The sequence below is a fragment of the Zea mays genome, chromosome 6 (assembly GCF_902167145.1).
Source record: "Zea mays cultivar B73 chromosome 6, Zm-B73-REFERENCE-NAM-5.0, whole genome shotgun sequence".
NCBI lineage: Eukaryota > Viridiplantae > Streptophyta > Magnoliopsida > Poales > Poaceae > Zea > Zea mays.
The window spans coordinates 174,954,536-175,098,113 of NC_050101.1; the positions used below are offsets into that span (position 1 = coordinate 174,954,536).

A 143,578-nucleotide genomic window follows, 5' to 3' on the forward strand; every position below is an offset into this window, starting at 1 on the left:
CAACACGGTTCAAATGTGGTACGGCTGCCCAACCTACAGCAGAGTCGACAAGCTAAAGGAACCCTTAAATCCTTTGCAACAAACAACACTCACTAGGAAGAGGACAGTTGAGATGTGATAATGCGACGGTAACAATGTACCCTTCAAGAGTTTGCATCTTACCATGGGGAGAAAATATGCTTAAATGGATAGGGACAGTTGATATTTGCTTTGAACGGCCTGTTTCTCGGTCAGTTTCATCAGCTATCTCCTTTCTCACAGCAGCTGCAAGAATACAACTACCATTATGTACCAAGTATCATTTGATAAACTGAGTTTATACAATTTAAAATTCAGACAATTCTGGTTTAGCATTGAAGACCATTTCCCATAAAGCAAGTGTGTGTGTTAGTTCATGTTTAAGGAAAAAACAGCAAACCAGAAGCTAGTATGATAGCATAATTAAAATAATAATATAGAAAGGATGTTTCCATTAGCAACACGAAATTCAACTATAGAACAGTCCTCAACCATAAGTGACAATATAGTTTTATATAATACTATCTCATCAGTCATGAATCATGCAGCTCCAAAAGTAGAAAGGAGCAGATGAATTACCAAAATCTGTAAATCTCTTTCTCGGAAGATGCATGAACTCTGCATATTCCCTGTCACCATCAATTCTGTGGAGCTGCAGCACCAGCGGCCGCCGGGTTACAATGCCTGCAGATACCATTCCAGCCACAATCAGAACACCTAAACAAGAAGTAGCACTGGGATTCACCGCAAATACTCCTTGCTACAAAAGTACCTGAACCCCTCGGTAGGAAATCCTTCCCAACCACGCTCTCCAACACAGATGATTTACCAGAGCTCTGTCAGCAAAATTCAAACGTCAAACTGCGACATTATTTGAATGCATGTAGAAATCGAAACGAGCTTATAGATGTTCACGAGAGCACGAATCCATTTTGAAAAATAGCATCGAACTACGATTTTCATCACGCAAACATCCAATGAACATACTCGCATCCGTACTTGATCACACTAAGTCACTAGTGGACTAGCTTCCCAACCAGACGGGAGTGCGGAACTCAGCAATTAATCAATCAAGCGGGTGGCTGGGCCTGGGCGCATCAAAACCGCTCCAGATGCAAACATGTAAGCGACCCAAATCCAACTTCCTGCACTACGAGTCCGAGTATTGCAGATCCAAGCACCGCCAAGCCGCATCAACAACTAACCCTCGCGGTTCCACCAGCAACCCGCGAGATCCACACCCACGAAGCTGGGGCGACAGCACCAGATCCAATCAGAACCAACGCGAAAAAACGTGCCCGGGAAGGGAAGAAGGGCACCTGTCCTCCAACGACGGCGATAGCCGGCAGCGAGTCCCAGAGCGTCGGGAGGGCGCTCTCCTCTCCGTGGTCTCCGAGAGCCGTGCAAGCCCTCTGCAGCTTGTTGACGAGGGTGATCAAGTTATCCATGGCCGCGGCGCAGGGTGGGCGAGATCTGGCCGGGTCGCGCGACGCGGCGGGGGAGTCGAGATCGAGACGCGGAGCAGGAAGAAGGGAGGCGGGGGAACGAGGTGAGGCCGACCGCCCAGCCGCGTCTAGGCGTCGGTCGTTGGTCTCGAGCTGTGGCCTGGATGGAGAGGTTGTGCAGGCGAGCGAGCGACGGTGGTCTGGTGTCTGGGAGCGTCGGAGTTGATTTGGGTTTTGAATTGAACGTGGTCTGTGTCGTACCAGCAGCGTGGTGGGCTGCCAGCTGATCTAGCTCTATGTTGCCATGTTGGGATGCTCTCTTCAGGTAGAGTTTCAGTAGATTTGATTTCCAGACTTGAGTTTCAGCTGATCTAGCTCTATGTTTGAATGCACTAAAGGAGTCGTCTCCTTCATCTGAAGAAATTAAATTTTACTTAGTTTGATTTGGAATTTAATATTTTACCATTTTCTAAAGCTTAGATATAAGCCTATCCTATATTCATAGGACATATATGGAAATTGTTTTCATAGGACATATATGGAAATTGTTTTTATGCATCACTGATCTTTGTTTTATTTTGCAACATATGACACGCTCTTCTGCTCGCTCCTTTTTAATAGAAATACTAGTAACTTAAGCGCGCGTCCCGCGCGCGTAGAAAACATTCAGTAATCCTGTAGAGTAATCTTGTGTAGCAAACATTTAGAAAGCTTGTGTATAGAACATTTAGAAAAAATAGCAATTATGTCTATTTTAAAGAAATAAGCGGTTGAAGTAAGTCTGGTTGAAAAACAAAAGAAACTTAGAAGCATGTAGACCTGTAAGGACAAAATAAAAGTAAGTTAGGTTTAGTGTTACCTTAACAAAACTTATGGAGCTGGGATTTCATCTTCAAATCAGCTTTTTCATAATCCACTGAGCTATAAAAAATTAGCACTGACAACTGATTTAAGCACCAAGTTGAGCCCCCTTAATTGCTGGAAAAATTTTCATTTTGGAAAGACATGGAACACTAGGTACACCCTATTGAACAAGACAACCATTCTTTCCGGCATGTTCCTTGCTAGACCCTTCTAAATGGACATGGATCACAGGATACATGGCTTTTTTCAAAACACAGATTATTTCAGAACTGGAGACACATCTGGTCCAACCGTCCAATAAGCCTTTGGCACCTTTTTTCACTTTGTGATTCGGACTGTGTTACTCCGATTGAAAACAAATTGCTGTACCATACCTGATACCAGTTTTGCGACCAATAACAGGTCAATGTGAATATGTTCTGCGACAATCAATGCCAATAATAGATGATCACCGTGAGTTATTATGCCTGTATGAGATTTTCTCTCTGTTTTTTTGTCTGTGTATTTTGTTTTATGTGCCAAAAATGGGCTGCTGTCGGAATTCCAGTGAACATGTCTCTGAAACATTGTTGAATAGCCTGCCCCCGATTTGACTTCAGTGTAAAGGAATCCAGTGTAATCACATCATAAGTTATGTCCAGAAGACAGTACCTAATGAGATAGAGAAGCCACACCAACAGTAGAACAGGCATAACTGATAGCTTCTTGTGTGGTTTGGTTTCCCCCATATACATGGAACCACTTCTGTCCTGGATTAAAATTCTACATGATACAATGCTGGCTACCATATTGAAGGGGAAAAAAACTAGGCATCTCTTTTACTTCATGGCTTAGTCTCCTCTTAACTCAAATATCTATAGAAACTAAACTCTGCAGACCTGGAAACAAATAGAGTACCACAGGGGCTAATAACACATACAGATCCCAAGTGTTATTTTATCTTTTACCACAGAAGATTGGATCAAAATATCATACAGGCATTGAGAAGCTACAGCTAGCCTAGTAGATCTGTTCTCTTCTACCACCCCATCATCGCCACCTACAGCAAAAAAAAGCACATATAAAGCAGCGTTAAAAACCATAGAAAACAAACAGGCATAAAAGCACATAGATTCATGTTTTGTTTTGGTCATGGGATTGTTTACTGCCCAATAAGGTTATCTTCAGCGGTCCTACTAATCACATCTCCTATTTTAAATTTTACTCTACAAACAATAAGAGGCGATAAATGGGAAAGCAGAGAGAGTAAACAACAGAACTCTCTATCTTAGAGTACCAGTAGTCCCAGCGTGGGTTTATCTTGGACGTTTGGTTTACCCCGTATGGGTACTGGGACCGGGAGTGGCGAGCGTTCCTGAAGGCACAACACCCGCATGAGCAGATGCAGACGAGAGCGGCGAGCACGGCGACGTCGAGCACAAAGATCTTGTGCCAGTCTTGGCGCACCTGCTCCATCACGCCGGCCCTGCACGAGTCGCACCGGTAGCAGAGGATGTCCGGGGCGTTCCACCGGTAGGAGTCCTCGTCCTGCGCCCCGACTGGCATGCCTCCGCTGTACTGGCACGCCGTCGGCGGCTTGCAGGAGCCGGACTGCTCGTACGACCGCCGGTCCTTCTGCTTCTCCTCCTTCTCCTGCTCGCGCTCGCGCTCGTCGGAGGCTGCGCCGGTCGAACACGTACGACCGCCGGTCCTTCTGCTTCTCCTCCTTCTCCTGCTCGCGCTCGCGCTCATCCTCCGACGAGCCCTCGCCGCTGCGGTCGTCGGCCTCGTGCCTGCTCCGCTCTTGCCGCTTCTCCCGCTCCTCCTCCCTGCACTGCTCCAGGCACCGGGGGCGCTGGTGCCAGGGCCGGTCCTCGCACCGCCGCACGTCGTGTGAGGGGGAGCAGGGGAAGGGGATGAGGTGCAGGGAGGAGCGGAGCGTGCGGCGGCGGCTCCTCAAGGCGTCGCTGCCCAGAAGGGGGAGATGAAGCGTCGTATCAGGGGGGAAAGGGGATGAGGCGCTGGTTCTGGAAGCGTCGCGGAGGTCAGTTTCCGTCCGTGGAGCTTTGAGCGGAGAGCTTTACGAGCGAGAGGAGACATCAACCGGTGATTGACGATCGGATGGTTCAAAAAAATTTTGACGACGTGGATGGACTGTGTTACTCCGATTGAAAACAAATTGCTGTACCATACCTGATACCAGTTTTGCGACCAATAACAGGTCAATGTGAATATGTTCTGCGACAATCAATGCCAATAATAGATGATCACCGTGAGTTATTATGCCTGTATGAGATTTTCTCTCTGTTTTTTTGTCTGTGTATTTTGTTTTATGTGCCAAAAATGGGCTGCTGTCGGAATTCCAGTGAACATGTCTCTGAAACATTGCTGAATAGCCTGCCCCCGATTTGACTTCAGTGTAAAGGAATCCAGTGTAATCACATCATAAGTTATGTCCAGAAGACAGTACCTAATGAGATAGAGAAGCCACACCAACAGTAGAACAGGCATAACTGATAGCTTCTTGTGTGGTTTGGTTTCCCCCATATACATGGAACCACTTCTGTCCTGGATTAAAATTCTACATGATACAATGCTGGCTACCATATTGAAGGGGAAAAAAACTAGGCATCTCTTTTACTTCATGGCTTAGGGGGTGTTTGGTTTCTAGGGACTAATGTTTAGTCCCTAGATTTTATTCCATTTTAGTTTCAAAATTGCCAAATATAGAAACTAAAACTTTATTTTAGTTTCTATATTTAGCAATTTATACACTAAAATGGAATAAAATCTAGGGACTAAACATTAGTCCCTAGAAACCAAACACCCCCTTAGTCTCCTCTTAACTCAAATATCTATAGAAACTAAACTCTGCAGACCTGGAAACAAATAGAGTACCACAGGGGCTAATAACACATACAGATCCCAAGTGTTATTTTATCTTTTACCACAGAAGATTGGATCAAAATATCATACAGGCATTGAGAAGCTACAACTAGCCTAGTAGATCTGTTCTCTTCTACCACCCCATCATCGCCACCTACAGCAAAAAAAAGCACATATAAAGCAGCGTTAAAAACCATAGAAAACAAACAGGCATAAAAGCACATAGATTCATGTTTTGTTTTGGTCATGGGATTGTTTACTGCCCAATAAGGTTATCTTCAGCGGTCCTACTAATCACATCTCCTATTTTAAATTTTACTCTACAAACAATAAGAGGCGATAAATGGGAAAGCAGAGAGAGTAAACAACAGAACTCTCTATCTTAGAGTACCAGTAGTCCCAGCGTGGGTTTATCTTGGACGTTTGGTTTACCCCGTATGGGTACTGGGACCGGGAGTGGCGAGCGTTCCTGAAGGCACAACACCCGCATGAGCAGATGCAGACGAGAGCGGCGAGCACGGCGACGTCGAGCACAAAGATCTTGTGCCAGTCTTGGCGCACCTGCTCCATCACGCCGGCCCTGCACGAGTCGCACCGGTAGCAGAGGATGTCCGGGGCGTTCCACCGGTAGGAGTCCTCGTCCTGCGCCCCGACTGGCATGCCTCCGCTGTACTGGCACGCCGTCGGCGGCTTGCAGGAGCCGGACTGCTCGTACGACCGCCGGTCCTTCTGCTTCTCCTCCTTCTCCTGCTCGCGCTCGCGCTCGTCGGAGGCTGCGCCGGTCGAACACGTACGACCGCCGGTCCTTCTGCTTCTCCTCCTTCTCCTTGCTCGCGCTCGCGCTCATCCTCCGACGAGCCCTCGCCGCTGCGGTCGTCGGCCTCGTGCCTGCTCCGCTCTTGCCGCTTCTCCCGCTCCTCCTCCCTGCACTGCTCCAGGCACCGGGGGCGCTGGTGCCAGGGCGTGCGGCGGCGGCTCCCCAAGGCGTCGCTGCCCAGAAGGGGGAGAGGAAGCGTCGTATCAGGGGGGAAAGGAGATGAGGCGCTGGTTCTGGAAGCGTCGCGGAGGTCAGTTTCCGTCCGTGGAGCTTTGAGCGGAGAGCTTTACGAGCGAGAGGAGACATCAACCGGTGATTGACGATCGGACGGTTCAAAAAAAATTTGACGACGTGGATGGTCTCATCGTTGCCGTTTCTGTTCGGCTTTAATATATAGAAATATCACATAAATATCTATTTCATATGACCAATAGTAATAGTAATATACACATATATTATCTATAAAACCATATTAGCTTAATTGATATATATCTAATTTGAGATTATTATAATGGAGTTTATTTCTAAGGATTCAAACGGGACCTAAAGGTAATAATTAGTTAGCTAAAAATTACTAGTGAAATTAGCTAACTAACGATTAAATGATGTATGGTTGAGGGTGTAGCCAATAGGAGGTGTTTAGATGTCTCCAGCTAGAAGTTAATAGCTGAACTATTATTTGAATTGTTTAAATGTCTCTAACTAATTTTAATCACTAACCGGCTCTAGTGCATTAAAATAGGTTCTTAGTATCAAGAAGTTCAATTTGACGACCTAAAAATCGTTATTATCCATGTGTTTGGTTGGGTGTATGGGTAGGAAAGTTACAGCCGCGGATACACAAAGCAATGTTTGTTTGGTTTAGACATGAACGCATGTAGATTGGCGGCGTGCAAATAAGAGACCTCAGCCAGGCTAAGCGCATACACCTAATAGCTGGGTAGGAGCGCGTGCACGAAAAAACGAGCACATTTTTATTTATTTTTTTATTATATTTTCTGATTAAAAGATTTAATCATCGAATACTTTTTATATTTATGTTCGCAAGATTTTTATGAACAAAACTAGGCTACTCATGCTATATAAAATTTAAATATTTATTTATGTACTCTTCTCTAGTACAAGCAACCAAACACTAACTATATGTGGCCTAAACGTACTAATACAAACAACCAAACAAAAATCTATGCACGGATCTATTTTGTTCATCAAGAGCTTGACTCCTCACGTACGAACCAGAGTACTACCATACATCAACCAATCACACGGTATATGGAGCACCGAATTTTGTGCATTAAAAATATGTATAATTGGAGTAAAGAATAAAAACGTGCTGCCAAAATTTAATCATCAAGCGCGAAGGTGCATTACTCTGACAGCTTTGAATGCCTTCTGTCAAATGGCCAAGAGATGTGCGTATCGTTATCATTGTATTAAAGAAAGGGGTACAAATCTCTACTACTCTATAAGGTTGTATTGTAGGCGTCCACAACTGAGTGGCGCACGGTTCTGCCCCCGCTCTGCTCCGCGATTCTCGCAGCCAATACGCGCAGATCTCGTCTCCTCCGCGGCTCCGCCATCAACGGAAGGTGTCCGAGGATCTCCTCCCCTCTCCTCCGCGATCCCCGTCATCGGCGCCGCCATCAACGCCCCCCTCGCGCCCTCCATTACCTCTGCTCCGCGATTTGCCACCTCATTCGGTTCCGCTGATCTTGTTCCCTCCGAACGCGTACCCGTCGCGACAGTTTTCGCCCCCACCGCGCCCAAGCTCACCGTCGTCGTGCACCGCGCCTCCTCCCTCACCCAACGTCGGGGCCGCCGGCCACAAGCACGCGCTCGCCCTGCCTCCTGCGCCTCCACCAGCTGACCTGGCTCCAGATCTGGACCCCGAGTTCGAGTCCTCGCTCGAGGCCATGGTGCTACTGCAGCGCTCCATCGCGGCAGTGGGAGCTACCCTTCAAGGTGGATGAGATGCTTAGCGAGGCCATGGTGGTGGTGGCGTGGTCGACCGTATCGGCACGGCAGCATCGGATGAGCGGCCGTCGGCGGGATGCTAAGCGGAAGAGCGTCACCATCAGCCCGGAGCTGTCGCAGAGCCAGAACCGCATCTACCTCTACGGCACCGTCAGTAAGGACATCTTCTCTAGGAAGATCCGGGGCCAGAGTCGATGATGGAGTCCGAGAGGGCGCCATCTCTCCTCCCTCGCTCGCCGGCCAATGGAACCGCCCACCCCCGCCATCCGCCCGGAGCTGTCGCAGAGCCAGAACCGCATCTCTCCTTCCTCTTCTCTAGGAGGAGGAACATCGGGCCTTGGCGACACGAGCACCTCGTGGCCCGGGTGCGCGACGACGAGGGACCCGCTCTGCTCTAACCAGGTACTCGCGTCATCCCAGGCGCATCCCTTAGGCTGTGGTGTGCGGATCCAATCCTATCTTCCCCAGCCCGCGCAGCCCCGGCGTACCCCCGCCCGCGGTTGCTGTTCGACAATCTCGCCCGCGAGATGCGTTGCGGCCCCCCTAACCCAAGCGAGGCATGGCGACACGGAGCTAGAAGGGCGCTGCTGCAGGGTCGCCCTTGGTGAGAGGGCGGGGTGATAGTCGCCTAGAGGGGGGGGTGAATAGGGCGAAACTGAAATTTACAAAAATAATCACAACTACAAGCCGGGGTTAGCGTTAGTAATAATAAATGAGTCCGCAAGAGAGGGCACAAAACAAATCGCAAGCAAATAAGGAGAGTGACACGTGGATTTGTTTTACCGAGGTTCGGTTCTTGCAAACCTACTCCCCGTTGAGGAGGCCACAAAGGCCGGGTCTCTTTCAACCCTTCCCTCTCTCAAACGGTCCCTCGGACCGAGTGAGCTTTTCTTCTTCTCAATCAACCGGGAACAAAACTTCCCCGCAAGGGCCACCACACAATCGGTGCCTCTTGCCTCGGTTATAATTGAGTGTTGATCACAAGAGCAAAAGAGAAAGAAAGAATGTGATCCAAGCGCAAGAGCTCAAAAGAACACGGCAAATCACTCTCTCTAGTCACTAGGGTTTTGTGTGGAATTGGAGAGGATTTGATCTCTTTGAATGTGTCTAGAATTGAATGCCTAGCTCTTGTAAGTGGTTGAGAAGTGGAAAACTTGGATGGCAATGAATGTGGGGTGGTTGGGGTATTTATAGCCCCAACCACCAAATGTGGCCGTTGGGGAGCCAGTCTGCTCGATGGCGCACCGGACAGTCCGGTGCACACCGGACATGTCCGGTGCCCCTGCCACGTCATCAGTGCCGTTGGAATCTGACCGTTGGAGTTCTGACTTGTGGGCCACCCTTGATGTCCGGTGGCGCACCGGACAGCTCCTGTTCATTGTCCGGTGCGCCAGTATGGGCAAACCTGACGTCAGCGCGCGCTGCGGCGCATTTAATGCCTCTGCAGGTAGCCGTTGGCGCGGGATAGCCGTTGTGCTGGAGTCACACCGGACAGTCCGGTGCACACCGGACATGTCCGGTGAATTATAGCGGACGAGCCGTTGGCTTTTCCCGAAGCTGAAGGGTTCCTGAGGCCGCTTCTCCATGGCGCACCGGACACTGTCCGGTGTACACCGGACAGTCCGGTGAATTATAGCGCGAGAGCCCCTGGAAATTCCCGAAGGTGGCGAGTTCGAGCTGGAGTCCCCTGGTGCACCGGACACTGTCCGGTGGCACACCGGACAGTCCGGTGCGCCCAGACCAGAGGGCCTACGGTTGGCTCTTTGCCCTTTTGTTGAACCCAACACTTGGTCATTGTATTGGCTATGTTGTGAACCTTTGACACCTGTATAACTTACACACTAGAACAAACTAGTTAGTCCAAAGATTTGTGTTGGGCAATTCAACCACCAAAATTATATAGGAACAAGGTGTAAGCCTAATTCCCTTTCAATCTCCCCCTTTTTGGTGATTGATGCCAACACAAACCAAAGCAAATATAGAAGTGCATAATTGAACTAGTTTGCATAAAATAAGTGCAAAGGTTGCTTGGAATTTAGCCAATATAACTACTTACAAGATATGCAAGGAATGTTTCTTTCTTATATAACATTTTGGACCACGTTTGCACCACTTGTTTTGTTTTTGCAAAACCTTTTTGTAAATCCATTTCATAGATCTTTTGCAAATAGTCAAGGTAAATAAATAAGAGTTTGCAAAAGCATTTTCAAGATTTGAAATTTCCTCCCCTTGTTTCAAATGCTTTTCCTTTGACTAAACAAAACTCCCCCTAAAAGAGATCCACCTCTTAGTGTTCAAGAGGGTTTTGATATACCATTTTTGAAATACTACTTTCTCCCCCTTTTGAACATAATAGGATACCAAATGATAAAGACTTTTGGAAAGCACTAAGTTTTTGAATTTGGTGGTGGTGGTGCGGTCCTTTTGCTTTGGGCTCACTTCTCCCCCTTTTTGGCATGAATCGCCAAAAACGGAATCATTAGAGCCCTCGAAGTGCAATCTTCCTCTTTGGTCATAAATGATTGAGTTAAGATTATACCAAAAAAAAACGAAGCTTTTGAGCTTTTACTTTCTTCCCCAGGGATGAAGTTCTTTTCTTTGATGCTCATTTCTTCCCCAAAGAAGAGAGAGTTGCTCGAAGTGATGGCGAAGCATGGGTTACGGAGTGGAAGCCTTTGTCTTCGCCGAAAACTCCAATTCCCTTTCAATATACCTATGACTTCTTTTGAAATAGACTTGATAACACATTAGTCATAGCATATAAAAGAGATATGATCAAAGGTATTTAAATGAGCTATGTGTGCAGGCTTAGCAAAAGAAATTTCTAGAATCAAGAATATTGAGCTCATGCCTAAGTCTGGTAAAAGATTGTTCATCAAGTGGCTTGGTAAAGATATCGGCTAATTGATTTTTAGTATTAATGTAAGAAATCTCGATATCCCCCTTTTGTTGGTGATCCCTAAGAAAATGATACCGAATGGCTATGTGCTTAGTGCGGCTATGCTCGACGGGATTGTCGGCCATTTTGATTGCACTCTCATTATCACATAGCAAAGGGACTTTGGTTAATTTGTAACCGTAGTCCCGCAGGGTTTGCCTCATCCAAAGCAATTGCGCGCAACAATGTCCTGCGGCAATGTACTCGGCTTCGGCGGTGGAAAGAGCGACCGAATTTTGCTTCTTTGAAGCCCAAGACACCAAGGATCTTCCCAAGAACTGGCAAGTCCCTGATGTGCTCTTCCTATTAATTTTGCACCCCGCCCAATCGGCATCCGAATAACCAATTAAATCAAATGTGGATCCCCGAGGGTACCAAAGCCCAAACTTAGGTGTATAAGCCAAATATCTCAAGATTCGTTTTACGGCCGTGAGGTGGGATTCCTTAGGGTCGGATTGGAATCTTGCACACATGCAAACGGAAAGCATAATGTCCGGTCGAGATGCACATAAATAAAGCAATGAACCAATCATCGACCGGTATACCTTTTGATCCACGGACTTACCTCCCGTGTCGAGGTCGAGATGCCCATTAGTTCCCATGGGTGTCTTGATGGGTTTGGCATCCTTCATCCCAAACTTAGCAAGAATGTCTTGAGTGTACTTCGTTTGGCTAATGAAGGTGCCCTCTTGGAGTTGCTTGACTTGGAATCCTAGAAAATACTTCAACTCCCCCATCATTGACATCTCGAATTTCTGTGTCATGATCCTACTGAACTCTTCACATGTAGACTTGTTAGTAGACCCAAATATAATATCATCAACATAAATTTGGCATACAAACAAGTCATTTTCAAGAGTTTTAGTAAAGAGTGTAGGATCGGCCTTGCCGACTTTGAAGCCATTAGCAATAAGGAAATCTCTAAGGCATTCATACCATGCTCTTGGGGCTTGCTTGAGCCCATAAAGCGCCTTAGAGAGCCTATAGACATGATTAGGATACTCACTGTCTTCAAAGCCGGGAGGTTGCTCAACATAGACCTCTTCCTTGATTGGTCCGTTGAGGAAGGCACTTTTCACGTCCATTTGATAGAGCTTAAAGCCATGGTAAGTAGCATAGGCCAATAATATGCGAATTGACTCAAGCCTAGCTACGGGTGCATAGGTTTCACCAAAATCCAAACCTTCGACTTGTGAATACCCTTTGGCCACGAGTCGAGCTTTGTTCCTTGTCACCACACCATGCTCATCTTGCTTGTTGCGGAAGACCCATTTGGTTCCTACAACATTTTGGTTAGGACGTGGAACTAAATGCCAGACCTCATTCCTCGTGAAATTGTTGAGCTCCTCTTGCATCGCCACCACCCAATCCGAATCTTGGAGAGCTTCCTCTACCCTGTGTGGCTCAATAGAGGAAACAAAAGAGTAATGTTCACAAAAATGAGCAACCCGAGATCGTGTAGTTACCCCCTTATGAATGTCGCCGAGGATGGTGTCGACGGGGTGATCTCGTTGGATTGCTTGGTGGACTCTTGGGTGTGGCGGTCTTTGTTCTTCATCCTCCCTGTCTTGATCATTTGCATCTCCCCCTTGATCTATGCCGTCATCTTGAGGTGGCTCATTGGATTGATCTTCTTCTTCATCAACTTGAGCCTCTTCCTCATTTTGAGTTGGTGGAGATGCTTGCGTGGAGGAGGATGGTTGATCTTGTGCATTTGGAGGCTCTTCGGATTCCCTAGGACACACATCCCCAATGGACATGTTCCTAAGCGCTATGCATGGAGCCTGTTCTTCACCTACTTCATCAAGATCAGCTTGCTCTACTTGAGAGCCGTTAGTTTCATCAAACACAACGTCACATGAGACTTCAACTAGTCCAGTGGACTTGTTAAAGACCCTATATGCCCTTGTGTTTGAGTCATAACCAAGTAAAAAGCCTTCTACAGTTTTAGGAGCAAATTTAGATTTTCTACCTCTTTTAATAAGAATGAAGCATTTGCTACCAAAAACTCTAAAATATGAAATGTTGGGCTTTTTACCGGTTAGGAGTTCATATGATGTCTTCTTGAGGATTCGGTGAAGATATAACCGGTTGATGGCGTAGCAGGCGGTGTTGACCGCTTCGGCCCAAAACCGGTCCGGTGTCTTGTACTCATTAAGCATGGTTCTTGCCATGTCCAATAGAGTTCGATTCTTCCTCTCCACTACACCATTTTGTTGTGGAGTGTAGGGAGAGGAGAACTCATGCTTGATGCCCTCCTCCTCAAGGAAGCCTTCAATTTGAGAGTTCTTGAACTCCGTCCCGTTGTCGCTTCTTATTTTCTTGATCCTTAAGCCGAACTCATTTTGAGCTCGTCTCAAGAATCCCTTTAAGGTCTCTTGGGTTTGAGATTTTTCCTGTAAAAAGAATACCCAAGTGAAGCGAGAATAATCATCCACAATAACTAGGCAGTACTTACTTCCGCCGATGCTTATGTAAGCGATCGGGCCGAATAGATCCATGTGTAGGAGCTCCAGTGGCCTGTTAGTCGTCATTATGTTCTTGTGTGGATGATGAGTGCCAACTTGCTTCCCTGCTTGGCATGCGCTACAAATCCTGTCTTTCTCAAAATGAATATTGGTTAGTCCCAAAATGTGTTCTCCCTTTAGAAGCTTGTGAAGATTCTTCATTCCAACATGGGCTAGTCGGCGGTGCCAAAGCCAGCCCAAGTTGGTCTTAGCAACTAAGCAAGTGTCGAGTTCAGCTCTTTCAAAATCTACCAAGTATAGCTGACCCTCTAACACTCCCTTAAAGGCTATTGAATCGTCACTTTTTCTAAAGACAGTAACACCAATATCAGTAAAAAGACAGTTGTAGCCCATTTGACATAATTGGGAAACAGAAAGCAAGTTGTAATCTAATGAATCAACAAGAAAAACATTGGAAATGGAATGGTCAGGTGAAATAGCAATTTTACCCAACCCTTTGACCAACCCTTGATTTCCATCCCCGAATGTGATAGCTCGTTGAGGATCTTTGTTTTTCTCATATGAGGAGAACATCCTTTTCTCCCCGGTCATGTGGTTTGTGCACCCGCTGTCGAGTATCCAACTTGAGCCCCCGGATGCATAAACCTACAAAACAAATTTAGTTCTTGACTTTAGGTACCCAAACTGTTTTGGGTCCTTTGGCATTAGATACAAGAACTTTGGGTACCCAAACACAAGTCTTGGAACCCTTGTGCTTGCCCCCAACAAATTTGGCAACTACCTTGCCGGATTTGCTAGTAAGCACATAAGATGCATCAAAAGTTTTAAATGAAATGGCATGATCATTTGATGCATTAGGAGTTTTCTTTCTAGGCAACTTGGCACGGGTTGGTTGCCTAGAACTAGATGTCTCACCCTTATACATAAAAGCATGGTTAGGGCCAGAGTGAGACTTCCTAGAGTGAATTCTCCTAATTTTGCTCTCGGGATAACCGGCAGGGTACAAAATGTAACCCTCGTTATCCTGAGGCATGGGAGCCTTGCCCTTAACAAAGTTAGACAAATTTTTAGGTGGGGCATTAAGTTTGACATTGTCTCCCCTTTGGAAACCAATGCCATCCTTGATGCCAGGGTGTCTCCCATTATAGAGCATGCTTCTAGCCAATTTAAATTTTTCATCTTCTAAGTCATGCTCTCTAATCTTAGCATTTAGTTGAGCTATGTGATCATTTTGTTTTTTAATTAAGGCTAGGTGATCATGGATAGCATCAACATTAATATCTCTACATCTAGTACAAATGGAAATATGCTCAACATTAGATGTAGAGGGTTTGCAAGATTTTAGTTCAACAACCTTAGCATGCAACATATCATTTTTAGTTCTAAGGTCGGAAATAGTAGCATTGCAAACATCAAAATCCTTAGCCTTAGCAATCAGTTTCTCATTCTCATTTTTAAGGCTAGCAATGGTAACATTTAACTCATCAATCCTAGCAAGTAAATCAACATTATCATTTCTAGGATCAATGCAAACATGAGAATCTACCTTAGCAATTAATTTAGCATTTTCATTTCTAAGGTTGTCAATCATCTCACGGCAGGTGCTTAGCTCACTAGACAATTTTTCACATTTTTCAACTTGTAGAGCGTAAGCATTTTTAACCTTAACATGTTTCTTATTCTCCTTGATTAGGAAGTCCTCTTGGGAGTCCAAGAGATCATCCTTTTCATGGATGGCACTAATTAGTTCATTTAATTTTTCCTTTTGTTCCTTGTTAAGGTTAGCAAAAAGAATGCGCAAGTTATCCTCCTCATTTTTATCATCATCCTCATCACTAGATGTTTCATATTTAGTGGAGGACCTTGATTTTACCTTCTTTTTGCCGTCCTTGGCCATGAGACACTTGTGGCCGACGTTGGGGAAGAGAAGGCCCTTGGTGACGGCGATGTTGGCGGCGTCCTCGTCGTCGGAGGAGTCGCTTGAGCTTTCGTCGGAGTCCCACTCCCGACAAACATGGGCATCGCCGCCCTTCTTCTTGTAGTATTTCTTCTTCTCCTTTCTTCTTCCCTTCTTGTCGTCGCCCCTGTCACTGTCACTAGACATAGGACATTTTGCAATAAAGTGACCGGGCTTACCACACTTGTAGCAAACCTTCTTGGAACGGGATTTGTAGTCCTTCCCCTTCCGTTGCTTGAGAATTTGCCGAAAGCTTTTGATGATTAGGGCCATCTCCTCGTTGTCGAGCTTGGAGGCGTCAATTGGTTGTCTACTTGGTGTAGACTCCTCCTTCTTCTCCTCCGTTGCCTTGAAGGCCACCGGTTGCGCCTCGGAGGTGGAAGGCTCGTCAAGCTCGTTGATCTTCTTGGAGCCCTTAATCATGCATTCAAAACTCACAAAATTCCCGATAACTTCCTCGGGGGTCATTAGTGGATATCTAGGATTCCCACGAATTAATTGTACTTGAGTGGGGTTAAGGAAAATAAGAGCTCTTAGAATAACCTTAACCACTTCGTGGTCATCCCATTTTGTGCTCCCGAGGTTGCGCACTTGGTTCACCAAGGTCTTGAGCCGGTTGTACATGTCTTGTGGCTCCTCCCCTTGGCGAAGACGGAAGCGACCGAGCTCCCCCTCGATCGTTTCCCGCTTGGTGATCTTGGTGAGTTCATCACCCTCGTGCGCCGTCTTGAGTAGGTCCCAAATCTCCTTGGCGTTCTTCAATCCTTGTACTTTGTTGTATTCCTCCTTGCTTAGGGAGGCAAGGAGGATGGTTGCGGCTTGGGAGTTGAAGTGCTCGATTTGGGCCACTTCGTCCGTGTCATAGTCCTCATCCCCTATTGATGGTACCTGTACACCATACTCAACAACATCCCATATTCTTTTGTGGAGAGAGGTTAGATGAAATCGCATCAAATTACTCCACATAGCATAATCTTCACCATTAAAAGTTGGTGGTTTGCCTAATGGGACGGAAAGTAAAGGTGTATGTTTTGGAATGCGAGGGTAGCGTAGGGGGATCTTACTATACTTCTTGCGCTCTTGGCGCTTAGAAGTGACGGAGGGCGCATCGGAGTCGGAGGTCGATGTTGATGAAGTGTCGGTCTCGTAGTAGACCACCTTCCTCATCCTCTTGTGCTTGTCGCCTTTCCGATGCGGCTTGTGGGAAGAAGATTTTTCCTTCTTCTCTTTGTGGTGAGAGGAAGATTTCTTCTCCTTCCCTTTGTTGGAGGAGCTCTTCTTCTTCTCCCTCCTTTTGGTGCGGGACTCTTCCGATGAAGTGCTCCCGTAGCTTGTAGTGGGCTTTTCGCCGGTCTCCATCTCCTTCTTGGCGTGATCTCCCGACATCACTTCGAGCGGTTAGGCTCTAATGAAGCACCGGGCTCTGATACCAATTGATAGTCGCCTAGAGGGGGGGGTGAATAGGGCGAAACTGAAATTTACAAAAATAATCACAACTACAAGCCGGGGTTAGCGTTAGTAATAATAAATGAGTCCGCAAGAGAGGGCACAAAACAAATCGCAAGCAAATAAGGAGAGTGACACGTGGATTTGTTTTACCGAGGTTCGGTTCTTGCAAACCTACTCCCCGTTGAGGAGGCCACAAAGGCCGGGTCTCTTTCAACCCTTCCCTCTCTCAAACGGTCCCTCGGACCGAGTGAGCTTTTCTTCTTCTCAATCAACCGGGAACAAAACTTCCCCGCAAGGGCCACCACACAATCGGTGCCTCTTGCCTCGGTTATAATTGAGTGTTGATCACAAGAGCAAAAGAGAAAGAAAGAATGCGATCCAAGCGCAAGAGCTCAAAAGAACACGGCAAATCACTCTCTCTAGTCACTAGGGTTTTGTGTGGAATTGGAGAGGATTTGATCTCTTTGAATGTGTCTAGAATTGAATGCCTAGCTCTTGTAAGTGGTTGAGAAGTGGAAAACTTGGATGGCAATGAATGTGGGGTGGTTGGGGTATTTATAGCCCCAACCACCAAATGTGGCCGTTGGGGAGCCAGTCTGCTCGATGGCGCACCGGACAGTCCGGTGCACACCGGACATGTCCGGTGCCCCTGCCACGTCATCAGTGCCGTTGGAATCTGACCGTTGGAGTTCTGACTTGTGGGCCACCCTTGATGTCCGGTGGCGCACCGGACAGCTCCTGTTCATTGTCCGGTGCGCCAGTATGGGCAAACCTGACGTCAGCGCGCGCTGCGGCGCATTTAATGCCTCTGCAGGTAGCCGTTGGCGCGGGATAGCCGTTGTGCTGGAGTCACACCGGACAGTCCGGTGCACACCGGACATGTCCGGTGAATTATAGCGGACGAGCCGTTGGCTTTTCCCGAAGCTGAAGGGTTCCTGAGGCCGCTTCTCCATGGCGCACCGGACACTGTCCGGTGTACACCGGACAGTCCGGTGAATTATAGCGCGAGAGCCCCTGGAAATTCCCGAAGGTGGCGAGTTCGAGCTGGAGTCCCCTGGTGCACCGGACACTGTCCGGTGGCACACCGGACAGTCCGGTGCGCCCAGACCAGAGGGCCTACGGTTGGCTCTTTGCCCTTTTGTTGAACCCAACACTTGGTCATTTTATTGGCTATGTTGTGAACCTTTGACACCTGTATAACTTACACACTAGAACAAACTAGTTAGTCCAAAGATTTGTGTTGGGCAATTCAACCACCAAAATTATATAGGAACAAGGTGTAAGCCTAATTCCCTTTCACGGGGGCCAGGAGATCTGTTTTCGATGGGGGAGCCAGCGCAGGCGAATGGCTACCGGGGCGGAGGTAGCTGTCGTGGAGGAAACGATAGTGGGGGCGCCGACTGATGAGGCGGCGCATGCCACGGCCGGTGGCGGGGAGGATGCATTGCAGATGGAGGCTGGTTGAACCTGTTCCGATCCAACCTATTTGGGATGCAGTACTCGCGCAAGCGCTACTTCGTGCTCGAGGACGCCGCGCTTCGCTGCTTCAAGTCTGCGCCGTCCTCCAAGGGCGAGGTACCCTATTACCACCACTGAATAACTACATGCCCCCTCCAATCTTGTTTCGTTGTTTTTCCCTGATCTGTAATTTGATTTTAGTTGTTTTTTGTGCTCCGTGATTTGATTTTGGATAGTGAAGATAAACTGATGCATAATCCAGCACTTGATCCGAGGCCGGCTTCTGTCGAGCGACTGATGCACAAACATATATGTATCTGAGTCCTTAACATCCTGTAATGGTTTTGACCATTGTTTTCTATTCTTGTGCTATTGAATTGCATCTCTATATTTTTCTTTGTAGTATCTGATGGTGAAACCTCGAAACAATCTTAGAACAGGTTCTAAATTGTATTACGTTCTTTTCAAATTGATAACGTGGTGATGAAAGATCGGGTCATGCTGACTTGTAGTTCAATATGGCCAGCAGCTCCAGCAGGGTGAGAAAGATCGTCATCAGGTTCTAAAGGATTTCTCAAAGTTGCTTGATGATCAGGTAATGCTATTAAATAGAAATATGTGCAAAGTCATTAGTTCAAACTCCCTGATCTGCTTTAACTTTGCCTCGAATTGTTTCTCTAGGACAGCAGTGGCTACCTGTAAAAAAAACAGGGCGCTGCTCCGGAAGCTCTCCTTGGTCGGTGCAATGGATACGGCTTCTGTGTATGTGGGGATCCCGTGTATGTGTGTGTGTGTGATAGATTGGCGTCATCGACCTGTATAACTGTGTTGAATTTTTATCTCCCTTCTTCCACAGGTGACATCCCCTTCCACAGCGGCTGCAATGTTGGGCTTATGGATGAGGGAATAGTGGCTGCAATGGCTTATCCTATTATTCATGCGACTTGTGAGTGAGTACAGGTGTTTAATCACTACTTCGAGGAGCTCGAAGAGGAGTCACTGTGAGATAACTTTGTTGTTGTGGTAAGCAAATTTCAAGTAGTTCTGTTTGATGTGCGGCTACTGGGACTTGACAGAATAGGGCGCCATTTTGTGCTTACAGTATGAGTTGCTTGATGAGATGATGAATTTTGGGTACCCACAATATATAGCGGCGCGGAAGCCCAACACCAAGGGCGCCTAGGACGGGCGGCGGCCGCCGCAAGAGGTTACAGGTCAGCTGATACAATCCTGGATCTGTTTTTGCACTTTTTTCACTGATACAATCCTGCTACTTTTTAGTTGCATAAATTACAGTTTACTGTTCAATGTACATATTAGTGACCTGCAAGCAGTAAAAATCACAATATTAGAAGATAGGAGTAGGGATCCTGGCATCACATATTACTACTACAGTTTAAGTTTTTTGCAACATTATAGCCACATCTACTGAAGACAAGCAGCTCTTATTTACTGCTACAGTTTAATTCTGGGATGTATTCACAATTCTGAACCTTCCAACTTTTCGGTAGATGTCTACTTAGAATTTAAGTTTTGAGGATCTTATTTACTAGATTAAACTTCAGCAATAGACATTAATTTAGAATACCCAATTTATTGCAATCTACTTATCTGTCGCATAACTCTTTTTTAGTGTCTAGCTTATATTTTACTTACCCAATTTTTTAGTATTTTTTCTTATCGAGGTATGCTTCAGTTCTATTGTTTTTACACAAATTTGTTTGTGATGTTTCAAACCGCTAATGCATTTTTTTAAAAAGTTGTGCAATGAGCATATCACATAATAAATGAGATTCTTAGGAATAAACCAAGTTGTTCCTGACAGATGCCACTGCACAAATGGACGTTGTGGTGATCACACTGTCACGAGAGCTGAGCAAACTACAGCCTGTAAGAGCTACACGTGGTAGCCTATACTCCTGCCGTGCTATAATTTCTTATTTTTCTTTTGTTAATGAGTGCAGTTTCTCTGGCTAATGGTAAAAATAATCTGTTCTACAGGCATGCTTGACCACATCATGGTCGAGCGCCCCCCGCCTGCTCCCCCGCGTGCCAATCCCTTCCCCCGTCGTGCCCTCGATGCATGCCTCCTGGCCCCACCGCGCCACACCCCACGCCGGCAAGTCTGACGTTCAAGGAATCTGCAAGGAAGTCTTTGAGGACCTGTCATACAATAACATAGGGCTCCTGGACATCAACTCCCTCCTTGTCGCCACCCTCATGTTTTATAAGTGAGAATGTCGTTGATTATTAACTGCTTTGCTTCAGTGTTGTCTGTGCTGACTGCGCTTCCTCTTTCTTGATTATGGCTTTCGCCAGTTCAATCAACAGGCAGTTGGTCCTATCACCGAGAAAATGGAGGTAAAATTTCCCATGCTTCGTACACATTTTCTCTTAGGGCTATGTTCCATTTTCAATTTCGTCCTCACAAATATAGTAGTAAGATTTGTCTCAATTTATATATAAACTAAAATTAATCTTTTTTATCCCGTTACCATATTTATTGTACCGAAATGCTATCAAGAAGTAAATGGTATTTGGTTTTATAACCAACATGACAATGAAGGTGCTGATCAGGTCTTCTAATTTGTTGTTCAGCTCGTTAGTTTTGTGGAGCTTCTCACGTTTTGCTAATGGTTAGTGATTTGTTTTTGGTTTGTGATAAGTCGGATGAGATGATCTTCGAGGCCACTGTGCGATCCGAGCAGGTCGGTGCGTAGGTACTCTAGACAATACAAATTCATCTCGTTTGTGGCGATTGTTTCTGATTTTGGCGTTCAGCAAGCTGTTATAGGGATTTTTCTAAACCGTGAGTGTGTTAGGAACCTTGACCATGAAATTCAATGTTTACATATACTTATTTCAAAATGTAGCCATCTTCACACATGTCGCAAACATCCTGTGTGCATATCAATGCTATCTTACTCCATGAACAAAGGCATCTTTCCATTGAAATATATTTACGCATATATATGGTTTCTACAGTTCTTTGATTTTAATGGTTACCCATGTCCTATGAGAAGGAACCCTTCATATCACTTCTTGATGATGATAAATAAATATTTCGAGGTGTTTATATTATGTGCTAAATCAAGGTCATTCTTTGTTCCTTGCTTGTATGTTTTCCTATGCTTTCAATAGGAACTTGAGGAAGCGTCCACCCTTTTGGTACCAAGTGCGACAAAATTCATACAAACTTCGGTAGATTCTTTAATGGATCAAAGAAGTTTACCTGAAAATATATCAGTTATATTTCCCCCACCAAATTACAAATGTTCTGGAATGACTTCTCTACACTTTTATGTAGGGTTACCATCTATTTCACACTTCATTCATTTTACACTAGACTATTTTGCGCTATACGAGATGCTGAATGATCAAATAGCTAGCAAGGGGAAGAGCAATCGAGGAAGGAAGGCAAAGGATGCACCTAGGAGAAGCAAAATAGCATCCATAGTTTGCCTAGAATGTTAGAGTACTGGAATTCAAGTCAGCGGAGATGAACTTGAGAAGCCAAGCATTTCTTTATCTGAGGTTTGGTGCACATATTCAATCTTCTCATGTCAGTCCCTGATTTTTTATCCAGGCAACTTTTTTTTCAATTTACTTTAGTGTAAAACAATTGTGCACCTGAATTGGTTGGATATTGGCACTTGCATATGTTTCGTTTTAATATGAAAGCAATCGAAGCTCACAAAGCTTGGCTGAAGAGTCCTGAAATGCTTGAAAATTGTTCCATTGGGCTTCATTTCCCTCATAAGATGTGGAGAATTCTGAGGTAGTTTCAGAGGCACACTATTCATAATGTTCTGTTAATACAACTCACACCGTCTTCATTTCCCTTTGTAGGAGAAGTTGATGCCACTGAAGTCGCTTCCCAGATGTTCATCCCATGTTCTGTATGCCACCACGCCAACCTGATTTCTTGGTACTATTGTTTATTTGTTCTAATTCCCACGTTCTGAATCTGAAGTTCAAAGATGTCTCCAAACAACCAGAAGACATGGACGTAAGCAACTAACGATCTTTGTGAAAATATTATTTTTATTGGAGATATTCAGTGCAAAGCCCACTCACCAAATAATTGTGATGTATTCTTCTTTCTCCCATCTTGTTAGTTTGTTAGTCTATGCAATCTGCATCAAATAACCTTTTGTGATTATTTGTTCTTCAGTTGATGTATATAGAGACATAAGTGTTACACTAATGTTGATTATTGTTCCATCTTTGTAAGCCAATCTTGCACCACAACACTTGTTGTAACTTAACCGTGTGGAATAAGATATATGCTGATAAACTCACACATATACCTCATATTATATCCATGTACAGGCAAGAGACAAGGAGATAGTGTTGAAGCTTGGCTTCAGATGGGGCTTGGCAAAGATGCAGTTTGATCTCCTTATTTCTCTTTTCTGTTCCCCATAAGGTGTAGCATGTGCAATGATCCGACTAAGATTTCTCATGGATTCTTTGCTACTGTATTTGAACCCGCCAATATGAATGTTTTGTTGAACCCATTTAAAGACCACTGCATTTTCGTATTGTCCAGGTATCTCTATGTTCTCCATCCTCTTCCTATCACTAATGTGTGGCCCCTACATGTCATCTTCTTTCTCCTTTTCTATCTTATTCCTCCTTTCCTTTCTTCTCCAGATTGTGTTAACAGATGTAGACATTGTTGGAAAGGATTAAAAGATGTTGACACAATACCTATTATGTAATAGAAACCGTCGCAACGCACGGGTACCTAACTAGTTATGTATTACAACCATAATCTTCATCATCTCTATTTATTACTATATAAAGCACCAATTTTAATAATTTTATGGTTTTCACCATATCCATGCTCTTTCACATTTAAATAATAGAAAGCTAAAAATATGCACAAACGAGGATTTAAATTATAGTTGTTGGCTACTAGACATAAACTATGGTTGCTAGTGAGAGAAAATAAGGATGCTCACTTTGTTTCAAATTTTAAGTACTTTTGATTTTGTCCTAAGTCAAATTTATTCATCAAGTTTATAGAAAATCATACTAACATCTATAGTATAGATATATTGTATGGTATAGTTGAAATCGTGTTATGTTATAATGTTTGTGTAATGCTAACCTATTTTTGTAAAATCATACTAACATTTAGATTCCAGTAGATTATTATCCATTATATCTTACATCGCATTTTTTATTTTAAACTTTATTCTATAAACGTGCAATTTAATATAGTGTAACAATATTTTGCTCGCAATATACACGATTCACTGAACACGGCCTTACAGTGTCGCAAATGTGTTTATGTGTGTGTTTTTGAATTGCTATAGTTGCATATTTTCACTTTTTCAGCACGATATGCAAGTAACAATTTTCCAGTATGAGTAGAAAAATTGATCCGTCGAGAGGATCATCCGGTAGACCAGCTACGTAGCGTGTGCAAATCACAACGCAGGAAAGCACTCCAATAAAGCCTGGCTGGTCGTGGAGCGCACGTCCCCGTGCACGAGAGCCACGGGATCTACGGGCCTGATTGGTTGCCGTATCTAGGCAGCATGGCCGAGCGAGCCAGGTCCGCGGCAGCCTGGCTGTGCATCGCGTGAGCCTGGCTCCACAGATGCGCAGATTTTGGTCGCATCTCCAGAGCCTGGCCCGAGCTCCTTTTTTGCATCGCGAGACACAGACGCTGATGCATATGCGGCAAACCAAACAAGCGGCAAAGTAGCACGCGCCTGGTTACGTGGATGCAACCTACAACCAAACACACTACGGCCGCATACCGTGAGCCTGGTTGGCCTATATGCGGGTAACCAATCAGGCCATACATGGCCCGTCTGCTTGCTCCGTTTGCCTTGCTGGTACTGGTACGCCGTACGCGTGCGCGGTTGGGGGCGCGGGTCGGTGTTCACCGTGAGGAGCCGAGGACGAGCACGGAGCCGCGGCGCCCGAACGGCCGTGGGGTCGCTCTCTCCATATGGTCCCAGCCGACCGCCGTTCCACCTCCGCGTTCAAAATTTAAAAACTGGCCTTGGTTCTTCCTAGCCGTTTGACGTGGGGATCCATGCCACATTGCCACTGCCCCCTCCATCCAAAAAAAAAAAACAATTTTAACCGTCTCACATTTTAACTAGTTGTAGATTAAAATATCAATATAGATAATGTTAACTAAATATTATATATAATTAATTATAAGATATATTTTATCAAAAAATAGTTAAACTACATGTGTACTCTTGTTCGAATAGAGAGAACACTTTTCAACGTAAGACTATCTCCAACAGTTTACCCATCTCCATAACTATATCCAAACTCTACTATGTGAACAGTGTACTCTACAATGTAAAACGGTAAAAAACAATGTTTTATATAAATTATGAGTAAAATGCTGGGCACAGTCTAACGAGTAGGTTTAAGTTTAACCCTCTTCTTGTGGTGCTTGGTTTTACGCTCCGGCTGGCTAGTTCCACGTGCCGAGTCAAGCTATTGTCTTGGCCTCTTGGGCAGCTCGTGGCACTGACCTGATTCCATCGCGTATGTGAAGACCGTAGAGGAGAGGCACACTATTGTGAAGCCTTGAACTTACGTTGCATCGCATCAAGCCGGTTACGTATGTCGGGCCTATTTCGTACCAATTATAGCTTGTCACTTTTAGAAATATTGGGCCAATATCTTAAGGGCATGTTTGGATTCGCTTCTTGGGGATTCTGGCGGCCAGAAGCCCGCTTCGCTTGCCAAACGCCCAGCTTCTATCGCCGCTTCACTCCAGTGCACTTCCCACAAAGCCACCCTGCAACGGTCCGATAGAAGCGGGCAAAACACCGCTTCCGTAGAAAAGCTGGGCTAGTTGGGCATCAGCGCAGCCCTCTCGCGCGTGCTAGGGTTTCCCCGGTCCATGTCGCCTCGAACTGCTCCTGTCTCGCCTCCCAGGTTTCTCGCATGCCGCCCTGCATCCCCCTGTTTCCTCCATCACGCCGCTTACTCATCTGTTTTTCCTTTCCTCGTGTAGGCGGAGCTAGGATTCTTCTCGACGACGACGATGAGACTCCAAGTTCTTCTCGACGATTCGTAAACTGGTATGTAAGCGGACTGATCCCTTCGAACTTCGTCGGTAGTTAGCATTTGTTATCCACAATTTGTCGTAGTGAATCGAAGTTTCCAGATCGAGTTCATCGGATTCCAGCCGATGTACACTGAGAGATCCCCCTTTCGCACTGTCCAGCATAAGTAGATTGCATTTCTTTTCGTCCATTCCGTATAGCAAATCCTCATTTGAGCACAGAGTTCATCGGATTTGCCGGCTTCCGTAGCGCCTGAACCTTCTCCTCCACATTATTGTCTTATAGTGCATATTTAAATTGTATGCATGCTCCCTATTATTATGTCTTCTGCGTTTTTTATGTTGAAATAAACAAATATAATAATACAATCTTAAAAATATTTGTTACATATAACCATTTTAAAAATTGTTATGGATAATTGGCATGTCTAATTAAAATATATTTAATTTTTGAAAGGGAAATAGGCTTACACCTTTTCCTAAATTGATTTTGGTGGTTGAATTGCCCAACACAAATGTAACATCCCAAAAATCCCAACCAAGGTTTGAAACCCTAACCTCCTAACCCCCCTTATTTTATTTTCTCCCTTAACTCTACCCTTAGAACACCTCATCATGTGCATACACTTGAAATAATTAGAGCACCTCACATAGACTATATTTATCACTCAAGATCATTTAGAGAATTTTTGATTCAAAGGAAAAAAAGAAACAAAAAGAAACAAAAATAGAAAAAAAGAAAAGAAAGGAATTAGAAATCAGAAAAAGAAAAGAAAAAGAGAAAATCCCCCCTCTCGGCTGGGCTGAATCCGGCCCAACCAACTCCGCACGCCCGCGCTTCCCTTCCCCTCTCCCCGGCCCAGGCGGCCCAGCTCCGCGCGCCGCGCGCCTCGCTGACAGCCTGGCCCCGCCCGTCAGCGACTCGCCTCCCTCCCTCTCGCGCCGCTCCCTCTCCCTGGCAGCTGGGGCCCACCTGTCAGCTTCGTCGTTCTCGCCCATGCCTCACCGGCGCGTCCGCCGCCGAGCCCCTCTCGCCCCGTCGCCTCGCCATTAAGGCTCGCCCAACCTCAGCGACCACCCCCCACTATACCCGAGCCGTCCCCTCACCCCCCGCCTACCCGAGCCGTCTCAATCGACGTTAGCGCCATTCCCGCCATCATGGCGAGCTCGTCGGTGCTCGTCGTCCCCTCCATCCCTCTCCCTCCTCCGGGCGCCTATAAAAGGACCCGCCCGAGCCCCGTCTTCACCACACCAGCTCCGTCCATCTCCTCCGCCTTCCCCCGAGCCAATCGAGCTAGCACCGTCGTGCTTCCCCCGTCGCTCCGGTGAGCTCCTTTCCCCCTTTCTAGTGATCCTCGGTCCAATTAAATCGTGCTCGAAGCTCCGCCACACTCTCATGGTCACAAAGCACCACTTTCCCCCTCCTATTGTGCCCGGCAACCGCACCGGCGGCATCACCGCCGCGGACATCCGCCACCGTGCCGCGGACCGGCCGCCATAGGCCCCCGCCGGTCAAATTAACCCCACCCCTGTGATCCCCTGCAACCGCCCGTGCCTCGCCACCGCCTCCCCTCCATAGAACCGGACCAACGGCGGAGAACCGCCGCGGGATTTCGCCGTCGACCGAACTCCGGTCGAACCCCCCCTCTCCTTCCATGGTCGTCCACGCCGTTAACCCCCCCCCCTCACTGGCGTGTGGGCCCCGCGCCACGGCGTCGTCCCTCGCCGTCTCCCCCTCGCTGCTGGGCCAACCGGGCCGCAAGCGCGCCCGCGCGCGCGCTCGCGCCCAAGTGGGCCGAAATCCCCCTCCGGCCCAGCAAGGCAGGAAATTCCTTTTCTTTTTATTTTTCTCTTTTCTTTTCCCATTTTCTCATATAGAACTATATGCTAATATTTTATGTACCAAAAATAGTCCAAATAAATTATAGGGCACCAAAAAATGAGATATAAGAAATGGCACACCGCCACTAAAGTCATCGTAATTGATGTATTGTTATTATCTGTGTTTGATTAGCGAAAGAGGGATCCGATCCTCCGGAATTTATAGCTCCGGAAGAAGGGCAAGAACCCGACCCCTCCGAGATAAACCTCTTGTGCCAGGAAAGCTTCGACGAAGGCAAGTCCATCCTTCCCTTGATGCATTATTTACCTATTTCTCTCTACCACTGCCTAAGCCTGGAATATGGGATGGGAATCGAATTGCATGGTGAGCATGAGAGAGCCCGCATTAACAATCACCTTTGATTACAAGATATGGTATAAGTAAAAGGGTGCAAGTAATATGTTTTCCAAAAAGTGTGCGATGAAGGGTATTCACCCTCATCACCTGGTGAGTAGGATGATCAGGGACTCCCTGGTTTAGGGGAGGGCCTAAGGTGATGGCTCAGCTGGTTTAGGCGTGAGCAGAAGGATTGTCCTCTCGTATAAGGACCGGTTTATCATCTTTCATTACCTGTACTCATAAAAAGTACAACCACTCGAGGCTGTGTGGGCAGCCACTCGATCTGAACTCGTACGATCCAACCCCAGGGTTATGAAGGCTGGGGTAGCACCGGGAGGATAAGGAGGGGGAATGATTTGTCCGGTTTGGACATGGCGGTGGCCTGACTCCTTCCGGTATAACCGTTAAGGTTAGGACGTGCAAGGAAGGAAAGAGTTTCGGATTCGGATCTCATTGGCCATGAGATCGCAAAGCCGGACTAGTGGGTAAAGTGTACCCCTCTGCGCAGAGTCTAAACCTATTCGAATAGTCCGTGTCCACTGGTATGGACGAGTCTGGTATGGTATGACAATTAGTGTTTCTACTACAACCGGGAACAGGGAAATGTGTGTGTGTTTCTGGAAAGAAAGTAGTGCCACGGGAGCGGGAAGCTCAGTGGTGGTCAAGCAAGTGTCATTTCTATTGTCTTGGGAAAACCATAAACGACGAATACTGTCTTTCTCTGAAAAAGTATGAGTGACTTCAACTCCACTATATGAAGCATGTACAATATAGGTCACTTTCTCTTTACGGGAGCCGGGTGGGCTTGCAGAATACCTAGTGTATTCACCCAGATTTATTTATGTTTTTCAGCAGCTGAAGACTTCTTTTCTGCTATGCTTGATTGAAGGGGGTTGTGTCTTCACCCAGTTCTGCCTGTGGCCTGGGCTAATTTATTTTCCACTGCGCTTTATGAATTTCGGCTCACTCTCGAGCTTGTATTCCCCGGTATTGTAATAACCTTACTCAGACTCTGTAACTATTTGAAGTAATGAATGTGGTTACTAGCCTCCTGGGACTAGTAATTGTATCACATTTGAGTCCCAAAGGATCGGGACGCTTCAACAAATGATTGGACTAACTAGTTTATTCTATATTATGAGTTCTACAGGTGCCAAAGGTTCACAACAAACCAATAAAAAGACCGAGAAAGGATTCAAATATAGAGAGCTAAAGTCAGCCGAAGTGTGCCCTGGTCTGGCGCACCGGACTGTCCGGTGCACCACTGGACAGTGTCCGGTGCACCAGGGACTCCAACTCCGAGCTGCTCACCTTCGGGGAATTCTGGGAGTCACTCCGCTATAATTCACCAGACTGTCCGGTGGCGCACCAGACTGTCCGGTGTGCCAGCGGGGCAACGTCTACTTCGCGCCAACGGTCGTCTGCAGAAGGCATTAAATGCGCTACAGTGCGCGCCAGTATCAGAGTAGTGCCAGATGGCGCACCGAACATTGAACAGTGCCTATCCGGTGCACCACCGAACTGTCCGGTGGCCCAGAAGACAGAAGCTCCAACTGTCGGAATCCAACGGTTTGGTGTCGTGGCAGGCGCACCGGACTGTCCGGTGCGCCATGCGACAGCAGCCTTCACCAAACGGCTAGTTTGGTGGTTGAGGCTATAAATACCCCAACCACCCACCATTCATTGCATCCAAGTTTTCTGATTTCTCACACCTTACAAGAGCTATAGCATTCAATACAAGACACACCAAAGAGATCAAATCCTCTCCCAAGTCCTTAGTTCATTCCAAATCAAATAGTGACTTTTGAGAGAGTGACTTGTGTTCATTTGAGCTCTTGCGCTTGGATTGCTTCTTTTTCTCATTCTTTCTTGTGATCAACTCAATTGTAACCGAGGCAAGAGACACCAATGGTGTGGTGGTCCTTGCGGGGACTTTATGTCCCGCTTGATTGAGAAGAGAAGCTCACTCGGTCTAAGTGACCGTTTGAGAGAGGGAAAGGGTTGAAAGAGACCCGGTCTTTGTGACCACCTCAACGGGGAGTAGGTTTGTGAAGCGTCCCGATCCTTTGGGACTCAAATGTGAAACAATTACTAGTCCCAGGAGGCTAGTAAACACATTCCTTACTTCAAATAGTACAGAGTTTAGATAAAATTATTACAATACCGGGGTACAAGCTCGAGAGAGCCAAATAGAGAAGCGCAGTAGGAAAATACACTAGTCCAAGCCACAGGCAGAACTGGGTGCAGACACAGCCCTCTTAATCAAGCATAGCAGAAAAGAAGTCCTCGGCTGCTGAAAAACATAAATAAATCTGGGTGAATACACTAGGTATTCCGCAAGCCCACCCCGCTCCCGTATAGAGAAAGAGACCTATGATGTACATGCTCAATTTAGTGGAGTTGATGTCACTCATCATTTTCTTAGAGAAAGGCAGTTGCTTGAAGGTTTTTCCCATGGTCTTAAAAGTAACCAAAAACTCAACCACCACTGAGCTCCCCGCTCCCGTGGCCTTATTTTCCTTTCTCAACACCCATTTAATCACACCTTTCCCTTGTCAAGAAACTTAGTGAAAAATAAAGCTCTATTTGCCATACCATACCAGACTCATCCATACCAGTGGACACGGACTATTCGAATAGGTTTCAACTCTGCGCAGAGGGGTACACTTTACCCACTAGTCCGGTTTCTGCGATCTCACCGTCGCGAGACCCGAATGCCGGATCTCTTTCCTTACTCGTACGTCCTAACCTTAACGGTTATCCGGAAGGAGTCAGGCCACCACCATGTCCAAACCGGACAAAACTTTCCCCCTCCTTATCCTCCCGGTGCTCCCCAGCCTTCTTAACCCTGGGGTTGGACCGCACGAGTTCGGATTGAGTGACTGCCCACACAGTCTCGAGTGGTTGTACGATAAAGGAGTACAGGTAGTGAAAATGACAAACCGGTCCTTATATGAGGGGACAATCCTTCTGCTCACGCCTAAACCAGCTGAGCCAACACCTTAGGCCCTCCCCTAAACCAGGGAGTCCCTGATCATCCCACTCCCAGGGTGATGAGGGTGAGTACCCTTCATCGCAAAACTTTTCAAAAAGAGACTTTATTTGGAGGAACACATTGCCCTTCTTTCCAAACCACATTTCGTATCCAGAAGGTATATGTTAATGCGGGCCATCTCTCACTCACAATGCAATATTCCCCCATAGTTCCCGGCCTAGGCAGTGGTAGAGAGAATAGGTAATTTATGCATCAAGGGAAGGGTGGACTTGCCTTCGTTGAAGCTCTCTTGGCACAGAAGATCTACTTCCGGAAGTTCGGGCTCCGACCCTTCTTCCGGAGCTACGGGATCCGGATCTGCGGTTCCCGCTTCTTCTAGGAAACATACAGTAAAACAATACATCAACAGTGGTTTATCAATCATAGTGTGCCATTTACTAACAACATTATTTTATGTGTCCTTGGAAATCCTTTTTGATAATTTTTTGTGCATAAAATGTTGAGAAAACTATTTAAATGGGAAAAAGGGTGGAAAAGAAAAAAAGAGAAGGGAATTCCTCTCTTCTGGGCCGGGGGCACGATTTTTGGCCCACCCCGGGCGCGAGCGCGCGCTGAGGCGCTTTCGGCCCAGCGGCGGCCCACGAGCGAGGGGGAAACGGCGCGGCCGCGAGGGTGACGACGTCGCTTGAGGGCCCACTTGCCAGAGAGAGGGGGGAAAGAAACGGCGTTGCGGCCAGACGGCGGGCAAACCGGCCGAGCGCGGGGGGGGGGGGGGGGGGGGAACCGGCCGCCGGGGAAGCTTGACGGCGGCTTGCCGCCGATGGCCCGGTTCCTGGTCCGAGGGAGGGTGGTTTAGCACGGGCGGCAGTTGGTGATTCTCATGGTAGGTTCAATTTGGCCAGAGGGGGTCGGAAGGGGCTGCCCACGGGGAGGGGGCGGAGCTCCGCGGCGGGGATCGCCGCCGGTGGGCTCTGGGTGGGGAACGGGGGCTGGAAGGTGGTGCTTCGGGTTCGTGGCTACGCGAGGGAGCTGCTCGGCTCACTCAATTCCTCGCCGGACCAACAGAGAAGGAGAGGGAGGAGGAGGAAAGGACTCACCGGAGAGGAGGACGACGCTGGCGCTTTGTGAATTGAGCTCGGGGAGGGGAGGAGAGGGATAGCCGAAGCTGGTGCGAGGAAGAAGGAGCTCGGGGCGAGCTTTTTATAGGCGCGCGGGGGAAGGGGGAGGTGGAGCTCCCTGACTCCGGCGAGCTTCCCAGTGCCGCCATAAATGGCGCACAGCGCCGCCGAGGGGACGCCACGGCGGGGCGGTACCGGCGAGGACGCTGGCCAAGGGGAGGAGGACGGAGCGGTGCCAAACTTCCCTGTGCGGCAGGATGGCAGAGGGGAGGACGGAGGCGACGCCCGGAGGTGACTTCGGCGAGGGGACGGCGGACGGACGACGAAGCAACTGACTCGTGGGGCCACTTGGTCAGAGGGAGCGAGCGTGCGAGAGAGCGGGTGGCTGACGGGTGGGGATGCCTTGTCAGCGAGAGGGAGGGCGGGGTGTGGAGCGGCTGTCGCGCGCGCGGAAGCAGGCCGAAGTTGGGCCGAATGCGGAGGAGTGCGGGCGCGTGGGAAGGGGGGTTGCGGGTGTTGGGCCGAGATTTGGTCCAACAGGGAGAGGAGAGAGTTTTTCCCTTTTTCTTTTTACTTTTCAATTCCCATTTCCCATTTTGCCCCTTTTTCTTTTGAACAAAATATTTTGTGAATACTCTAAGTGTTTAGAAAATAGAATCTAAGTGAGGTGCTTTGTGATCAAACAAAATGTATGCATATGATGAAAGAAAAACTTAGTGGAGAACTTAGAATTAGAGGATGAAGGGAGGGGAAAAAGGTGGATTAGGGTTTCAAACCTAGATTAGGATTTTTGGGATGCTACAGTTTGCAAGAACCGAACCTCGGTAAAAGAAATCCTTGTGTCTCACTCTTTATTTGCTTGCGATTTGTTTTTCACCCTCTCTCTCGGACTCGTTCATATTTCTAACGCTAACCCGGCTTGTAGTTGTGCTTAAGTTTATAAATTTCAGATTCGCCCTATTCACTCCCCCTCTAGGCAACTTTCAATTTTACATGTTGGACTATGGCTGAAGACAACATAAGTGACTTCGTGGAGCTTGTCCTAGATGACAATAACTACCTCATCTGGTTTTACAACTGCCAATTTCATCTGGAGACGACGTAGTTCCGAAAGACGGTCGTTCGATTAGGACAAATAACACTAGCTTGCATCTTCATAAGAAAGCAAAAGTTGTTATTTTTCTTTAGCGCCACATCCACCTAGACCTAAAAGACGAAGTATCTAGAGGTGAAAGACCTACTAATATTGTGGACGAAGGTGCACGAGTGCTTTAGTATGCAAAAGCATGTTATGTTTCCACGTGCGTAACATAAACATGCCATTCTCTATTTCCTTGAGTTTAAGCGAAAGCTTACAATAGCGTCATCCACTATATTGTCGCTCAATACGCTTCTATGCTTAGATAGTCACAACTCACATATTTAGAGTTGACCGAGAAGTTTCTTTAGACCTTTTACACCTCAAACGTGATGCTCCAACAAAAATATCGTAATAACAATGTTGGGGACCATAATTAGGGGTACCCTCAAGGCTCCTAATTCTCAGCTGGTAACCCCCATCAGCATAAAGCTGCAAAGGCCTGATGGGTGCGACTAAGTCAGGGATCAGTCCATTCGAGCGACTCGATCACGCCTCACCCGAGCCTAGCCTCGGACAAGGGCAGCCGACCCTGGAGGATTTCCGTCTCGCCCGAGGCCCCCCTCCAACGACAAACATATTTCCGGCTCGCCCGAGGCCCTGCCTTCGCTAAGAAGCAACCCTGACCAAATCGCCGCACCAACCGACCAAATCGCAGGAGCATTTAATGCAAAGGTGGCCTGACACCTTTATCCTGACGCGCGCCCCCCAGCCGGCAGAGCCGAAGTGACCGCCGTCACTTCGCCGCTCCACTGACCGACCTGACAGAAGGACAGCGCCGCCTGCGCCACTCCGACTGCGGTGCTGAGAGCACCTAGAGGGGGGGGGGTGAATAGGTGATCCTGTAAAAACTTCAAACTTAAGCCACAAAAACTTGTTAAGTGTTAGCACGATTATTGCCAAGTGGCTAAGGTGAAGTCTCAACAGTCTCAACAAAACACAGTACCACAAGAGAATCAGGCACAGAGTGACACAGTGGTTTTATCCCGTGGTTCGGCCAAGACCAACGCTTGCCTACTCCACGTTGTGGCGTCCCAACGGACGAGGGTTGCAATCAACCCCTCTCAAGCGGTCCAAAGACCCACTTGAATACCACGGTGTTTTGTTTTCCTTTCACTATCCCGTTTGCAAGGAATCTCCACAAATTGGAGTCTCTTGCCCTTACAAGTATATGATCACAAATGAAACACAGAGTAAGGGAGGGAAGCAACACACACAAATCCACAGCAAAAGCGCACACACACGGCCAAGAATCGAGCTCACACGACTATCTCAGAGTTCTCACTTAGAACAGAGCTCGAATCACTTAGAAACACAAACGAATGTGCAGAGACTTAGTGTGGATGATCAAGAATGCTCAAAGGTTGCTTGTATCTCTCCTCCATGCGCCTAGGGGCTCCTTTTATAGCCCCAAGGCAGCTAGGAGCCGTTGAGAGCAAATCCGGAAGGCCATCCTTGCCTTCTGTCGTCGGGGGCACCGGACAGTCCGGTGCACACCGGACACTGTCCGGTGCCCGATTTGTTTCCTTAAACGGCGAAGACGACCGTTGCAGACCGTTGGCAGATCTGGCGCTGTTGGCGCACCGGACATGTCCGGTGCACACCGGACAGTCCGGTGCCGTCTTCCGACCGTTGGCTCGGCCACGTGTCCCGCGCGGATTGCGCGGCCGACCGTTGGCCCTGGACGACCGTTGGCTCACCGGACAGTCCGGTGCACACCGGACAGTCCGGTGAATTTTAGCCGTACGCCGCCGGCCAATTTCCCGAGAGCGGCCAGTTCGAGTCGCGCCAGCCTGGCGCACCGGACACTGTCCGGTGCACACCGGACAGTCCGGTGCTCCAGACCGAGCTGGGTCTTGGCAGCACACAGCCAAGTCCCTTCTCCTTTTCTCTATTCTTCTTCTTTCTGTTTCTAACACTTAGACAAATATATTAGTACTTAAAACCAATGTACTAAGGCTTAGAAACATACCTTTACTTCATGATTTTCACCTTGTTCATCCATGTACATAAATTCACATTTAGGCCCTTGTGTTTGCACTCAATCACCAAAATACTTAGAAATGGCCCAAGGGCACATTTCCCTTTCAATCTCCCCCTTTTTGGTGATTTATGCCAACACAACATAAAGCAAGTGGAACAAGTGCAAAATCACTTCAAATAAAAACTCAAATTGGTTTTGATTCAATTTTGGCATATATGGATCATCCTTTGCCACCACTTGGTTTGTTTTTGCAAATCAAACTCAAATCTCTATCTATAAGTCAAACACACATATTGAAGCATAAAGAGAGTCATTTCAAAAGAATTTGACCACGGATTTCAAAAACTCCCCCTTTTTCCCATAATCAACACTTCTCCCCACAAGAAGCCAACTTTTGAAAATAGAGACAATAAGAGACAATAAAAGCTTTAGCTTTTGACAAAACAAAAACTCTATTCTACTATTTTCAAAATCTCTCAAGTGGTAGCTGATCCATTTATCGCTTTGGCCTTTATTTTCTCCCCCTTTGGCATCAAGCACCAAAACGGGATCAATCTTGGCCTTTTAACCTCATTGCCTCACCAAAGTCTTCAATTAAGAGCAAATGACAATAAGATTTCATGAGATGAACTTGGAATTAGTTACCCTCTCATCGGAGTGCAGTGGAAGTCTTTCATGGTCCAAACCCACCTTTTCCCTTTCAATCCTCCTTCGAGACTAAATTATCAAACTCAAGCACATGGTTAGTCTCAAAGGGTCAAGTTGTAACACATCTCCCCCTACACATGTGCATCACTTTGCAACGGACTTGTGAGGTCCAGGGAGTGTTTGTACAACTTGAGCACCATAATAAGCAACATAATGCAAAAAGGAACATGATCAAAAGCATAACTACATGTATGCTACAATTCAATCCAGGTTCCGCGAATCTAAGACATTTAGCTCACTACGCAACCTGCAAAAGGTCTTCTCATCTAGAGGCTTAGTGAAGATATCGGCTAGCTGGTTCTCGGTGCTAACATGAAACACTTCGATATCTCCCTTTTGCTGGTGGTCTCTCAAAAAGTGATGCCGGATGTCTATGTGCTTTGTGCGGCTGTGTTCAACAGGATTTTCCGCCATGCGGATAGCACTCTCATTATCACATAGGAGTGGGACTTTGCTCAGATTGTAGCCAAAGTCCCTGAGGGTTTGCCTCATCCAAAGTAGTTGCGCGCAACACTGTCCTGCGGCAACATACTCGGCCTCAGCGGTGGATAGGGCAACGGAAGTTTGTTTCTTAGAGTTCCATGACACCAGTGACCTTCCTAAGAATTGGCACGTCCCCGATGTACTCTTCCTATCGACCTTACATCCAGCATAGTCGGAGTCTGAGTATCCAACTAAGTCAAAGGTAGACCCCTTTGGATACCAGAGCCCGAAGCAAGGCGTAGCAACCAAATATCTAAGAATTCGCTTCACCGCCACTAAGTGACACTCCTTAGGATCGGATTGAAATCTAGCACACATGCATACGCTAAGCATAATATCCGGTCTACTAGCACATAAGTAAAGCAAAGAACCTATCATTGACCGGTATGCTTTTTGATCAACGGACTTACCTCCTTTGTTGAGGTCGGTGTGTCCGTCGGTCCCCATCGGAGTCTTTGCGGGCTTGGCGTCCTTCATCCCAAACCGCTTTAGCAGATCTTGCGTGTACTTCGTTTGGGAGATGAAGGTGCCGTCCTTGAGTTGCTTCACTTGGAACCCAAGGAAGTAGTTCAACTCGCCCATCATCGACATCTCGAATTTCTGCGTCATCACCCTGCTAAACTCTTCACAAGACTTTTGGTTAGTAGAACCAAATATTATGTCATCGACATAAATTTGGCACACAAACAAATCACCATTACAAGTCTTAGTAAAAAGAGTTGGATCGGCTTTCCCAACCTTGAAAGCATTAGCAATTAAGAAATCTCTAAGGCATTCATACCATGCTCTTGGGGCTTGCTTAAGTCCATAGAGCGCCTTAGAGAGCTTACACACATGGTCGGGGTACCGTTCATCCTCGAAGCCAGGGGGTTGCTCCACGTACACCTCCTCCTTGATTGGCCCGTTGAGGAAGGCGCTCTTCACATCCATTTGAAACAACCTGAAAGAATGGTGAGCGACATATGCTAGCAAGATACGAATTGATTCTAGCCTAGCCACAGGAGCAAAAGTCTCCTCGAAATCCAAACCTGCGACTTGGGCATAACCTTTTGCCACAAGTCGAGCCTTGTTCCTCGTCACCACCCCGTGCTCGTCCTGTTTGTTGCGGAACACCCACTTGGTTCCCACAACATTTTGCTTCGGACGAGGCACCAGTGTCCAAACTTCATTGCGCTTGAAGTTGTTTAACTCCTCTTGCATGGCCAACACCCAGTCCGGATCTAGCAAGGCCTCTTCTACCCTGAAAGGCTCAATAGAAGAGACAAAGGAGTAATGCTCACAAAAATTAACTAATCGAGATCGAGTAGTTACTCCCTTGCTAATGTCACCCAGAATTTGGTCGACGGGATTATCCCTTTGAATCATCGCTCGAACTTGAGTTGGAGGTGCCGGTTGCGCTTCTTCCTCTATCACTTGATCATCTTGTGCTCCCCCTTGATCAAGCGCCTCCACTTGAGGTACCTGTTCGTCATCTTTGGTTGGGGGTTGCACCATAGTTGAGGAAGAAGGTTGATCTCGTTCATCTTGTTCCTGTGGCCGTACTTCTCCAATCGCCATGGTCCGTATAGCGGCCGTCGGAACATCTTCTTCATCTACATCATCACAATCAACAACTTGCTCTCTTGGAGAGCCATTAGTCTCATCAAATACAACGTCGCTAGAGACTTCAACCAAACCCGATGATTTGTTGAAGACTCTATACGCCTTTGTATTTGAGTCATAACCTAACAAAAACCCTTCTACAGCTTTGGGAGCAAACTTAGAATTTCTACCCTTCTTCACTAGAATGTAGCATTTACTCCCAAATACACGAAAGTACGATACATTGGGTTTGTTACCGGTTAGTAGCTCATACGACGTCTTCTTGAGGAGGCGATGAAGGTAGACCCTGTTGATGGCGTGGCACGCCGTGTTCACGGCTTCCGTCCAAAAGCACTCGGGGGTCTTGAACTCTCCTAGCATCGTCCTCGCCATGTCGATGAGCGTCCTGTTCTTCCTCTCTACCACACCATTTTGCTGTGGTGTGTAGGGAGCGGAGAACTCGTGCTTGATCCCTTCCTCTTCAAGGAACTCCTCCACTTGAAGGTTCTTGAACTCGGACCCGTTGTCGCTTCTTATCTTTTTCACTTTGAGCTCAAACTCATTTTGAGCTCTCCTGAGGAAGCGTTTGAGGGTCCCTTGGGTTTCAGACTTATCCTGCAAAAAGAACACCCAAGTGAAGCGGGAAAAATCATCAACAATAACTAAACCATACTTACTTCCCCCTATGCTTAGATAGGCGACGGGTCCGAAGAGGTCCATATGCAGCAGCTCCAGGGGTCTTGAAGTGGTCATCACATTCTTGCTGTGATGCGCTCCTCCCACCTGTTTCCCTGCTTGACAAGCTGCACAAGGTCTATCTTTTTCGAATTGAACATTGGTTAGACCTATCACGTGTTCTCCCTTTAGAAGCTTGTGAAGGTTCTTCATCCCCACATGTGCTAAGCGGCGATGCCACAGCCAGCCCATGCAAGTCTTAGCCATTAAGCATGCATCTAGACCGGCCTCTTCTTTTGCAAAATCAACTAAATAAAGTTTGCCGTCTAATACACCCTTAAAAGCTAGTGAACCATCACTTCTTCTAAAGACAGACACATCTATATTTGTAAACAGACAGTTATATCCCATATTGCACAATTGACTAACAAATAGTAAATTATATCCTAGTGACTCTACTAAAAACACATTAGAGATAGAGTGCTCATTAGAAATTGCAATTTTACCTAACCCTTTTACATTGCCTTGATTCCCATCACCGAATATGATTGAATCTTGGGAATCCTTATTCTTGACGTAGGAGGTGAACATCTTCTTCTCCCCCGTCATATGGTTTGTGCATCCGCTATCAATAATCCAGCTTGAACCCCCGGATGCATAAACCTGCAAGGCAAATTTAGGCTTGGGTCTTAGGTACCCAACTCATGTTGGGTCCTGCAAGGTTAGCACAAATGTCCTTAGGGACCCAAATGCAAGTCCTGTCTCCCTTGCATTTTGCCCCTAACTTCCTAGCAACTATTTTCCTATCCTTTCTACAAATAGCAAAGGAAGTGTTTAAAGCACAATAAATTATAGAAGGTTCATTCACTACTTTCCTAGGAGCATGAATAACATTCTTTCTAGGCACATGAGCAATATTTCTCCTAGGCATATCCCTATCATGCTTATAAGAAGAACTAGAGGCAAACATGGCATGAGAATCATAAACATGTGAATCAAAATCATTATAAGCATTTCTAGCATTTCTCCTATCATAATACATAAAAGCATGGTTCTTTTTAGCATTACTAGCCATAGGGGCCTTCCCTTTCTCCTTGACGAAGATGGGAGCCTTATGGCTTGTTAAGTTCTTGGCCTCTCTCTTGAAGCCAAGACCATCCTTAATTGAGGGGTGTCTACCAACCGTATAGGCATCCCTTGCAAATTTTATTTTATCAACTTCATTCTTGCTAGTCTTAAGTTGGGCATTAAGACTAGCCACTTCCTTATTTAATTTGGAAATTAAAACTAGATGTTCACTACAGGCATCAACATCGAAATCCTTACACCTAGTGCAAATCTTAACATGTTCTACACAAGAATTAGATTTATTTGCTACTTCTAACTTAGCATTTAAATCATTGTTAAAACCTTGTAAAGTAGAAATGGTTTCATGACAAGTAGATAGTTCATAAGAAAGCATTTCATTTCTTTTTACTTCTAAAGCATATGATTTTTGTGCCTCTACAAATTTATCATGTTCATCATACAATAAATCCTCCTGCTTTTCTAAAAGCCTATCCTTTTCATTCAATGCATCAATCAATTCATTGATTTTATCTATCTTAGATCTATCTAAGCCCTTGAACAAGCATGAATAATCTATGTCATCATCACTAGACTCACTATCACTAGAAGAAGCATAAGTGGAGTCTTGAGTACTCACCTTCTTCTCCCTTGCCATAAGACATGTGAGACGCTCGTTGGGGAAGAGAGCCGATTTGTTGAAGGCAGTGGCGGCGAGTCCTTCGTTGTCGGAGTCGGAGGAGGAGCAATCCGAGTCCCACTCCTTTCCTAGATGCGCCTCGCCCTTTGCCTTCTTGTATTGCTTCTTCTTTTCTCTTTTGTTCCCCTTTTCCTGGTCACTTTCATTATCGGGACAGTTAGCGATAAAATGACCAAGCTTACCGCATTTGAAGCATGAGCGCTTCCCCTTGGTCTTGGTCTTGCTTGGCTGCCTCTTGCGACCATTTAGCGCCGTCTTGAATCTCTTGATGATGAGAGCCATCTCTTCATCGTTGAGTCCGGCCGCCTCAATTTGTGCCACCTTGCTAGGTAGCGCCTCCTTGCTTCGTGTTGCCTTGAGAGCGAGAGGTTGCGGCTCGTTGATCGGACCATTCAAGGCGTCGTCCACATATCTCGCCTCCTTGATCATCATTCGCCCGCTAACAAATTTCCCAAGAACTTCTTCGGGCGACATCTTGGTGTACCTGGGATTTTCACGTATATTGTTCACCAAGTGAGGATCAAGAACGGTAAATGACCTTAGCATTAGGCGGACGACGTCGTGGTCCGTCCATCTCGTGCTCCCGTAGCTTCTTATCTTGTTGATAAGAGTCTTGAGCCGATTGTATGTTTGCGTTGGCTCCTCGCCCCTTATCATTGCGAACCGTCCAAGCTCGCCCTCCACCAACTCCATCTTGGTGAGTAAGGTGACGTCGTTCCCCTCATGAGAAATTTTGAGGGTGTCCCAGATTTGCTTGGCGTTATCCAAGCCGCTCACCTTATGGTATTCATTCCTGCACAAGGAAGCTAGAAGAACAGTAGTAGCTTGTGCATTCTTATGAATTTGTTCATTAATGAACATGGGACTATCCGAACTATCAAAATGCATTCCACTCTCTACAATCTCCCATATACTAGGATGGAGAGAGAATAGGTGACTACGCATTTTGTGGCTCCAAAATCCGTAGTCCTCTCCATCAAAGTGTGGGGGCTTACCGAGTGGAATGGAGAGCAAATGAGAATGTGAACTTTGCGGAATACGAGAGTAATCAAAAGAAAAGTTCGAATTAACCGGTTTTCTTCTCTCGTAGTCGTTGTGGTCCTCGTCCTTTTGGGAAGAAGTAGACTCGTCGCTGTCGTAGTAGACGATCTCCTTGATGCGCCTGGTCTTCTTCTTCTTCCCTTCCTTCCGTCTTTGGCCCGAGCCGGAGTCGGTAGGCTTATCGTCCTTCGGCTCGTTGACGAAGGATTCCTTCTCTTTGTCGTTGATCACTATACCCTTCCCCTTAGGATCCATCTCTTCGGGCGGTTAGTCCCTTTGTGAAGAGAACGGCTCTGATACCAATTGAGAGCACCTAGAGGGGGGGGGGGTGAATAGGTGATCCTGTAAAAACTTCAAACTTAAGCCACAAAAACTTGTTAAGTGTTAGCACGATTATTGCCAAGTGGCTAAGGTGAAGTCTCAACAGTCTCAACAAAACACAGTACCACAAGAGAATCAGGCACAGAGTGACACAGTGGTTTTATCCCGTGGTTCGGCCAAGACCAACGCTTGCCTACTCCACGTTGTGGCGTCCCAACGGACGAGGGTTGCAATCAACCCCTCTCAAGCGGTCCAAAGACCCACTTGAATACCACGGTGTTTTGTTTTCCTTTCACTATCCCGTTTGCAAGGAATCTCCACAAATTGGAGTCTCTTGCCCTTACAAGTATATGATCACAAATGAAACACAGAGTAAGGGAGGGAAGCAACACACACAAATCCACAGCAAAAGCGCACACACACGGCCAAGAATCGAGCTCACACGACTATCTCAGAGTTCTCACTTAGAACAGAGCTCGAATCACTTAGAAACACAAACGAATGTGCAGAGACTTAGTGTGGATGATCAAGAATGCTCAAAGGTTGCTTGTATCTCTCCTCCATGCGCCTAGGGGCTCCTTTTATAGCCCCAAGGCAGCTAGGAGCCGTTGAGAGCAAATCCGGAAGGCCATCCTTGCCTTCTGTCGTCGGGGGCACCGGACAGTCCGGTGCACACCGGACACTGTCCGGTGCCCGATTTGTTTCCTTAAACGGCGAAGACGACCGTTGCAGACCGTTGGCAGATCTGGCGCTGTTGGCGCACCGGACATGTCCGGTGCACACCGGACAGTCCGGTGCCGTCTTCCGACCGTTGGCTCGGCCACGTGTCCCGCGCGGATTGCGCGGCCGACCGTTGGCCCTGGACGACCGTTGGCTCACCGGACAGTCCGGTGCACACCGGACAGTCCGGTGAATTTTAGCCGTACGCCGCCGGCCAATTTCCCGAGAGCGGCCAGTTCGAGTCGCGCCAGCCTGGCGCACCGGACACTGTCCGGTGCACACCGGACAGTCCGGTGCTCCAGACCGAGCTGGGTCTTGGCAGCACACAGCCAAGTCCCTTCTCCTTTTCTCTATTCTTCTTCTTTCTGTTTCTAACACTTAGACAAATATATTAGTACTTAAAACCAATGTACTAAGGCTTAGAAACATACCTTTACTTCATGATTTTCACCTTGTTCATCCATGTACATAAATTCACATTTAGGCCCTTGTGTTTGCACTCAATCACCAAAATACTTAGAAATGGCCCAAGGGCACATTTCCCTTTCAGGTGCCACTTGACAGAGTGAGACTGACAGGCAGTCAGGCCCTGCCGAAGGCACCATAGGAAGCTCCGCTTCGCCCGACCCAGGGCTCGGACTCGGGCTCAGACCCGGAAGACGGCGAACTCCGCTCCGCCCGACCCAGGGCTCGGACTCGGGCTCAGCCCCGGAAGACGGCGAACTCCGCTCCGCCCGACCCAGGGCTCGGACTCGGGCTAAGTCCTGGAAGACGGCGAACTCCGCTCCGCCCGACCCAGGGCTCGGACTTGGGCTCGGCCCCAGAAGACGACGAACTCCGCTCTGCCCGACCCAGGGCTCGGACTCGGGCTCAGCCCCGGAAGACGGCGAACTCCGCTCTGCCCGACCCAGGGCTCGGACTTGGGCTCGGCCCCAGAAGACGACGAACTCCGCTCTGCCCGACCCAGGGCTCGGACTTGGGCTCAGCCCTAGAAGACGACGAACTCCGCCTCGCCCGACCCAGGGGCTCGGACTCGACCTCGACCACGGAAGACAGACTCGACCTCGGCTTCAGAGGAGCTTCCACATCGCCCAACCTAGGGCGCAGACCAGCCACGTCAACAGGAGGCGCCATCATCACCCTACCCCGAGCTGACTCGGGCCGCAGGGAACAAGACCGGTGTCCTATCTGGCTCGCTCCGCTAGATAAGCAATGATGGCGCCCCGCATACTCTGTGACGACGGCGGCTCTCAGCCCCCTTACGGAAGCAAGAGGACGTCAGCAAGGACTCAACCGCTCCGACAGCTGTCCCTCCGCCAGGCTCCATCGCTCCTCCGACGGCCACGACATCACACCAGTTGGGTGCCAAAATCTCTCCGGCTGCCACAACAGCATGTACTTAGTGAAAGGGAATTAGGCTTACACCTAGTTCCTAAATAATTTTGGTGGTTGAATTGCCCAACACAAATAATTGGACTAACTAGTTTGCTCTAGTGTATAAGTTATACAGGTGTAAAAGGTTCACACTTAGCCAATAAAAGATCAAATATTGGATTCAACAAAGGAGCAAAGGGACAACCGAAGGCACCTCTGGTCTGGGGCACCGGACTGTCCGGTGCACCACCGGACAGTGTCCGGTGCACCAGAGGACTCCAACTCAAACTTGCCACCTTCGGGAATTTCCAGAGGCACTCCGCTATAATTCACCGTACTGTCCGGTGTACACCGGACAGTGTCCGGTGCTCCAAGGAAGAGCGGCCTCCGGAACTCGCCAGCCTCGGGGAAACGCAGTGGCTGCTCCGCTATAATTCACCGGACATGTCCGGTGTACACCGGACTGTCCGGTGAACCAGCAGAGCAACGACTACTTCGCGCCAACGGTCACCTGCAGGCGCATTCAATGCGCGCCAGAAGCGCGCAGAAGTCAGGCACGCCCATACTGGCGCACCGGACATTGAACAGTACATGTCCGGTGTGCACCGGACATCCAGGCGGGCCCAGAGGACAGAAGCTCTAACGGTCGGAATCCAACGGCATTGGTGACGTGGCTGGCGCACCGGACTGTCCGGTGCACCATACGACAGACAACCTCCACCAACGGTCAAGCTTGGTGGTTGGGGCTATAAATACCCCAACCACCCCCACATTCATGGATCCAAGTTTTTCAGCTTCCAACCACTATACAAGAGCTAGCATTCATTGCAAAGCACACCAAAAGAGATCAAATCCTCTCCCAACTTCAAACAAAGCCTTAGTGACTAGAGAGAGTGATTTGTAGTGTTCATTTGAGCTCTTGCGCTTGGATCGCTTCTTTTCTTTCACATTCTTTCTTGTGATCAAACACTCACTTGTAATTGAGGCAAGAGACACAAATTGTGTGGTGGTCCTTGCGGGAAGTTTGATTCCCAAGTGATTTGAGAAGAGAAGCTCACTCGGTCCGAGGGACCGTTTGAGAGAGGGAAGGGTTGAAAGAGACCCGGCCTTTGTGGCCTCCTCAACGAGTAGGTTTGCGAGAACCGAACCTCGGCAAAACAAATCCGCGTGTCGCACTCTTCATTTTGCTTGCGATTTGTTTTGCACCCTCTCTCTCGCGGACTCGTTTATATTTCTAACGCTAACCCGGCTTGTAGTTGTGCTTATATTTGTAAATTTCAGTTTCGCCCTATTCACCCCCCCTCTAGGCGACTATCAATTGGTATCAGAGCCAGGTTCTTCATTAGAGCCTAACCGCTCGAAGTGATGTCGGGAGATCACGCCAAGAAGGAGATGGAGACCGGCGAAAAGCCCACTACAAGCCACGGGAGCACTTCATCGGAAGAGTCCCGCACCAAGAGGAAGGAGAAGAAAGACTCCTCCAAAGGGAAGGAGAAGAAGAAGGACTCCTCCAAAGGGAAGGAGAAGAAATCTTCTTCACACAAAGAGAAGAAGGAGAAGTCTTCCTCCCACAAGCCGCAACGGAGTGGGGACAAGAAAAAGAGGATGAGGAAAGTGGTCTACTACGAGACCGTTTCTTCATCGACATCCACCTCCGGCTCCGACGCGGCATCCGTCACTTCTAAGCGCCAAGAGCGCAAGAAGTATAGTAAGATCCCCCTACGCTACCCTCGCATTTCTAAACATACACCTTTACTTTTCGTCCCATTAGGCAAACCACCAACATTTGATGGTGAAGATTACACTAGGTGGAGTGATTTAATGCGATTTCATCTAACCTCACTCCACAAAAGTATATGGGATGTTGTTGAGTTTGGTGCACAGGTACCATCCGTAGGGGATGAAGACTATGATGAGGATGAGGTGGCCCAAATCGAGCACTTCAACTCTCAAGCGACAACAATACTCCTCGCCTCTCTAAGTAGAGAGGATTATAACAAAGTGCAAGGGTTGAAGAGCGCCAAGGAGGTTTGGGATGTGCTCAAAACCGCTCACGAAGGAGATGAGCTGACAAAGATCACCAAGCGGGAGACGATCGAGGGGGAGCTCGGTCGGTTCCGGCGTCGCAAAGGGGAGGAGCCACAAAACATGTACAACCGGCTCAAGACCTTGGTGAATCAAGTGCGCAACCTCAGGAGCAAAAAGTGGGATGACCACAAAGTGGTTAAGGTTATTCTAAGATCTCTTATTTTCCTTAACCCTACTCAAGTTCAATTAATCCGTGGCAACCCAAGATATACACTAATGACCCCCGAGGAAGTAATCGGGAATTTTGTAAGTTTTGAGTGCATGATCGAAGGCTCGAGGAAGATCAACGAGCTTGATGATCCCTCCACATCCGAAGCTCAACCCGTCGCATTTAAGGCGACGGAGGAAAAGAAGGAGGAGTCTACACCAAGTAGACAACCAATCGACGCCTCCAAGCTCGACAATGAGGAAATGGCGCTCGTCATCAAGAGCTTCCGCCAAATCCTCAAACAAAGGAGGGGAAAGACTACAAGTCCCGCTCCAAGAAGGTTTGCTACAAGTGTGGTAAGCCTGGTCACTTTATAGCTAAATGTCCATTATCAAGTGATAGTGACAGGGGCGACGACAAGAAGGGGAGAAGAAAGGAGAAGAAGAGGTACTACAAGAAGAAGGGCGGCGATGCCCATATTTGTCGGGAGTGGGACTCTGACGAAAGCTCTAGCGACTCCTCCGACGACGAGGACGCCGCCAACATCGCCGTCACCAAAGGACTTCTCTTCCCCAACGTCGGCCACAAGTGCCTCATGGCAAAGGACGGCAAGAGAAAGAAGGTAAAATCCAAATCATCCACTAAATATGAGTCTTCTAGTGATGATAATGCTAGTGATGAGGAGGACAACTTGCGTACCCTTTTTGCCAACCTTAACATAGAACAAAAGGAAAAATTAAATGAATTAATTAGTGCTATTCATGAAAAGGATGACCTTTTGGATTCCCAAGAGGACTTTCTAATTAAGGAAAATAAGAAGCATGTTAAGGTTAAAAATGCTTATGCTCTAGAAGTAGAAAAATGTGAAAAATTGTCTAGTGAGCTAAGCACTTGCCATGAGACTATAGACAACCTTAGAAATGAGAATTCTAACTTATTAGCTAAGGTTGATTCTATTGCTTGTAATGTTTCAATTCCCAATATTAGAAATGATAATGATGATTTACTTGCTAAGATTGAAGAATTAAACTTATCTCTTGTTAGCCTTAAGAATGAAAATGAAAAATTAATTGCTAAGGCTAAAGATCTTGATGTTTGCAATGTTACTATTTCTAACCTTAGAAGTGAGAACGATATATTACATGCTAAGGTTGTAGAATTAAAATCTTGCAAACCCTCTACATCTATCGTTGAGCATGTATCTATTTGTACTAGATGTAGAGATGTTGATATTAATGATATTCATGATCACATGTCTTTAATTAAACAACAAAACGATCACATAGCAAAATTAGATGCTAAAATTGCCAAGCATAACTTAGAGAATGAAAAATTTAAATTTGCTCGTAGCATGCTTTATAATGGGAGACGCCCTGGCATCAAGGATGGCATTGCCTTCCAAAGGGGAGACAATGTCAAACTTAATGCCCCTCCTAAGAAATTGTCCAACTTTGTTAAGGGCAAGGCTCCCATGGCTCAGGATAACGAGGGTTACATTTTATACCCTGTCGGTTATCCCGAGGACAAAATTAGGAGAATTCATTCTAGGAAGTCTCACTCTGGCCCTAACCATGCTTTTATGTATGAGGGTGAGACATCTAGCTCTAGGCAACCAACCCGTGCTAAGTTGCCTAAGAAGAAAACTCCTAGTGCATCAAATGAACATAATCTCTCATTTAAAACTTTTGATGCATCTTATGTGTTGACTAACAAATCCGGCAAAGTAGTTGCCAAATATGTTGGGGGAAAGCACAAGGGGTCAAAGACTTGTGTTTGGGTACCCAAAGTTCTTGTGTCTAATGCCAAAGGACCCAAAACCATTTGGGTACCTAAAGTCAAGAACTAAACTTGTTTTGTAGGTTTATGCATCTGGGGGCTCAAGTTGGATACTCGACAGCGGGTGCACAAACCACATGACAGGGGAGAAGAAGATGTTCTCCTCCTACGAGAAAAACCAAGATCCCCAACGAGCAATCACATTCGGGGATGGAAATCAAGGTTTGGTCAAAGGTCTTGGTAAAATAGCTATATCTCCTGACCATTCTATTTCAAATGTTTTTCTTGTAGACTCATTAGACTACAATTTGCTTTCCGTATCTCAATTATGCAAAATGGGCTACAATTGTCTCTTTACTGATGTAGGTGTCACTAGATCTAGGGGGTCCCTCCGAAGGCAATCATCTCGGCATGCCGGAGGACGGTGATCTCCCTAGGCCGGTGCCCCGCGTTGACATCCCACGGGAGCTAGCTGTGGTCCCCGTTCAGGCGGGGGCCATGACCCACAGCTCGAGCAAATCCGCGGGGTGCAGGCCAGGCTCGACGAGGGAGCAGGAGCGCTTGAGCCGATCCGCCGGGACGTCGGGCAGGCATGGGCGGGCCAACCCCCGGCCGGAGAAATACGTCATCTGCCCCAGGGTTTCTAGCACCGCGTCGCCGACGACGTCAGGGTCAGGCCGCCACCCGCATCCAGTGGGGTCGGCCAGAACCTGGCTGCAGTAGCGATACTTCTCCGCGCGATGCCGGAGCCATCAACCACCGAGGGCCGGCGAATCCAGGGGAGCTCAAGAATCTCCTGGAAGGCGCCGCGGTCCGACGGGACGAGAGCTCTGCCTCCCGAAGGCAGGGGTACCCCTCGGAACCTCATGCCGCGACTTCCCGATTCATGCGGGAAGCCACGGTCTACACCGGGCGCACGCGCAACACCGCGCCGGCGGCCCCGGGTCGCCTCGGCAACGAGCACCATCACCGCGACCGTCGGGCCCACCTCGACGAGAGGGTGCGCCGAGGCTACCACCCCCGGCGCGGGGGACGCTACGACAGCGGGGAGGATCGGAGTCCCTCGCCTGAACCGCTCGGTCCGCAGGCCTTCAGCCGGGCCATCCGACGGGCACCGTTCCCGACCCGGTTCCGACCCCCGACTACCATCACAAAGTACTCGGGGGAGACGAGACCGGAACTGTGGCTCGCGGACTACCGTCTGGCCTGCCAACTGGGTGGAACGGACGATGACAACCTCATCATCCGCAACCTCCCCCTGTTCCTCTCCGACACCGCTCGCGCCTGGTTGGAGCACCTGCCTCCGGGGCAGATCTCCAACTGGGACGACCTAGTCCAAGCTTTCGCCGGCAATTTCCAGGGCACATACGTGCGCCCCGGGAATTCCTGGGACCTCCGAAGCTGCCGGCAGCAGCTGGGAGAGTCTCTCCGGGACTACATCTGGCGATTCTCGAAGCAGCGCACCGAGCTGCCCAACATCACCGACTCGGATGTCATCGGCGCGTTCCTTGCCGGCACCACCTGCCGCGACCTAGTGAGCAAGCTAGGTCGCAAGACCCCCACCAGGGCGAGCGAGCTGATGGACATCGCCACCAAGTTCGCCTCCGGCCAGGAGGCGGTCGAGGCTATCTTCCGAAAGGACAAGCAGCCCCAGGGCCGCCCATCGGAAGATGCTCCCGAGGCGTCGACTCAGCGCGACGCCAAGAAGAAAGGCAGGAAGAAGTCGCAAGCGAAACGCGACGCCGCCGACGCGGACCTTGTCGCCGCCGCCGAGTACAAGAACCCTCGGAAACCCCCCGGAGGTGCCAACCTCTTCGACAAGATGCTCAAGGAGCCATGCCCCTATCACCAGGGGCCCGTCAAGCACACCCTTGAGGAGTGCGTCATGCTTCGGCGCCACTTCCACAGGGCCGGGCCACCCGCGGAGGGTGGCAGGGCCCGCGACGACGACAAGAAGGAAGATCACCAAGCAGGAGAGTTCCCCGAGGTCCGTGACTGCTTCATGATCTACGGTGGGCAAGCGGCGAATGCCTCGGCTCGGCACCGCAAGCAAGAGCGCCGGGAGGTCTGCTCGGTGAAGGTGGCGGCGTCAGTCTACCTAGACTGGTCCGACAAGCCCATCACCTTCGACCAAGCCGACCACCCCGACCACGTGCCGAGCCCGGGGAAATACCCGCTCGTCGTCGACCCCGTCATCGGCGACGTCAGGCTCACCAAGGTCCTTATGGACGGAGGCAGCAGCCTCAACATCATCTACGCCGAGACCCTCGGGCTCCTGCGTGTCGATCTGTCCTCCGTCCGAGCAGGCGCTGCGCCCTTCCATGGGATCATTCCCGGGAAGCGCGTCCAGCCCCTCGGACGACTCGACCTCCCCGTCTGCTTCGGAACACCCTCCAACTTCCGAAGGGAGACCCTGACATTCGAGGTGGTCGGGTTCCGAGGAACCTACCACGCGGTACTGGAAGGCCATGCTACACGAAGTTCATGGTCGTCCCCAACTACACCTACCTGAAGCTCAAGATGCCGGGCCCCAACGGGGTCATCACCGTCGGCCCCACGTACAAACACGCTTTCGAATGCGACGTGGAGTGCGTGGAGTACGCCGAGGCCCTCGCCGAGTCCGAGGCCCTCATCGCCGACCTGGAAAGCCTCTCTAAGGAGGTGCCAGACGTGAAACGTCATGCCGGCAACTTCGAGCCAGTGGAGACGGTTAAGGCCGTCCCCCTCGACCCCAGCGGCGACGCCTCCAGGCAGATCCGGATCAGCTCCGGGCTCGATCCCAAATAGGAAGCAGTGCTCGTCGACTTTTTCCGCGCGAACGCCGACGTCTTCGCGTGGAGTCCCTCGGACATGCCCGGCATACCGAGGGATGTCGCCGAGCACTCGCTGGACATTCGAGCCGGAGCCCGACCCGTCAAGCAGCCTCTGCGTCGATTCGACGAGGAGAAGCGCAGAGCGATAGGCGAGGAGATCCACAAGCTAATGGCGACAGGGTTCATCAAAGAGGTATTCCATCCCGAATGGCTTGCCAACCCTGTGCTTGTGAGAAAGAAAGGGGGGAAATGCGGATGTGTGTAGACTACACTGGTCTCAACAAAGCATGTCCGAAGGTTCCCTACCCTCTGCCTCGCATCGATCAAATCATGGATTCCACTGCTGGGTGCGAAACCCTGTCTTTCCTCGATGCCTACTCAGGGTATCATCAAATCAGGATGAAAGAGTCCAACCAGCTCGCGACTTCTTTCATCACACCCTTCGGCATGTACTGCTATGTCACCATGCCGTTCGGCTTGAGGAATGCGGGCGCGACGTACCAGCGGTGCATGAACCATGTGTTCGGCGAACACATTGGCCGCACGGTCGAGGCCTACGTCGATGACATCGTAGTCAAGACGAGGAAGGCTTCCGACCTCCTTTCCAACCTTGAAGTGACATTCCGACGTCTCAAGGCGAAAGGCGTCAAGTTCAATCCCGAGAAGTGTGTCTTCGGGGTGCCCCGAGGCATGCTCTTGGGGTTCATCATCTCCGAGCGGGGCATCGAAGCAAACCCGGAGAAGATCGCAGCCGTCACAAGCATGGGGCCCATCAAGGACTTGAAAGGCGTACAGAGGGTCATGGGATGTCTCGCGGCTCTGAGCCGTTTCATCTCACGCCTCGGCGAAAGAGGTCTACCTCTGTACCGCCTCTTAAGGAAGGCCGAGTGCTTCACTTGGACCCCTGAGGCCGAGGAAGCTCTCGGGAACTTGAAGGCGCTCCTCACAAAGGCGCCTATCTTGGTGCCTCCAGCTGCCGGAGAAGCCCTCTTGGTCTACGTCGCCGCGATCACTCAGGTGGTTAGCACCGCAATTGTGGTCGAGAGGCAAGAAGAGGGGCATGCATTGCCCGTTCAGAGGCCAGTTTACTTCATCAGCGAGGTACTGTCCGAAACCAAGGTCCGCTACCCACAAGTTCAGAAGCTGTTGTATGCAGTGATCCTGACACGGCGGAAGTTGCGACACTACTTCGAGTCTCATCCGGTAACTGTGGTGTCATCCTTCCCCCCGGGGGAGATCATCCAGTGCCGAGAGGCCTCGGGTAGGATTGCAAAGTGGGCGGTGGAAATCATGGGCGAGATAATCTCGTTCGCCCCTCGGAAGGCCATCAAGTCCCAGGTTTTGGCGGACTTCGTGGCCGAATGGGTCGACACCCAGCTACCGACGGCTCCGATCCAACCAGAGCTCTGGACCATGTTTTTCGACGGGTCGCTGATGAAGACGGGAGCCGGCGCAGGCCTACTCTTCATCTCGCCCCTCGGGAAACACCTACGCTATATGCTACGCCTCCATTTCCTAGCGTCCAACAATGTGGCTGAGTATGAGGCTCTGGTCAACGGGTTGCGGATCGCCATCGAGCTAGGGGTCCGGCGCCTCGACGCCCGCGGTGACTCGCAGCTCGTCATCGACCAAGTCATGAAGAACTCCCACTGCCGCGACCCGAAGATGGAGGCCTACTGCGATGAGGTTCGGCGCTTGGAAGACAAGTTCTACGGGCTCGAGCTTAACCAAATCGCTCGGCGCTACAACGAGACTGCGGACGAGCTGGCTAAAATAGCCTCGGGGTGAACAACGGTTCCCCCGGACGTCTTCTCCCAGGATCTGCACCAACCCTCCATCAAGATCGACGACACGGCCGAGCCTGAGGCGCCCTCGGCCCAGCCCGAGGTATCCTCGGCACAGCCCGAGGCACCCTCAGCTCGGCCCGAGGCGCCCTCGGACCAGCCCGAGGTACCCTCGGCCCCCGAGGGTGAGGCACTGCGTGTCGAGGAGCGAAGCAGGGTCACGCCTGATCGAAACTGGCAGACCCCGTACCTGCAATATCTCCACTAAGGAGAGCTACCCCTCGACCGAGCCGAGGCTCGGCGGGTGGCGCGGCGCGCCAAGTCGTTTGTCTTGCTGGGCGATGAGAAGGAGCTCTACCACCGCAGCCCCTCTGGCATCCTCCAGCGATGCATCTCCGTCGCCGAAGGTCAGGAACTCCTGCGAGAGATACACTCGGGGGCTTGCGGCCATCACGCAACGCCTCGAGCCCTTGTCGGGAATGCTTTCCGACAAGGCTTCTACAGGCCGACGGCGGTGGCCGACGCCACTAGAATTGTCCGCACCTGCGAAGGGTGTCAATTCTATGCGAAGCAGACCCACCTGCCCGCTCAGGCTCTGCAGACGATACCCATCACCTGGCCCTTTGCTGTGTGGGGTCTGGACCTCGTCGGCCCCTTGCAGAAGGCGCCCGGGGGCTACACGCACCTGCTGGTCGCCATCGACAAATTCTCCAAGTGGATCGAGGTTCGACCTCTGAACAGCATCAGGTCCGAGCAGGCGGTGGCGTTCTTCACCAACATCATCCATCGCTTCGGGGTCCCAAACTCCATCATCACCGACAACGACACCCAGTTCACCGGCAGAAAGTTCTTGGGCTTCTGCGAGGATCACCACATCCGGGTGGACTGGGCCACCGTGGCTCATCCCATGTCAAATGGGCAAGTAGAGTGTGCCAACGGCATGATTCTACAAGGGCTCAAGCCTCGGATCTACAACGACCTCAACAAGTTCGGCAAGCGATGGATGAAGGAACTCCCCTCGGTGGTCTGGAGCCTGAGGACAACGCCGAGCCGAGCCACGGGTTTCACGCCGTTCTTCCTAGTCTACGGGGCCGAGGCCGTCTTGCCCACAGACCTGGAATACGGCTCCCCGAGGACGAGGGCCTACAGCGATCAAAGCAACCAAGCTAGCCGAGAAGACTCGCTGGACCAGCTGGAACAGGCTCGGGACAAGGCCTTACTACACTCGCCGCGGTACCAGCAGTCCCTGCGACGCTACCACGCCCGAGGGGTCCGGTCCCGAGACCTCCAGGTGGGCGACCTGGTGCTTCGGCTGCGACAAGACGCCCGAGGGAGGCACAAGCTCACACCCCCGTGGGAGGGACCGTTCGTCATCGCCAAGGTTCTGAAGCCCGGAACGTACAAGCTGTCCAACAGTCAAGGCGAGGTCTACGGCAACGCTTGGAACATCCAACAGCTACGTCGCTTCTACCCTTAAGATGTTTTCAAGTTGTTCATATACCTCGCACCCACGCAAAGTTTAGTCATCAAGGAAGGGTCGGCCTCGCCTCGGCAAAGCCCGACCCTCCCTCGGGGGCTAAAAGGGGGGGAACCCCCTCTGCGTTGAAATTTTCCTCGAAAAAAGATCTTTTCTGCCAGAATGTCTTTCGTGCTTTTTGACTACTTCGAAAAGTGGATCCTGAAAACGACGGAGTACACGTAAGCAGCCAAGGCTGACCGAGCCGAGGGACTCCTACGCCTCCGGGATACGGATACCTCACTCATCACCTTCTGCGATAAGTAACTCACGTTCGGATAAGTGATTCCGCGGACCAAACAAGTCTTCACGTTCGGAAGTTCTTCTGCCAAAGCGATCCTTCGAGCCTTCTCGACTGAGTCGGTGACAGAGCCTCATGGACGGGTAAAAGTGCGTGTAAGCGGCAAGGCCGACCGAGCCGAGGGACTCCTACGCCTCCGGGATACGGATACCTCACTCATCACCTTCCGCGAGAAGCAACTCTCGCTCGCACAAACATCCATGTTACCGACAAAAAGTCCAGATACTCGAAACAAGAGGAAAAGAGACGCAACTTTACAACACAGCGAGGGTGTGTTCTGGCCTCGGCGGCCGCAGAAGACACACGCTACAAGACAATCTGATCCTGCAGGCTCGGGTCTTGACGCTGGAAGGGGGCAGCAGCACCCTCGGCTTCGACGACACCTTCGGCGAGGTCCGACCTAGCCTCGAACGGCGACGCGGTCCGAGGATCTCCACTCTAAAGGACGACGTCATCACCACGCCCGGGCAATCGCTGCCAGGGTCTTCTCCGGGAATCCGGCCCGAGCAGGCGGCTCGGCCGGTCACCCTGGGGCCTCGGCCAGCCGTCCTCCGAGGGCGCCAGCCCGACCCGAGGCTTCGGCTGGTCAACTCCAGCGTCGGTCCCGCTAACGGACGACCCGGCTAGGCTCCGGCCAACCAGGTTTCATTTTTGAGCCAACTCTGCCCCTGTTCATGCTGATATCGCTACCCATGGCCTCGGCTCATCCAAGAGCGGCCAAGGGGTCCCTTTAACTAAGCTAGAGGAGCCTAGGACAACAAGGCAGACCGAGCCGAGGGACTCCTACGCCTTCGGGATACGGATACCTCACTCGTCACCTTGACACGGGGCGACTCACGCTTGGTGAAGCGGTTCAGACAACCAACAGGCGAGTCTTAGTGCTCAAAAATGAGGAAAAAACACGGCTCCGTGCCAAAATTACATACATGTTTAGGCCTCGACAGCCACAATGAACAAAAACATTGGCATTCAAAGTGCCACTACAAACGGAACTCTGGTTCCGTCCCCGCGGGTATGAACAACCTCGAGCCTGCGGGGCGACGAACACCGGGGGACCCGCCAGCGACCTCTGCAGCAGCAGCCATGGTCCCAGGTTGGACGCAGCCGCCGGAGGGCTCTCATTCGCGTTCCCGCTCAAGGGACGCGAACCAGCTATTAAAGCCAAAGAGCGGGCCGCTCCCAAGCACACCGGCAGGTCCTCGCTGCCGTCCTCGCCGTGAATGCAAGGAAGAGGGCGGAATGTTGCATCCTAGCTGGGCAACAACAGTTCACCTTCCCCGGCATGGCTGGAGGACATCTCCGCTGCAGAGCTGGAGGGTGTTTGCCACCACCAGAAGCTGGAAGAAGAGGTGGCCCGCCGACCCGCGCAAGAGGTAGAGCCCCGGCTCGCCTCGCTCCCCGCCCCAGCGAGGATGACGAACACCCTCGACGCTGAGGGCGGGATCGAGATCACAGCCCGGCTTGCCTCTCCCCATCCAGGAGCTGGAGGTCACCGTCTTGGGTGACCACCAGCGGAGGGGTGCAACCGGGCTGTGTGATGAAAATCCTTGAAGCCGAACGACGGCTGAAAGGTACCAACTCCCACAGAGTTGTGTTCTTCCAACTATGAGGCGGAAAGACGACGGGTATCCCCCATCCGGGGCTTGGAAGGTGGAAAGACACGATGCATAAGGGAGCGCGAAGACATGGTCGCCTTCCAAAGGGGGTCACCCTCCTTTTAAAGGCGACTCTCCCTACTTGCGCCCCCAACCGTCGCGGGTTGAGTCTTCTCCAACACACTCCAAGGTCCTCCCCTGCGGCGCGGGGGCTAGGTCCCACACGTCATGCAAACCGGCACAGAGCAGAAGAAGCCAAACCGCCGCACGCGGTGCGCCCAACCGACCAGCGGTTACAAGTGACCCTCCACTTTTGCCCAGACCAACGGGCGAAAGGGGCGGGCAGCCATGCAGGCGACATGCAACCGAGCCAAGTGGGCGCGCTTCTCCGACTCCCAACACGCCCAGCATGGAGGCCCAGGCCCACGTGTCATGCAACCGGCGCGCCGAATGCTTCGTGCATGCAACCGCACCGCCACTCACGCCACCACCGCGCCTCCTCGATTGCGGAACCAATACCGCGACTCGAGGCGACCCAGCGCACGACCCAGCAGCGCCAGCCTGGCGCGGCAGTCAGTGCGGCCAAAAATGGGCCGACAGTAATGACGGTGGCAGGCGGGCGGGAGCAGCGGTCACGTCATCAGCCAAGCTCACGTCCCATCCGGGGGCAGCGAGAGAACCCTCTCTCACGGCGTGAAGACAACGCGCCCGTGTTCCGTTCCTCGAACGGCTCGCGCATGCGCAACGGCCGCCCCGCCAACCACTCGCCCCGTCGCATTAACTCCGCGGCGGGGCAGGCGGCGCCTCTGGCAGGAGAAGCAGGCGACGCTTCGCCTTCGCCATAATAACCGTGCCAAAAAAGGTACGTCGCGTCGTTCGATTTCGTATCCTTTTCCTTTTTTCCTCTTTCTCTCTCTTGCAACAGGGCCCGGGAAAGGGGGATACCCCGAAAAGGATCCTTCCCCGTGAAGGAACCAGGCTCCGAGCCTCCCTACTGATCAGAGGTTCGAAGGCTGGCCCCCCGGAAGGGTTCGACAGCCGCCTCAGATCGTGTGGGCCCTACACCCACTACTGGTCAGAGGTTCGAAGGCCGGCCCCTCGGAAGGGTTCCACGGCCGCCTCAGGCTACTCGGGCTCCGCGCCCATTACTGATCAGGGGTTCGAAGGCTGGCCCCCGAAGGGTTCACAGCCGCCTTAGACGCCGAGCGAGGGATGACCATGGGTACGTTCGATACATAACCAAGGCTCGGGCTGCGCTCCCGAGGTACCCTAGGACATTTCCGAGACCAGCGGGAACGATCTTGTAACGGAATCCCATCAGAGGGAGGCATCGAGCCCTCGGACCCCGTCGCCAGGGGACCGGGTCCGGCAGATCACCCGCAGGTACTTTTGGGCGTGCCCCTGGGCCCCTAGCCGACCCCTAACGAAAGGGGCACAGACGTCCACTCGGATTACCCGCTTGCAGCTCACCGGAGACACCATGTTCGGCGCCCATCGAGGGCAACATGGCGCTTTCCCCCCTCCTCCTTGCGGAAAGGCGACGCAGGGGCGTATGTAAAAAAGCCGAGTCTGTCCCTGATCACCCTCTCGCCCTGTGCAGAGGCTCGGGGGCTGCTCTCGCAAGCCCGGCTCTAGCCGAACCGTTGACAGCGTCAACATACCAGCCCGAGAACTTGGGACCCGACCGTACACCCGGGCTACGGCCAGCTCGCATGAGGGAACAACCAGACCAGCCGAAGCATTACGCGAGGCATTAAGACTTCGAAGGAGTGAAACCACTCCTCCGAGGCCTCGGGGGCTACACCCGGTGGGTGCGCTCGCGCGCACCCACCGGAACAAAACGCAACCGAGAAAGGCTGGTCCCCTTGCAAAAAAGTGCGACGAAAGCCTCCAAGCGAGTGCTAACACTCCCTTCGAGGCTCGGGGGCTACTGTCGGGGACCATAATTAGGGGTACCCTCAAGGCTCCTAATTCTCAGCTGGTAACCCCCATCAGCATAAAGCTGCAAAGGCCTGATGGGTGCGACTAAGTCAGGGATCAGTCCATTCGAGCGACTCGATCACGCCTCACCCGAGCCTAGCCTCGGACAAGGGCAGCCGACCCCGAAGGATTTCCGTCTCGCCCGAGGCCCCCCTCCAACGGCGAACATATTTCCGGCTCGCCCGAGGCCCTGCCTTCGCTAAGAAGCAACCCTGACCAAATCGCCGCACCAACCGACCAAATCAAAGGAGCATTTAATGCAAAGGTGGCCTGACACCTTTATCCTGACGCGCGCCCCCAGCCGGCAGAGCCGAAGTGACCGCCGTCACTTCGCCGCTCCACTGACCGACCTGACAGAAGGACAGCGCCACCTGCGCCACTCCGACTGCGGTGCCACTTGACAGAGTGAGACTGACAGGCAGTCAGGCCCTGCCAAAGGCACCATAGGAAGCTCCGCTTCGCCCGACCCAGGGCTCGGACTCGGGATCAGCCCCGGAAGACGGCGAACTCCGCTCCGCCCGACCCAGGGCTCGGACTCGGGCTAAGTCCCGGAAGACGGCGAACTCCGCTCCGCCCGACCTAGGGCTCGGACTTGGGCTCGGCCCCAGAAGACGACGAACTCCGCTCCGCCTGACCCAGGGCTCGGACTCGGGCTCATCCCTGGAAGACGGCGAACTCTGCTCTGCCCGACCCAGGGCTCGGACTTGGGCTCAGCCCCAGAAGACGACGAACTCCGCTCCGCCCAACCCAGGGATCGGACTTGGGCTCAGCCCTAGAAGACGACGAACTCCGCCTCGCCCGACCCAGGGGCTCGGACTCGACCTCGGCCACGGAAGACAGACTCGACCTCGGCTTCGGAGGAGCTTCCACATCGCCCAACCTAGGGCGCAGACCAGCCACGTCAACAGGAGGCGCCATCATCACCCTACCCCGAGCTGACTCGGGTCGCAGGGAACAAGACCGGTGTCCCATCTGGCTCGCTTCGCCAGATAAGCAATGATGGCCCCGCATACTCTGTGACGACGGCGGCTCTCAGCCCCCTTACGGAAGCAAGAGGACGTCAGTAAGGACTCAACCGCTCCGACAGTTGTCCCTCCGCTAGGCTCCATCGCTCCTCCGACGGCCACGACATCACACCAGCTGGGTGCCAAAATCTCTCCGGCTGCCACCACGGCATGTACTTAGGGCGCTAGCTCTCCTCCGCTAGACACGTAGCACTCTGCTACACCCCCCATTGTACACCTGGATCCTCTCCTTACGCCTATAAAAGGAAGGACCAGGGCCCTCTTAGAGAGGGTTGGCCGCGCGGGGACGAGGACGAGACAGGCGCTCGCTTGGGGCCGCTCGCTCCCTCTCCCGCGTGGACGCTTGTAACCCCCTACTGCAAGCGCACCCGACCTGGGCGCGGGACGAACACGAAGGCCGCGGGATTCCCACCTCTCTCACGCCGGTCTCCGACCGCCTCGCTCTCCCCCCTTCGCGCTCGCCCTCGCGCTCGACCCATCTGGGCTGGGGCACGCGGCGACATTCACTCGTCGGCCCAGGGACCCCCCGGTCTCGAAACGCCGACAAACAAGTACACGAAGTATTGTAAACCTCATCATGTTGCTTAGCGTTGAGGCTCACAACAAGCTCCTTGTGCAGAACTACCACAAACACCATATTGGTGTGGCAACTGTACCTAAAGCATATGACAACTTACAGTCTCCGAGGAAGAAGAGAGACTCTTGCAGAGGAAGGGATTGTAAGAGACATAATCAGGGACCAAGAAGGTGTAATTTTAAAATGTTGCAACATAATGGTAGCACCAATAGCAATACCAATTGTTGTGGCAATGAAAAAGGCAAAGGCGATGCAAGTGTCTCAAGGAATGTCAGCGAAGGTTGTTTCATGTATGGATCTTAGCAGTACTAGTCTCACCAATGTAGCAATGAGAAACATCTCATTGATATGTATTAGAAGTGGAAGAAACGCTAAAACTCAGAGGCTCACTTTGTCCACATGCATGTAAATGTCAAGACTGAATAGCCCATCCTTGAGCCACCTAAGGCTGTTAAACAATGTAGTCATGCCAACATGGATATTGATGCCACTGCTGATAGCAATGCCCTATTAGACAATGATGATTTCAACTTAGATAATGATGATCTCCTAGAGTAGACCAAGTTAATGACCATTAGTTTCATAGCCATTTTCTTAACTAATATTTTAAGTTCAAAAAAACTTTTATCTGGTCGTGGTTTAATAAATGTTACTGTTGAGCATACTTGATTTTTATAATTAAGATTGATTAGTGTGTGATTTCAATTATGCCCCTATATGATTTAATTGTGACTGTTATATTATATGTTATCATCCTCAATGGTGAATCTATATTATTTTTATTTAGAACAAGGCTTCTACTACTCACGATGGATGCAAATGATATACCATGTCTGATCGATAACACAACCTCAACATCAATATTTAAAGGGACAATATTTTTAGACGCTATAAAATATGAACGATAATTTTAATGTGTAATCGCATGCAATAATAGCCATGCTGTAAACTTTGGTAGAGCTATTGCCATCCTCCAAATGATACCAGGTTGTCCATTAAAGAAGTGTTCACGTTTCCAGATGCAACTTACTCTTCTCACCTTAAAAGATATTCGTTGTAGCGATTATTATGTTATAACTGCATGTGAGGATGTTGTTGAATACCTCCATATCACTGTATTAGATGGACATGAAACAAAAAGTGGTACAAAAAGCATTGGACATCTTCTATAATTTGTTTTACTCTATAAAAACTACCTCTTGAATTTGTTGGTATGCCTACACCGCATTTTAAAAATCCTGAGCCTTTTTGAGCATGGCATGAAAGACTAGGATACCCTATATTAAGTATGATGCATGACATCGTAAATATCTCTTCTGGCCATGGCATAAAAACTACACAAATTTCTAAAGACTTTCTATGTGCTTCTTGTGCTATAGGAAAATGTATAATTAATCCCTCTTACCTAAAACTGAAGGTTGGGTCCTCAAATTTTCTAGAGAGACTTTAGTGTGATATCTGTAGTCCAGTTAACACTTTTTTTGGTCTCTTAAGATATTTTATGATTCTTATAGATGCTTATACTAAATTGAGCATGTGTGCTTATTGTCCACATGGAACCATACATTTCTGCAAAATTTGTTGTTCGGATTATCCATTTATTTGCAAGCTTTCTAGAGAACTACACATATTCAAGTAGAATGGATAATACAGAGAGTTTACCTCCAAGGCTCTAAATGACTATTAATTATATTTCTCTAGGCATAAACATAGAGCACCCTATACCTAATGTGCATACACATAATGGACTCATCGAGTCCTTGATCAAAATAATAAAATTCATTTTTGGACCACCTGTCCAAGATAACATACTTCCAACCAGCTGTTGGACACACGGTTTTACACAATTGGAAGTTCCATATATGGTTTTATTAATTAATACAACTAGTGTACTAATCTCTTAGTGCCCATTCCCTTCTTCCGCCCTCTTTCTCACCACAGTCGAGTGAGAGATGCACGAGAGAGTGCCAACTTTGCACGTGTGGCTTCTCGTCATTGCCCATGGACACCCAATGGTGAGCATGCCATTGTGGAGTGGCCTTGCCATGGTGCCTTCATGCTCGAGACTAACATCACACACCTCTTCTCATGGTTTGTCGCCCCGCCGACAATCACCGACGGTCGTGGCAAGTTCTGATATCCTCTTTCCTTCCTCTGTCTACTGTGTGTTCGCGATTTGAAAATCTTAAGGTTAGGCTTTGGTTTTTTGGGGCATCCGGCTAGGGTTTCTTCCTTCCCTTATTATACATTTCTACTTCATGTTCTAACTAGATAACAACCTAAATCTAGGATTTTGAGAGGTTTTCTCCTAAAGACAAAGGGATTATAGCATATGGAATTAGGCCCCATGTCCGAAACTATGGCTTTCATACAACTCTTAATAAAATTGTGATATTAGCTCGTAACATTAGTTAAAAAAACGCAAAACGAAGATTATGCCTTCAGGATTGGCATGAATTACTATAGAGTCTGGAGTCTGGTGTCAATAACGACAGATACTCTGGTAGAATAGAGGTGACAGTCTTTCCTTCGCTGTTAAATCGGGTTTCGATACTGTGCACGAGTCAGAGGGTGATAAAGGTTGATGATTTAAGTGAGCCATTTCTCTATTTATACGGTACGAAGGATAACCACAACTAATAAATTATTGCGTCCCATCGGAGCGCAAGTATGGCATGTGACTGTCTTTGTAATCGAGCAGGATGAGATGAACTAAACGATCGATAATTGCATTTTGTGAACTCTTATTACCACCCGACAGGGAATCAACATGTCTAGTCAAACGAATCAATCATGCTTTTTGCATTGTCAAGTGATATTTCTGTACTACAAGGTTGGACGAACCACCAGCGACGACTCACGACACGCAAACTGGTTTGTTTTCACGCGAGCCACGTGATCCTTTGGAGCTGGTCTCCCTGCAGTTGGGGTCAGTTTGACGGTTAAAAGCAGAACAGCCAGCCCCGGTTGCGTCGCGTATGCATTGAGCATTGTGGTCGCTCCTGCGCTGTGTGTTTCTGGATAATAAAAGCCCCGCCAGCCCCCGCAGCGGAGAACCGCGCAAGTGGGTCAACTCGCAACTGAAGACCAAAGGCGAGCCGGCTGCCCGGATTCCGGAAGCGCCCAAGCCCCCCAACGCGACCGTCGCTGTCGCCACCGCGCTCGGCTCGCCCGCGTCCACAGAAGCCGCCAGGGCCATACGCCGATGAATCCTGCCGCGACGGCGGATCCCAGCAGCTCCAGCACCTCGGCGGCCACGCTGCGGAAGCGGATGATCTCTATAGACACGGCTCGACGAGGAGCCGACGGCGCGTCGCCTGAGACCGCGCCCAGGCCAGATCGGGCGGGTAGTGATAAGGCGCCGCAGGAGCGGGAGGAGGAGGGCTCGATGGCGGCCTCCGCGCCTGCGGCGGCAGCAGCGAGGGAGAGTGACCTGGAGGCGGTGGGCGAGCCGATGAGCCCCGCGGGGCGGCTGTTCCGCGAGACGCACTTCAACTGCTACATCGTGGCCGTGATCGGGCTGGGCGCGGCGGTGGACGTCGCGGCGGCGCGCGCGGGGCTGGAAGTCACGCTCGTCCGCCACCCACGCTTCTCCAGCGTCCAGGTACGCCCTTCCTAGCTCGCCTTACCAACCCGGCGCACGGACGACATCTGCACGACCTCATGGTAGGCTAGCATAACAGTATTGCCACCAAACGTTTTTCTTGGGGGGGACAGCTTTTCGAGCAAGCGAAAGTGATGGGGTGGGGGTGGGCTGGCACCGCTACGCTGAGTCCTGCCTGTACGGCGGCGTTATGTGCGGCACCTGCCGGCGGAAGGACCGATGAACAGGCTAGCCGAGCCCGTCAGCCCGCTAGGCGGTACCGTACCGCGGTATCCCCTGACCTTTGTCCGCTCGACAAGCTCTTCTTGATATCCACTCCAACCGGTCAGCCGCTAGCGAGCTTGCTGCTATCACCGTCTCACGCTTGCTGCGGTGGTGGTAAAATCGTTCCCCATCTCATGCTTGAGCTGAATGCTGCAGTGGTGCAAAAAATCAAGTAGAGGTAGTTGATGCTGAAAATATAACGTCAGGATATTCTGATCCGCCTCGACATCCATCAAAACTTAACCATAGCGCAAAGCAACTTGCGCTGTGGTTATAAAAGATCTGGCTATGATTTAGGAAATACGAACAATACTTGTTTCGTTTCCCATGCGTTTTCAGACGATAGACCTGCTTGTTTATGCTCTACTAGAAACGTACTATAGAATATAGAGCCAATTGAGCCTGGTGCAGTGCTGAAGAAGACCGATCAGATGGTAGCACTACATTCCATTTCGTCGACGTGCACGTGTCCGTGATGAATCTTAATCTTCTCCAAATTTTCACTCAGTTCTGTGCGAAAAGAATATGATGATGTTTAGTGTTCCTGAACTGAAACTGAAAGGTCGGTCTTTGACTGTAGCGTTACTGTACTCGAACCACCTGTTCCCTGTTCTCTCTTGGAGGCTCCAGAAGGTGCCAAACTCTTGCAGGATAGCAGCCGTTTGGAAGAAACGCACAAACGTGGACGCGGCACGCCACTGCACAGTGCAGACCAGTACGCCAGACAGAGACCCATGAGACCATCTCTAACCGTTTCCCTCACTTTTCTCTCCACATCTATACTTTCTATTATATTTTACTATATCACCTAAAAAATACTCACCAAGCACCAACAATTCACCTTATACAGCTCCCCCTATATACTATAATTTATTTATTTGACATTTTTTCATCAGTTTTTAAAGTTTAAAAAAAATCATAAACTGATCGTAATATCATAATATACATTGTTACCTAATTACATTACTTTAAAAAAATTAATATCACAAAGACAGAGTAATTAAAGTGTGTGGGGAGATTAGAGATCCTCCATATGGGATTGTTCGGTTACGCCAATCCAGAAGGGGAATCCCCTCTAACCCCCTTCTGGATTGGCGTAAGGTTGTCCGCGGCGCCTCCCACACGCTGCCCCCTCCCCTCCCGTAGCAGCCACATTGAACCGCTAGAAGCCGCAACGCTCCCCCCTACAAGGTCACCCACACCGCGGAATTTTTCTCTCACACTTCTTCTGGCGTGCCCCCTTGGATTGTTCATTGTATCGTGTTTTATGCCCACTAGTACTTGATAGTGGAAGAAAAAATGATAATGTATGAAAAAATAGGTATAGGAAATGATATTTTATGGTTGTAGTGGGGTGCTAGGTATGTGCTCGTGCGCTGTGACGGAAGTAAAAAATTTGTATGAAACATAGATACGGAACGACAAACATCACTATGATATGCAAAATTTGTGTGGAAAACATTATCAATATCGTAAAACAACTCCATGTACTGTTATTGTTGGCCTCGGGCGAGTCGTGATTGCGTCTCCTGTCCGAGGTTGGTCTCGGGCGAGTCGTGAATGCGTTTCCCGCCTGATGTTGGCCTCGGGCAAGTCGTGATTGCGTCTCCCGTCCGAGGTTGGCCTCGGGCGAGTCGTGAATGCTTTTCCCGCCTGATGTTGGCCTCGGGCGAGTCGTGACTGTGCCTCCCGCCCGGGATTTGCCTCGGGCAAGTCGTGACTACGTCTCCAGCCTGGAGTTGGCCTCGGGCGAGTCGCCCTAGGCTGCCACCACCTGGCTCCACCGCCATGCCCCACGTCGCCGCCTATGTAGGCACCGGAGCGTGCCTCTCTTTCTCTACCTGGCCACGTGGGAGCTCGGTGAGGAACTGGGCGACGACGACCTTGAGCACCTCGTTGCCGATGGAGGGGAGCACCTTGTCGTCATACTCTAATTCGAGGGAGGTGAAGATGGTGGGGAGGTGGTCCCTGAGTTGGAGGAGAAGTTGTGTGGCGATGACGGGGTCTGGGCACGGGCGAAGGCGCTGGGACGCGGGATCCAAGGGCCACGGGCGTCGCCTAGGGTTTTGGAGTGGATCAGAGTTGAGGGAGGAAGAGACGTCGGTCTCAAAACACCATTGAGAGAAGATGAACAAGCGCCCCTGCTAACGAATGTGGAAGGAGCTAATGGTGAGGACGGATCCCATCCAGCCACGATTCCTTCCAGGAGCGAGCACATGGATTCAAGGATGGAAGGCGTAGGCGAAGATTGCTTCCCGGGTCTGGTGCGGCAACTGGGAATTCCATCGGTTTCCTTGCGCGGGTTTCCTTTCCAGATCCAGCGCAACAACGTGGTTTCCTTGCAGCGGGGAGGCGCACACGACGGGATGTGGAGGAGAGGGGCGGGGGCATGGTGCACGATGACGGGGGCGTGCGCTCGTGGGGATGGGGTGTGCGGACGCGGCTGATGCGGGCGGGGGGCAGGGTGTGGACGCTGACGCTAGACTCTTAATAGAGTAGTATCGATACGGGGTATTTAGAGGGAACTGCTACAGGAGATGGAAAAGTAGGGATGAAATGTTGACGATGTGACACAAAAAGAGATATAGGGGAGAAATTTAGGGAGAACCGCTGCGGACAACCGTAACTGAACAAGCCCGTATGAGGCTGTCTGTAGCTGCGTCCGACGGCCGTCCTCTCCTCTACCTCTGTTCCTGTTTAGCGTCACTCTGCGGCTACATCGCTCGTCCCTATGCTTGCCTCTATGCTCTACAACTCTAGAGTAATGCATAGGACCGTGCCAGATGTAGCGGGTTGCAAGCTGCCCCCTGCCCTCGAAACCAGTGCATGACGTGGGCCCCTTCTAATTGTTAGTAGATGAAAATTGATAGTGGATGAAAAATAGGTATAGAAAATAATATTTTATGGTTGTAATGAGGTATAAGGGGAGAATTTAAAGAGAACAACTGTGGGAGATGAAAAAGTAGGGGATGAAATGTTAATGATGTGACGCAAAAAAATGATATATGAAGAAAAATTTAAGAAAACCGCTACGGTTAGTATGAGAGAACAGCTTCTCCCCCATCCACGTGGGGTGAGTTTTAGGGGGAAAGGTTGGAGTGGTTTCTCACCCTAAATCACACCCTACGTGGGGTGGGGGAGGTGTAGGGGACTCCATTGGAGCTGGTCTGACTGCCCTACCAATCCAACAGAAACAGGTTGACAGTCCTGATCGAGACATCATAAGGTTATTCGCAGCGATTTCCTCTAAATTTTCTCCTTTATATCACTTTTTTCGTCACATCATTAACATTTTACTCCTATTTTTTCATCTCCCGCAGCGGTTCTCCCTATACCCCACTACAACTATATAAATATCATTATCTAACACTATTAATTTTTTATTACCATTTTTTGTCAACTATTAAATAGGGGAGTACTGTGCAAGGGGTCGCTACAGTGCTCCCTTGATCTGGGGGACGTGCGCGCCCTCCCCTATGGCTGCAGCGCGTAGGGAGCTCTTTAGTGTCAGCGGCTGTGGGCCTAGAGGCCCCTACGCAAGGGGAGGGGGCACGGTAGCGCAAGCGCTGCGGCCAGTCTAAGTATTGTGCTGGACTGCATCTCGCTTTCATAACATATCTTTTAGCTCATAATGTTTCTTTGCCACTTGACTGAGCTGGTAACCAGAGATACTGGTACAGTATTGATGAAAAACAATGGAGCAGGTCAATTATTATATTATAATAAAATCTCCCAAAAGAAACCGATTGTGTGGCATTATCAATTGATTGGTGAAAACGACAGCTTTTGATCTGTGATTCCGCTGGCAGGTGAATGATGGTGATGCGAGAAAGAACGCCAAGCCGCGGTGGGTGCGGACCACGGTGAACCTGGACGATCACATCATCGTCCCCTGCCTGGAACCCGCCGCCACGTCGACCAAGCCGGACCAGGCCGTGGAGGACTACCTGTCCTGGCTGTCCACGGCGCCCATGGACCACTCCCGCCCGCTCTGGGAGTTCCACGTCCTGGACTTCCCGACGTCCGAGGCCACCGCCACCGTCGCCATCCGCATGCACCACTCCCTCGGCGACGGCGTCTCGCTGCTGTCGCTGCTCATCGCGTGCACCCGCAGCGCCGCGGACCCGGCGCGGCTGCCGGAGCTGCCGCCCGCGCCGCGCCGCGCGAGCCCTGTCTACGCCCGGCAGCGCCCCCCGCTTTCCGCGGGCCTCGTGGCGTTCGCGCTGTGGCTGTGGTCCTACGTCTTGCTCGCGTGGCACACACTGGTGGACGTCGCGTGCTTCGTGGCCACGGCGTGGTTCCTGCGCGACCAGCGCACACCCTTCATGGCCGCGTCCGAGGGCGTCGAGTTCCGCCGCAAGCGCTTCGTGCACCGCACGCTCAGCCTCGACGACGTCAAGTTCGTCAAGAATGCCATGAAGTGTGTAAGAGCTTCCCTCTTGTTTGCTACTCCTAGTTATTCAAGTAGCCCTCCTTATGAAGAATTCAACCAAGCGCATCTTCTCATGGATCTTGCAGACTGTCAACGATGTCCTGATTGGAGTGACTAACGCAGGGTTGTCGCGGTATTATTTTCGAAAAACCAGTGAGTGTAAACCTGTAATTCCATGCGTATCAGTATTCAATCATGTTCCACATTAGAATTCTGCACTTCCTTCGCAAAATATATAAAAAAAACAGGTTACATTTTATCCTCATATTTCTTGATGTTCGTCAGGTGATACCAACAACGAGAGGAAAAAATCGCAGAATATTCGTGTCCGATCAGCTCTCCTTGTTAACATTAGGAGAACACCTGGTTTACATGTAATTGTTTCATCTGTTTTTATGAAAATATCAACACTTACCTTGGATAATTTGTTCTGAACTCGCAATTTGATTTTGAGCAGGCATTGGCGGAAATGATGGATTCTATCAAGAACAATAGGGCAAAATGGGGGAACCTGATTGGTTACATGATACTGCCTTTCCACATAGCCATGCACGATGATCCTCTTGAATACATCCGCCAAGGGAAAAGGACAGCTCAAAGGAAGAAGGCTTCATTAGAAGCGGTTTTCACGTACTGGAGTGGGAACCTAATAGTCAAACTATTTGGCATGAAGGTATGATCTACTCAGATATCAACATGTTTTCTTTGGTTATTGGTTTTGATTTGCTTGTAGAATTGTTAGGTTTTGGCAGTTCGACGCAATCCATTTTAAGTTCAAACTGATCATTTGGATTGTTTAAACTTTAAATCCGAAGAAACAAACTAAAATTCACTTTTTTGACAGAGGTAAACCCAGATTTTGTAGAAACCATATAAGAGTAAGTAAAAGTCACAACTGCATGTATTCTCTCTAAAAGGACAAATCAAAATGCATAGCCTTGTCATGGACTGCTGTAAATTGGCAGGATCACATGAGTCTGAACGCTGTGATTTTTTCACCCTTACAAGTGACAGCAAGTTTTTTTTTGGGCATTTTGTTGTAACCAGAGGTCACATGACAAGAATCTGATCTTTTGCAAATTAACACCTTGGACCAGTTTGAACTCTCTCTTGACTACTCTGGAATGCTTGGCTCTAACTGTGAAACTTGTACAGGCTGCAGCAGCTCTCTGCTATGGTATGTTCACAAATACGACCATGTCATTCTCAAGCATGGTCGGACCTGCTGAGAAGGTGGAGTTCTACGGCCATCCAATCGTCTACATCGCTCCCTCTGTCTACGGGCATCCACATGTAACGCTCGCTAGTCATTAATACTACTATCGAACACTCGAACAACTTCCAGATTCTCATTTTTAATTATCTCATCTTAATGTGTGTAGGCTCTGACTATACATTACCAAAGCTATACGAACTCCATCAAGCTTGTCCTCGCAGTGGATGATGCTCAGTTTCCAGACTCTCATCAGCTTTTGGACGACTTCGCCGAGTCCCTCAGGCTCATCCGTCAGGCAGCTTCAACAAGATGACAGACACAAATAAGAGCATTTTTTTCCGGTAGAATGTAGACTGTTGGCGAGAACTCGCATAGAAATGCTGGACAATAACTTATCAGGAAATTGATGGCCAGGTTACCTGACTGGGGACTCCATAAACTTTCAAGAAATCATTAGAGGCAAATTGTAAAGTGTAAAGACTAGTATGTAATATCAAGAATTGCCAGTCTGACGGATACGCAAAATTCACTCAAATGGGTTTCATAAACTACACGCAGCTAATATTATCAGGAATAGAGCTCATAGAGCCACAGTTACTAGTTGTATACTTGCATATTTCACTACTGTTTAAGCATAAACCAAATAAAATGAATACAATTCGTTATTGAGCTTTCTGTACTGTCATAAGTTTCTGGACTTCTCTTTAAATTCATTTCAAAACTATCTTTGTACTACCACTGTGCACATCCTTGTCCAAACTCACATATCAGCTTTTAGGTGTTGCCACCACTGAGATCATTTGCAGTTTCAGACATCGGTTATCTAAAATCCTTTCTTTCACTCTTGTACAAACTTTCAGAATAGGTTGCAAGCAAACCATACAATGAGCTATCAAACTTCCATGGCTTAAGCCGGCGCTAAAACCTTGGCTATCGCAACAACATAATTGGAATTGGAAAAAGGGAAAACCCAGATGCCTCCTATCCTTGTTCTACACCAAGGCGAGGAACAGACGACTACTCTGCGCTAGGTTTCTCTGGTTTCTTGACCAAGATAAACAAGGCTACACGGTTGCTGCGGAATTCAGGGTGCCATTGGTCCTGCTCGATGCACGCAATTAGGAAGTCCTCCATGGCTGCCTCCAAGAAGCACTCCAGCACAGCATCTATACAATCATATGCAAAACATTTATATGGCGTCTGGTCAGTCCAAAAGGAAACAGAGGACGCAAAAAGAGAAGCCTTACCGTTGCGAAGCTCCCCAGCTAGAAGTATAGTAGTGTGCTTCCCTGAGAGTTGGTTGAGAGTGATCAGAAGATCGTCCACAGCTTCCTCGTTGTATATGACGTCGGAGCCAAGCACTGAAAGAATTGAAGGATCATGACATCAATCGTATTCTATGAAGATGAATCAGAAGCAGACAGGAGTTGAATGTCCATGCAAGAAACACAGAAGGAGAAGAAGAAAAAAAAGACAAACGCGAGCAGACCGAAATCGGGCAGTGGCTCCTCGAGCAATTCATGGTGAGGATTGTCGCCCCACACAAGCTCCGTGACCCGAGCGGAGCCCGGGACGTGGGGGTCGTCGACATTGAGGGCGACGTTCTTCCTAAGCAGCTTGAGCCGGTCGGCGAGGTCGGTGAGGACCACATGGGCGCCCAGCAGGGCGGCGACGCACCCCACCAAGCCGCACCCGGACCCGAGGTCCACCGCGCGCGCGCCGCGGAGGAGCAGCCGCTGGGAGTCGACGGAGTGCTCGAGGAACTTGGCGAGCACGACGCCGCTGTCCCAGACGACCGCCCCCGTGACCCCCGGGGTGGCCATGGAGGAGGGGGACTGCAGCAGGGACAGGCGCCGCCCGCAGGCGTCGAGCTCGAAGGCGTGCGCCGCCTGGCGGACCAGCGCGTTGTTGCGGTGCGACTCGGGCTGCCCCAGGCCCCACAGCAGCATCGTCTCCCCGGCCGCGCTCTCCACCGGTCGCAGCGCGCCGCCGTACGCGCCCATCCCACTGCCCATCATCCTTGTTCCTTGACTCGGCGGCGGCGGCGGCGCTCTGCCCTCTGTGTCTGGAGAAACGTGAGTGTTGGGCCGATATGGGCCGGCCGTTAGTTTGTCCAAGGCCCAGCGGTAATGGCTCCTCCTCCGTCCTTGTCCTTGTGCGAACGCAATGCCATCCTGCTCCTCCGCGCCCCACTCGATTGGGAGTTTGGGACGCAATTCAAAAGGGGACGAGGGCAGGTCAGGCGCTCGGCGCTCCTCACGAGCAACGGCTACCACACGAAACAATTTCCTCTTCCTCCTCAGCGGCACCGTCTCGTCGTCACCTCCCTCCTCTTCCCTTCCCGCGGCCCCCGACGCCCTCCGTCCCTCGTCGTCATCCAGTCATCCCCTACACCCGATAAAAGGTACGATGGAAGAAGCAGCCTGCACCGCTGCTCCGAGCCTCCCTTATCACTCTCCGTGGATCAGGACCGCTCCCGTCAGAGTAGTGGCGAAGATTTGCCCGGGCGGAGACCCCACTGGATCCATGCAGGTCTCCGCCCGTGTTCCCGATCCGGCTAACTCCTCCTCCGCTTCCGTCTCATTCGTCCCCATAATCAAGGAGTCTGCTCTTTCTAAGTGAGTCTGGTTGCTTTTCCTCTAGCTTATTTAAGATCCGGCCGATCTCATCAACTAATCTGACTTATTTTGGCTTTGGGTTGCTGAAGTATGACCCACCGCAAACATCGCGAGCACAAACTCGATTGGTGCTATCTCAACGACGATTCGTACACAGACATTTTTCACAACGAGGTTAAACAGCTTGTGGATAAAATCTTCTCCTCTGATGGCCACAACCACGCATGTGTAGTCACTTGCGGTTCCACTAGCAAAACCCACCTTGTTATAGTATGTTTCTTTCATTTATTTATATTCATGCTAATTGTAAGAATTGCATATCTTAACTGCATGTCTTCAATCAAGCTCACTCAATTAAATTTCCAATTCAGGGGTCCGATCATCAACCGGGCTTGCTCACTATGGCCATGGAGCGAATATTTGACTATGCCAAACCTATTAGGGCAACTGTCAGTGTTTCCTCTTATCATGTGCTTCAAGACAGCCATGTCTTTGATCTTTTGGATCCTAAGAACAACGAGGTCCTTGTGCGAGAGGATGCTGATGGAAGGACTCATCTGAAGGGCCTCTCTATGGTATCCTATTTTCTTACACTTTTTTTTTTCTGAATTCATGTTCTTGTCTTTTCATTTTCTCAATCACACAAACTGAAATTAATCAATTAACGCAGGTTGAAATCAATTCAATTCAGGAGTTTCAGAATTTGTGTTATGATAGTGACAAACACCAAAATCGCACCAAAGTTTCCAAAGCTAAAGGACACAATGGTTTTATTATTTTTATTTCTAAATCTGATCAGAATGGCAAAGAATCCTCTGTATCAAAAATGCATTTTCTTGAGTTGGCAGGTATGTACTTTGCATACGTGAACTGCAATTTTATATTCTACATTATATGACTAAATAAAATTTTATTCTTTAATTTTTATTAGACCATATCAATGATAAGCAAAAGAGCCATGGTGAAAGATTTGTTCAACAAAATTCCAAGAAGTCCTTATATGCCGTGATGGATGTTGTGCAAGCTCTAAACAGCCACCAGAGCTTCATACCCTATAGAAAAAGCAAAATAACCCATATTTTGCAAGACTCTTTATCCAAGACAGGTGGTGCTTTATTAATAGCATGTTTGGTAAGGATAGTTGGTCTTAATATTTTGTATTATGTATTTCTTTTTGGTGATTTTTAAGATAAATATTAAGAAAAATAAATGACTTCACATATCATAGATTAAATGTTTACATTATTTTATGTTTATTGTTATTTTTTGTCGGTTTTGATAAAAGAATCTCTATAAAGTTGAAGGTGGTTTTAACAATGTTGCTCAACAACATATTTCTTAAAATAAAACATATAAGTATATTCTGTATTGCCTTTTGTTAAAACTCAAAAGATAGTATATCCATGTAGCTGCTAAAAAAGAATGTATACAGATACATTTTTTGTTGTCGCTATTCTATATCTTCTTTGTTGTTTTTGTTTGACAGAATACACATTTCTAAAGTTAGGTTGCATTATTTGTTATAACATTCTATATTTTACCTTACCATACTATTGGAATTGATGCATTGTTATTGCTACTATGCCAATCTAATGCTATGCATTCTTGTTACTATGCCGATCTAATGCTATGCATTCTTAGTGTAGGATGAAGTCTCATGCCAAGATGCAATCTCTACTCTAAGCTTGGCTTCACGCTCAAGCCAAGTGGTCAATGAACAACGGTACAACTTATCCTTAATCACAAAAGGTTGTTCAAAGTCAAATGTAAAGCTTTCAGTGAACAATAAGAATTTGTCAAGATCGTTATTGTCTTCTATCCAACAACAAAGTCCCGTGCTGGAGAAGCCATACAAAACCCAAGTTAATAACATTGCAGTAAAAGCAACAAGATCTCTCAATGCCAATAAGAGGTCGAATTCTGATTTTGGAATTACTACATTTGGTACTAGCATTCTATCAACATTTAAAATAATAATCATTTTGGTGTTATTCAGATCTGAAACAAGCACACATTCAGCAAAAAAGACTGTAAACTTAGTCTCTGCTTCGATTAATTTGAAACACTCTGGTGCTAAGTCTATTCTAAGGGAAAGGTAACACACTATTAATTAAGTAATGGTTATTTTAATGCTTTTCACAGTACCACTAAAATTGACATTTTATTGACCAGGAACTTCTTTATTCCAACTACTAATTCATCAAAGGTACATAATAGACTAGTTTTATCTAGTATTTTCACATAGTATATTACAATATGTGAAATTGACACTAAAGTTGTCATCCTTATATTACTAACTAATCTAAGTTGCAATTTATGAATTATGTAGGAAGATAAGAAAACTTTTGTGACAACTGCGGTAAGGAAACATGAGGTTTGTATACTTAGCATCTTATATCTACACTTGCCATTGACCATTAGTGAACATATTTATATTAGAGTTTTCTATATCATTTCATAGGCGGTAGATACATCAATTTGCATGGAAATTTGAGCCCTCCCACCAATTGAGACACTAACTTTTTTTATTGCCACTGCAAGCATATGCTAGTATTACAACTAACTATTGCAATATATTAGAGCGATATGCAGGAGAATCACAATGGCACAAAAAATATTGTAGTATCATCTGAAATGCAAGTAGTACCTTGCAGCATGAAAGAGATAGTATCAAGTGACATGAAAGAAGAGGTATGCAACCTTTGAAAACAGGCAAATAGATGTCATTTTGGTGTTTGCAATTCTAATCAGAATATCATAAATGTATATACTTTTGTTTCTATTTTCAGGATCATTCCTCTCCAGGTTTTCTTGCAGAGAACTTATTTGCTGACTTGGGCTTTACATGTTCATCTAATGCAGCTGGTAAAATATGTTTCAATTCACTTTATTTCTAAACGTTAGTAATGTATTTGGTAGTATTCTAAATTGCCTTCACTTTCAGATAAAACAACTGAGGAAAATCCAGCCACCGTTCTCCAATCTTCTCCGAAGATAAGCGACCAATTGAGAAAGATATCAAATTCACTGAAGCTTCTTAATTCTATGGCACCTAGTATAGTAAAACAGAAAACAGATATAGTTCGTCCACAATCCTTTGACTTAGTTGAAGCAGAACCAAAAACTCCTGAGGTCAACTTAAAACTTTGGCATGCTCAAGATGCACAAGAATCACTTAAGGCTCGTAGCACAGGGATTAAGGTAACTATTTTGAACTCATTACATACACTTTTTATTGTATCATTAGCTTTGGTAATAAATTGTTTACTCTTTTTCTCTACAAATGCAGAAATCTCTAGCTAAGGAGTGTTTGTTGTTTCTAAACAGCGCTAATAAGTAAGTATTACCAATAACATATTATATTATTTATTGTTGAATAGACTTCATTTATGTTTCTCTAATACATATTTCCGTATCAAATGCAGGGAGCAGTTAAAAAGTTTAAAGGTGCTCAAAAACCTTAAAATATTATTACTTAACCAAACATAAATGATTGCTTATGTCTTGCTAACATGTTGGTGATGTGTAGGGTATTGGAGAGAAAAGGGCAAACTATATACTTGAGCTTCGAGAGGAGTCACCATTGAAAGAGGTAAACCTTCTATATTGAATGTTTAAAAAGTTAAGTTTAAACAATATGAAGCGGAGAATATCAATTAAACTATTTTCTTCTTTTAGATTGATGATCTTAAAAGCATAATTGGGATGAGCAAAAGAGAGGTAGGTAACTCTACTATAAATATTTGTTTTGGAAACAATCAAAGTATTGTAATTCAAAAAATGTTGCATCGTCGCTGGAGATGGTGGTGCATATCTGTTAGTCAAGTATGTGTTCTAGGTGATGTTAGCACGCATGGTAGAAAAGCTGAGTTGCTGCCTTCTGCTTTCTGTTCCGTTCAGATCGACAAGATGATGTCAAAGTTGATTTCGGACTCGGAGATGAACGAGTAAGGGTTGTATTGATCTCTTCCCACTTAGGAAAGGAGGAGAAGGTCATAGTTCTAAATTTAAATATCGATGCTTGTTGTTATCAGATCGCTGTGGAATCCAGATGATTTTGGGTGTTGCTTGTGAGAATATTCTGATGTTTTGTTTTTTTAAAAAAAATTACAGGAATGTCTTCTCTACGTATAGGTTTTATACAGGAATGTCTTGTCTACGTAACGTATAAGTTTTGTTTTTAAAAAAAGAATATAATCGGGTGGAAGGCTTTCAGGTTTGCTGTATTAGACAAAAACCTATCAGTTACCCTGTCATATTGTGAGTGTGCATATTGTCATATTGTTAGAACTGTGAGAACAAGATATGTTTATTTGGCTCCGCCAATATTGCTTAGCGGCAAAGTATCTGTATCGTCAGCACAGTGCCTGGTGTCCTCTTGGTCACAACAATCTGCACTGTTCGCAGTGGTCTCTCCTACCCTAACATTGCTGATTCCTTCGATCAATGGCCGGGAGGGACACCCAATCCAGCGGCGGCAGCGGCAGCGGCACCAACCACTCCAACGCATTCGCATCGAGGAAAAGAAAGGCGATGATAAAAATTTTAAAAATCGCAGCACTAACTGTCGCAACTTTCCAACATCCAAAAGCCCAACGAAAGCGCATAGTGAAAGGTTCAGTGTAAGCGGAAGCCAGACTAGAACTGAAGAGAGATCCATGCTAATTGCTAGGCTTTGCTTGGCTGGCCCTAACAATAGTTTTGGTGCAGCTAACTATCTTTAGGTCGAATTTCGTGACTTGATGAAGAGGAAGCCCCTCTTTTCTTTTTTTTTTAAAAAAAAGTGCTGCCTCTTAGCGGCACGCGCAGCCCTGGGCACGATCCATGAATTTTCTTGGGCCAGCGAGCAACCAACCAAGGCAAAGGCATGGCCCAACACTCGTTGCTGGTCCACCGGGTCGGAGGAGACGTCGAATTCATCAAGGCCCTAATTCCAATATGGCGTCCGTTCCCTTGGACTCCTCGGAAACGATTTCGGTCACTCAACATGGAGTAAGTTCTGTTAAGTAACCCTACTTAAAGTTATGTGGATAAATACCGGCTTTGACCCTGAGGGGGTCTCATATCTCTATATAAGAAACTTGTACACCCCTTCATATTACAGAGATCAGAAAGAGGTCAGAGGTCCAACCCTATATCCTGTGTCTCGTGTGTTTCCTCTGTCGTGTTTATGGGAAGGGAGACAGATTCTCTACAGCTTTTTGCGCCTCTACTACTGACGGGAGGGAAGGGAGCGGATCTGGTGATCCGTGGTAACGTAGTTCTCAACACGTTATCAGCACGCTCTATCTCAACGTTGCTATGAGATCAGATCTGCATCAACTCTTCGTCAAACCGGCAGGTCCTCCGGCCTAGCCGAACTGTCCTACGCGACAGACTTCGATTTCCCTCTACGCAATCGAGCAGTATGTGTTTCTAAGTAGATTGGATATTATCCTCGATCTGCGTCGTTCAACGTCTTGAACGCCGTCTGCGCCCATGAATTCCTGGGGAATAGCGCATGCAATAGACCGGGTCACACCTTTTTTGCGTCGCTCGAGTGGCGTGCTGGTGCTTTGATTTCTCTACATAATAGGGATGTATGTCTTTCTCAGTACATTTAGATCTACTGTTCTATATTGTTCATCGGAAGAGAACGCGTGCTAGCCGCCTAGCCCTGCACTGTAGCCGACGGCTACTCAGCCACACGCGAGGAATGGAGCCGGTCAACCAAGCGGTTAGCGCGTCGGAAACGCTCCTGCTTCCAAAACGGTCGCGCGTCCAGTCAAGCGCCTGGTAGAAGCGCTATTATCTTCCGTGAAAATTTTGCATGTGTGCATGCAAGACTCGACTGAGTAGATGAAAATTCAAAGTGTGCCAGACCCTCGCCCACCTCCTCCCAACGCAGGCAACCCAGGACCTCTGCATGTGATGGCAACTAGCATTCGCTGATCTGCTTGTTCTATAAGCAGTTGCTAAATCATTTAACCTAATATGTAGTCCATTATTTAGTCTCCGTATATCTTTCACCGTTTCTTTTTATTTATACATTAACTAATTATTTCCTATCATAAATAATTAGTAGCATAATACATACTTAAATATAGAAAATGTCCTTTGCATCTGATGATGTTTATTTTTCTGCTTTTATTCCCGTCGTAAATAATAAGCAGATTTTTTTTAAAAATGCATACGAAGGTTATATATTGTTCATAATTAAATCGCTCTAAATATTTATGATGTGTTGAGCTTTTGGACTCACGTCGAGCGATTAAATTGTATAGTGGGTACTCAGACACATCGATCAGACTACGTTATTAATCGACCGAGTTATGGCATTGGCTGAGCACTGGCTACGCCCTGACAACACGACACAGTATTTGTGTCGTACGAACTTGGCTGCGTCATTTGATTGATATGTCGCACTCTCGCTTAATCGGACCACTCTCGTTGAGTCGGACCGCCATCATCGAGTCACATATTTTTCGCACGCATTGTAGGCATTGTTTGTCTATCGTGATCATCGAGCCACAATTGCGCCTGTTGCGCATGTTTCATGGACTTGTCATGTACCCCGACTATTGAGCCACAACTGCGTCTGTTGCGCTTATTATGAAGGCTTCCTATGCTGTTGTAGCTCTGATGGCCGCACACGCGTTGACACCAAATACGCTAGATCTTGTACTCGTGTGGATTGTGGTGAGTTGTTCAAGGCCCTGAAGTCATATTATGCACAACCTTCCTTTTTTTGTTCTATATTTTATTTGATTATGTTGTGTGGCATCATATATTTATATATATCGCCAAGTGGCCATAACAGCTGTATCAAGCTCTATAGTGCTTGAATAAACTGGGAAATTAAATTGAAATACAACAGAACATGGATAAGTTAATTCTCCCCTCTCTCCTCATGCATAAAGTTTTACCCGAAGTAACCCGAAGATATATAATATAATACATGAAAGCTTTTTTGGCACAGAAGATATCACAAATTGGGATTATATTAGTAAGCAAAAAGACCTTACCAAATGATTTAAGATCAGAAATCTCAGTCATACATTGCTCAACCAGATGTTAGCACATTGCTCTCTTTGTCGCTGGATGACATGAAGCAAACTATTTGGTATATAATATGAGGAGAAATGTTTGCCCTGCTGGCAACACCATAAATAATTAACTATTGTTATAAGTTTTCTCTCAAAATTATTATACCTAAAAATGTTGCATAAATCGATACCCAATTTCAGAATGGTATGAGTAATTGGGTAACCCATGGGCAATGATAAAAACGAGCTGGACTATACATCTCTGCATATAAAAATCTCTGCTTGGCAGCATTGGCCTGATGCCGTGCACTTTACCACCATTTTATATGCGCAAATTCTCCTATGTGCTTGAAAGCACAATGCAACCAATGAATGTTCTTGTGAGTGCTAGACCTGATGGTCATTGTCCTTGTTGATCTGAAGTCAACTACTTGCTCCAAATGACAAATGGTGTGCATGAGCCCTAAAGTATTTTGTTTTTATGGCTAACATATTGTTGCGCGTATCAGTCTAAATCCTGATGATTGACTGTATATTTGGTGATAATAACAGCAAGTTTGCAGAATTGTAACCACAAAGCGACTTGTTGTTGCGTGTCTTGCTGGAAGTTGAGACTAATCCTTCACGTTGAAGGACAAATATGTAGTATTCATGCCACTACATTAATCTAAGTCAAAAGCTCACTGCATAAAACCCCTATCTGTAATGTGCGTAAGATTTCCCAAATAAATCACCACAATAGAATACATTGCCCACAACTGGATGATTGTGGTTGGGGATTTTATCTGTATGCTTTTAGAACATCTCGGCATTAGGGGGAGGAATGCCCATATAATGTAATGCCTCAATATTCTATTAAACGCACAAAAGTTAAACTGCACCTGTCGTTTGGTGTGTACTCCTGTGTATATGGAGTTTGCCAGAAATCGTTGAGGAGTAACCATATTGGTCTGAATGCTTCTACCTGATGTAGATGTGGATATACCCGGGATTAATATCATATCCACATTTGACTTATTGGTATTTGATCTATTCTCGGGGACGCCTACGAATATGATCCATCGGCCTTAGTCAAAGCATATGTTCTGATTGCAGATTCACGTGGTCTGTGATAACTCTCCTCCGATTAATTCACCCTGATGGTGATTTGCCTCATGAAGAGGTTCATCTTGATGATGAAATTCCTAGCAATGCGCGCAATATCATTGTGCTGGGAATACGGAACAATGAATCTCTCGTTTTGGGAAATGACGAAGATCATTATTAAATGTGGGAGACAAATGTGTCGACATCTATCTTGCATCTATAGATTGCAAAGGGATCCAAAACAAAGTCCTAGGCATGAGTGCTTGAAGCTCTCTTATCGGGTCATTGATGAATGCAATCGAGGCTGAACCAAGAATCGCAAAATGAAAGTCGCGAGCTTGAAGTTCGGACATTTATGGGCACTATTGAAATAATGTGTGGTGAATGCGTTGGTTCAAGTGGTCTTGTGAGAGACCCATCCCACGTATGTGTTGAATAAACACAATTCCGCTATGTAATATATCTGGCAAATGGCATGAATTATAATATGCAGTTAATAGGATTCTGAAGATCCGTCATGAGATCCTAGGAGGATCCATATCTTTGAATTATAAATATGCAACATATAAATCTCATACCGAATAATACATTCCTGACGAATTAACACTCTTCTATGTAGAGAGAATATCTCCTAGATGAGATTATAGTTCCTTGATGGAACCTTTTCAGAAGAAATAAAGTCTGTGTTGAACACCAAAGTTTGATAATCCCTATAAAGGGATAAAGACCCATACATACCCGAAAAGGAATAAGATGAGGTACCAAAGGACTTGAAGTTCACCGAATAAGCACATGTGCATTCCACGAGTTTTACTCATGGTATTTTCCACTTGATGTGGAATTACGGTATCCTCTAAAGCCCCGATGGCAGAAACCTATAAGGTTTAGGTGTTAATGGCAAAGATATCCCCATTATGCCAGAATGACAGACTATAACGATGTATCTGATCGATGAAAAATCCCTGATGGATTACGATCTTTGATGGACTTTTGTTACACCATCATAGATGTTGCAATGGATGAACGCCTGGAGCGATGTGTCATATTTAGAATATGTACTATTGCAACTATATTATCCCCTAAGTCCTATATAAGGACATGTTACTTGCTTTGCACAACTATGTATAAATTGTGGTGTAAGATAGAAAATGATAGCACCCCAACCTCGTCCATTCTCGTTATTCCAGATGAACAATGAGATATATATCTTGAAGAATATGCTTGAGTTATGAGGGATAACGACTTTGACATATGTCATCGTCAGGGGGAGCGAATGCTTATATTGATCACAATCGTGTGACAATAAATGTCATATTCTATGCCCTGAAGGCGTCAGCTTGATGATCAATATGTGAACCTTTATGGAAGTTTCTATCAAATATGTAGATCTAGTCGATCGAACACCACTAGTCGAAGTGGCTTATTTATGTTGATACGTGCACTTACCTCATGTATCCTAGAAGTGAGTTGAGGTGAAGTTCCTGAAATAATCTTTGCAAGGATATGCAATCTGTTTGCTAAATCTATATGTGCATATACTTCTAGAAGAAAATATTTTGCCATATTGATACAATTTTGCAAGGATCAGGGGAGCACATTTCTAAAGTTAGCCTTTGTAGAAGATTCGGTAAAATCTAGATCCTAGAGGATCGAAATCTGTCCCGATGACAACTGTTGTACTCTTTTTCCCTTGGTGAGTTTTCTTGAAGTTTCTCACATGAGGTTTTTAACGAGGCAACAAAGTGCAAATGCAATTTGTATCACCATGCACTCTTTCTCCATATTTTTCCCACTGGGTTTTTTGGAGTTTTAACGAGGCATGTGTTGGTCGCGGTATTCGCCCAAGGGGGAGTGTTGAGAAACCCTAATGAAGGGTTATGTGGGCAAATACCGAATATAGCCCTGAGGGCTATCGCGTCTCTATATATAGAACCTGTACCCCTCATATGGAACAGAGATCAGAAAGAGGCCAGAGGCCCAACCCTATATCCAGTGTCTCGTGTGTTTCCTCTGTCGTGCTTATGGGAAGGGAGACGAGTTCTCTACATCTTCTCGCGCCTCTACTGCTGACGGGAGGGAAGGGAGCGGATCCGGTGATCCGTGGTAACGTAGTTCTCAACACCTCTGTCGTGTTTATGGGAAGGGAGACAGATTCTCTACAGCTTTTTGCGCCTCTACTGCTGACGGGAGGGAAGGAAGCGGATCTGGTGATCCGTGGTAACGTAGTTCTCAACACGTTATTAGCACGCTCTATCTCAACGTTGTTGCGAGATCAGATCTGCATCAACTCTTCGTCAAACCGGCAGGTCCTCCGGCCTAGCCGAACTGTCCTACGCGACAGACTTCGATTTCCCTCTACGCAATCGAGCAGTATGTGTTTCTAAGTAGATTGGATATTATCCTCGATCTGCGTTGTTCAACGTCTTGAATGCCGTCTGCGCCCATGAATTCCTGGGGAATAGCGCATGCAATAGACCGGGTTACACCTTTTTTGCGTCGCTCGAGTGGCGTGCTGGTGCTTTGATTTCTCTACATAATAGGGATGTATGTCTTTCTCAGTACATTTAGATCTACTATTCTATATTGTTCATCGGAAGAGAACGCGTGCTAGCCGCCTAGCCCTGCACTGTAGCCGACGGCTACTCAACCACACGCGAGGAATGGAGCCGGTCAACCAAGCGGTTAGCGCGTCGGAAACGCTCCTGCTTCCAAAACGGTCGCGCGTCCAGTCAAGCGCCTGGTAGAAGCGCTATTATCTTCCGTGAAAATTTTGCATGTGTGCATGCAAGACTCGACTGAGTAGATGAAAATTCAAAGTTTGTGCCAGACCCTCGCCCACCTCCTCCCAACGCAGGCAACCCAGGACCTCTGCATGTGATGGCAACTAGCATTCGCTGATCTGTTTGTTCTATAAGCAGTTGCTAAATCATTTAACCTAATATGTAGTCCATTATTTAGTCTCCGTATATCTTTCACCGTTTCTTTTTATTTATACATTAACTAATTATTTCCTGTCATAAATAATTAGTAGCATAATACATACTTAAATATAGAAAATGTCCTTTGCATCTGATGATGTTTATTTTTCTGCTTTTATTCCCGTCGTAAATAATAAGCAGATTTTTTTTAAAAATGCATACGAAGGTTATATATTGTTCATAATTAAATCGCTCTAAATATTTATGATGTGTTGAGCTTTTGGACTCACGTCGAGCGATTAAATTGTATAGTGGGTACTCAGACACGTCGATCAGACTACGTTATTAATCGACCGAGTTATGGCATTGGTTGAGCACTGGCTACGCCCTGACAACACGACACAGTATTTGTGTCGTACGAACTTGGCTGCGTCATTTGATTGATATGTCGCACTCTCGCTTAATCGGACCACTCTCGTTGAGTCGGACCGCCATCATCGAGTCACATATTTTTCGCACGCCTTGTAGGCATTGTTTGTCTATCGTGATCATCGAGCCACAATTGCGCATGTTTCATGGACTTGTCATGTACCCCGACTATTGAGCCATAACTGCACCTGTTGCGCTTATTATGAAGGCTTCCTATGCTGTTGTAGCTCTGATGGCCGCACACGCGTTGACATCAAATACGTTAGATCTTGTACTCGTGTGGATTGTGGTGAGTTGTTCAAGGCCCTGAAGTCATATTATGCACAACCTTCCTTTTTTTTGTTCTATATTTTATTTGATTATGTTGTGTGGCATCATATATTTATATATATCGCCAAGTGGCCATAACAGCTGTATCAAGCTCTATAGTGCTTGAATAAACTGGGAAATTAAATTGAAATACAACAGAACATGGATAAGTTAATTCTCCCCTCTCTCCTCATGCATAAAGTTTTACCCGAAGTAACCCGAAGATATATAATATAATACATGAAAGCCTTTTTGGCATAGAAGATATCACAAATTGGGATTATATTAGTAAGAAAAAAGACCTTACCAAATGATTTAAGATCAGAAATCTCAGTCATACATTGCTCAACCAGATGTTAGCACATTGCTCTCTTTGTCGCTGGATGACATGAAGCAAACTATGAGATAAAAGGACATTTAACCGCTAGCAACACGAAGTTGCGAGTATACCGAGAGGTTATTCTGAGAAAATTTTCACTATGTTGGTGTGAAAACCATAGTGAGTTCCCGTCGAACCACTTTACTTGTTCCATCTAGGACCTCTATGCTTGTGTCGCATACATCTCTCGGAATTCTAAATACTTATAGTCACTGAATTGACTCGGTATAGTCCTTTGACAAGTTTGGTATACATTGTAAGCTAAATGGTAAAGGTCGGTCCTGAATGGACACATACCTGGGGTTTATGTAGCTGAACTACACTGAATTCCACCATTTGGCATGCTTACCATTATCTACCTCCGATCTACTAGAAGTGAGAAGAGTAGACAAATAACTATGAAATCCCACATCACAACAGAGCTTGAAGCTAAATAAGACATTAACATGTCCTTGGTCCTCGGAGCCAGAAGAGTCATATGTCTTGACCACTAGACTACTAGTGATGATAATTTATGATAGAAATACGAAGATCTTGTAGAGACCTGTTGTATCCTCTCTACCCTTGATGATTTCTTCGTATGAGAGCAGTACTATCCGTTGTTGAAGATGGATCCTAGGCGGATACCAATATTGTTTCGTTCTTGCCAAGCCGTTATCATCATTTGCTTCATCAAAAGCTAGTTAAATGGTGATTTTCCTAGATAAAATGAATTCTTGGCCTTGTCTGTTCTATTCCAAAGCTTCTCTTTTTACTGAACAATGAAGAGATCGAAATAATGCTATATAGAACAATTTGGTATATAATATGAGGAGAAATGTTTGCCCTGCTGGCAACACTACAAATAATTAACTATTGTTATAAGTTCTCTCTCAAATTTATTATACCTAAAAATGTTGCATAAACCGATAACCAATTTCAGAGCAGTATGAGTAATTGGGTAAACCATGGGCAGTGATAAAAACGAGATGGACCATACATCTCTGCATATAAAAATATTTGCTTGGCAGCATTGGCCTGATGCCGTGCACTTCACTACCAATGTAAACACACACATTTTTTCTATGTGCTTAAAAGCACAATGCAACCAGTGAATGTCTTTATGAGCGTTAGACCCTGATGGTCATTTTACTTGTTGATCTGAAGTCAACTAATAGCTCCAAACGACGAATGGTATGCATGAGCCCCTGAAGGACCCTTATGGATAAAATAGTGTTGCACATATTGAAAGGGAATTAGGCTTACACCTATTTCCTAATTGATTTTGGTGGTTGAATTGCCCAACACAAATAATTGGACTAACTAGTTTTGCTCTAGTATATAAGTTATACAGGTATCAAAGGTTCACACTTAGCCAATAAAAAGACCAAGAATTGGGTTCAACAAAGAGAGCAGGGGATAACCGAAGTGTGCCCTGGTCTGGCGCACCGGACTGTCCGGTGTGCCACCGGACAGTGTCCGGTGCACCAGGGGACTTCACGCTGAACTCCTCACCTTCGGGAAAATCCAGAGGCGCTCCGCTATAATTCACCGGACTGTCCAGTGTACACCGGACAGTGTCCGGTGCTCCAAGGAAGAGCGGCTCTGGAACTCGCCAACCTTGGGAATTTGCTCCGCTATAATTCATCGGACATGTCCGGTGTACACCGGACTGTCCGGTGAACCAGCAGAGCAACGAATACTTCGCGCCAACGGTCACCTGCAGAAGCATTAAATGCGCGCCAGAGCGTGCAGAAGTCAGACACACGCGCGCTGGCACACTGGACACTCTACAGTACATGTCCGGTGTGCCACCAGACATCCAGGCGGGCCCAGAAGACAGAGCTCCAACGGTCAGAACCCAACGACCTTGGTGACGTGGCTGGTGCACCGGACATGTCCGGTGTGCACCGGACTGTCCGGTGCACCATGCGATAGATAGCCCCACCAAACGGCTAGTTTGGTGGTTGGGGCTATAAATACCCCCAACCACCCCACATTCAAGTCATCCAAGTTTTTCCACTTCAACTACTTACAAGAGCTCTAGCATTCAATTCTAGACACACCCAAGTGATCAAATCCTCTCCAAACTCCACACAACGCCCTAGTGATTAGTGAGAGAGATTTGCTTGTGTTCCTTCGAGCTCTTGCGCTTGGATTGCTTTCTTCTTTGTTTGATTCTTCATTGCGATCAAACTCACTTGTAATTGAGGCAAGACACACCAATCTTGTGGTGGTCCTTGTGGGAACTTTGTGTTCCAAGTGGTTGAGAAGAAAAGCTCACTCGGTCCGAGGGACCGTTTGAGAGAGGGAAAGGGTTGAAAGAGACCCAGTCTTTGTGACCACCTCAACGGGGAGTAGGTTTGCGAGAACCGAACCTCGGTAAAACAAATCCACGTGTCTCACTCCTTATTCGCCTGCGATTTGTTTTGCACCCTCTCTCGCAGACTCGATTATATTTCTAACGCTAACCCGACTTGTAGTTGTGATTATTTTGAGAATTTCAGTTTCGCCCTATTCACCCCCCTCTAGGCGACTTTCAATTGGTATCAAAGCCAGGTGCTTCATTAGAGCCTAACCGCTCGAAGTGATGTCGGGAGAACTCGCCAAGAAGGAGATGGAGACCGGCGACAAGCCCGCTACAAGCCACGGGAAGGCTTCATCGGAAGAGTCCCGCAACAAGGAGAAGAAGAAGGAGAAGAAGACTTCCTCTCACAAGTCGCATCGGAGTGGCGACAAAATAAAGAAGATGAGGAAGGTGGTCTACTACGAGACCGACACCTCATCACCTTCTACCTCCGGCTCCAACGCGCCCTCCATAACTTCTAAGCGCCATGAGCGCAAGAAGTTTAGTAAGATCCCCTTACATTATCCTCGTACTTCTAGACATACTCCATTACTTTCCGTTCCATTAGGCAAACCGCCAACCTTTGACGGTGAAGATTATGCTAGGTGGAGTGACTTAATGAAATTTCATCTAACCTCACTCCACAAAAGTATATGGAATGTTGTTGAGTTTGGAGCACAGGTACCACCCATAGGGGATGAGGATTATGATGAGGACGAGGTGGCCCAAATCGAGCACTTCAACTCCCAAGCCACAACCATACTCCTTGCCTCTCTAAATAGGGAGGAGTACAACAAGGTGCAAGGATTGAAGAGCGCCAAGGAAGTTTGGGACGTGCTCAAGACCACGCACGAGGGTGATGAACTCACCAAAATCACCAAGCGGGAAACGATCGAGGGGGAGCTCGGTCGCTTCCGTCTTCGCCAAGGGGAGGAGCCACAAGATATGTACAACCGGCTCAAGACCTTGGTGAATCAAGTGCGCAACCTCGGGAGCAAGAAATGGGATGACCACGAGGTGGTTAAGGTTATTTTGATATCACTTATTTTCCTTAACCCTACTCAAGTACAATTAATTCGTGGCAATCCAAGATATACACTAATGACTCCCGAGGAAGTAATCGGGAATTTTGTGAGCTTTGAATTTATGATCAAGGGCTCACGGAAGATCAACGAGCTTGACGGTCCCTCCACGTCCGAAGCTCAACCGGTTGCATTCAAGGCGACGGAGGAGAAGAAGGAGGAGTCTACACCAAGTAGACAACCAATCGACGCCTCCAAGCTCGACAATGAGGAAATGGCGCTCGTCATCAAAAGCTTCCGCCAAATCCTCAAACAAAGGAGGGGGAAAGATTACAAGCCCCGCTCCAAGAAGGTTTGCTACAAATGTGGTAAGCCCGGTCACTTTATAGCTAAATGTCCTATTTCTAGTGACAGTGACAGGGGTGACGACAAGAAGGGGAGAAGAAAGGAGAAGAAGAGGTACTACAAGAAGAAGGGCGGCGATGCCCATGTTTGTCGTGAGTGGGACTCCGACGAAAGCTCTAGCGACTCCTCCGACGACGAGGACGCCGCCAACATCGCCGTCACCAAGGGCCTTCTCTTCCCCAACGTCGGCCACAAGTGCCTCATGGCAAAGGACGGCAAAAAGAAGAAGGTTAAATCTAAATCCTCCACTAGATATGAATCCTCTAGTGATGAAAATGCTAGTGATGAGGAAGATAACTTACGCACTCTTTTTGCCAACCTAAACATGCAACAAAAAGAAAAGTTAAATGAATTAATTAGTGCCATCCATGAGAAGGATGACCTCTTGGACACCCAAGAGGACTTCCTAATCAAGGAAAACAAAAATCATGTTAAGGTTAAAAATGCTTATGCTCTAGAAGTTGAAAAATGTGAAAAATTATCTAGCGAGCTAAGTACTTGCCATGAGACTATAGACAACCTTAGAAATGAGAATTCTAATTTGTTGGCTAAGGTTGATTCAAATGTTTGTAATGTTTCAATTCCAAATAATAATGTTGAGTTGCTTGCTAAAATAGAAGAATTGAACATTTCTCTTGCTAGCCTTAGGATTGAAAATGAAAAATTAATTGCTAGGGCTAAAGATTTTGATGTTTGCAATGCTACTATTTCCGATCTTAGAGATAAAAATGATATATTACATTCTAAGATTGTTGAACTAAAATCTTGCAAACCATCTACATCTACCGTTGAGCATACTACCATTTGTACTAGATGTAGAGATGTTAACATTGATGCTATACATGATCATATGGCTTTAATTAAACAACAAAATGATCATATAGCAAAATTAGATGCTAAAATTGCCGAGCATGAAATTGAAAATGAAAAATTTAAATTTGCTCGTAGTATACTTTTTAGTGGGAGACGCCCTGGCATTAAGGATGGCATTGGCTTCCAACAGGGAGGCAATGTCAAACTTAATGCCCCTCCTAAGAAATTGTCCAACTTTGTTAAGGGCAAGGCTCCCATGCCTCAGGATAACGAGGGTTACATTTTATACCCTGTCGGTTATCCCGAGAGCAAAATTAGGAGAATTCACTCTAGGAAGTCTCACTCTGGCCCTAATCATGCTTTTATGTATAAGGGTGAGACATCTAGTTCTAGGCAACAAACCCATGCTAAGTTGCCTAAGAAGAAAACTCCTAGTGCATCAAATGAACATAACTTTTCATTTAAAACTTTTGATGCATCTTATGTTTTAACTAACAAATCCGGCAAGGTAGTTGCCAAATATGTTGGGGGCAAGCACAAGGGGTCAAAGACTTGTGTTTGGGTACCCAAAGTTCTTGTTTCTAATGCCAAAGGACCCAAAACCATTTGGGTACCTAAAGTCAAGAACTAAACATGTTTTGTAGGTTTATGCATCCGGGGGCTCAAGTTGGATTATCGACAGCGGGTGCACAAACCACATGACAGGGGAGAAGAAGATGTTCTCCTCCTACGAGAAAAACCAAGATCCCCAACGAGCTATCACATTCGGGGATGGAAACCAAGGTTTGGTCAAAGGATTGGGTAAAATTGCTATATCACCTGACCATTCCATTTCCAATGTTTTTCTTATAGATTCATTAGATTACAATTTGCTTTCTGTATCTCAATTATGCAAAATGGGCTACAACTGTCTCTTTACTGATGTAGGTGTCACTGTCTTTAGAAGAAGTGATGATTCAATAGCATTTAAGGGAGTGTTAGAGGGTCAGCTATACTTGGTAGATTTTGATAGAGCTGAACTCGACACTTGCTTAATTGCTAAGACTAACATGGGTTGGCTCTGGCACCGCCGACTAGCCCATGTTGGGATGAAGAATCTTCATAAGCTTCTAAAGGGAGAGCACATTTTAGGATTAACAAATGTTCATTTTGAGAAAGACAGGATTTGTAGCGCATGCCAAGCAGGAAAGCAAGTTGGTGCTCATCATTCACACAAAAACATCATGACGACTGACAGGCCACTGGAGCTCCTACACATGGACCTATTCGGCCCGATTGCTTACATAAGCATCGGCGGAAGTAAGTACTGTCTAGTTATTATGGATGATTATTCTCGCTTCACTTGGGTGTTCTTTTTGCAGGAAAAATCTCATACCCAAGAGACCTTAAAGGGATTCTTGAGACGGGCTCAAAATGAGTTCGGCTTAAGGATCAAGAAAATTAGAAGCGACAACGGGACGGAGTTCAAGAACTCACAAATTGAAGGCTTCCTTGAGGAGGAGGGCATCAAGCATGAGTTCTCTTCTCCCTACACGCCACAACAAAATGGTGTAGTGGAGAGGAAGAATAGAACTCTATTGGACATGGCAAGAACCATGCTTGATGAGTACAAGACTTCGGATCGGTTTTGGGCCGAGGCGGTCAACACCGCTTGCTACGCCATCAACCGGTTGTATCTACACCGAATCCTCAAGAAGACATCTTATGAACTCCTAACCGGTAAAAAGCCCAATATTTCATATTTTAGAGTCTTTGGTAGCAAATGCTTTATTCTTGTTAAAAGAGGTAGAAAATCTAAATTTGCTCCTAAGACTGTAGAAGGCTTTTTACTAGGATATGATTCAAACACAAGGGCATATAGAGTCTTTAACAAGTCCTCTGGACAAATTGAAGTTTCTTGTGACGTTGTGTTTGATGAGACTAACGGCTCTCAAGTAGAGCAAGTTGATCTTGATGAGATAGGTGTTGAAGAGGCTCCGTGCATCGCGCTAAGGAACATGTCCATTGGGGATGTGTGTCCTAAGGAATCCGAAGAGTCTCCAAATGCACAAGATCAACCATCCTCCTCCACGCAAGCATCTCCACCAACTCAAAATGAGGATGAAGCTCAAGTTGATGAAATAGAAGATCAAGCAAATGAGCCATCTCAAGATGACAGCAATGATCAAGGGGGAGATGCAAATGGTCAAGACAAGGAGGATGAAGAGCAAAGGCCACCACACCCAAGAGTCCACCAAGCAATCCAACGAGATCACCCCGTCGACACCATCCTCGGCGACATTCATAAGGGGGTAACCACTAAATCTCGTGTTGCACATTTTTGTGAGCATTACTCTTTTGTTTCCTCTATTGAGCCACATAGGATAGAGGAAGCACTTCAAGATTCGGATTGGGTGGTGGCGATGCAAGAGGAGCTCAACAACTTCACTAGGAATGAGGTATGGCATTTGGTTCCTGAAAGGGAAATGTGCCCTTGGGCCATTTCTAAGTATTTTGGTGATTTAGTGTCCAACACAAGTGCCTAAGTGTAAAAGGTGGACAAAGTACAAATCAAGGATAAAGGTATGTTTCTCAGACCTAGTACATTGTTTTATGGACTAATGTATTGTGTCTAAGTGCTGGAAACAGGAAAAATCCAATTGTAAATGTCTTGGCTCGAGCAGCCAAGACTCTGCTGAGTCTGGGAGCACCGGACAGTGTCCGGTGCGCCAGGATGGCTCGAGCGAAGTGGCCGCTCTCGGGAATTCACCGGCGACGTACGGCTATAATTCACTGGACTGTCCGGTGTGCACCGGACTGTCCGGTGAGCCAACGGTCGGCCGGGCCAACGGTCGGCCGCGCGATCTACGCGGGACACGTGGCCGAGCCAACGGCTAGAAGAGGGCAGCGGACTGTCCGGTGTGCACCGGACATGTCCGGTGCGCCAACGGCTCTCAGGCTGTCAACGGTCGACTGCACCATTTTTGGAAGGAAATCGGGCACCGGACAGTGTCCGGTGTGCACCGGACTGTCCGGTGCGCCAGTCGACAAAAGGCAAGATCAGCCTTCCTAGATTGCTCTCAACGGCTCCTAGCTGCCTTGGGGCTATAAAAGGGACCCCTAGGCGCATGGAGGATGACACCAAGCATTCCTACAACATTCCTAAGCACCAAGACATCGATTTCGCGCATTCTTTTCATTGTGATAGCATATAGAGCTCTAGTGGAGTTGTGAACTCATTGAGTTGTGTTGCGAGCTCTTGTTGCGACTTGTGTGCGTGTTGACACTCTGGTTCTTGTGTCTTATGTGTGTTGCTAATCCCTCCCTTGCTCCGTGTTCTTTGTGAATTTCAAGTGTAAGGGCGAGAGGCTCCAAGTTGTGGAGATTCCTCGCAAACGGGATTGAGAAAAAGCAAGCAAAACACCGTGGTATTCAAGTGGGTCTTTGGACCGCTTGAGAGGGGTTGATTGCAACCCTCGTCCGTTGGGACGCCACAACGTGGAGTAGGCAAGCGTTGGTCTTGGCCGAACCACGGGATAACCACCGTGCCATCTCTGTGATTGATCCTTATTGGTTATTGTGTTTTGTTGAGGATTCCTATCTAGCCACTTGGCAATTATTGTGCTAACGATTAACCAAGTTTTGTGGCTTAAGTTTTCAAGTTTCACAGGATCACCTATTCACCCCCCCCCCTCTAGGTGCTCTCAATTGGTATCAGAGCCGTTCTCTTCACAAAGGGACTAACCGCCCGAAGAGATGGATCCTAAGGGGAAGGGTATCATGATCAACAATAAAGAGAAGGAGTCTTTCGTCAACGAGCCAAAGGATGACAAGCCTACCGACTCGGGCTCGGGTCATAAACGAAAAGATGGGAAGAAGAAGAAGACAAGGCGCATTAAGGAGATCGTCTACTACGACGACAATGATGAGTCCACTTCTTCCCACAAGGACAACGATGACAACGACTACTACAAACGAAAGACGGTTAACTCGAACTTTTCTTTCGATTATTCGCGTATTCCTCAAAGTGCAAATGCTCATTTATTATCTATTCCACTTGGTAAACCTCCTCATTTTGATGGAGAGGACTACAGATTTTGGAGTCACAAAATGCGTAGTCACTTGTTCTCTCTCCATCCTAGTATATGGGAGATTGTAGAGAGTGGAATGCACTTTGATAGTTCGAATAGTCCCATGTTCATTAATGAGCAAATTCATAAGAATGCACAAGCTACTACTGTTCTTCTAGCTTCATTGTGCAGGGATGAATACCACAAAGTGAGCGGCTTGGATAACGCCAAGCAGATCTGGGACACCCTCAAGATTTCTCATGAGGGGAACGACGTCACCTTGCTCACCAAGATGGAGTTGGTGGAGGGCGAGCTTGGACGGTTCGCGATGATAAGGGGCGAGGAGCCGACACAAACATACAACCGGCTCAAGACCCTTATCAACAAAATAAGGAGCTACGGAAGCACGCGATGGACGGACCACGACGTCGTCCGGCTGATGCTAAGGTCCTTTACCGTTCTTGATCCTCATTTGGTAAATAATATTCGTGAGAATCCCAGGTACACCAAAATGTCACCCGAAGAAGTCCTTGGAAAATTTGTTAGCGGGCGGATGATGATCAAGGAGGCGAGGTACGTGGACGACGCCTTGAATGGTCCGATCAACGAACCGCAACCCCTTGCTCTCAAGGCAACAAGAAGCAAGGAGGTGCTACCTAGTAAGGTGGCACAAATTGAGGCAGCCGGACTTAATGATGAAGAGATGGCCCTCATCATCAAAAGATTCAAGACGACACTTAAAGGTCGCAAGGGACAGCCAGGCAAGACCAAAGCCAAGGGGAAGCGCTCATGCTTCAAATGCGGTAAGCTTGGTCATTTTATTGCTAACTGTCCCGACAATGATAGTGATCAGGATCAAGGGATCAAGAGGGAGAAAATGAAGAACTATAAGAAGGCAAAGGGCGAGGCACATCTTAGCAAGGAGTGGGATTCGGATTGCTCTTCGTCCGACTCCGACAATGAAGGACTCGCCGCCACCGCCTTCAACAAGTCATCCCTCTTCCCCAACGAGCGTCACACATGCCTTATGGCAAGGGAGAAGAAGGTATGTACTCGAAACTCTACTTATGATTCTTCAAGTGAGGACGAATCTAGTGATGAAGATGAAATAGATTACTCTAGCTTGTTCAAGGGATTGGATAGAAATAAAATTGATAAAATCAATGAATTGATTGATGCCTTGAATGAAAAGGATAGGCTTTTAGAAAAGCAAGAGGATTTGTTATATGATGAACATGATAAATTTGTAGAGGCACAAAAATCCTATGCTTTAGAAGTTAAAAGAAATGAAATGCTTTCTTATGAACTATCTACTTGTCATGAAACCATTTCTACTTTACAAGGTGTTAACAATGATTTAAATGCTAAATTAGAAGTAGCAAATAAATCTAATTCTTGTGTAGAACATGTTATAATTTGTACTAGGTGTAAGGATTTTGATATTGATGCTTGTAGTAAACACCTAGTTGCAATTTCTAGATTAAATGATGAAGTAGCTAGTCTTAATGACCAACTTAAGACTAGCAAAAGTGATTTCGATAAGCTAAAATTTGCAAGGGATGCCTACACGATTGGTAGACACCCCTCAATTAAGGATGGACTTGGCTTCAAGAGGGAAGCCAAGGACTTAACAAGCCATAAGGCTCCCATCTCCACCAAGGAGAAAGGGAAGGCCCCTATGGCTATTAGTGCTAAAAAGAACCATGCTTTTATGTATCATGACAAGAGAGAATATAGAAATGCTTATAGGAGTTATAATGCATATGATGCTTTTGATTCTCATGCCATGTTTGCTTCTAGTTCTTCCTATGTGCATGATAGAAATGTTGGTAGGAAAAATGTTGTTCATAATATGCCTAGGAGAAATGTTGCTAATGTTCCTAGGAAAGTTAATGAACCATCTACAATATATCATGCTTTAAATGCTTCCTTTGCTATTTGTAGAAAGGATAGGAAGATAGTTGCTAGGAAATTAGGGGCAAAATGCAAGGGTGATAAAACTTGCATTTGGGTCCCTAAGACAATTGTGACTAACCTTGTAGGACCCAACAAGAGTTGGGTACCTAAGACCCAAGCCTAAATTTGCCTTGCAGGTTTATGCATCCGGGGGTTCAAGCTGGATTATCGACAGCGGATGCACAAACCATATGACGGGGGAGAAGAAGATGTTCACCTCCTACGTCAAGAATAAGGATTCCCAAGATTCAATCATATTCGGTGATGGGAACCAAGGCAAGGTGAAAGGCTTAGGCAAGATTGCAATATCAAATGAACACTCTATCTCTAATGTGTTTTTAGTTGAGTCTCTTGGATATAATTTACTATCTGTTAGTCAATTATGTAATATGGGATATAATTATCTATTTACAAATGTAGATGTTTCTGTCTTTAGAAGACGTGATGGTTCACTAGCTTTTAAGGGTGTACTAGACGGAAAACTTTATTTAGTTGATTTTGCAAAAGAGGGGGCCGGTCTAGATGCATGCTTAATGGCTAAGACTTGCATGGGCTGGTTGTGGCATCGCCGCTTAGCACATGTGGGGATGAAGAACCTCCACAAGCTTCTAAAGGGAGAACACGTGATAGGTCTAACCAATGTACATTTCGAAAAAGATAGACCTTGTGCAGCTTGTCAAGCAGGTAAACAGGTGGGAGGAGCTCATCACAGCAAGAATGTGATGACCACTTCAAGACCTCTGGAGCTGATGCATATGGACCTCTTCGGACCCGTCGCCTATCTAAGCATAGGAGGAAGTAAGTATGGTCTAGTTATTGTTGATGACTTTTCTCGCTTCACTTGGGTGTTCTTTTTGCAGGATAAGTCTGAAACCCAAGGGACCCTCAAGCGCTTCCTCAGGAGAGCTCAAAATGAGTTTGAGCTCAAGGTGAAGAAGATAAGGAGCGACAACGGGTCCGAATTCAAGAATCTTCAAGTGGAGGAGTTCCTTGAGGAGGAGGGGATCAAGCACGAGTTCTCCGCTCCCTACACACCTCAGCAAAATGGTGTGGTAGAGAGGAAGAACAGGACACTCATTGATATGGCGAGGACTATGCTTGGAGAGTTCAAGACCCCCGAGCGTTTTTGGTCGGAAGCCGTGAACACGGCTTGCCACGCCATCAACAGGGTCTACCTTCATCGCCTCCTCAAGAAGACGTCGTATGAGCTGCTAACCGTTAACAAACCCAATGTATCGTACTTTCGTGTTTTTGGGAGTAAATGCTACATTCTAGTGAAGAAGGGTAGGAATTCCAAATTTGCTTCCAAAGCTGTAGAAGGGTTTTTATTAGGTTATGATTCAAATACAAAGGCATATAGGGTCTTCAACAAATCATCGGGTTTGGTTGAAGTCTCTAGTGACGTTGTATTTGATGAAACTAATGGCTCTCCAAGAGAGCAAGTTGTTGATCTTGATGATGTAGATGAAGAAGATGTTCCAACGGCCGCGATATGCACCATGGCGATTGGAGATGTGCGGCCTCAGGAACAATTGGAGCAAGATCAACCGTCTTCCTCAACTATGGTGCATCCCCCATCCCAAGATGACGAACAGGTACCTCAAGTGGAGGCACATGATCAAGGGGGAGCACAGGATGTTCAAGTTGAAGAAGAAGAAGCACCTCAGGCACCTCCAACCCAAGTTCGAGCGACGATCCAAAGGGATCATCCCGTCGACCAAATATTGGGTGATATTAGCAAGGGAGTAACTACTCGTTCAAGATTAGTTAATTTCTATGAGCATTACTCCTTTGTCTCTTCTATTGAGCCTTTCAGGGTAGAAGAGGCCTTGCTAGATCCGGACTGGGTGTTGGCCGATCAAGGAGGAGGTGTACGTGGAGCAACCCCCTGGCTTCGAGGATGAACGGTACCCCGACCACGTGTGTAAGCTCTCTAAGGCGCTCTATGGACTTAAGCAAGCCCCAAGAGCATGGTATGAATGCCTTAGAGACTTTTTAATTGCTAATGCTTTCAAGGTTGGGAAAGCCGATCCAACTCTTTTTACTAAGACTTGCGATGGTGATCTTTTTGTGTGCCAAATTTATGTCGATGACATAATATTTGGTTCTACTAATCAAAAGTCTTGTGAAGAGTTTAGCAGGGTTATGACGCAGAAATTCGAGATGTCGATGATGGGCGAGTTGAACTACTTCCTTGGGTTCCAAGTGAAGCAACTCAAGGATGGCACTTTCATCTCCCAAACGAAGTACACGCAAGACTTGCTAAAGCGGTTTGGGATGAAGGACGCCAAGCCCGCAAAGACGCCGATGGGAACTGACGGACACACCGACCTCAACAAAGGAGGTAAGTCCGTTGATCAAAAAGCATACCGGTCCATGATAGGTTCTTTGCTTTATTTATGTGCTAGTAGACCGGATATTATGCTTAGCGTATGCATGTGTGCCAGATTTCAATCCGATCCTAAGGAGTGTCACTTAGTGGCCGTGAAGCGAATTCTTCGATATTTAGTCGTGAAAGGGAATTAGGCTTACACCTAGTTCCTATATAATTTTGGTGGTTGAATTGCCCAACACAAATCTTTGGACTAACTAGTTTGCCCAAGTGTATAGATTATACAGGTGTAAAAGGTTCACACTCAGCCAATAAAAAGACCAAGTTTTGGATTCAATAAAGGAGCAAAGGGGCAACCGAGGGCACCCCTGGTCTGGCGCACCGGACTGTCCGGTGTGCCACCGGACAGTGAACAGTACCTGTCCGGTGCACCAGGGGACTCAGACTCCAACTCTTCACTCTCGGGAATTCTCGGAAGCCGGCGCGCTATAATTCACCGGACTGTCCGGTGTGCACCGGACATGTCCGGTGCTCCAAGGAAGCTCGGCCTCCTGAACTCGCCAGCCTCGGGTTCGCGTGGCAGCCGCTCCGCTATAATTCACCGGACTGTCCGGTGTACACCGGACTGTCCGGTGTACACCGGACTGTCCGGTGTGCCAGCGGAGCAACGGCTCCCTGCGGCGCCAACGGCTCCCTGCGGTGCATTAAATGCGCGCGCAGCGCGCGCAGAAGTCAGAATCGCCCATGTCGGTGCACCGGACATCAAACAGTACATGTCCGGTGTGCACCGGACACCCAGGCGGGCCCACAAGTCAGAAGCTCCAACGGCTAGAATCCAACGGCAGTGATGACGTGGCAGGGGCACCGGACTGTCCGGTGTGCACCGGACTGTCCGGTGCGCCATCGAGCAGACGCCTCCAGCCAACGGTCACTTTTGGTGGTTGGGGCTATAAATACCCCAACCACCCCACATTCATTGCCATCCAAGTTTTCCACTTCTCAACTACTACAAGAGCTCTAGGCATTCAATTCTAGACACATTCAAAGAGATCAAATCCTCTCCAATTCCACACAAAACTCTAGTGACTAGAGAGAGTGATTTGCCGTGTTCATTTGAGCTCTTGCGCTTGGATTGCTTCTTTTCTTTCTCACTTGTTCTTGAGATCACAACTCCATTGTAATCAAGGCAAGAGGCACCAATTGTGTGGTGGCCCTTGCGGGGAAGTTTTGTTCCCGGCTTTGATTAGAGAAGAGAAGCTCACTCGGTCCGAGGGACCGTTTGAGAGAGGGAAGGGTTGAAAGAGACCCGGCCTTTGTGGCCTCCTCAACGGGGAGTAGGTTTGCAAGAACCGAACCTCGGTAAAACAAATCTCCGTGTCTCATTTGCTTATTCGCTTGGGATTTGTTTTGTGCCCTCTCTTGCGGACTCATTTATTGTTACTAACGCTAACCCCGGCTTGTAGTTGTGTTTATATTTGTAAATTTCAGTTTCGCCCTATTCACCCCCCCTCTAGGCGACTATCAATTGGTATCAGAACTCGGTGCTTCATTAGAGCCTAACCGCTCGAAGTGATGTCGGGAGATCACGCCAAGAAGGAGATGGAGACCGGCGACAAGCCCACTACAAGCCAAGGGAGCACCTCATCGGAAGAGTCCCGCACCAAGAAAAGGGAGAAGAAGAAGAACTCCTCCAAGCGGAAGGAGAAAAGATCTTCCTCTTCTCACCACAAGGAGAAGAAGGAAAAATCTTCTTCTCACAAGCCGCATCGGAGTGGGGACAAGCACAAGAGGATGAGGAAGGTGGTCTACTACGAGACCGACACTTCATCGACATCTACCTCCGGCTCCGACGCGGCGTCCGTCACTTCTAAACGCCAAGAGCGTAAGAAGTATAGTAAGATTCCCCTACGCTATCCTCGTGTTCCTAAACATACACCTCTACTTTCCGTCCCATTAGGTAAACCACCAACTTTTAATGGTGAAGATTATGCTATGTGGAGTAATTTAATGCGATTTCATCTAACCTCTCTCCACAAGAGTATATGGGATGTTGTTGAGTATGGTGTACAGGTACCATCTATAGGGGATGAGGACTATGACACAGACGAAGTGGCCCAAATCGAGCACTTCAACTCCCAAGCCGCAACCATCCTCCTTGCCTCCCTAAGCAAGGAGGAATACAACAAAGTACAAGGGTTGAAGAACGCCAAAGAGATTTGGGATCTTCTCAAGACGGCGCACGAAGGTGATGAACTCACCAAGATCACCAAGCGGGAAACGATCGAGGGGGAGCTCGGTCGCTTCCGTCTTCGCCAAGGGGAGGAGCCACAAGACATGTACAACCGGCTCAAGACCTTGGTGAACCAAGTGCGCAACCTCGGGAGTACAAAGTGGGATGACCACGAAGTGGTTAAGGTTATTCTAAGAGCTCTTATTTTCCTTAACCCCACACAAGTTCAATTAATTCGTGGTAATCCAAGATATCCACTAATGACCCCCGAGGAAGTCATCGGGAATTTTGTTAGCTTTGAATGCATGATTAAGGGCTCCAAGAAGATCAACGAGCTTGACGAGCCCTCCACATCCGAGGCGCAACCGGTGGCCTTTAAGGCAACGGAGGAGAAGAAGGAGGAGTCTACACCAAGTAGACAACCAATTGACGCCTCCAAGCTCGACAATGAGGAGATGGCCCTAATCATCAAAAGCTTTAGGCAAATCCTCAAGCAACGGAAGGGGAAGGACTACAAACCTCGTTCCAAGAAGGTTTGCTACAAGTGTGGTAAGCCCGGTCACTTTATTGCAAAATGTCCTATGTCTAGTGACAGTGACAGGGGCGACGACAAGAAGGGAAGAAGAAAGGAGAAGAAGAAGTATTACAAGAAGAAGGGCGGCGATGCCCATGTTTGTCGGGAGTGGGACTCCGACGAAAGCTCAAGCGACTCCTCCGACGACGAGGACGCCGCCAACATCGCCGTCACCAAAGGCCTTCTCTTCCCCAACGTCGGCCACAAGTGTCTCATGGCCAAGGACGACAAAAAGAAGGTAAAATCAAGGTCCTCCACTAAATATGAAACATCTAGTGATGAGGATGATGATAAAAATGAGGAGGATAACTTGCGCATTCTTTTTGCTAACCTTAACATGGAACAAAAGGAAAAATTAAATGAACTAATTAGTGCCATCCATGAAAAGGATGATCTCTTGGACTCCCAAGAGGACTTCCTAATCAAGGAGAATAAGAAACATGTTAAGGTTAAAAATGCTTACGCTCTACAAGTTGAAAAATGTGAAAAATTGTCTAGTGAGCTAAGCACTTGCCGTGAGATGATTAACAACCTTAGAAATGAAAATGCTATTTTAAATGCTAAGGTTGATTCACATGTTTGTAATATTTCAATTCCCAATCTTAGAAATGATAACGTTGACTTGCTTGCTAAGATTGATGAATTGAATGCATCTCTTGCTAGCCTTAGATTAGAGAATGAAAATTTAATTGCTAAGGCTATAAATTTTGATGTTTGCAATGCTACTATTTCCGACCTTAGAACTAAGAATGAAATGTTGCATGCTAAGGTTGTAGAACTTAAATCTTGCAAACCCTCTACATCTAATGTTGAGCATGTTTCTATTTGCACTAGATGCAGAGATATTAATATTGAGGCTATCCATGATCACCTAGCCTTAATTAAAAAACAAAATGATCATATAGCTAAACTAGATGCTAAAATTGCCGAGCACAACTTAGAAAATGAGAAATTTAAATTTGCTCGTAGCATGCTTTATAATGGGAGACGCCCTGGCATCAAGGATGGCATTGGCTTCCAAAGGGGAGACAATGTCAAACTTAATGCCCCTCCTAAGAACTTGTCTAACTTTGTTAAGGGCAAAGCTCCCATGCCTCAGGATAACGAGGGTTACATTTTATACCCTGCAGGCTATCCTGAGAGCAAAATTAGGAAGATTCATTCTAGGAAGTCTCACTCTGGCCCTAACCATGCTTTCATGTATAAGGGTGAGACATCTAGTTCTAGGCAACCAACCCGTGCCAAGTTGCCTAAGAAGAAAATTCCTAATGCATCAAATGATCATGCCATTTCATTTAAAACTTTTGATGCATCTTATGTGCTTACTAGCAAATCCGGCAAAGTAGTTGCCAAATTTGTTGGGGGCAAACACAAGGATTCCAAGACTTGTGTTTGGGTACCCAAAGTTCTTGTATCTAATGCCAAAGGACCCAAAACAGTTTGGGTACCTAAAGTCAAGAACTAAATTTGTTTTGTAGGTTTATGCATCCGGGGGCTCAAGTTGGATACTCGACAGCGGGTGCACAAACCACATGACCGGGGAGAAAAGGATGTTCTCCTCATATGAGAAAAGCAAAGATCCCCAACGAGCTATCACATTTGGGGATGGAAATCAAGGGTTGGTCAAAGGTTTGGGTAAAATTGCTATTTCACCTGACCATACCATTTCCAATGTTTTTCTTGTTGATTCATTAGATTACAACTTGCTTTCTGTTTCCCAATTATGTCAAATGGGCTACAACTGTCTTTTTACTGATATAGGTGTCACTGTCTTTAGAAGAAGTGATGATTCAATAGCATTTAAGGGTGTGTTAGAGGGTCAGCTATACTTAGTAGATTTTGATAGAGCTGAGCTCGACACATGTTTAATTGCTAAGACTAACATGGGTTGGCTCTGGCACCGCCGACTAGCCCATGTTGGGATGAAGAATCTTCATAAGCTTCTAAAGGGAGAACACATTTTAGGACTAACCAATGTTCACTTTGAGAAAGACAGGATTTGTAGCGCATGTCAGGCAGGAAAGCAAGTTGGAGCCCATCATCCACACAAGAACATCATGACGACCGACAGGCCGCTTGAGCTACTCCACATGGATCTATTCGGCCCGATTGCTTACATAAGCATCGGCGGGAGTAAGTATTGTCTTGTTATTGTGGATGATTATTCTCGCTTCACTTGGGTATTCTTTTTACAGGAAAAATCTCAAACCCAAGAGACCTTAAAGGGATTCTTGAGACGAGCTCAAAATGAGTTCGGCTTAAGGATCAAGAAAATAAGAAGCGACAACGGGACGGAGTTCAAGAACTCTCAAATTGAAGGCTTCCTTGAGGAGGAGGGCATCAAGCATGAGTTCTCCTCTCCCTACACGCCACAACAAAATGGTGTAGTGGAGAGGAAGAATCGAACTCTATTGGACATGGCAAGAACCATGCTTGATGAGTACAAGACACCGGACCGGTTTTGGGCCGAAGCGGTCAACACCGCCTGCTACGCCATCAACCGGTTATATCTTCACCGAATCCTCAAGAAGACATCATATGAACTCCTAACCGGTAAAAAGCCCAACATTTCATATTTTAGAGTTTTTGGTAGCAAATGCTTCATTCTTATTAAAAGAGGTAGAAAATCTAAATTTGCTCCTAAAACTGTAGAAGGCTTTTTACTTGGTTATGACTCAAACACAAGGGCATATAGGGTCTTTAACAAGTCCACTGGACTAGTTGAAGTCTCTTGTGACGTTGTGTTTGATGAAACTAACGGCTCACAAGTAGAGCAAGTTGATCTTGATGAGATAGGTGAAGAACAGGCTCCATGCATCGCGCTAAGGAACATGTCCATCGGGGATGTGTGTCCTAAGGAATCCGAAGAGCCTCCAAGTACACAAGATCAACCATCCTCCTCCATGCAAGCATCTCCACCAACTCAAAATGAGGATGAGGCTCAAAATGATGAAGAGCAAAATCAAGAAGACGAACCACCTCAAGATGATAGCAATGATCAAGGGGGAGATACAAATGATCAAGAAAAGGAGGATGAGGAAGAACCAAGACCGCCACACCCAAGAGTCCACCAAGCAATCCAACGAGATCACCCCGTCGACACCATCCTCGGCGACATTCATAAGGGGGAACCAAATGGGTCTTCCGCAACAAGCAAGATGAGCATGGTGTGGTGACAAGGAACAAAGCTCGACTCGTAGCCAAAGGGTATTCACAAGTCGAAGGTTTGGATTTCGGTGAAACCTATGCACCCGTAGCTAGGCTTGAGTCAATTCGCATATTATTAGCCTATGCTACTTACCATGGCTTCAAGCTTTATCAAATGGACGTGAAGAGTGCCTTCCTCAATGGACCAATCAAGGAAGAGGTCTATGTTGAGCAACCTCCCGGCTTTGAAGACAGTGAGTATCCTAACCATGTTTATAGGCTCTCTAAGGCGCTTTATGGGCTCAAGCAAGCCCCAAGAGCATGGTATGAATGCCTTAGAGATTTCCTTATTGCAAATGGCTTCAAAGTCGGCAAGGCCGATCCTACACTCTTTACTAAAACTCTTGAAAATGACTTGTTTGTATGCCAAATTTATGTTGATGATATTATATTTGGGTCTACTAACGAGTCTACATGTGAAGAGTTTAGTAGGATCATGACACAGAAATTCGAGATGTCGATGATGGGGGAGTTGAAGTATTTTCTAGGATTCCAAGTCAAGCAACTCCAAGAGGGCACCTTCATTAGCCAAACGAAGTACACTCAAGACATTCTTGCTAAGTTTGGGATGAAGGATGCCAAACCCATCAAGACACCCATGGGAACTAATGGGCATCTCGACCTCGACACGGGAGGTAAGTCCGTGGATCAAAAGGTATACCGGTCAATGATTGGTTCATTGCTTTATTTATGTGCATCTCGACCGGACATTATGCTTTCCATTTGCATGTGTGCAAGATTCCAATCCGACCCTAAGGAATCACACCTTACGGCCGTAAAACGAATCTTGAGATATTTGGCTTTTACTCCTAAGTTTGGGCTTTGGTACCCTAGGGGATCCACATTTGATTTAATTGGTTATTCGGATGCCGATTGGGCGGGGTGCAAAATTAATAGGAAGAGCACATCAGGGACTTGCCAGTTCTTGGGAAGATCCTTGGTGTCTTGGGCTTCAAAGAAGCAAAATTCGGTCGCTCTTTCCACCGCCGAAGCCGAGTACATTGCTGCAGGACATTGTTGCGCGCAATTGCTTTGGATGAGGCAAACCCTGCGGGACTACGGCTACAAATTAACCAAAGTCCCTTTGCTATGTGATAATGAGAGTGCAATTAAAATGGCCGACAATCCCGTCGAGCATAGCCGCACTAAGCACATAGCCATTCGGTATCATTTTCTTAGGGATCACCAACAAAAGGGGGATATCGAGATTTCTTACATTAATACTAAAGATCAATTAGCCGATATCTTTACCAAGCCACTTGATGAACAATCTTTTACCAGACTTAGGCATGAGCTCAATATTCTTGATTCTAGAAATTTCTTTTGCTAAGCTTGCACACATAGCTCTTTTGAATACCTTTGATCATATCTCCTTTATATGCTATGACTAATGTGTTTTCAAGTCGATTTCAAACCAAGTCATAGGTATATTGAAAGGAAATTGGAGTCTTCGGCGAAGACAAAGGCTTCCACTCCGTAACTCATGCTTCGCCATCACTCCGAGCAACTCTCTCGTCTTTGGGGGAGAAATGAGCATCAAGGAAAAGGACTTCATCCTTGGGGGAGAGAGTAAAAGCTCAAACGCAAAAGGACTTCGTCTTTGGTATAATCTTAACTCACTTATTTATGACCAAAGGGGAAGATTGCACTTCGAGGGCTCTAATGATTCCGTTTTTGGCGATTCATGCCAAAAAGGGGGAGAAATGAGCCCAAAGCAAAAGGACCGCACCACCACCACCAAATTCAAAAACTTAGTGCTTTCCAAAAGTCTTTATCATTTGGTATCCTATTGTGTTCAAAAGGGGGAGAAAGTAGTATTTCAAAAATGGTATATCAAAACCCTCTTGAACACTAAGAGGTGGATCTCTTTTAGGGGGAGTTTTGTTTAGTCAAAGGAAAAGCATTTGAAACAGGGGGAGGAAATTTCAAATCTTGAAAATGCTTTTGCAAACTCTTATTTATTTACCGTTGACTATTTGCAAAAGATCTATGAAATGGATTTACAAAAAGGTTTTGCAAAAACAAAACAAGTGGTGCAAACGTGGTCCAAAATGTTAAATAAGAAAGAAACATTCCATGCATATCTTGTAAGTAGTTTTATTGGCTCAATTCCAAGCAACCTTTACACTTACATTATGCAAACTAGTTCAATTATGCACTTCTATATTTGCTTTGGTTTGTGTTGGCATCAATCACCAAAAAGGGGGAGATTGAAAGGGAATTAGGCTTACACCTAGTTCCTATATAATTTTGGTGGTTGAATTGCCCAACACAAATCTTTGGACTAACTAGTTTGCCCAAGTGTATAGATTATACAGGTGTAAAAGGTTCACACTCAGCCAATAAAAAGACCAAGTTTTGGATTCAATAAAGGAGCAAAGGGGCAACCGAGGGCACCCCTGGTCTGGCGCACCGGACTGTCCGGTGTGCCACCGGACAGTGAACAGTACCTGTCCGGTGCACCAGGGGACTCAGACTCCAACTCTTCACTCTCGGGAATTCTCGGAAGCCGGCGCGCTATAATTCACCGGACTGTCCGGTGTGCACCGGACATGTCCGGTGCTCCAAGGAAGCTCGGCCTCCTGAACTCGCCAGCCTCGGGTTCGCGTGGCAGCCGCTCCGCTATAATTCACCGGACTGTCCGGTGTACACCGGACTGTCCGGTGTGCCAGCGGAGCAACGGCTCCCTGCGGCGCCAACGGCTCCCTGCGGTGCATTAAATGCGCGCGCAGCGCGCGCAGAAGTCAGAATCGCCCATGTCGGTGCACCGGACATCAAACAGTACATGTCCGGTGTGCACCGGACACCCAGGCGGGCCCACAAGTCAGAAGCTCCAACGGCTAGAATCCAACGGCAGTGATGACGTGGCAGGGGCACCGGACTGTCCGGTGTGCACCGGACTGTCCGGTGCGCCATCGAGCAGACGCCTCCAGCCAACGGTCACTTTTGGTGGTTGGGGCTATAAATACCCCAACCACCCCACATTCATTGCCATCCAAGTTTTCCACTTCTCAACTACTACAAGAGCTCTAGGCATTCAATTCTAGACACATTCAAAGAGATCAAATCCTCTCCAATTCCACACAAAACTCTAGTGACTAGAGAGAGTGATTTGCCGTGTTCATTTGAGCTCTTGCGCTTGGATTGCTTCTTTTCTTTCTCACTTGTTCTTGAGATCACAACTCCATTGTAATCAAGGCAAGAGGCACCAATTGTGTGGTGGCCCTTGCGGGGAAGTTTTGTTCCCGGCTTTGATTAGAGAAGAGAAGCTCACTCGGTCCGAGGGACCGTTTGAGAGAGGGAAGGGTTGAAAGAGACCCGGCCTTTGTGGCCTCCTCAACGGGGAGTAGGTTTGCAAGAACCGAACCTCGGTAAAACAAATCTCCGTGTCTCATTTGCTTATTCGCTTGGGATTTGTTTTGTGCCCTCTCTTGCGGACTCATTTATTGTTACTAACGCTAACCCCGGCTTGTAGTTGTGTTTATATTTGTAAATTTCAGTTTCGCCCTATTCACCCCCCCTCTAGGCGACTATCAAGTCGCTACGCCTTGCTTCGGGATCTGGTATCCAAAGGGGTCTAACTTTGACTTGATTGGGTACTCAGATTCCGACTATGCTGGATGTAAGGTCGATACGAAGAGTACATCGGGGACGTGCCAATTCTTAGGAAGGTCCCTGGTGTCGTGGAACTCTAAGAAACAAACTTCCGTTGCCCTATCCACCGCTGAGGCCGAGTACGTTGCCGCAGGACAGTGTTGTGCGCAACTACTTTGGATGAGGCAAACCCTCCGGGACTTTGGCTACAATCTGAGCAAAGTCCCACTCCTATGTGACAATGAGAGTGCTATCCGCATAGCGGAAAATCCTGTTGAGCACAGCCGCACAAAGCACATTGACATCCGGCATCACTTTTTGAGAGACCACCAGCAAAAGGGGGATATCGAAGTGTTTCATGTTAGCTCCGAGAACCAGCTAGCCGATATCTTTACCAAGCCTCTAGATGAGAAGACCTTTTGCAGGCTGCGTAGTGAGCTCAATATCTTAGATTCGCGGAACTTGGATTGAAATGTAGCATACATGTGTTTATGCCTTTGATCATGTTCATTCTGCATGTTGTGGCTTATTGTGGTGCTCAAGTTGTACAGACACTCCCTGGACCTCACAAGTCCTGTTTGCAAGTGATGCACATATTTAGGGGGAGTTGTGCTACAACTTGACCCTTTGAGACTAACCATGTTCTTGAGTTTGGTTGTTTTAGTCTCCAAGGAGAATTGAAAGGGAAAAGGTGGACTTGGACCATGCAAGACTTCCACTGCACTCCGATGAAACGAGTAACTTTTCCAAGTTCATCTTTATACTCTTATTGCCTTTGTGTTCTTATTTGAAGATTTTGGTGAGGCAATGGGGTTAAAGGGCCAAGATTGATCCCGTTTTGGTGCTTGATGCCAAAGGGGGAGAAAATAAAGGCCAAAGAGATAAATGGATAAGCGATAAATGGATCAGTTACCACTTGAGAAATTTTGAAAATAGTAGAATAGAGCTTTTGGTTTGTCAAAACTTTTTATTGTCTCTCTTGTGTCAAAAGATGGCTTCTTGTGGGGAGAAGTGTTGATTATGAAAAAAAAGAAGGGGAGTTTTTGAAATCTTGAATCAATTTCTCTTGGAATAACTCTCTTTATGTCTTAACATGTGTGGTTGACTTAGAGATAGAAATTTGAGTTTGATTTGCAAAAACAAACCAAGTGGTGGCAAAGAGTGATCCATATATGTCAAATTTGAATCAGAACAATTTGAGTTCTTATTTGAATTGATTTTGTACTTGTTCTACTTGCTTTATGTTGTGTTGGCATAAATCACCAAAAAGGGGGAGATTGAAAGGGAAATGTGCCCTTGGGCCATTTCTAAGTATTTTGGTGATTTAGTGTCCAACACAAGTGCCTAAGTGTAAAAGGTGGACAAAGTACAAATCAAGGATAAAGGTATGTTTCTTAGACCTAGTACATTGTTTTATGGACTAATGTATTGTGTCTAAGTGCTGGAAACAGGAAAAATCCAATTGTAAATGTCTTGGCTCGAGCAGCCAAGACTCTGCTGAGTCTGGGAGCACCGGACTGTCCGGTGGTGCACCGGACAGTGTCCGGTGCGCCAGGATGGCTCGAGCAAAGTGGCCGCTCTCGGGAATTCACCGGCGACGTACGGCTATAATTCACCGGACTGTCCGGTGTGCACCGGACTGTCCGGTGAGCCAACGGTCGGCCGGGCCAACGGTCGGCCGCGCGATCTGCGCGGGACACGTGGCCGAGCCAACGGCTAGAAGAGGGCACCGGACTGTCCGGTGTGCACCGGACATGTCCGGTGCGCCAATGGCTCTCAGGCTGTCAACGGTCGACTGCGCCATTTTTGGAAGGAAATCGGGCACCGGACAGTGTCCGGTGTGCACCGGACTGTCCGGTGCGCCAGTCGACAGAAGGCAAGATCAGCCTTCCTAGATTGCTCTCAACGGCTCGTAGCTGCCTTGGGGCTATAAAAGGGACCCCTAGGCGCATGGAGGATGACACCAAGCATTCCTACAACATTCCTAAGCACCAAGACATCGATTTCGCGCATTCTTTTCATTGTGATAGCATATAGAGCTCTAGTGGAGTTGTGAACTCATTGAGTTGTGTTGCGAGCTCTTGTTGCGACTTGTGTGCGTGTTGACACTCTAGTTCTTGTGTCTTGTGTGTGTTGCTAATCCCTCCCTTGCTCCGTGTTCTTTGTGAATTTCAAGTGTAAGGGCGAGAGGCTCCAAGTTGTGGAGATTCCTCGCAAACGGGATTGAGAAAAAGCAAGCAAAACACTGTGGTATTCAAGTGGGTCTTTGGACCGCTTGAGAGGGGTTGATTGCAACCCTCGTCCGTTGGGACGCCACAACGTGGAGTAGGCAAGCGTTGGTCTTGGCCGAACCACGGGATAACCACCGTGCCATCTCTGTGATTGATCCTTATTGGTTATTGTGTTTTGTTGAGGATTCCTATCTAGCCACTTGGCAATTATTGTGCTAACGATTAACCAAGTTTTGTGGCTTAAGTTTTCAAGTTTCACAGGATCACCTATTCACCCCCCTCTAGGTGCTCTCAGTTCCACGTCCTAACCAAAATGTTGTAGGAACCAAATGGGTGTTCCGCAACAAGCAAGATGAGCATGGTGTGGTGACAAGGAACAAAGCTCGACTTGTGGCCAAAGGATACTCTCAAGTCGAAGGTTTGGATTTCGGTGAAACCTATGCACCCGTAGCTAGGCTTGAGTCAATTCGGATATTATTGGCCTATGCTACTTACCATGGCTTCAAGCTTTATCAAATGGACGTGAAGAGTGCCTTCCTCAATGGACCAATCAAGGAAGAGGTCTATGTTGAGCAACCTCCCGGCTTTGAAGATAGTGAGTATCCTAACCATGTCTATAAGCTCTCTAAGGCGCTTTATGGGCTCAAGCAAGCCCCAAGAGCATGGTATGAATGCCTTAGAGATTTCCTTATCGCTAATGGCTTCAAAGTCGGAAAGGCCGATCCTACACTCTTTACTAAAACTCTTGAAAATGACTTGTTCGTATGCCAAATTTATGTTGATGATATTATATTTGGGTCTACTAACGAGTCTACATGTGAAGAATTTAGTAGGATCATGACACAAAAATTCGAGATATCTATGATGGGGGAGTTAAAGTATTTCTTAGGATTTCAAGTGAAGTAACTCCAAGAGGGCACCTTCCTTAGCCAAACGAAGTACACTCAAGATATTCTAAGCAAGTTTGGAATGAAGGATGCCAAACCCATCAAGACACCCATGGGAACCAATGGGCATCTCGACCTCGACGAAGGAGGTAAATCCATCGATCAAAAGGTATACCGGTCGATGATAGGATCTTTGCTATATTTATGTGCATCTCGACCGGATATAATGCTTTCCGTATGCATGTGTGCAAGATTCCAAGCCGACCCTAAGGAAGCTCACCTTACGACCGTAAAACGAATCTTGAGATATTTGGTTTATACTCCTAAGTTTGGGCTTTGGTATCCTAGGGGATCCACATTTGATTTGATTGGTTATTCTGATGCCGATTGGGCGGGGTGTAAAATCAATAGAAAGAGCACATCGGGGACTTGCCAGTTCTTGGGAAGATCCTTGGTGTCTTGGGCTTCAAAGAAGCAAAATTTCGTAGCTCTTTCTACCGCCGAAGCCGAGTACATTGCCGCAGGCCATTGTTGCGCGCAACTACTTTGGATGAGGCAAACCCTTAGGGACTATGGTTACAAATTAACCAAAGTTCCTCTTCTATGTGATAATGAGAGTGTAATCCGCATGGCGGATAATCCCGTTGAACATAGCCGCACTAAACACATAGCCATTCGGTATCATTTTCTAAGGGATCACCAACAAAAGGGAGATATCGAGATTTCATATATTAACACTAAAGATCAATTAGCCGATATCTTTACCAAGCCACTAGATGAACAAACTTTTAACAAACTTAGGCATGAGCTAAATATTCTTGATTCTAGGAACTTCTTTTGTTAAATTACACTCATAGCTCATTTATATACCTTTGACCATGTCTCTTTTATGTACTATGACTAATGTGTTTTCAAGTCTATTTCAAACCAAGTCATAGATATATTGAAAGAGAATTGGAGTCTTCGGCGAAGACAAAGGCTTCCACTCCGTAACTCATCCTTCGCCGTCACTCCGAGCAACTCTCCATCTTTGGGGGAGAGATCACTCTTCTACTTTGGTATATTCTTCACTCACTTATTTATGACCAAAGGGGGAGAAAGTAATTATAAGGGCTCTAATGACTCTGTTTTTGGCGATTCATGCCAAAGGGGGAGAAAGCATTAGCCCAAAGCAAAAGGACCGCACCACCACCTAATTTTAAAAAAAAGAGTTTTTAAATTGGTATGATTCTCAATTGATAAATTTCAAATTAGTATCTTATTATGTTCAAAAGGGGGAGAAAAGTAGTATTTCAAAATTGATATATCAAAACCCTCTTGAACACTAAGAGGAGAATTTCATTTAGGGGGAGTTTTGTTTAGTCAAAGGAAAAGCATTTGAAACAGGGGGAAAAAATTTCAAATTTTGAAAATGCTTCGCAAAAATCTAATTCATTTACCTTTGACTATTTGCAAAAGAACTTTGAAGAGGATTTACAAAAGAATTTGCAAAAACAAAACATGTGGTGCAAGCGTGGTCCAAAATGTCAAAAATTGAAGAAACAATCCATGCATATCTTATAAGTGTTTATATTGGCTCAATTCCAAGCAACCTTTGCACTTACATTATGCAAACTAGTTCAATTATGCACTTCTATATTTGCTTTGGTTTGTGTTGGCATCAATCACCAAAAAGGGGGAGATTGAAAGGGAATTAGGCTTACACCTATTTCCTAATTGATTTTGGTGGTTGAATTGCCCAACACAAATAATTGGACTAACTAGTTTTGCTCTAGTATATAAGTTATACAGGTATCAAAGGTTCACACTTAGCCAATAAAAAGACCAAGAATTGGGTTCAACAAAGAGAGCAAGGGATAACCGAAGTGTGCCCTGGTCTGGCGCACCGGACTGTCCGGTGCACCAGGGGACTTCACGCTGAACTCCTCACCTTCGGGAAAATCCAGAGGTGCTCCGCTATAATTCACCGGACTGTCCGGTGCTCCAAGGAAGAGCGGCTCTGGAACTCGCCAGCCTCGGGAATTTGCTCCGCTATAATTCATCGGACATGTCCGGTGTACACCGGACTATCCGGTGAACCAGCAGAGCAACGACTACTTCGCGCCAACGGTCACCTGCAGAAGCATTAAATGCGCGCCAGAGCGCGCAGAAGTCAGACACACGCGCGCTGGCACACCGGACACTCTACAGTACATGTCCGGTGTGCCACCGGACATCCAGGCGGTCCCAGAAGACAGAGCTCCAACGGTCGGAACCCAACGGCCTTGGTGACGTGGCTGGCGCACCGGACTGTCCGGTGCACCATGCGACAGACAGCCCCACCAAACGGCTAGTTTGGTGGTTGGGGCTATAAATACCCCCAACCACCCCACATTCAAGTCATCCAAGTTTTTCCACTTCAACTACTTACAAGAGCTCTAGCATTCAATTCTAGACACACCCAAATGATCAAATCCTCTCCAAACTCCACACAACGCCCTAGTGATTAGTGAGAGAGATTTGCTTGTGTTCCTTCGAGCTCTTGCGCTTGGATTGCTTTCTTCTTTCTTTGATTCTTCATTGCGATCAAACTCACTTGTAATTGAGGCAAGAGACACCAATCTTGTGGTGGTCCTTGTGGGAACTTTGTGTTCCAAGTGATTGAGAAGAAAAGCTCACTCGGTCCGAGGGACCGTTTGAGAGAGGGAAAGGGTTGAAAGAGACCCGGTCTTTGTGACCACCTCAACGGGGAGTAGGTTTGCGAGAACCGAACCTCGGTAAAACAAATCCACGTGTCTCACTCCTTATTCGCCTACGATTTGTTTTGCACCCTCTCTCGCAGACTCGATTATATTTCTAACGCTAACCCGGCTTGTACTTGTGATTATTTTGAGAATTTCAGTTTCGCCCTATTCACCCCCCCTTTAGGCGACTTTCACATATCAGTCTAAATCTTAATGATTGACTATGCATTTGGTAGTAATAATAATAAGTTTGCAGAATTGTAACCATGAAGCAACTTGTTGTTTCGTGTCTCGCTAGATGTTGAGACTAACCCTTCATGTTGAAGGACAAATATGTAGTATTCATGCCACTACATTAATCTAAGTCCAAAGCTCACTGCATAAAACCCTTATCTGTAATGTGCGTAAGATTTCCCAAATAAATCACCACAATAGCATACAATGGCCACAACTGGATGATTGTGGTTGGCGATATTATTTGTAGGCTTTTAGAACATCTCGGCATTAGGGGGAGGAATGCCCATATAATGTAATGCCTCAATATTCTATTAAACGCACAAAAGCCAAACTGAACATGTCGTTCGGTGTGTACTCCTGTGTATATGGAGTTTGCAGAAATCGTTGAGGAGTAACCATATTGGTCTGAATGCTTCTACCTGATGTAGATGTGGATATACCCGGGATTAATATCATATCCACATTTGACTTATTGGTATTTGATCTATTCTCGGGGACGCCTGCGAATATGATCCATCAGCCTTAGTCAAAGCATATGTTCTGATTGCAGATTCACGTGGTCTGTGATAACTTTCCTCCGATTAATTCACCCTGATGGTGATTTGCCTCACGAAGAGGTTCATCTTGATGATGAAGTTCCTAGCAATGCGCGCAATATCATTGTGCTGGGAATACAGAACAATGAATCTTTTGTTTTGGGAAATGACGGAGATCATTATTAAATGTGGGAGACAAATATGTCGACACCTATCTTGCCTCTCTAGATTGCAAAGGGATCCAAAACAAAGTCCTAGGCATGAGTGTTTGAAGCTCTCTTATCGGGTCAATGATAAATGCAATCGAGGCTGAACCAATAATCGCAAAGTGAAAGTCACGAGCTTGAAGTTCGAACATTATGGGCACTATTGAAATAATGTGTGGTGAATGCGATGGTTCAAGTGGTCTTGTGAGAGATCCATCCCACATATGTGTTGAATAAACATTGTTCCGCTATATGATATAATCTGGCAAATGGCATGAATTAAACTATGCAGTTAATAGGATTCAGAAGATCCGTCATGAGATCCAAGGAGGGCTCATATTCTTGAATTATAAATATGCAACATATAAATCTCATACTGAATAATGTGTTCCTGATGAATGACCATTCTCAAGTGTAGAGAGAATATCTACTAGTTGAGATTACAGTTCCCTGATGGAACCTTTCTAGAAGAAATAAAGTCTGAGTTGAACACCAAAATTTGTTAATCTCGATAAAGGGATAAAGACCCATACAGACCTGAAAAGGAATAAGATGAGGTACCAAAGGACTTGAAGTTCACCGAATAAGCACATGTGCATTCCACGAGTTTTACTCATGGTAATTTTCACTAGATGTGGAATTACGGTATCCTCTAAAGCTACGATGGCATAAACCTATAAGGTTTAAATGTTACTGGCAAAATATCCCCATTGTGCCAAAATGATAGACTATAACGATATATCTGATTGATGAAAAATCCCTGATGGATTACGATCTTTGATGGACTTTTGTTACACCATCATAGATGTTGCAAAGAATGAACGTCTGGAGCGATGTGTCATATTTAGAATATGTACTATTGCAAATATATCATCCCCTAAGTCCTATTGAAGGACATGTTATTTGCTTTGCACAACTACGTATAAATTGTGGTGTAAGATAGAAAATGATAGCACCCCAACCTCATCCATTCTCGTTATTCCAGATGAACAATAAGACATATATCTTGAAGAATATGCTTGAGTTATGAGGGATAACGACTTTGACAGATGTCATCGTCAGGGGGAGCGAATGCTTATATTGATCACAATCGTGAGACAATAAATGTCATTGTTGGCGTTTCGACCCCGGGGGGTCCCTGGACCGACGAGTAAATTGTCGCCGCGTGCCCCAGCCCAGATGGGTCGGCGCGAGACGGAGCACGAAGGGGGGAGAATGTCACACCCGGTTTTAGAAGGCAAACCGAATGCGAACCATGTACGTGCCAGGATCAGTTATTCACGTACACAACAGTTACATAACATGGACATCATCACACAGTGCTCAAATAGTATTAAAAGGGAAATAATAGTCGATTACATCATACGTCTGAGACGTCCATATAGTCCTTACAATAAATCAAAGTGCGGAAAAGAAACGCAGATAAACGCGGCCTTCACAGGCAGCCAACTGGGGGTTGCCGCTAACCCACGCCTAGAACTCGTCGTAGTCTTGGAACTCCTGGAAGTCTCCTTCCATAGCTTCATCTTCTCCTGAGCAGTGGTTGCAATGCTGACAACCTGGGGATGGGGGGGTTTGGTGTGTAGAGCAAGGGTGAGTACACATCAACATACTCAGCAAGTATCCTGTTTGGCTGTAGTGGACTAGCTTTATGTGGGGATAAGTCAAGCAGTTGCTTTTAGTTGGTCAGATTATTATTTCTAGTAGAGAAAGCCAAGTTTTAGATTTAACCCACGATATTAACCCAAACGTACTCCTTTCCAAACGGAAAGAGTACCACTTACCAGCACCATAGTCATAACCAAAGCCATCGATCTCATAGCCACCTGTACCATAATGTCTCTGATCAAGTACCACTAATCACTGGAGCTCCCTTGGCCGCTCATAACCGCGAGCACGGCTGATATATCAGTTTTCAAACACTCTGCAGAGGTTGTGCACTTTACCCACAAGCCGTGATTCCCTCTTGCCTCGGGCCGATCAAACCCTTAAACACTACCAAGGTGATTAGGTAGGGTTTCACTACGTAGCCTTTACAAAGATTCCCCGGGGTTGTAGCCGCCCGTTAGGTTTCCTAAATGTACCGCACTCCTCCCCAAGGGACAAATCAACCTTGGCAGAGCGAGTCGCATACACCGAGCCCCATTGACGGCACGACGGCGAAGCGAACTACACCCCAGATCCTCTAATTATTCAGCTAAGGGCACCCCATTCCACCCTCATGGTTGCACTGTTTTCCCGGGCGGTCATCCATAGAACAGGTCCTTACGGAGAGGCACTCGAGAAACCGCTCGAGCCCCCTTAAAGCCACAAGTACAACATCATAATAAGAGAAGGGAAAACAGCGTATCATAGATAATCTCATCATGTTCATTGATTAGAGTTAAGCAATAGCATAAAGCTAAACAATAATAATCCAACCCAGATAGGTAAACAAGGACATGGATAACAAAAGCTAGTCAAACCTTAGGTATAAATATGTAAAGCGGGAGGTGAATTAAATAATGAATAGGACAAAGATAGGTCGAAGGACACTTGCCTCCACCAACCGACTGCTGCTCAGGGGCTTCTCCTGCGGGTTCTTCGGGTTCTCCGACCGGATCGTTCTCTATACGAGCGCAAACATACATACATCCACATATTTAATACAAAAGAACAGTACACCATTCAATAGAATGCAATAAGTAAACAGACGTTCCACGCGGGCTCGCGAGTACGGTTAAGAGAGAAAGAGGAAAAGACAGTCGAGAAACGATCACGTTACATGATTATAAATTAACCACTCGCTTAATGGAAGGAAATTTAATGTAGACACTATGTTTAGCGTAAAGTAAAGTCATGTTTCATGTCTAATCATTATAAGCAGGTGGAGATAAATAAAAAGGATGGTCGCGCGGCGAGACGCGCGACATAGCACTCTAAAACAAATCAAGAAGTTAACGACTCGTCGCGCGACCGGGCACGCAACGAGACACTTCGCCTTGGTTATGAGGAGACGTTAAGCGTCGCGTGACGAAACGCACGACGGCATACGTCGACTAAACTGAGTCCAAAGTGGAACGTCGTGTGAATACACACGCGGCGTTACACCTTAAACAACCTGAAATTAAAATGGATCGTCGCGCGACGAAGCGCACGACGCAACACACAGATAGAATCTGAAATTAGACAATCCATCGCGCGGCGAAGCGCGCGACGCAGCACGCTAACTAACGGAGTTTGACATTAACCATCAACTAACAAAAATAATCACCACGAGCGCGGGCGAGCGGGGACACGGTCGGACGAGGCCGGGGCGGTTGAACCGGGGGGGGCGGTTGAACCGGGGGGGGCGAGCTCGCCGGGGGCGGGCGCGCGCGCGCGGGCTAGCGGGGCTCGCCGCGCCGCGGGAGGGCACCGGGCCACCACGGCCGGCCGAGCCGAGGGGCGGAGCGGGCGAGCGCCACGCGCAGGGGCCGGGGCGGGCGAGCGAGCGCCGCCACGGGGCCGGGACGGGGCGGGCGCCGCCGCGCGCAGGGGCCGGGGTGGGGGCGGGCCGCCGCCGCGTCGGGGAGGGGCAGGGGGCGGGCCGGGCGGGGGCCGCGCCGCCGCGAGGGGAGGCCGGGCGGGGGGCGCCACGCGGGGGGAGGCCGGGCGGGCGGGCGAGCGCCGCCGCGCGCGAGGGGGGAGGGGGAGCGCCGCCGACGGGGGCGGTGACGGGGTCGCCGCCGCGGCAGGGGGCGGGCGGGGCCGGCCGCGCAGCCGGCGAGCGGGAACGGGCAGGGGTGCGCGCGAGCAGGAAAAAAAAGGGGCGCGCGTGGGGAGGAAGAAGGAGAGGGAGGGAGAGAGAGAGAAAAGAAGGGGAGGGGAGCTCACCTCGGGGTCCAAAATCCGGTGATCGCCGTCTCCAAATCCTAGGGCACCATGGGAGAGAGAGGTGGAAGAGGGAGAGGAGAGGTTGTTGCGCGGGAGATCCAAATGCGAGAGAGAGAGAGAAGGGGGGGCGCATGGGGGGTTTGGGCGCCAGGGGCGCGCAGGGCCGGGCCGGACCGGGCCGGGCAGGGCTGGGCTGGGCTGGGCTGGGCCGGGCCACTTCGCGGATCCAAAACCCACGACGCGCGCAGACCACTAAACGGAATTAAATCGCAAATCGAAATCCGGAACGGAACGAGACGAACACTCAACATTAGACCAAGAAACGTGCTTCGGCATGATGCAACACCCATGACACTTAGGTTTTGGTTTATACATGACACGAACACATGTCACTATACTGGTTTGAAATTGGGAAGAATGAGCAAAACGGGGAAAGAGAAAAGAGAGTAACGCCCGAATTTGGTGAGAGAAAAGAAGAAAAAATTCTACCCCCAAATTCAGGGCGTTACAAACCTATCCCCCTTAAAAGAATCTCGCCCTCGAGATTCAGGGTTGGCTAGCAAAGAGCTCAGGGTATTTAGTCAACAGATCATCTTCACGCTCCTAGGTTGCTTCTTCCTCAGAGTGGTGATCCCATCTGACTTTGCACATTCTGATGGTCTTCCTTCGGGTGACTCTGTCTGCAACCTCAAGGATTTGCACTGGCTTCTCAACGTAGGTCAAGTCCTCTTGGACTTCAAGACCTTCCACTGGCAACTACTCTTCTGGCACACGCAAGCACTTCTTCAACTGAGACACATGAAAGACATCGTGCACAGCAGACAAATTCTCTGGCAAATTGAGCTGATAGGCCACTTCTCCTCATCTTGCAAGAATCTGATACGGACCAATGTAGCGGGGTGCTAGCTTGCCTTTCACTCCGAACCTTCTGACTCCTCTGATCGGTGACACTTTCAGATAGACAAAGTCTCCGACTTCGAAACTCAGCTCTCTTCTTCTTGTGTCTGCATAGCTTCGCTGTCTTGATTGCGCTATCTTCAAATTCTCTCAGACCATCTTGATGTTCTCTTCGGCTTCAAGCAGAATGTCTGGCCCAAACACTTGCTTCTCTCCAGGCTGATCCCATTGCAACGGAGTTCTGCAACTCCTTCCATAGAGCGCCTGAAATGGTGACATCTTCAAACTGGCCTGGTAACTGTTGTTATAGGAAAACTCTGCATAAGGCAATCGCTTGTCCCATCCGGACTGATCTTGCAACGCACAGGCTCTCAACATGTCTTCAAGAATTTGATTGGTCCTTTCAGTCTGACCATCTGTCTATGGATGATAAGCTGAACTGAAATTCAGATGTGTGCCCAAGGCTTCATGCAACTGCTGCCAAAAATGGGAGGTAAACTGTGTTCCTCTGTCTGACACTATCTTCTTTGGCACACCATGAAGACAAACGATCCGAGACATATACAACTCTGCCAATACTGCACTGCTGTAGTTGGTCTTGACAGGTATGAAGTGGACTGACTTGGTCAAGCGATCCACTACTACCCAAATGGAATCGTAGCCGGCTCGAGTGCGAGGCAATCCGACTATGAAATCCATACCGATTTCGTCCCATTTCCACTGAGGCATCTGCAACGGTTGCAACAATCCAGCTGGTCTCTGGTGCTCTGCCTTAATTCTTCGACAACTATCACACATAGCCACATGCTCTGCGATTTCCCTCTTCATTCCGTACCACCAAAATTTCTTCTTCAGATCCTGATACATCTTCTCACTGCCAGGGTGAATCGAATAGGCTGTCTCATGAGCTTCCTTGAGGATCAACTCCCGAATGGACTGGACATTGGGAACACATAAGCGGTCTTTGAACCATATCACGCCTTCTGCATCTTATCGAAAATCTTTGCCTCTGCCATCTAGAATCAGTCGCCGGATCTCACTGATCTTCTCATCATTCTTCTGCGCTTCTTTGATTTCGCGCTCTAAGGTAGGTTCCAACTCAACTGTGACTCCTCGCGAATTGTTCAGAAATCCGAGACTCAACCTGTCGAACTCCTTGGCCAACTCATAAGGCATCGGACGAGCGACCATCAGATTGACTTGACTCTTTCTGCTCAAAGCATCTGCCACTACGTTTGCTTTGCCTGGATGGTAATGAATCTCCAACTCATAATCTTTGATCAACTCTAACCATCTTCGTTGCCTCATGTTCAACTCTGACTGAGTGAATATGTACTTCAGACTCTTGTGATCTGTGTAAACATCGCATTTCTGTCCATACAGATAGTGCCTCCATGTCTTCAGTGCGTGAACCACTGCTGCCAACTCTAGATCATGGATTGGGTAGTTCTTCTCATGAACCTTCAGCTGTCGGGACGAGTAAGCCACAACTCTTCCCTCTTGCATCAACACACACCCCAAACCGGTGTAACAAGCATCACAGTACACCGAGAAGGGCTTGTGCACATCAGGCAAGACTAGGACAAGCGCTGTAGTCAACTTCTCTTTCAGCGCTTCAAAGGCCTCTTGGCATTTCTGGGTCCACTTGAACTCAACTTTGTTGCCTAGCAACGCTGTCATTGGTTTCGCAATCTTCGAAAACCCTTCAATGAATCACCGATAATATCCGGCCATTCTAATGAAACTCTTGATTCCTCGAGCATCTATTGGCGCTTTCCAGTTCAGAATGTCTGCCACTTTCTTCGGATCTACAACCAATCCTTCTTTGTTGATTATGTGACCCAAGAACAGGACTTCATTGATCCAGAATTCACACTTGCTCAACTTTGCATACAACTGGTGCTCTCGCAATCTCTGCAACACCATCTTCAAATGATCTGCGTGTTCTTCTTCGCTTTGAGAATAAACCAGAATGTCGTCAATGAATACCACCACAAACTTATCGAGATACTCCATGAACACACTATTCATCAAGTTCATAAAGAACGCTGGCGCATTGGTCAAACCAAAAGACATCACGGTGAACTCATACAAACCATACTTGGTAATGAATGCCGTCTTCGGAATATCCGAAGGTCGGATCCTGAGCTGATGATAACCTGACCTCAGATCAATCTTGGAGAACACACTGGCTCCTCTCAACTGGTCGAACAGATCTTCTATTCTGGGCAAGGGATACTTGTTCTTGATCGTGACTTCATTCAAAGCTCGATAATCGATACACATCCTTTTGGTGCCATCTTTCTTTTCCACGAACAAGACAGGAGCGGGCCAAGGCGAGGTGCTTGGCCGAATGTAACCTTTCTCTGACAGCTCATCGATCTGCTCCTTAAGCTCAACCAACTCTGGTCCCGATATTCTGTAAGCTCTCTTAAAGATAGGGGCAGTTCCAGGAAGAAGCTCTATAGCAAACTCAACTTTCCGCTCTGGTGGCATACCCGGTAAGTCCTTTGGAAACACATCCGGGAACTCGAACACAACCTTGATACTCTCAATTGGGTCTGCTTCACTGCTGTTGACAGTGTAACACCCGGTTTTAAGGAACAAATCCGGGTGCATCTCATACATGCGCCAAAGAAGACAACATATATAATAACAGAGTGTATAGAGATAAATGTCACAATATAATCAGAGTACTTATTACATGGCGGAAGTCTTACAAAATAAAAGATAAATATAACAGGATCTAAAATCCATCCTTGGCGCCAGAAAGTCAACTGGGAGACGCCACCTAGATCGAATCGAACTCCTTGATATGATGCTCCACTTGAACCACCTGTTCTTCTCCTGTGGGGGGGTGTGAGACAGCAAGAGTGAGCTCACATACGTTCATCGCTCAACAAGTTGTGGGGAATAATGTGCATGAACTCGCCAAAGGTGGGAGCTCATGAAGTGTAAGGCTTATCAAAGAAAATGGTTAAAGCTGAGCATTGCTTTTAATGTTGGTCAAACTTTTATTAGCAATTACTAGGTGTAAGTGAATACCAAACCTTAATAAAAGTAATAGAACAAAATTAATAAATAATCCCATGCAAATGCAAATGACAAATTGAATTTAGGTTCCATAATTTAATCATGTGAGGGTCCGAGCTGCTCATGACCGTGAGCACGGCTAGTATACTAGTTTTACACTCTGCAGAGGTTGCACATCTTTACCCACAAGCCGTGTTACCCATCTACCAAGGGGTCATGAGTCCCATACACCTCTACCGAGGAGGCGAGGCAGGGTAACACTACGAGGCCTTTACAAAGTTCCACTAGCTTCAGAAATCCCGCTACAGTTTATAGGAAGCTCCAATGCAGGAATCCCTTGAAGGACCGCCATCGCAGCAAAATCCTCCCGAGGGCCTCCCTACACTGACCACTCCCCTACTGCCCTTGCCCCTTTCGGGTAAGGAAGACCTCCACTAGCTTTCCTAGTTAATCAGCCAAGGGCGTCCCATTAAACCCTTGTGGTAGCACTGTTTTCCCGGGTGGTCGCTCCATGTTCCAATTAACATAATGATCTTATCATGAACATAAATAACATAACAGAATAATTGGAACATGGATGTAATGAAATATTAACCCGAAAACCATATAAAGCAATAGCATAACTACCCAATTGATTCAGGGGTAAACAAGGTAAACAGGATAAACAAACTAGGGTAACCTATTGGGTCCCATCAAAATTAACCTATGCAGATCATTATGATTAATTAGAACATGAGTGGGTAAAAAGAAGTGATCAAGGGCACAACTTGCCTGGCACTTGAGATTCCAGTTACCAGGGTGATTCTTCAGATTTCTCGTGACCGCACTGCTAGTCGTTGCAATACAAACAAACATGGTATAGACAAAATTAACATCACACCAAACACAAGTACAAACTGAATAAGAATATTCTACGCATTGCTACGAGATCGTGGGAACGAGAACCACTAAGATCGGAGTTATGACTAAGGAGTTATGATTTTATAGAAGATTCATGTGATTAGAATATTAAACTATATCATAATTTGGTTAATATAAATCATATGAGAGGTTATTCTCTAAATAACTATCTACACTTTAATCCACATTATAATTTGACCTTATATCATATTTTAGTATATTATAATGGTGAGTAGATTAACAAGACTAACCAACATAAATTAAATAAAGATCTAATTATAAATGGATGAGACATGGTATAATCAATGTTGTTAATGTGTAGTAAATATTCATACGATACTAACGCAACTGGAACGGATCAAATCGGAGTTTTAGATTTGAAGTTATGAATTTCTAAAGATTATATGTGTCTTGCACAAGATTAAATAGGATCTAAATTTTAATGTGATTTTCATGTCCAAACAGAGACACTAGATGATAAACAATAATATTACAAAATTATAAAATTTGGAATGGATTAATTTGGACATCATATGAATTTTCTATGAATTAAACAAATTCTAGCATCTATTTTTACATTAAAAATCATTTCCTAATTACTTTCACTGGGTTTTATAAATCTCCGGACTGGGCACACTAATATTAGGAAGTGCAGGGGCCTGGCGCAAAGTGCACCAAGACACAGAGAACCCAGGGATAGATCGCGGGTTGAATAGCAAGTTTTCCGGGGTCTCTTTTAGAAGTTTGCTCGGCTGAATCTATCCGGGCGAGTATGAGCCGTCAGATCCCGATCTGACGGATCCGTTATAACGACGAAGGGGTACGCGCTATTGACCGTCGATCCTGAGATCCACGATCACGAAGCCCTGACTGAACCGGTATGCAAGGCGCGATCACAGCCGTTAGTGACCAGATCAACGGACAAGGCGCACCTCCTACCTCCGCTCTAATCCTGCCCGCTAGTGGTCGATCCAATGGCCAGGAGGCCATTGCCTTCCACGGTCCGAAGATAGCGGCGCACGCAGCACCCATGGCGGCGCCCGCCCTGCGACCGAACCTCGCCGGTGCAGCCCACCCGGCGATTACGTGCCCTAATCCCAAATTAAACTGATACAGAGCGAAGAGGAAGGTTGCGCGAACACGGTGGACGGGTACTCACCGGAGATGGCGTACGGTGGAGGTCGGTCCGCGGTGAGCAGCGGGTTGGCGGGGCCGTAGAACTCCGATAAGGGCTTCTCTAACGCTATAGCTCCCCCGGAGCTCGCGGATCCCACAGGCACACAAAGGGCACCCTGTGGATGGCCCCCCGACCTCTTCAAATGATCCCCGCGACGGTATATGGATGCAATGGCGGTAGCGGCTGGAGAAGCGTGCAATCCGGCGACGAATTCCCAGATCACCGACCGCCAAACCACCGCCGCGAGGCCACTGAAGACCCTGGCGGGCGACCAAGATCACCCGCGACGAGCCCAAGTACCTCACACCCTCTCGTCGGTGGTATTTATGCCGATGGCGGAACTCAAAACCCGATTTCAATTCCAGCACCCATTCAATCCTTCCCCTTGGTGTTGCTTTCCTGGGCTAGGCTAGAGGCGCTAGGGTGCCGAGGCGCACGTATATACCGAGGCGACCAAGCAACTTCAACAGATTTCCGAGATCCCAGGTCAAAGTAGCCCGGATTCCGCGCCAGCCACCCCGTTCGATTTGTTACGATCCCGCGATCCCTCCGGGAAGACGGTCCTGACCCGCTGGGTCCACAGAGCAGAGCGCGAGCGGGATGTGGCTGTCAAGCGGGTCCCTTCTGTCAGCCGCGCACGAGCCTTGGGTGGGCCACGCGGTGGGAGGAATTACTGGGCCGAAATGGGTGAAGTTGGCCCAACTGCAGGATTTTTCTTTTTCTTTTTATTTTTCCCTTGCTTTTCCTTCTCTTTTAATTTCTAGAATTCAAATTTGAATCCAATTTTAAATGTGAATTTATATTCATTTTAAATGTACAATTTGAGCCTAATAATTCGGAAGATCCAATTATTTTATACATATTTCTTTATTTTGTATAGCATTTTCCTCTCTTCTCCAATTATAGAATTTCCTTTAGAATTTAAATTCCAATTTGGGTACCAACATATATTTTTTTTACATATTTTTTTTATATTGTCACAAAATGCACACAAAGAAAAACCTCAGCATGATGCATATTCCATTTTAGTATCTTTTATTTTAACTAATCACCCTTAATTATAGGTATGCTCTTGTTATGATGAATATATGGCACACAATATAAGGAGATTTACTATATCCTCCTCGTATACATTTTTGGGTATTACAAATCCTACCCCCCTTAACAAGAATCTCGCCCTCGAGATTTGTAAGAGAAGGGACACAACAAGTTTAGCTTGTAGTCTAGATTTCAGTTCCTAGTTAGTTCTAGTACCAAAGGATTTTTTTCAGTCTATATCAAATTATCATGTGGTTGGGATGGCTTATATATGGCCATCACATTATGTAGGATAAAAGGTGTCCTAGAAGTATGAATAGGTTTGAATAAGAAAGGGTAGTGTAAAGAAAGACTCCATCCTGGATCTTGATTCCTTTGGAGGTATGGCTTGACTCTTGTCCTTCCTTGATTTGATGAGGTCAATCATCTTCAATCTTCGTTCTCGAAGTTGCTATCCGAATTTGGGACATGTAGTGAAGGCAGATTCTTAGGTAGACAAAATAGGTTAATGGGTGGTTATGAGTTAAATAAGGTTAAGCGGAGTCTGTCTTGTTGTTTTGCTTCTAGATTGGTTGGATAAGTTATGTAACATGTTATATCGGTCAAGTTTGGTGTTATCATCAAGGATAATGGGTACTGTTGTTACCATAACTAGGGACATAGTTGAGATAGGTGTGGGTACATGGGGTAGGTAGAATGAACAGAGTTTTTTTTACTTGTAAGATAAATGGGTTGGGAAACCTATAATATAGGCTAGGTCGTGGTTTCTCGGACAAGTTGGTCTAAGACACCAATTTAGGTTAAAACATGCTTATAGAAGTATGGTCCAACCTATTTTCCCAGTATTATCTATCATGTTTGTCCATTAGGTTAGATTTGATCAGACTAGATGGGATCAGAATTAAATTACTGTAATCAGATCAAACTAGATATGATCTACTTTATTTATTTTAGAATAGGTCATGTTGGTTACACTATTATGAGATAAGAAAACTAGTGGGGATAAGTACGCTTATTAGGAAAAGATGAGTCTCTAAAAATGAGATAGAATCTTTTGAGGTTAGTTAGATCTATTAGGATAAGATGAGAATCCTTTCGAGATGAGATGAGTCTATTAAGGTAAGGGAGTATCTGTTAAGATAAGATGGATCATTTAAGATAAGAGAGTCTTTTTAAGACAAGAGGGATCTCTATGAAATAGATACATTTTAGTGGAGGATAATCTAAATTGTTTAGTTATCTTATGAATTCTATTAAGGCCTATATGTATATAATTGTGGACATTACTCCACAACTAATCACACTCAATCAAAGATCCAAATCAGACAAATATCATAAGAACAAACACTCAAGCGTATGGATAACTATAAAAATAGCTTTGTTTTTGTTCCTAAGAGTAGGTCTCATGTTCCTAAAGGTCACTTTAGGCAAAGGATTTCAAAGTGTGAAATCCACATTTGTCTTTAGAATGAAAAGGTAAGAATAATCAGAGTAAAGCAGAAATAGATGAGAAAAGATCAAGATAAGATTAGAAAAGAATCAAAGTAGCAAAGGTAAGATTAATCAGAGTAGAACAGTAGAAGGTGAAACAGGGTCAAGAGAAGTATAGAAAGAATCAGAGTAAGGTAAGTAGGTAAGGGTTGTCCATTTCTATCTAGGTTTCGTCCTACAGTCAACATTTCCTCTGATACCACTTCTGTAACACCCGGTTTTAAGGAACAAATCCGGGTGCATCTCATACATGCGCCAAAGAAGACAACATATATAACAACAGAGTGTATAGAGATAAATGTCACAATATAATCAGAGTACTTATTACATGGCGGAAGTCTTACAAAATAAAAGATAAATATAACAGGATCTAAAATCCATCCTTGGCGCCAGAAAGTCAACTGGGAGACGCCACCTAGATCGAATCGAACTCCTTGATATGATGCTCCACTTGAACCACCTGTTCTTCTCCTGTGGGGGGGTGTGAGACAGCAAGAGTGAGCTCACATACGTTCATCGCTCAACAAGTTGTGGGGAATAATGTGCATGAACTCGCCAAAGGTGGGAGCTCATGAAGTGTAAGGCTTATCAAAGAAAATGGTTAAAGCTGAGCATTGCTTTTAATGTTGGTCAAACTTTTATTAGCAATTACTAGGTGTAAGTAAATACCAAACCTTAATAAAAGTAATAGAACAAAATTAATAAATAATCCCATGCAAATGCAAATGACAAATTGAATTTAGGTTCCATAATTTAATCATGTGAGGGTCCGAGCTGCTCATGACCGTGAGCACGGCTAGTATACTAGTTTTACACTCTGCAGAGGTTGCACATCTTTACCCACAAGCCGTGTTACCCATCTACCAAGGGGTCATGAGTCCCATACACCTCTACCGAGGAGGCGAGGCAGGGTAACACTACGAGGCCTTTACAAAGTTCCACTAGCTTCAGAAATCCCGCTACAGTTTATAGGAAGCTCCAATGCAGGAATCCCTTGAAGGACCGCCATCGCAGCAAAATCCTCCCGAGGGCCTCCCTACACTGACCACTCCCCTACTGCCCTTGCCCCTTTCGGGTAAGGAAGACCTCCACTAGCTTTCCTAGTTAATCAGCCAAGGGCGTCCCATTAAACCCTTGTGGTAGCACTGTTTTCCCGGGTGGTCGCTCCATGTTCCAATTAACATAATGATCTTATCATGAACATAAATAACATAACAGAATAATTGGAACATGGATGTAATGAAATATTAACCCGAAAACCATATAAAGCAATAGCATAACTACCCAATTGATTCAGGGGTAAACAAGGTAAACAGGATAAACAAACTAGGGTAACCTATTGGGTCCCATCAAAATTAACCTATGCAGATCATTATGATTAATTAGAACATGAGTGGGTAAAAAGAAGTGATCAAGGGCACAACTTGCCTGGCACTTGAGATTCCAGTTACCAGGGTGATTCTTCAGATTTCTCGTGACCGCACTGCTAGTCGTTGCAATACAAACAAACATGGTATAGACAAAATTAACATCACACCAAACACAAGTACAAACTGAATAAGAATATTCTACGCATTGCTACGAGATCGTGGGAACGAGAACCACTAAGATCGGAGTTATGACTAAGGAGTTATGATTTTATAGAAGATTCATGTGATTAGAATATTAAACTATATCATAATTTGGTTAATATAAATCATATGAGAGGTTATTCTCTAAATAACTATCTACACTTTAATCCACATTATAATTTGACCTTATATCATATTTTAGTATATTATAATGGTGAGTAGATTAACAAGACTAACCAACATAAATTAAATAAAGATCTAATTATAAATGGATGAGACATGGTATAATCAATGTTGTTAATGTGTAGTAAATATTCATACGATACTAACGCAACTGGAACGGATCAAATCGGAGTTTTAGATTTGAAGTTATGAATTTCTAAAGATTATATGTGTCTTGCACAAGATTAAATAGGATCTAAATTTTAATGTGATTTTCATGTCCAAACAGAGACACTAGATGATAAACAATAATATTACAAAATTATAAAATTTGGAATGGATTAATTTGGACATCATATGAATTTTCTATGAATTAAACAAATTCTAGCATCTATTTTTACATTAAAAATCATTTCCTAATTACTTTCACTGGGTTTTATAAATCTCCGGACTGGGCACACTAATATTAGGAAGTGCAGGGGCCTGGCGCAAAGTGCACCAAGACACAGAGAACCCAGGGATAGATCGCGGGTTGAATAGCAAGTTTTCCGGGGTCTCTTTTAGAAGTTTGCTCGGCTGAATCTATCCGGGCGAGTATGAGCCGTCAGATCCCGATCTGACGGATCCGTTATAACGACGAAGGGGTACGCGCTATTGACCGTCGATCCTGAGATCCACGATCACGAAGCCCTGACTGAACCGGTATGCAAGGCGCGATCACAGCCGTTAGTGACCAGATCAACGGACAAGGCGCACCTCCTACCTCCGCTCTAATCCTGCCCGCTAGTGGTCGATCCAATGGCCAGGAGGCCATTGCCTTCCACGGTCCGAAGATAGCGGCGCACGCAGCACCCATGGCGGCGCCCGCCCTGCGACCGAACCTCGCCGGTGCAGCCCACCCGGCGATTACGTGCCCTAATCCCAAATTAAACTGATACAGAGCGAAGAGGAAGGTTGCGCGAACACGGTGGACGGGTACTCACCGGAGATGGCGTACGGTGGAGGTCGGTCCGCGGTGAGCAGCGGGTTGGCGGGGCCGTAGAACTCCGATAAGGGCTTCTCTAACGCTATAGCTCCCCCGGAGCTCGCGGATCCCACAGGCACACAAAGGGCACCCTGTGGATGGCCCCCCGACCTCTTCAAATGATCCCCGCGACGGTATATGGATGCAATGGCGGTAGCGGCTGGAGAAGCGTGCAATCCGGCGACGAATTCCCAGATCACCGACCGCCAAACCACCGCCGCGAGGCCACTGAAGACCCTGGCGGGCGACCAAGATCACCCGCGACGAGCCCAAGTACCTCACACCCTCTCGTCGGTGGTATTTATGCCGATGGCGGAACTCAAAACCCGATTTCAATTCCAGCACCCATTCAATCCTTCCCCTTGGTGTTGCTTTCCTGGGCTAGGCTAGAGGCGCTAGGGTGCCGAGGCGCACGTATATACCGAGGCGACCAAGCAACTTCAACAGATTTCCGAGATCCCAGGTCAAAGTAGCCCGGATTCCGCGCCAGCCACCCCGTTCGATTTGTTACGATCCCGCGATCCCTCCGGGAAGACGGTCCTGACCCGCTGGGTCCACAGAGCAGAGCGCGAGCGGGATGTGGCTGTCAAGCGGGTCCCTTCTGTCAGCCGCGCACGAGCCTTGGGTGGGCCACGCGGTGGGAGGAATTACTGGGCCGAAATGGGTGAAGTTGGCCCAACTGCAGGATTTTTCTTTTTCTTTTTATTTTTCCCTTGCTTTTCCTTCTCTTTTAATTTCTAGAATTCAAATTTGAATCCAATTTTAAATGTGAATTTATATTCATTTTAAATGTACAATTTGAGCCTAATAATTCGGAAGATCCAATTATTTTATACATATTTCTTTATTTTGTATAGCATTTTCCTCTCTTCTCCAATTATAGAATTTCCTTTAGAATTTAAATTCCAATTTGGGTACCAACATATATTTTTTTTACATATTTTTTTTATATTGTCACAAAATGCACACAAAGAAAAACCTCAGCATGATGCATATTCCATTTTAGTATCTTTTATTTTAACTAATCACCCTTAATTATAGGTATGCTCTTGTTATGATGAATATATGGCACACAATATAAGGAGATTTACTATATCCTCCTCGTATACATTTTTGGGTATTACAGACAGCCATCTGATAACAACTTCCTTTCTTTGGCTCAGGCAGGACTAACTCCGTCACCACTTCCTCTCCAAGTGGGGACATTAACTTGATTGTCCTCTTATCACAACTGATAACTGCCTGATACTTATCTAGCCAATTCATCCCTAGGATGACATCTATTCCCTGAGTACCCATTACTATAAGGTTAGCGGGAAACGCTATCCCCCTTATTTCCACACTTACATTCAAACAAATGCTATCGGCTCGAATTCTACCACCGGCTGAGTCAATTTGAATGGGGGTTGACATGGTAGTAATTGGAAGATTATGTGCTTCTACCCATGATGCGGTAATGAAAGAATGCGTTGCTCCAGTATCAAATAACACTTCTGCAATATGGGAGTTGACTGGGAACATACCTACTATCATGTCGGGGGTCTCCTGAACTGCTTCAGCCTCCAAGTGGTTCAGTCTCCCATGATTATAACGTGGCTGAGAGCGGTTGCCTGCTCCTGGCTGAGGCACATTCTGCTTTGCCGGGGCATTGGGGCCTGACTGCTTCTGGGCTACCTTCTTCGGACATTGCATCACCCAATGGCCTTGCTCTCCACAGTGGAAACATGCCCTGTTTCCAACCTGAGCTGGTGCTGCCTGACTGTTCTGCTGGCTTGCTGGGGCAGGAAGACGAGGTGTCTGCTGATTCTGCCTCTGAAACTGACCTCCTCCTGACTGATTGTTCTGACGATTCTGATACTGATGCTGAGAAAACTGCCTTTGGAACTGCTGATGCTGCTGAGGTGGACGCTGGTTCTGCCTGAACTGCTGAGATTGATTGCTTGAGAAACGAGGACGGCTGCTGCTTCCAGGCTGGGGTCCACTGATCTTGCGCTTACGATCCTCCATCTCCTTACGCTTCCTCTCTGTCATGATTGCTCTGTCAATCAGGTGCTGGAATGTCGGGAAGGTGTGATTCATCAGTTGATACTGCAGAGGGTCAACCAAGCCTCTCAGGAAACGGTACTGTCGCTTGGCGTCAGTGTTGACATCTTCAAGAGCATAGCGAGACAATTGCAGAAACCTGTCTCGGTACTCACTGACAGACAATGGCCCTTGCTTGAGGGCCAGGAACTCCTCCTTCTTCACTGTCATCAGACCTGCAGGAACATGGTACTGACGAAAGCTCCCTTTGAACTCTTCCCAGGTGATGGCGTCAGGGTGGGCATGGGTGGCGAGGTAAGACTCCCACCATGACTGGGCTGCTCCTCTCAACAGACGGGGACCGTACAGGACTTTCTCCCTGTCATCGCACTGAGCGGTATGCAACTCCCGCTCCACAGTGCGCAGCCAGTCTTCAGCATCCATGGGGTCAGAAGAATGAGCGAACGTTGGTGGATGGCCTCTCATGAATTCAGCACGCTTGTCTCTGGGCATCTGAGGCTGAGGCTGAGGTGGTGCCTGCTGCTGCTGCTGCTGAATGGCGGCCAGAGTCTGACCGATGGCTTGAACTGCCTGAGTCTGCATCAGAAACATCTGCTCGATGGACATCGGGGGCAGGGGTGGCAGGTGCTGCTGCTGAGGCACCTCCTCCTGTTGAGCGGCTCGCTCCTGCTGAGCACGCCTTCCTCCTCTGCGCCTGTTCTCTGACATCTGCAAAATGCAACCACACATCAGAACTGATCTGGCAAATCTTGTAGCATAAGAAAAGAGTATAGAATTCTTCAACAGCACTGAATAGATGAGCATCTTCACTGATCTCCAACACAGACCACACAGCCTCTCAGATAAAAAGGAAAGTGGAACAAAAGGTTTCCCAACTATATAACTAACTCCATTAACATAATAGGTAAACCAAAATGCAGGGGATACCCACACTCTGGTGACAATCATTACAAAGATCCAAACCAAACATAGTTCATCATGACAAACATAAATGCACAGGATATAACAAACTATCCTGTCTAACTAAGACTAACTAAGACCGAGACTAACGCTAAGACTGAAGCTTCTATGTATATATATATATATATATATATCGTATTAATTACAAGATCCAACTCTAACGAGCTATGGTTCTAGATTTATCTTGGTCTTGCAGTCGGGGTTGCCATAAGACTGGTGTCCACGCCGAGGTGAGCGGTACGGGTGCTGAGTCCCGACGGGAGCGGGGGAACCATCGTCCAGGTGACGACGTTCCGCGCGCTCAGCCCGCAGCAGGGCGATCTCAGCACGAGCCCTACTCAGCTCGTTTAGTGCATGGTCCAGCTCCGTGTTTAGCACGGCGGCTAGGTTGTCTGTGCTGCTCAACCTAGGATTGCCCTCACCGACAGGTGAGACAATCACACCTCCTGTGCTGCCAGATGGACGGCGGGGGTAATACTTCAGGTCAAGACCGTCAGCTACCCCACCAAAAATCGAGCAGTAGTGCGAAAGCGCACGCCGTGCAGCATCTTGCATGGCTGCCTCAGCTGAGTCCCGCTCAGAGATAGAATAGTGCTCTGAGCAGGCCTCCGCACCCTGGAGACTGTTCTCCGGACGGCGCACCAAGCAGGTCGCCTCCCAGCGGTCCGGGTAGACCCCGCGACTGTGCTGGTAGACCACACAGCGATACTCGATGGACCAAGTATGCCGGTTAAGTGCCCGACGTAGCAGGGTGTCGAGCGCATCGTGGAAGTGACACCCGCGAGCAGCGTCGCGAGTGATGGATCGAGCAATCCATCCTTCCGGCTCATGGTTACCAGAGAGGTCGGTGTCGTGGCTCGAGCTGTCGTCGCCACCTCCGTCGTCTGGGTCTCCTCCAGCAGGTACTCCAGAGGCTGGGGCGCCTAGTGGTGGTGCAGGGGGCGCCTCCAGAGGAAGCACGGGGGAGCAGCTCCTCACGGACTCTATCTCCTGTTGGAGCGAGAAGGAAGAGCCCTGCTGCTCCTGTCGTCGACGTTCCTGCTCCTCATGCAGGCGGTGGTGCAGTCTCTCCAAGTGGCTGGACTGTCTGGCCACGGGACGGCGAAGCGGACGCTCAGCAAGGCGGGAGGGTAAGAAGGGGATGACAGACTTTCGTGCAGTGTGTCTAAGTCGAGCCATCTACAAAAGACATCGCAAGCAAAAGGGTGAGAACAGAATCAATATGACCAGCAAGTAATGAATCATAAATAAATGAAGGATTAGAATAAAACACAATTTTTCAGCAAGGTATAATATATAGTAGAACATAGGTTTGGTCGGTATGACCAACTTTTGAAGGGATATCAAAGTCAAGGCAGGGACAGAGGTCTATAGTCCTTAGAACGACCATTCTATTCTAGGTTAGCGGTCCTACAGTCAGCACGGCTTTGATACCACTTATGTCACACCCGGTTTTAGAAGGCAAACCGAATGCGAACCATGTACGTGCTAGGATCAGTTATTCACGTACACAGCAGTTACATAACATGGACATCATCACACAGTGCTCAAATAGTATTAAAAGGGAAATAATAGTCGATTACATCATACGTCTGAGACGTCCATATAGTCTTTACAATAAATCAAAGTACGTAAAAGAAACGCAGATAAACGCGGCCTTCACAGGCAGCCAACTGGGGGTTGCCGCTAACCCACGCCTAGAACTCGTCGTAGTCTTGGAACTCCTGGAAGTCTCCTTCCACAGCTTCATCTTCTCCTGAGCAGTGGTTGCAATGCTGACAACCTGGGGATGGGGGGGGGGTTTGGTGTGTAGAGCAAGGGTGAGTACACATCAACATACTCAACAAGTATCCTGTTTGGCTGTAGTGGACTAGCTTTATGTGGGGATAAGTCAAGCAGTTGCTTTTAGTTGGTCAGATTATTATTTCTAGTAGAGAAAGCCAAGTTTTAGATTTAACCCACGTTATTAACCCAAACGTACTCCTTTCCAAACGGAAAGAGTACCACTTACCAGCACCATAGTCATAACCAAAGCCATCGATCTCATAGCCACCTGTACCATAATGTCTCTGATCAAGTACCACTAATCACTGGAGCTCCCTTGGCCGCTCATAACCGCGAGCACGGCTGATATATCAGTTTTCAAACACTCTGCAGAGGTTGTGCACTTTACCCACAAGCCGTGATTCCCTCTTGCCTCGGGCCGATCAAACCCTTAAACACTACCAAGGTGATTAGGCAGGGTCTCACTACGTAGCCTTTACAAAGATTCCCCGGGGCTGTAGCCGCCCGTTAGGTTTCCTAAATGTACCACACTCCTCCCCAAGGGACAAATCAACCTTGGCAGAGCGAGTCGCATACACCGAGCCCCATTGACGGCACGACGGCGAAGCGAACTACACCTCAGATCCTCTAATTATTCAGCTAAGGGCACCCCATTCCACCCTCATGGTTGCACTGTTTTCCCGGGCGGTCATCCATAGAACAGGTCCTTACGGAGAGGCACTCGAGAAACCGCTCGAGCCCCCTTAAAGCCACAAGTACAACATCATAATAAGAGAAGGGAAAACAGCGTATCATAGATAATCTCATCATGTTCATTGATTAGAGTTAAGCAATAGCATAAAGCTAAACAATAATAATCCAACCCAGATAGGTAAACAAGGACATGGATAACAAAAGCTAGTCAAACCTTAGGTATAAATATGTAAAGCGGGAGGTGAATTAAATAATGAATAGGACAAAGATAGGTCGAAGGACACTTGCCTCCACCAACCGACTGCTGCTCAGGGGCTTCTCCTGCGGGTTCTTCGGGTTCTCCGACCGGATCGTTCTCTATACGAGCGCAAACATACATACATCCACATATTTAATACAAAAGAACAGTACACCATTCAATAGAATGCAATAAGTAAACAGACGTTCCACGCAGGCTCGCGAGTACGGTTAAGAGAGAAAGAGGAAAAGACAGTCGAGAAACGATCACGTTACATGATTATAAATTAACCACTCGCTTAATGGAAGGAAATTTAATGTAGACACTATGTTTAGCGTAAAGTAAAGTCATGTTTCATGTCTAATCATTATAAGCAGGTGGAGATAAATAAAAAGGATGGTCGCGCGGCGAGACGCGCGACATAGCACTCTAAAACAAATTAAGAAGTTAACGACTCGTCGCGCGACCGGGCACGCAACGAGACACTTCGCCTTGGTTATGAGGAGACGTTAAGCGTCGCGCGATGAAACGCACGACGGCATACGTCGACTAAACTGAGTCCAAAGTGGAACGTCGCGTGAATACACACGCGGCGTTACACCTTAAACAACCTGAAATTAAAATGGATCGTCGCGCGATGAAGCGCACGACGCAACACACAGATAGAATCTGAAATTAGACAATCCGTCGCGCGGCGAAGCGCGCGACGCAGCACGCTAACTAACAGAGTTTGACATTAACCATCAACTAACAAAAATAATCACCACGAGCGCGGGCGAGCGGGGACACGGTCGGACGAGGCCGAGCGCGGGAACGGGCGGCCGAGCCGGGGCCGGGGTGGTTGAACCGGGGGGGGGCGGTTGAACCGGGGGGGCCGAGCTCGCCGGGAGGCGGGCAGCCGAGCCGGAGGCGGGCGCGCGCGGGCGAGCGGGGCTCGCCGCACCGCGGGAGGGCGCCGGGCCACCACGGCCGGCCGAGCCGAGGGGCGGGGTGGGCGAGCGCCACGCGCAGGGGCCGGGGCGGGCGAGCGAGCGCCGCCATGGGGCCGGGACGGGGCGGGCGCCGCTGCGCGCAGGGGTCGGGGTGGGGGCGGGCCGCCGCCGCGCCGAGGAGGGGCAGGGGGCGGGCCGGGCGGGGGCCGCGCCGCCGCGAGGGGAGGCCGGGCGGGGGGCGCCGCGCGGGGGGATGCCGGGCGGGCGGGCGAGCGCCGCCACGAGGGGAGGCCGGGCGGGCGGGCGAGCGCCGCCGCGCGCGAGGGGGGAGGGGGAGCGCCGCCGACGGGGGCGGGGACGGGGTCGCCGCCGCGGCAGGGGGCGGGCGGTGCCGGCCGCGCCGCCGGCGAGTGGGAACGGGCAGGGGCGCGCGCGAGCAGGAAACAAAAAGGGGCGCGCGTGGGGAGGAAGAAGGAGAGGAGGGGAGAGAGAGAGAAGAAGGGGAGGGGAGCTCACCTCGGGGTCCAAAATCCGGTGATCGCCGTCTCCAAATCCTAGGGCACCACGGGAGAGAGAGGTGGAAGAGGGAGAGGAGAGGTTGTTGCGCGGGAGATCCAAATGAGAGAGAGAGAGAAGGGGGGCGCATGGGGGGTTTGGGCGCCAGGGGCGCGCAGGGCCAGGCCGGACCGGGCCGGGCAGGGCTGGGCTGGGCTGGGCTGGGCCGGGCCACTTCGCGGATCGAAAACCCACAACGCGCGCGGACCACTAAACGGAATTAAATCGCAAATCGAAATCCAGAACGGAACGAGACGAACACTCAACATTAGACCAAGAAACGTGCTTCAGCATGATGCAACACCCATGACACTTAGGTTTTGGTTTATACATGACACGAACACCTGTCACTATACTGGTTTGAAATTGGGAAGAATGAGCAAAATGGGGAAAGAGAAAAGAGAGTAACGCCCGAATTTGGTGAGAGAAAAGAAGAAAAAATTCTACCCCCAAATTCAGGGCGTTACAGAGAAAGCCGGAGGGAGACAAACGTAAAAGGGGAAACCCACGACCTTTGTGTTTGTCCCGCGCCCAGGTCGGGTGCGCTTGCAGTAGGGGGTTACAAGCGTCCGCGCGGGAGGGAGCGAGAGGCCTATGCGCGCGCCGTCCCGTCCTTCCCCGCGCGGCCAACCTTCTGTAAGAGGGCCCTGGACCTTCCTTTTATAGGCATAAGGAGGGGGTCCAGGTGTACAATGGGAGGTGTAGCAGTGTGCTAACGTGTCTAGCAGAGAAGAGCTAGTGCCCTAAGTACATGCCGTCGTGGCAGCCGGAGAGGTTTTGGCAACCTGTTCGTGTGGTGTTGTGGCCGTCGGAGGAGCGCTGGAGCCTAGCGGAAGGACAGCTGTCGGGGCTGTCGAGTCCTTGCTGACGTCTCCTTGCTTCCGTAAGGGGGCTGAGAGCCGCCGTCGTCATGGAGCATGCAGGGCGCCATCATTACTTGTTTACCGGGGCGAGCCAGATGGGACGCCGGTCTTGTTCCCCGTAGCCTGAGTTAGCTTGGGGTAGGGTAATGATGGCGCCTCCTGTGACGTGGTCGGTCCGAGCCCTGGGTTGGGCAAGGCGGAGGCTCCTCCGAGGTCGAGTCTGTCTTCCGAGGCCGAGGTCGAGTCCGAGCCCCTGGGTCGGGCGAGGCCAAGACCGTCGGCTGAGGCCAGGGCTGAGTCCGAGCCCTGGGGTCGGGCGAGGCGGAGTTCGTCGTCTTCCGGGGCCGAGCCCGAGTCCGAGCCCTGGGTCGGGTGAGGCGGAGTTCGTCGTCTTCCGGGGCCGAGCCCGTGTCTGAGCCCTGGGTCGGGCGAGGCAGAGTTCGTCGTCTTCCGGGGCCGAGCCCGAGTCCGAGCCCTGGGTCGGGCGAGGCGGAGCTTCCTATGGCGCCCGAGGCCGGACTTGGCCGCTGTCAGCCTCACTCTATCGAGTGGCACAGCAGTCGGAGCGATGCGGGCGGCGCTGTCTTCTTGTCAGACTGGTCAGTGGAGCGGCGAAGTGACTGCGATCACTTCGGCTCAGTCGACTGAAGGGCATGCGTCAGGATAAGGTGTCAAGCCACCTTTGCATTAAATGCTCCTGTGATACGGTCGGTTGTCATGGCGATCTGGTCAAGGTTGCTTCTCGGTGAAGACTGGGCCTCGGGCGAGCCGAAGGTGTGTCCGTTGCTTGAGGGGGCCCTCGGGCGAGTCGTGAATCCTCCGGGGTCGGCTGCCCTTGCCCGAGGCTGGGCTCGGGCGAGGCGAGATCGTGTCCCTCGAGTGGACCGAGCCTTGACTTAGTCGTACCCATCAGGACTTTGCAGCTTTGTGCTGATGGGGGTTACCAGCTGAGATTTAGGAGTCTTGGGGTACCCCTAATTATGGTCCACGACAGTAGCCCCCGAGCCTCAAAGGGAGTGTTAATACTCGCTTGGAGGCTTTTGTCGCACTTTTTTGCAAGGGGACCGGCCTTTCTCGGTTGTGTTTCGTTCCGGTGGGTGCGCGCGAGCGCACCCACTGGGTGTAGCCCCCGAGGCCTCGGAGGAGTGGTTTGACTCCTTCGAGGTCTTAATGTGTTTCGTGATGCTTCGGCCGGTCTGGTTTTCCCTCATGCGAGCTGGCCGTAGCCCGGGTGCACGGTCGGGTCCCAAGTTCTCGGGCTGGTATGTTGACGTTGTCAACAGTTTGGCCGGAGCCGGGTTTGCGAGAGCAGCCCCCGAGCCTCCGCACAGAGCGAGAGGACGGTCAAGGACAGACTCGACTTTTTTACATACGCCCTTGCGTCGCCTTTCCGCAAGGAGGAGGGGGGGAAAGCGCCATGTTGCCCTTGGAGGGCGCCGAACATGGTGTCTCCAGTGAGCTGCTAACAGGTAATCCGAGTGGACGCCCGTGCCCCATTTGTTAGGGGTCGACTAGAGGCCCGGAGGCGCGCTCCAAAAGTACCTGCGGGTGATTTGCCGGACCCGGTCCCCTTTTGACGGGGTCCGAGGGCTCGATGCCTCCCTCTGATGGGATTCCGTTACAAAATCGTTCCCGTTGGTCTCGGAAATGTCCTAGGGTACCTCGGGAGCGTAGCCCGAGCCTTGGTTATGTATCGAACGTACCTAGGGTCATCCCTCGCTCTGCGTCTGAGGCGGCTGTGAACCCTTCGAGGGCCAGCCTACGAACCCCTGATCAGTAGTGGGCGCGGAGCCCGAGTGGCCAGAGGCGGCCGTTGAACCCTTCCGAGGGGCCGGCCTTCGAACCTCTGGCCAGTAGCGGGCGCGGAGCCCGAGCGCTCTGAGGCGGCTGTTGAACCCCTCCGAGGGGCCATCCTTCGAACCTCTGATCAGTAGGGGGGCTCGGGGCCCGTTTCCTTCGTGGAGAAGGATCCCTTTCGGGGTATCCCCTTTCCCAGTCCCTGTTGTAAGAGAGAGAAAGAGGAAAAGTAAAAGGATACGAAATCGAATGACGTGGCGCACCTTTTTTGACGCGATCATTATGGCGAAGGCAAAGCGTCGCCCGCTTCTCCTGCCAAAGGTGCCGCCTGTCCCGCCGCAGAGTTAATGCGACGGGACAAGTGGTTCGCGGGGCAGCCGTTGCGTGTGCGCGAGCCGTTCGAGGAACGGGCGTTTCGCTTTGAGTTTTGAATCCCGCGGCGGGTTCGGGCGAAGTGTTGAACGGGTCTCGCCTGGGTCTTTATATATTCGGGAGAGGGACCGGTGACGGTTTTTTACTCTTGCTACTTGCCTCCCTCTTAGGTTTTCGCAACCTGAGGGAATAGCCAGAGAAAGGAAACCGCTCACCTAGTCCTTTCCGCCGCCACCTCTTCTGCTTGGTGATGGCCGACCGGGTGACCATTGTTCCGCCGCGCGACCCGTGGCCCTTCTCCACCGTCACGGCGGATGACCTGGATGCCCTTGTTGCTGAGGGTTTACTTCGCCCTCTCTCCGGTGACTCGTAGCCGGAGTGGATGCCTCCCCCGAGCGGAGCCGCCCCGTCCCCGCCGCCGGGGTATGTCGTGAGCTTCGTCTCCTTTCACGAGCGGGGGTTCGGAGTGCCGGCAAGCCGTTTTATGTGGGTGATTCTGCATGTCTACGGGGTGGAGCTGCACAACCTCAGCCCCAACTCCATCTCGCAAGCCGCCATCTTCACGGCGGTTTGTGAAGGATACTTGGGGATTTACCCTCACTGGGACCTGTGGACTCATTTCTTCTCCGTGGAGCTTTTTGCTTCGCCGACGGGGGAGAGAAGGGTCCGCACGGCAGTGCGGGCCGGTGGCTGCATCCTCCAGCTGAGGCAGGCGCGGGCGCCGCAGTATATTCCTGCCATCCTTGCGTCCTCGAACAAAGGGTGGTAGCGCCGATGGTTCTATCTCCGAAATGACGACGGGAGGCTCCCGTCGTTTTCTCAGCGAGTGGTGACCGCTGCCGCCGATGTCTGGCGCTATGGGACCCCGCACGACAGACAGAAGAATCTCCAGCCCCTTCTGAAGGCCCTGGAGGAGTTGCGGAAAGGAGGGCTCACCGCTGCGGGAGTGGTTGCCGCCATTCATCGCCGGAGGGTACTTCCCTTTATGGAGCGGCGGTTGCCGCTTTGGGAGATGACGCCGGAGGCCGACTTGGAGGGTTTGCGGATGTCTTCGGATCCCCTTCCCGTCGACGACCTCCACAGGCGGGTAGCCGTCACGTTGGGGAAACCGGACGCCGACGCCCTTTCCCAGCCCTTGATGCGTCCCGACCGCGGGTGTGTGTCCCTGGTGAGTGTCCACTTCTTCTTTCACCTTGCGTCGGATTGCCCTTGGTTCTCACAGCCGAGACTTTTCGTCTGTCTCCAGGAGGTAGGGTGTCACAAGCCTTCCCGGCCACCAGTCCCAGAGGACGCGGTGGACCGAGCTGCGCGGAGGGTTGCCGCGGAGAAGAGGAAGGAGAAAAAGGACGTGAAGAAGGCTCGGGCCCGCGAGCGGACGCGGGCTCGGGACGCCTTGGAAAGGCTCCGTCGTCGGCAGGAGAGGGATGGGCTCCCGAGGGAGCCGTCGCCGAAGACGCCTGACAACGACGACGACGATGAAGACGATGACAAAGACGACGATATGGCTGCCCGCCTTGGCCTCAGTCCGGATCTGAGGCCGGGCCAGGGGTCGTCAAGCCAGCCCCCAAGCGGGCTGGTGCCGTCGATATCCGGGGTCGGGACGTCGGGGTCCCGGTCCGAAGAGCGGGGGCAGACCGAGGGGGTACTTGACCCCTCAGCTAGGGAAGTTGAGGTGACCCCGGGGAGTCAGGCCGAGCTGCCTGTTCCCCGAGAGCCGTTGCTCGTGCCGGCTGCGCAGAAGGGCGATCCTCAGGTTGTCGTGGCTGCGCCTGGGCAGTCCGTCTCTCGGGCGCCTAGGGCACCCAAGGCGAGGATGGTACCGAAGCTGGCAGCGAGGCAGACCTCGGGGGTACCTTCGAGGGTCGAGGTTCGAGAGGCCTCCCCACAGGCATGGTTGATTATGGCCCGGAGTGGGTAAGTATCTTAGGATATCTTCGTCCTGGCTCCTCCTTCGTATGTCCCGCCCCTGATTCTCCTTTTCTCCTTAGCAAGCGGAGTCACAGTCCGACCGATCTGGCTCCCCAGAAGGTCCTCAAGACGGCGTCGGCTTCCGCAGCTAGTGTCGCGCCGGGCCTCGCTGGCCAGCTGACCTCCTCGCAAGATGCCCCATAGCGGGGGCTCAGGCGGCACCAGTTGCCGTGGAGCTAGCTCCTAAGGCTGGCTCTTCTGTCGAGGCGGCCGTCGCGCTGGGGGAGGTTGCTGGCGCGACCGTGGTCTCGGGCCCACCGGACATGCTGCCGACGTTGGCGCCGGCTACTGCCGAGGCCGTCGACGTCCTGGCCGTGGAGCGACCTGTCGCCGTCGACGCTGAGATGGCCGAGGCGTCGCTACTTGGTGCCTCAGAGGAGGGGGCGCGGGACCACGACCCGTCCCGTCGAGCGGCAGCCTTGTCCCCGCACGACGAAGTTCCAAGGGGCGGCGCCAGTTGCTTCGGTTCCAGACCCGTGGGGCCTCGGATCCCCTCTTCGTTCTTGACGATGAGCGGGAGGAGCAGTCTTGGGACGAGCTCCGTGAGTGTGCCGAGGCAACGGTGGGGTCGCTCCGGTCATCCTTGGAGGTCTTTTGCAGGGACGTTCCCAAGATTCTCTAGGTAATGATTTCAGGCATACCTTTCTGAGAGCACCTAGAGGGGGGTGAATAGGTGATCCTGTGAAACTTGAAAACTTAAGCCACAAAACTTGGTTAATCGTTAGCACAATAATTGCCAAGTGGCTAGATAGGAATCCTCAACAAAATACAATAACCAACAAAGATCAATCACAGAGATGACACGGTGGTTATCCCGTGGTTCGGCCAAGACCAACGCTTGCCTACTCCACGTTGTGGCGTCCCAACGGACGAGGGTTGCAATCAACCCCTCTCAAGCGGTCCAAAGACCCACTTGAATACCACGGTGTTTTGCTTTGCTTATCTTTATCCCACTTGCGAGGAATCTCCACAAATTGGAGTCTCTCGCCCTTACACTTAAAGTTCACAAAGAAGCACGGAGTAAGGGAGGGAAGCAACACACACAAATCCACAGCAAAATGCACACACACACGGCCAAGAATCGAGCTCAAAAGACTATCTCAAAGTTCTCACTAGAACGGAGCTCGAATCACTGAGAATGACAAACGAATGCGCAAAGACTGAGTGTGGATGATCAAGAATGCTCTAAGGTTGCTTGGTGTTCTCCTCCATGCGCCTAGGGGTCCCTTTTATAGCCCCAAGGCAGCTAGGAGCCGTTGAGAGAAAATTTGGAAAGTCATTCTTGCCTTCTGTCATCGGGGGCACCGGACAGTCCGGTGCACACCGGACACTGTCCGGTGCCTGATTTCCTTCCTTAAATAGCGAAGCCGACCGTTGGTAGACTTGGAGCCGTTGGCGCACCGGACATGTCCGGTGCACACCGGACAGTCCGGTGCCATCTTCTAGCCGTTGGCTCAGCCACGTGTCTCGCGCAGATTGCGCGCCCGACCGTTGGCCCGGCCGACCGTTGGCTCACCGGACAGTCCGGTGCACACCGCACAGTCCGGTGAATTTTAGCTGTACGTCGCCGGTGAAATCCCGAGAGCGGCCACTTCGCCCGAGCCAGCCTGGCGCACCGGACACTGTCCGGTGTGCCAGACAGAGCTGAGTCTTGGCTGTACACAGCCAAGCCTTTCTCACCTCTTTTCTTTTCTTCTTCTTTCTGTTTCTAACACTTAGACAAGTATATTAGTACACAAAACCAATGTACTAAGGCTTAGAAACATACCTTTACTCTTGATTTGCACTTTGTTCATCCATGGGCATAGATTCACATTTAAGCACTTGTGTTGGCACTCAATCACCAAAATACTTAGAAATGGCCCAAGGGCACATTTCCCTTTCAATCTCCCCCTTTTTGGTGATTTATGCCAACACAACATAAAGCAACTAGAACAAGTGCAATATCACTTCAAATAAAAACTCAAATTTATTTTGATTCAATTTGGCATATATGGATCATCCTTTGCCACCACTTGGTTTGTTTTTGCAAATCAAACTCAAAATCCTATCTCTAAGTCAAATCCACTTGTAGAGACATAAAGAGAGGTTTTCCAAAGAAAATTGATTCAAGATTCCAAAAACTCCCCTTTTTCCCATAATCAATACTTCTCCCCACAAGAGGCCAACTTTTGACAAGAGAGACAACAAAAGAGTTTTGACAAACCAGAAACTCTATTCTACTGTTTTCAAAATCTCTCAAGTGGTAGCTGATCCATTTATCGCTTTGGCCTTTATTTTCTCCCCCTTTGGCATCAAGCACCAAAACGGGATCAATCTTGGCCTCACCAAAATCTTCAACTAAGAGCAAATAGGCAATAAGAGTATAAAGATGAACTTGGAAGAGTTACTCTTTTCATCGGAGTGCAGTGGAAGTCTTGCCTTCTCCAAGTCCACCTTTTTCCCTTTTAATTATCCTTGGAGACTAAAACAACCAAACTCAAGTACATGGTTAGTCTCAAAGGGTCAAGTTGTAGCACAGCTCCCCCTAAATATGTGCATCACTTGCAAACAGGACTTGTGAGGTCCAGGGAGTGTTTGTACAACTTGAGCACCACAATAAGCAAGAAAATGCAGAATCATGATCAAAAGCATAAACACATGTATGCTATATTTCAATCCAAGTTCTGCGAATCTAAGATATTGAGCTCACTACGCAGCCTGCAAAAGGTCTTCTCATCTAGAGGCTTGGTAAAGATATCGGCTAGCTGGTTCTCGGTGCTAACATGAAACACTTTGATATCCCCCTTTTGCTGGTGGTCTCTCAAAAAGTGATGCCGGATGTCAATGTGCTTTGTGCGGCTGTGTTCAACAGGATTTTCCGCCATGCGGATAGCACTCTCATTGTCACATAGGAGTGGGACTTTGCTCAGATTGTAGCCAAAGTCCCGAAGGGTTTGCCTCATCCAAAGTAGCTGCGCGCAACACTGTCCTGCGGCAACATACTCGGCCTCAGCGGTGGATAGGGCAACGGAGGTTTGTTTCTTAGAGTTCCACGACACCAGGGACCTTCCTAAGAATTGGCACGTCCCTGATGTACTCTTCCTATCGACCTTACATCCAGCATAGTCGGAATCTGAGTATCCAACCAAGTCAAAGGTAGACCCCTTTGGATACCAGAGCCCGAAGCAGGGCGTAGCAACCAAATATCTAAGAATTCGCTTCACCGCCACTAAGTGACACTCCTTAGGATCGGATTGAAATCTAGCACACATGCATATGCTAAGCATAATATCCGGTCTACTAGCACATAAATAAAGTAAAGACCCTATCATTGACCGGTATGCTTTTTGATCAACGGACTTACCTCCTTTGTTGAGGTCGGTGTGTCCGTCGGTCCCCATCGGAGTCTTTGCGGGCTTGGCGTCCTTCATCCCAAACCGCTTTAGCGGATCTTGCGTGTACTTCGTTTGGGAGATGAAGGTGCCGTCTTTGAGTTGCTTCACTTGAAACCCAAGGAAGTAGTTCAACTCGCCCATCATCGACATCTCGAATTTCTGCGTCATCACCCTGCTAAACTCTTCACAAGACTTTTGGTTAGTAGAA

General features: G+C 47.9%; 6 protein-coding genes and 1 non-coding gene across 11 annotated transcripts in view; 3 read left to right on the plus strand and 4 right to left on the minus strand.

Annotated features, from left to right (window-relative positions):
* The window catches only part of LOC100285412 (dynamin-related protein 1A), a 6,852-nt gene extending 5,184 nt beyond the window's left edge, over nt 1-1,668 (minus strand). Inside the window, 4 exon segments of the mRNA NM_001158305.1 lie at nt 163-264; nt 598-702; nt 791-854; nt 1,338-1,668. Coding sequence (NP_001151777.1) covers nt 163-264; nt 598-702; nt 791-854; nt 1,338-1,466 — 400 coding nt within the window. The 5' untranslated portion in view covers nt 1,467-1,668.
* A 1,388-nt stretch (nt 1,669-3,056) lies between these two features.
* LOC103630712 (tetraspanin-6) lies at nt 3,057-4,340 on the minus strand. Its single transcript, XM_008651761.3, has 2 exons — nt 3,604-4,340; nt 3,057-3,366 (listed from the first exon to the last, which is right to left on the minus strand). The coding sequence occupies exons 1-2, from the start codon at nt 4,056-4,058 to the stop codon at nt 3,357-3,359; spliced, it is 465 nt and encodes a 154-aa protein (XP_008649983.1). The 5' UTR covers nt 4,059-4,340; the 3' UTR covers nt 3,057-3,356.
* Nucleotides 4,341-5,162: 822 nt separating this feature from the next.
* On the minus strand, nt 5,163-5,999 carry LOC103630711 (tetraspanin-6). Its single transcript, XM_020539650.2, has 2 exons — nt 5,584-5,999; nt 5,163-5,346 (listed from the first exon to the last, which is right to left on the minus strand). Exons 1-2 carry the CDS (start codon nt 5,850-5,852, stop codon nt 5,337-5,339), a joined length of 279 nt encoding a protein of 92 aa, XP_020395239.1. The 5' UTR covers nt 5,853-5,999; the 3' UTR covers nt 5,163-5,336.
* A 12,483-nt stretch (nt 6,000-18,482) lies between these two features.
* On the plus strand, nt 18,483-18,580 carry LOC111589647 (small nucleolar RNA snoR31). The gene has a single exon (XR_004850999.1). It is a non-coding gene; the product is annotated as a small nucleolar RNA snoR31 (small nucleolar RNA).
* A 6,434-nt stretch (nt 18,581-25,014) lies between these two features.
* LOC100273076 (uncharacterized) lies at nt 25,015-69,222 on the plus strand. Of its 2 annotated transcripts, XM_035959426.1 has the most exons (9): nt 25,015-25,174; nt 25,254-25,320; nt 61,865-62,635; nt 66,709-67,323; nt 67,418-67,484; nt 67,617-67,705; nt 67,789-68,004; nt 68,487-68,624; nt 68,714-69,222. In XM_035959426.1, the coding sequence occupies exons 3-9, from the start codon at nt 62,237-62,239 to the stop codon at nt 68,858-68,860; spliced, it is 1,671 nt and encodes a 556-aa protein (XP_035815319.1). In that variant the 5' UTR covers nt 25,015-25,174; nt 25,254-25,320; nt 61,865-62,236; the 3' UTR covers nt 68,861-69,222. The 2 variants fall into 2 exon arrangements, with proteins under 2 accessions (XP_035815319.1, NP_001339548.1); NM_001352619.1 differs by lacking the exons at nt 25,015-25,174; nt 25,254-25,320 and having other exon boundaries at nt 62,109-62,635; nt 68,714-69,079.
* A 77-nt stretch (nt 69,223-69,299) lies between these two features.
* Nucleotides 69,300-70,632, minus strand: LOC100274387 (S-adenosyl-L-methionine-dependent methyltransferase superfamily protein). The gene is made up of 3 exons (NM_001148747.1): nt 70,037-70,632; nt 69,795-69,908; nt 69,300-69,713 (listed from the first exon to the last, which is right to left on the minus strand). Exons 1-3 carry the CDS (start codon nt 70,563-70,565, stop codon nt 69,565-69,567), a joined length of 792 nt encoding a protein of 263 aa, NP_001142219.1. The 5' UTR covers nt 70,566-70,632; the 3' UTR covers nt 69,300-69,564.
* A 96-nt stretch (nt 70,633-70,728) lies between these two features.
* LOC100278444 (uncharacterized) lies at nt 70,729-75,452 on the plus strand. Of its 4 annotated transcripts, none has more exons than XM_023300257.2 (18): nt 70,729-71,165; nt 71,255-71,435; nt 71,537-71,740; nt 71,836-72,013; nt 72,097-72,296; nt 72,812-73,077; nt 73,162-73,260; nt 73,338-73,371; nt 73,495-73,539; nt 73,746-73,856; nt 73,955-74,030; nt 74,110-74,366; nt 74,455-74,501; nt 74,591-74,612; nt 74,695-74,757; nt 74,844-74,885; nt 75,066-75,157; nt 75,279-75,404. In XM_023300257.2, the coding sequence occupies exons 1-17, from the start codon at nt 70,957-70,959 to the stop codon at nt 75,114-75,116; spliced, it is 2,085 nt and encodes a 694-aa protein (XP_023156025.2). In that variant the 5' UTR covers nt 70,729-70,956; the 3' UTR covers nt 75,117-75,157; nt 75,279-75,404. The 4 variants fall into 4 exon arrangements, with proteins under 4 accessions (XP_023156025.2, XP_008647690.2, XP_008647691.2 ...); NM_001352621.1 differs by having other exon boundaries at nt 70,806-71,165; nt 73,495-73,524; XM_008649468.3 differs by having other exon boundaries at nt 75,066-75,452.
* The last annotated feature ends 68,126 nt before the right edge of the window (nt 75,453-143,578 follow it).

Bases quoted from the DNA above. Each gene is read 5' to 3' on its own strand.
- LOC103630711 (XM_020539650.2), bottom strand. From the start codon at position 5,852: ATGCCAGTCGGGGCGCAGGACGAGGACTCCTACCGGTGGAACGCCCCG.
- LOC100273076 (XM_035959426.1), top strand. From the start codon at position 62,237: ATGAATCCTGCCGCGACGGCGGATCCCAGCAGCTCCAGCACCTCGGCG. The intron at 67,485-67,616 runs GTGAGTGTAAAC...GATGTTCGTCAG, and splicing joins GTATTATTTTCGAAAAACCA to GTGATACCAACAACGAGAGG. The intron at 68,005-68,486 runs GTATGATCTACT...AAACTTGTACAG, and splicing joins TCAAACTATTTGGCATGAAG to GCTGCAGCAGCTCTCTGCTA.
- LOC100278444 (XM_008649468.3), top strand. From the start codon at position 70,957: ATGGAAGAAGCAGCCTGCACCGCTGCTCCGAGCCTCCCTTATCACTCT. The intron at 74,367-74,454 runs GTAACTATTTTG...CTACAAATGCAG, and splicing joins CTCGTAGCACAGGGATTAAG to AAATCTCTAGCTAAGGAGTG. The intron at 74,502-74,590 runs GTAAGTATTACC...TATCAAATGCAG, and splicing joins TTTCTAAACAGCGCTAATAA to GGAGCAGTTAAAAAGTTTAA.
- LOC100274387 (NM_001148747.1), bottom strand. From the start codon at position 70,565: ATGATGGGCAGTGGGATGGGCGCGTACGGCGGCGCGCTGCGACCGGTG. The intron at 69,909-70,036 runs GTCTGCTCGCGT...CAATTCTTTCAG, and splicing joins GGAGCCACTGCCCGATTTCG to TGCTTGGCTCCGACGTCATA. The intron at 69,714-69,794 runs GTAAGGCTTCTC...ATGATTGTATAG, and splicing joins AGCTGGGGAGCTTCGCAACG to ATGCTGTGCTGGAGTGCTTC.
- LOC103630712 (XM_008651761.3), bottom strand. From the start codon at position 4,058: ATGAGCGCGAGCGCGAGCAGGAGAAGGAGGAGAAGCAGAAGGACCGGC.